This window comes from Phodopus roborovskii, unplaced genomic scaffold, assembly GCF_943737965.1.
Source record: "Phodopus roborovskii unplaced genomic scaffold, PHOROB, whole genome shotgun sequence".
Taxonomy (NCBI): domain Eukaryota; kingdom Metazoa; phylum Chordata; class Mammalia; order Rodentia; family Cricetidae; genus Phodopus; species Phodopus roborovskii.
In genome coordinates, this window is record NW_026126480.1 from 18,244,733 (window position 1) to 18,362,359 (window position 117,627).

Sequence of the window (117,627 nt, forward strand, 5' to 3'; positions counted from 1 at the left end):
GTATGCTTCTTGTACTTTCATGGGCATGTCCTTCTTCAGATTTGGAAAGTTTTCCTCGATGACTTTATTGAATATGTTTTCGGCACCTTTGAGCTGGGCTTCCTCATCTTCCTCTATGCCTATTATTCTTAGGTTTGGCCTTTTCATGGTGTCCCACATTTCCTGGATGTTTTGTGTTTAGGATTTCTTAGATTTATGATTTTCTTTGATCGATGAATCTATTTCTTCTAGTTTATCTTCTGCACCCGAGATTTTCTCTTCTCTGTCTTGAATTCTGTTGGTTATTCTTGTGTCTGTAGTTCCCGATTTTTTGCCCAGTTTTTCTATTTCCAGCATTCCTTCTGTTTGTGTTGCCTTTATTTTCTATATTTCAGTTTTCAAGTCTTGAACCATTTCCTTCACCTGCTTAATTGTTTTTTCTTGGCTTTCTGTACTTTCCTTAAGGAATTTCTTCATTTCTTCCACTTTTTTGTTTGTTTTATCCTCCATTTCTTTAAGGGATTTTCTCACCTCTTCTTTGAGGGCCTCTATCATGTTTATGATGGTAATTTTTAAGTCGTTCCCTTCTGCTTCCTCTGCTTTGTTGTTGTGTTCTGTTCTAGTTGGTGTAGATTCCCCAGATTCTGGTGGTGTCATGCTTGTCTTTCTGTTGTTAGGTGTTTTCTTGTATTGCCTTCTTCCCATAGCTTCTTCCAGTAGGTGTTGGTGGGGTCTCCCCTTCTCTCTATGGTAGTTCTCCGGTGGGCTTATGTGGGTCAGAGATTCAATATCTGTAGCTGTGTGTGGTCCCAGCTCTATAGGAGGTCTCTCCGCAGACAGGGACCCAAGGATGGGGTCAGGGCTTAGGATACAGTAGAAGATGCCTGAGCCAATGGCTCTAGCCAATGGCTGGCAGAAGAAGACAAAGGCTGAGCTGAAACTTGGGAAGGTTTTGCAGGATAGTCAGATCTCACTGGAAACTGGAACTCTCCAGCTGAGACCTCTTTCTTTAGCAGATGCCCTGATTTGGGGGTCAAGCATCTTGCCAACAGGAACTCAGAGTGGACCCATAGAAATAGGCGGATCTCTGGGAGGGGCCCGGGACTCCAGCAGAGGACTGGAGGTGGGGTCAGAGACCAAGCAGGTGGAAATTACGGGTGGTCCCGTGTGGATAGGCAGGTCTCCTTTGTTCCTAGATTGTTTTTTTTTTTTTTTTTTCATTGTCTTCTAGCAACTTTAGATATTTGAATTTTGCAATTAATTTCATTTTAATGACTTGTTTTATTTTTGAGATTACAATTTTGTAGGTTTATATCTTTGATGTGGATACCTAATCATTTCAGCATCATCTATTGAAAACACTACTCTCCCTCAAGTAAATAGCATTTGATCCACTGTCTAAAATTAATTGACATGTTTCCTGAGCTTATTTCTAGATCTCCATTCTCCTCCATTAATTTATTATTTTACTACTACCACACTGTCTTGATTGTCAAGCTTTTATAGGATGCCTTGAAGTCAGTCTGCCAGCTTTGTCCTTAAGTATTTTCTTGCATATTCTGAACTTTCTTCTTTCCCATATGAACTTGAGAATTGGTCTTTCAATATACAAAATCACTTAGCTGTGTTTTAGTTGAGAATGCTTTCATTGATCAAATTGGAGAAAGCTGACATCATAACAATATTTACTCTCCTATTGTGAGTATGGAATAGCTCTCCATTTATTTCGATCTTTCATTTCAACATCATTTTGTAGATTTTTTTCTCCAAGATCTCATATATATTTCACTAGATTGATGCTTAGGTTAATCTCTTCTTAGTGTTCAAGTAAATGTTGCTGTGGGATGTCTCTTTTTTTTGAGACAAGGGTTTGCTGTGTCAACCATGATGACCTTATCCTCTTGGGCAGTGATAAACCTCTTACATCAGCCTCCCACACAGCTGGCACTACATGGTATGCAACATCTTGCCTGACTTGGTGTTGTGTTTTTAATTTCAAATTCCAAGTGTATATATAAGAAAGCAATAGACTCTTGTATATTAAGTTTGCATCCTTTGGCTTTACTTATTAGTCATGTATTATCTAACATCACATATAATTAACATGTATAAGTCACTTAGACACTTAAAGAAGTATTTCAAAATAAATTCTTTAGAATTTTTTGCATAGACAATCATATCATTTATAAACAAGAATTTCTTGTTTCACTTATTACCTCTTAATTGGAATAAGATTTCTTTCTTGTCTTATTGCATCATTAGGATGCCCATGAAAGGAGTATTAGAGAGGATATTCATACCTTGTTTCTGGTCTTAAGGCATTTCATGTCTCAGAACTATGAATACTGTTTGTATGAATACTGTAAGCCACAGAGCTCTTTCTTAGTTATTGTTCTATTGCTGTGAAAAGACACCATGACCAAAACAACTTATAAAAGGAAGAATTTAATTAAGAGCTTGCTTGCAGTTTCAGAGGGTTAGTCCATGAACGTCATGGCAGAAAGTATGGCAGCAGACACAGTCATGGTGCTATAGTTGTATCTGAGAGCTTACATCTTATTCCCAAGATGGAGACAGAGAGAGACAGACTGGGTCTGTTGTGTGCTCTATGAAACCTCAAAGCCCATCTCCAGTGAGACACTTTCTCCAACAATTCCACACCTCCTAATCTTTCCCAAACACTTCTATCAAGTGTAAACCAAACATTAAATACACAAGCCTACAGGGACCATTCTCATTAAAACCAGCACAGACTTTCCTAGATGTTTTTATCAAACTATGGACATTTTCCTTTACCCCTAATCTCTTGAGAGTTTTTGTTTGTTTTCTTTTTCCCATGGTGGTTTGGATCAAACCTAGGGTTCACACATGCTGTACTAGTCTGTTCCTCTGAGCTTCAGCCTCAGTTGCTGCAAGTTTTTATTCTGAATGAATGTTGTGTTTTGTATCATATCCTTTCTGCCTTTGTTAATATGATCACATAACTTTTCTTTTTCCCTCTAGTGATATGATAGATTGGATTCATTAATCTCTGAATACTTAGCCAGCCTTAAAAATCCATACCTTGAAAAAAATCCCACTCAGTTGTGATTTTATACATCGTTTTCACTTTGCTCCAAATAAATATTTTATTGAGGTTTTTGAATATTTGTCCATGAGGGGTATTGTTAACAACAACTTTAAATAGGCTTTTTATTTTAATAGTTAATTCATAATAAATGATATAAAAATTACGAGTTAAGCTGTGTAAAGATTCAGTTTTATTATTCCTGGGGGAAAATCCAAATTAGTTACCTTCTGTTTATTCATCACAAGTCATGTTTAAAGTCCCAGTTAGGAAGACTAACTTTTGGCATATCTGTAAGACCTTAGATCAGTAAGAAACTATATGTTCAATGTTAATTGCTTTTTTTAAGTCTAATTCCTTATGTTAAAGAGAAATAGAAACTGATAGAAGTTCATATGTGTCTAAGTCCATTTTAGTGTTATATTAAATCAGCATGAACTAAGGGGCTTGTAAACAAGAGAAAATTATTTCTCATAGTTTGAGCAGCAGGATGTGGGAACAAAAAGAGAGATAAGGTAAGGTGTTTATAACATCCAGCAAAAAACAACTTGAGGAAGGTGGGGCAGCCTCCAGCTAACTGGAATTCCCAGTTGAGCTCATGGCTGATCTTCTAGCTCACTTTCCCACCATAAAGACTTTCATATCATGAGATAAGCAAATAATATGTTAGAAATAGTTTGCTTCTGGCTGTTCTCAGGCATAGTGTTTTTGCACTTGGCTTGTTTTGACCTCTGTTTCACAGTTAGAAAGATCAGCCTTATCTCTAGACAAGTGGCTTTGGGGCACACTTTAAAACAAACAAACATTCTTGGTTCTGAAAAGGAGTGGGCACAGTCACACTCTCAGAGTCAGCTTTTCAGTGAGCTCAAAGATTATATGACAGCTTAGCAACATAACATATATTATAGGCCCACTTACTGGTTTGTGATGTCACTCCTTTGAGGAAGTTGGGGGGGGTGGCTTTCCAGGGTTTCTTAGATAAGGCAACTGTCATGAGTGTATTATGCCAAAAACAAAAACAAAAAAAAAACTGACATGTTTGTGCCTTTCTACAATGTCAGAACTTAATGAATAACAATATATGTATATGTTACATGAGTTTAGTTGGCTAAAATTTGCCAGGTCACTCAGATTTCTCTTCATAGCTGCCTGTTGATAAGCATGGGGCCTTTTATTCTGCTCTTTGCTTCCATAGAGGAAAATCCCCCAGAAAGCTGTGATGACAAAGGCTGATTGACTGAGTAGAACTTCAATGATCATGAGACTATGAAGCAGTTGAAATGTTGCAGGTCCAGAGCCTAATTAAAAATAATCTGGGGCTACCTTGGCCCCTTGGATACCATTATCCTCTGTGTAACTTTGTGTCCCTGTGACCATTACATTAATGGGATACGTTAATTTAATAGCGCATTATTAAATTACCAAAAACTGAGAATGCCCTCAGAATGCATCTAAGACCTGTAGCCCAGATCTCCCCATCCTGCTAGAAACCACCTATCTCATGTTTCCACCACTCTATTTAGAAAGTGTATTAATTTAAGAAGTTCCTTAGTTCCTTGTTCTGTTACCATGGCACTGTTACCATGTTGGAATGGCATTTGGGAAAATCTGAACCTGTGTTCCTGGGTTATCATCTCTCATATTTGGCTTCAGAACAAACCAAATGTTTTTTCCCCCTTGAGATGATAGCTGTGTGTTTTTGCATCAACATACTAATATTAACTCTGAGGTCACATACTCACTGTGTGTGTGAGTTTGTGTGTGTGTCAGTGTGTGTGTGCGGTGTTACAGAATAGCTACCAAAGAGTTCAAAAGGCCACAGGAAGAGTTCCAGAAGTTCAAAGAAGCCTTAGTAAATACAAAAAGATGGTATAAGTGCAAAGAGAGCCATTTCACTAGGTAGATAGATATTAAGAAACTCAGCTGGAGAATGCTAGAGGGAAGGCAGAGTCGAGCCACAGGGTTGATCCAGGCCTTAGTGTTGAGTGGAACTGCAGAGGTGAGCTATACAGGATGCAAGAGGCCCAAGGGTGGGGTGAGGAAACAAAGGACCATGGAAGCAATGTATAATACCAGATCCAGGGGGGTGAGCAGATGGGTAGACTCCAGTTAGACTTGATGGTATATACAGTGAGGACTGAGTTGAGCTGGGGCTCTTGCTTCTCGGGGCAAGAAGTTCAACTAGATTCCAGAAGGAGGGATCCCCTCTTTCTGCCCCCAAGTTTTCCTGTATTTCTAGCCTGTCTCAATGCTTCTTTTGCTTTTAAGAACATGTCTAATGGTCTGTGTTGTAGATAGAGGTTCTGTCCCGCATCCATTAACCCCAAATAAACACACAGAGACATATTAATTATAAACTGTTCGGCCAATGGCTTAGGTTTCTTAATGGGCGTACATAACTACTAATCTATGTATCTCTATGTGGCCTCATCTTACTGGAGAATGCCCAGCATCCTATCTTCCCTGAAGCTACATGGCATCTCCCTGAAGGCTTCTTTCTCCTTCCTCTTCTCCCCAGCATTCTCCTCATCTGGAAACCCTGACTATACTTCCTGCCTGGCTACTGGATAATCAGTGTTTTATTCATCAGCCAATAAGAGAAATACACACACACACACACACACACACACACACACACACACACACACACACAGAAGGACATCTCCCAGCCCCCAATTCCCTATCATTGTACCTCACGAGATGGGGCCAGGCAGGTGGTGTTTATGCACAGTGCCATGTGGTCATGCCGCCTCTGCTCTCATACTTAAAGTGGAGCCAAATACCCCTCCATGAAATGGAATCACCTGGAGCAAGGCAAGACCCAAAAGCTCATTTTAGTGTACCTACAGTGAACATAGCATGATCTCAACAGGCACCAGGCTCTGCCTCCTGACCTCCTCACATTGGGGATTAAGACTGACCCATGCATTGTGGTGGGGAGGCTGCCAAACTACACAGCAAGTGGTAACAACTCATTATGAACTGTGGTGGAGAAACCACACAACAGGTGATAAAGGGTGATTTTATTCAAGAACCATTACAGAACCAGGCAAAGTACCACAACATAGAAGCAAACCCATCATGGAGCAGGTGGCTTCTGTGCACAGAAAATCACTAAAAGGAAATATCTGGGACAGTGAGGGTTCTAGCTCAACCAACCTGACCAGATTCTTTCAGAAGGCAGAGAGAGCTGAGTGATGAAACATCACCTGAAGAGCCACAGAGGGTGAAGAACCTGATCAGATATCCAGGGCAGTCAGACTCAACAGGCAGGCGTTTCTGTAACACAACTTAATAGGATTCTGGCTGAAACTGGACTGTACAGTTTAGAAAAAAATGTTGAAAGTAGGACCCAGAGGAGCTAGAATAAGATTTGATTCAAAAGAGAGTCTTGGTTTAACCAGGTATGATGTCAGGCCCAGTAGTCCCAGCACTGGGAGTTGGAGGCAGGAGAACCTGTACTCTACCAGACCCAACCTCGAAATAAAAAATAAATACAAAAGTTTTGTCACCAAATCTTCTGGCTTTCCGCTGTTATTTTTCAGAAAATAATACCCCTAATTATAAACTGCTAGTATAATATAGAGTAAGAAATGTTTTGTTTTGTTTTGGTTTGGTTTGATTTTTTTCAACCCAGTAGGTTCTCAGTTAGAATGAACCCTTGTAACAATAAGTGGGTAACAGAGAAAAACAGACATCATATTAATGTGTCTAGTTTGTGTATAGGAGGCTCCTGAGGAATGAGGTAGGTGATTATTCCAGTTTAAAGACTGCTTTCAACAATGAAACATAAATTTCCAAAGAAATGACAGGACAGGACTGGAGAGGTGGCTTAGTGCTTAAGAGAAGTTCCTGCCCTTACAGGAGTTTTGAGTTCAATTCCCAGCACCCATCCACACTGGCTCACAATGACCTGTAACTTTAACTTCAGGAGATGCAGTCAGTGCCCTTTACTGACCTATTTAGGCACCAGGCACATACATACGTGTACACACATTCAAGCAAATATTTTAAATATATTTTAATATAAAAATTTTATATAATCTTTAAATAAACTTCATTTAAAAAATAAATGGCAAAACTCAAAGCATTTTGAGTCTCTATAAGTGACAAATAAAAGGCAAAGAAACATCCAATAAAGGCTAGTTAGGAGACTGCCTGGTCATTAGAGTCTGTGAGTCCAGCTATTTGGGATACTGAAGCAGATTCAAGGCCTCTTGGGGCTATAGAATGAGTTCAAGGATAACCTGGAAAGCTTAGTAAAATGCTCTCCTCTCAAAAAAAAAGTGGCTGTGGAAGTGAAAGAGGAATGGGGGGACATAACGTACTTGCCAAGCACACGTGAGGCTCTAAGTCCAGTCCCCAGTACCAAGGGGGCAGCTGGTTATAGAAGCCGGTTAGGGCAGATCTCTCTGGAACCATCTCTAGGCTCAAGGGAGTTCTCCTTTACAGGGCTTAATTTTCCTGGGGTTAACTTCTGGCAGGAAGGGTGGAAGGGCATCATTGTCTGTCTTTGTAACCCTCTGTCTTGCTTTTAATTCTGTGCAGGATTTTTCAAGGTTATAGGTTCATCATGATAAAGTCTGCACAAATGGTTCCTGTCTTGCTTACATACCTGCACCATACAGCTTGAGTCTAGAAAAAAAGTCTTCAGATATTTCCAGGAGTCTTCTTTAAAATAAAATGTAAAATGAAAGCTTAAAATGGTCTAGTGGAATTATTTAACTCTAATTTTCTAGTATACATTATCCAAATTATAGAATGATTGCAAGTATTCCTCCGTCAAAGAAATGGCTAACTGGCCTAGATCTGAAGATCAGAAAAAGAAACTTGAGGGCAGGAGATATAACTCAGTTGGTAGAAGGCTGTCTTGACCTGAACAGAGCCCTGGGTTTCATCCCCAGCCCTATATGAACCATATACTGTAGTGCAGATATGTAATCTCAGGATCAGCTCAGGAGTGGAGTGGGGGCAGGAGGATCACCTTAGGAATAGAGGGGGGACAGTAGGATCAGAAGTCCAAGTTCAGCCTTGGCTACTCAGCAAGTTCCAGGCCAGCTTGAGCTACAGGGATCCTTGTCTCAATAAATAAGTAAACAGATGAATATATTATATAAGGAACTCTCAAGGCTATATAGTTCTGACCCTCCGGGGGCCCTGGACCACCTCTGATGTACAGAGATTTCCCCTATACCTGAGTTGACTGCAGAAGAAGCATCAGCAACAAAAGGGAGACCCCAGTGCTTTCAACAGAGATGCCTGAGACCTTTGGCCTCGGGGACTCATGGGTATAGGCAAGGCCTTGGGCAACAAGAGCTAGAAGTAGCTCTAAAACATTTTACAACATTCAGGAATTGCCCAAAAAGTTTCCTTGAGAAACAAAGATGGGCTAGGGAGAAACAAAGATGGGCTGGGGAGATGGCTCTGCAGTTACAAGCACCGGCTGTTCTTCCAGAGGATCCAAGTTCAATTTCCAGCACCCACATGGTGGCTCACGGCCATTTTTAACTCCAGTTTCAGGTCATGCCACTCCCTTTTCTGGCATGTGGGGCATAGACACAGACACACAAGCAAAACACCCATACATATCAAAAGCAAGGAGGAGGAGGAGGTGGAGAAAACAATGAGGCAATGCAAACCCATTCAGAGAGACCAACACAAATCTTAGCCTCTGGTCTGGAGCAATGAGAAGGGAGAAAATAAGTGCCTTCTGTTCTAAGTGTAGGACATAAAGGTATAATGTGACCTGTGTGTCCCTGAGACAGGATACTTTGTAGACCTGGGTCTGTCCTGTACTTTGAGTCTTGTGAGTGTCAATCCAGTGTTACCCACATAGCAGGATAGACAGACAGGGTAGTCATAGGAAACATGAAAAGGAAAAAAGGGGTAAGTAAGGGATGAGTGGGTGCAGCCTCTCTCTGCCTGAAGCCCCTACTTGCTCTAGACACAAGAACCATTTTCCAGACTAGTTAGCATAGTCCCCTTACTTCTTGTCTCCCCTACATCCCATTAGAGGTAGTTGGATTTGTATGACACACTATTTTCTTTTCTGAACCCCTCCTTGGGGAAACTATCCTTATTCATGCAGTCATTGGGATGTAAGCATTTGACATGGGGGTGTGGCCATCTTACCTAGGCCATGTAATCCAGGACTGTCCAGGCAGAAATGTGTTTTCTAAGGTCCCTGTGCTAAGAGCTTGGGACATTTCTAAGAGCATGTCAGAATCCTCTGCCTTCTCTGCTAGAAGGTTATGGGTTTGGTATAATTATCATTTAAGATGGAGCTTTTTATTGTCATCTTTTCTAATACTAAAAGTGACTCTCTGAAATAAAGGAAAAGGCAAAAGTAACCGCAGTAACAAAGGAAGCCAGTTGTGGTGGCACTTACGTTTAATACAAGCACTGGGGAGGTAGAGGCAGGCTGATTTCTGTGAGTTTGAGGCAAGACTGGTCTATGTAGTGAGTTCAGACAGACATGGCTAGGTAGAGAGACCCTGTGTCAGAAAAAAATAATAAGCAACAGATGGGGAAAATATCCATGATGGCATTGATAGAAAGGGCAACTTACTATAATACCCACTGGGTGCAAGGGTCAGAAGTTCAAGGTCATCCTCCACTACATAGCAATTTTGAGGCCAGTCTTGGCTACCTAAGAACCTGTTTCAAAACAAAAACAATAGAGCCAGTGCTGCTCAAAACTAGAAATCAAGTATTTTCTTTTATTGTTTTCTGACTTTTTGTAAAAGTATTGGAACATTTAATTTTTTGCTGTAGCCAGTTTGAATCAAATATGTGTCCCAAGAGAAATCTTTGAATATTGTGTGTTAGATTCACATTGCTTAAACAGGCATCCTTGGTACCAAGAATATTCAGGGATATGTCTGTGTACCTGTTTCATTATTCTCAAATTATTTGTGACATTAAAGAGTTGTTCTTCTGGGGGCATCACTTCTTTGGAGAGACAACACAGCCTATCTCAGTGGGTACCAGTAAGCTGCATCCAGCTGCCAGGAATCCAGTTATCAACTGCTCTCCATATAAGCTCATGAGCACACGGATTGCTTCTTAGACACAGTCTGCATATACACACAATCTGTGGGGTCAAGTGTCAAGCTTCCACATTTCCCATGTGGAAACTAGTTAATAGTTAGGGCCATAGTACCCTAAGTTCATCACTCAAGACTGAGTTTCTTGAACCCAGACATTTGGGCACATCTGGCAGATGACTGGGATTTCTGTCTGTGGGATAAACTCATGGGGGAAATGAGAAAAGCAAATGAGTCCTGTCTGTAGATTTTCTGTGGGGTGCTAAAGGACGCACACTCAGTCACACTAGAGCCAGCAAGAGCCACTGAGCAGGATTAAGTGCCATGCTGGAAGTCTCTGCAGGCCTCTGCACAGCTAGCTGTGGTGGTGTGAGGGCAAAGAACCCTCTGAGGAGTCTAAAAACAGGAGGGTCTCCTGAGCATACTGCAAGTTCCTCAACTGTGAAATGAGTTCAGTCAACTCGCCAGGCCTACAGCAAGAAGCCCTTTCTTGGAACTGCATCATCTTTTCATAAAGGAAAGTCGGTGGGTGGCATAGCTAGTGCTAACAGTGATCAGATCAGCAGAGAATTAAGTCAAGTCACAGCAGAACTTCCAAGGCCAGCATTAAGGGCTGTGACAACCCATGGCCCACTTTTAACAATAGAATATTTAGATGTTTCTAGAAAGAGTGGGAAGGTACTTTTTATTGAAGCAACAGTTTAACACAAATACAGAGCAAACAGACTCCACTGTGTCCCAGCACAGGTGTGTTCCATATATGCCACATTTTACAGAATGCATGATTCTCGCTTTATTAATTTAAACAGTTTATTTTATTTGAAAAAGAATCTAATGTCAGATTTAAATTCTTAGTCATTGATTAAGCATAGAAGGAACTACTCAAAGTGACTTCACACCACAAGGGGGACTGAACAGCTCCTGGGGGAAAGATGCTAACTAACTAAACTTCATACATCTGTGGTAAGGGCTGGTTGCTTCCAATGAGCGGTTGCACATGCTATGCTAAGTCTCCTGGTCCTTGATTATGCAATTCTCTCTTCTATTTGTCTCTGTGTCCTTCACTCTCTGTGGTACCCATTCATCTGATCCCCCATCTCTCCATCCTTTTTAACTCTCTGTCCTTCCCCCACCCTCTTGTCTCTCCACCCCACCACCCTCCTGACCCTTCATCTCCATATGCCCCTTTTCTGTATTTGCTAGCCTACTATTTCTAACCTTCTTGGCAGGTTCCTCTGTCCCTCTGCTTTTCCCATTAGAAGCCCCCTTTCGTTCCTTTGTGCTGTTATTGGTTTTGAAGAGAGGACTTTGTAACTGCCCCTTACCAAGGCTGCTTCCCACTAAAACTGTCTTCCTCTTATCAGGTTTCTTTTCACCTGAACATTGTATATTGGTGGTGATATCTTTTATATGAATACCTTGTATGAGCTTCTTTATTTTAGAATCATAGAGAGAGAATTCCAAATCCCATGACCTGCTACACTTCATGGATTCTATTTGTTCTTTGAAATACTTCAGATCCTGCATTACCGAGGGAGCAATTTTGAAGTAGAACTTCAGCCCCAAGCTCAAAGTGCCATTTGTTTTCAACATGTCAAACAAAAACTGAAAACTGAGAGTCATCTCTTCATATTTCTCCTGCTCCAGCAGCTTGGCCACTTCTCTGCGTGTTGCCTCTCCCAGCTGACTCTGGTCCTCCTTCACAAGAAAAGACATGGCATAGAAAAACTCCTGGAAGCTGATGTGTTGAAAGCTGTAGAGTTTCTTGATGCCAAACCCTTGGCGGTAGTCGATGCAGTTCAGGAAGGCAGTGAGGCTGGGGCCATCTAAACTGTGCTTTCTTAGGATCTCTTCTTCAAATAGCAGCCTCTGGTGCTGGATCCCCTCAGCTGCCAAGGAGCACAGACTCCTCAGGACCCTGTGACGGGTAAGCTCAGAGCTGTCCTCGTTGCCATCAGTGGGCAGGAAGGTGGACACATACGCAGTGAAGATATCTGTACTATTCCTAGGTGTCTCTGAGACTGCCTGGCCTCTTGCCATCTTCCTCTCCAGCCAGGAGCAGACCACCCAGCAAATGCCCGGAACCTGGCATGCTTTGTAGAGAACATCATTGCTCTGCACAAACTCAAGGGCATTTCTTGCTTGCTCCTTATCCGTAAAATAGGAGTTGAAATAACTCTCCCTCTCCTCCTCAGAGAAGCCTAAGACACAAACATGTCGCCTTTCACCCAGCATGGGCACCAGACTCTGCAAAGCCGGAGCCCGAGTGGTGATGAGAAGAGAGCATGGTACCTCTCTTCTCCTAATTAGAATGTGTAGTACACTCTCTGCACGGCTGGACTTCTGTAACTCATCATAGCCATCCAAGATGAACAGGAGCCTCTCAGGCTGCCCCAGAATCTCCGTGACTGGGGCTTGATCATCTCCACAACACCAGCAGATGAGGTTGGGCAGGTCACACTTGGGCAGCAGGACCACTTCTCTGCAGCTCACATAAAAAACATAATCAAACCGGCCTGGGTACAGGGACCCTTTGGCCCAGTCCTGGACCACTTTCTTGACCAGTGTTGTCTTTCCAGTGCCTGCAGATCCTTGCATCACTACTATGGGCGGGGTTGAGTAGGATTCTGCCTCCAGAGCAAATAAAGCCTCCACCCTGACTTGAACCAACTCCTGTTGCAGTTCCAAACAGGGAGGTGATCCAGGACTCCCTGGACTGAGCATGGCCACCATCAGCAGCTTGTTGTGGCTGCTGTTAACACCCCAATCTTGCCTCTCCTCCAAGCAGCGCACATGCTCCCGGTAGATTTCTCTGTAATCTGAGTAACACAAATGGAATTTCAGAATGGGAACAACAAAAGGCAAAACAACCCTTCAAACCTTGAGTTAGCTTTGTTGTTGTTGTTGTTTTTCTTCCATTTTTAAAATTCATTTATTTTTACATACCAACCACAGTTCCAACCCCCCACCTCTGTTCGACAACCCCCTCCATCCACTCTGTCTCCATTCAAAAGGGGTAAGACCTCCTGAATTTGCTCTTTAGTCTCATCTCTTGCCCCCTCTAGCTAGTGTTGCTTTGAAGTTTATAGTTGTGACTTCATGAGGTGAAACATGTGTGTATGTGTGTGTGCATGTGTGTGATCTGTGTAGGCATGTTTGAATGTGAGTGTATTTGTGTCTACACGTGCCCATGAGAATGTGCTGACAGAGTGCGCTTTGTGTGGGGGAAGGGGTGTGTATACCTCAGTGTCAGTGTGTGTGACAATGTAAGTTCCTAAGAAGTCCTGTGAAATTTCCTCATGGGCGAGGTGAGGACAGAAAAGGGAGAAAGAAGGGAAGCTGAAAGTTGGTGCAGGAACAGAAACCTGTTCCTCGTAAAGGGTGGGTCAGAGCTTAACCCAACAGCTCAACAAAAACAAGCAAGCAAACCAACCAACCCATGGATTCTGCTGTTTGAATAAGGTTCTTATGCTGGTGTTACAAGCCCCTTACTGACTGAGCAGTCAGCCCAGCTTGTCTACTCCCATTTCCACAGCACAAGAGCTCTCAGGGATGAAAGGAAACTGGGAAAGATCTCAGGTGCTAACAGAGCCCCTACACCCCTCTCCCCCCCCACCCCCACCCCACCCCAAAAAACTATGTAGTTACTTTGGTTCTACCACTGTCTGGGCTCACATTAGCCCACTGACTCCTCCATGAACAGCAGTCTAGCCACTGGTCATGAAGCTGAGGAGGAGTGAGCCACACACGCTGATGTTGATGTTTCTAGTTAGTGGAAGTCACTCCACCCACACTGTCCTCCATCTCCATGCCCTTTCTGCATCCCCTCTTCTTCTCCAGCACAGCAACTACAATTAGGAGATGGAGTGCTCTACTCATAAACCCCTGCCTTCAGCTCAGGGTCTGCACCCTTCACTCTTTAGACCCCTTGTCTGGAGAAGCTGGGGCTCTGAGGGTCCCCAGTAAGGAGAGGGCAGTATAAGGGAAGGTATCAATTACACACTGTTAGAGTCTGTGGGGCCTGGGGATGTCTTTGGTGCTGCCCTCACTTCCCTCCTTCGGGCTGCACTCACCATGCAGACAAACCTGGCTGAGGAAGTTGACAAGCTCCAGCAAGTTCATGGCCTGCAAGCTCCTGCTCACCACTCTCACGGCTTCCAATGCTCCCTTCATTGAAATCAGTTTTGAGGCTAGGTCCACCCGACTCAGACCCTCCAGTTCCCCTCGGGCCAGACGAAACTGGGTCATATCCCGTAAGTGGAACTTCAGTGTCTTGAAACTGTTCTCCTCAAGGTCGTTCAAGGCCCAGAGCAATGCCTCCTGGGGACTGCTGGCTCGTGCCAAGGCCATGGCAGTCAGAGGTCAGCCAGCCTCCTGGAAGTGAGTAGTGAGACAGTGTCGAGTGAGGAGCAGCCTGGAGACTCCTCACCCACCCTGCCCTCTGTGGAGCAGAGGCCCAAGGGACACCAGATATGTGCAGAGCTCTGAGGAAGGCAAGTGAGAGAGACAGCAGGGGAAATTGCCTAAACATCCCTGCTCTATCAGATAGCATGTGTGACCTTGTGGGTAACTAGCAAGAAGGTCCTCACTCTCTCCCTCTCTTCCTCCCTCCCTCCCTTGATCCCTTCCTTCCTTCTTGTAGACATGTCTTGTGTGTTTATGTGTGACAGGGTCTCATGTTTCCCAGGCCAGCCTCAAACTCTCCTTGTAGCTGAGAATGACCTTAAACTTCTGATCCTTCTGCCTCTACCTCCACAATGCTGTGATAACTGCCAAGGAGAACTACACCTGGCTTTGTGGGATGCAGGGGATTGAACCTAGGGGTGTGTGTCAGGTAAGCACCCTACCAACTAAGAAAATGTCCCCAGATGTCCATCAGCACTCTTAAACTAGACTCAATGCTTCCTTAAATTAGCATTAAGAAAAGAAGTTTGAAGTTTTTTTTTATTTCAAAAGTGAGCCTGCCCTTGATTGTGAATGTTTCCAGAACTTGTGCATTATCTTCTGAGGCCGCAGAGACAGGGAGACAGGAAATCTCCATCCTCAGTCCACTGCTTTACACACCAGCATTATGAGCTCAGCCTCTCATGGGGACCAAAATTGGTCTCCAAGTAAGGAGTCAAGTTCAGATAAGGCTAAGAAGGGAACAGACACTAGTAGTGCTAAATTTGGGCCAACTGACTTCTTAATCTACTAAAGGGAAGGAGAACAACAGTGATTAGTAGGAAGCTTTCAGAATCCAGCAGACACTTGTTATCCAAAGTCATGAGGATCCACTGTGGCAGTCTGATATCTGGAGGTGCTCAAAAAAGTCTTTGTAATGGACTTGGCAAGACTCAAATATCAGTATTTTGGCTGAATACCAGTGAAAGGAATAAACTTCTCAAAAACACTTTAGGACATAGGGATACTGGGGATTCCTACAAAGCTGATTCTGGGAAAGCTAATTCCAGGACACGAAGACAACAGCAGAACACTGGACCAGTCAAGCTCAGGCTTGAGGAGCTGGGGTGGAAGGATGAGTCAGTTCCCTGGCAAGAGGACAAAAAGCTAGGTGTCCAGGAGAGATGAAACAGGCCCATTTTCAGCTCTGCAAGCCAACCCTGAGTCCTCTTATCCAAAACCCGCCAGTTAATTACTATCCGGTGGGGTAAGAATTCAAAGTAAAGGTGTGAATTCTTAAACACATACCATCTGTCTACAGGCCCAGTGTGTTGGGGGCTGGAACCCATGAAGGACCTCAGTGAGCCAGGAAGCAGACATGCCCATACATCAGATCTGTTAGCTGGCATGAGCAACTGTTCACCACATGAAAACTTGACCCTTGGGAGGCAGAGGCAGGTGAATCTCTGAGTCCAAGGCTAGCCTGGTCTACAGAGTGAGTTCCAGGACAGCTGGGACAACACAGAAAAACCCTGCCTCAAAAAACAAAAACAAAAAACAAATAAACAAAAAGAAACTCAGTTTTCAAACATTTAACTCAGGAAGCAAGGGAGGCACCAAAGGCATGAACTATTGTATTGCCAAAGGAAAGACAGAACAGAAGATGTTCCACATCCCTCCCTGAAACCACTTGTCCTCTTTACAACTTGACCCCAGTCCAGACTGGGGAGGGGGGCAGTTTGACAAAGGAAGTAGAGTGTTGTCATTGCCACTGTACCATTTCTTCAAACTGGTGAAGCCACTGCAGGATGTTCTCTGACAAAATGAAAAAAGGGAAAAAGCAGGAGCTCTATGAAATAGAGATACAAACACATTCCTAAATGTGCCTAAAAGGCAGCTGCTCAGCTGGCCCAGAGAGCAGGGACTCCACTAAATCACTCTAAATTTGGAGCCGGTTCTCCGAAAAGATTGCTTTCAAGATGAAAAGAACAATGGACAGGTAATTTAACTGCTGCCTTTGTCTTTCTGAACAAGCTAAGGAGAGACAACAATAGATGCAGACAACCAACAGTAAACTACAGAAAACTAGAAATGAAAGTAAAATAAATATTTTAGGAGCAACAAAAGGATAAGACATAAAACATAGTAAACTAAAGCACTCAGGTGAACACTATTTGCATGTGAATAATAGCATAACCACTTAATAACTAAGTTCTATTATATAAGCACAATGAAAGGGTGGTGGCAGAGAGGCTGGTAAGGTGATTCCGTGGCTAGGAGATCTGGCTGCTCCTCCAGAGGACCTGGATTCAATTCCTGGCACTGCATGCAAGTTCACACCATCTATAACTCCAGTCCCAGGGGATCCAATATCCTTTCCTGGCCTCTGAAGACATCAGGGATGCATGCAGGCAAACCACCCATATACACAGTAATATTTTTAATTAGAAAGAATAGTAATGGGGTGATTAGGATAAAATGTCCGTCAATGATGCCTAAAGCCTTGAGTAAAAAAAGCAGTTGTATGTGTGTACTGTTTAGAAGTACAAAGATGTAATGGGTCTAGAGAGATAGTTCAGTGTGTAGAGATCTGTCTGTGTAGAGCACTGAGCACCAAGCATGAGGACTTGAATTCATATTCTGCTACCCATGTAAAACCACTGAGGGTGGGTGCATCAGAATGGCTGAGGTGTGTTACCCCCCAGCCTAGCTCCAAGCTCAGTGAAAGTCCCTGTCTCAAAGGAACAAGGTAGAGAGTTATAGACACCTGACATCCTCTGGCCTGTGCATGCACAAAGGGCACACTCAGACACATATACATATACAACAAATACGCAATAATATGTCTGTCTGTCTGTCTCTGTGGTGTGTGTGTGTGTGTGTGTGTGTGTGTGTACAAAGACATAAGAGAGTTAAAACTCTAAAGACATTGCCTTGGTGAAGAGGGATGGGAACGATGAGAAAGATGGAAACTGTTTGAAGGCACGGACTCTGTAATGAGCTGAATTTCTGATACATGCACATGCATCACTGAGATAAAGATCAGAGATCATCCTAAGAAAGAGATAGGCAGCAAAGAAGTGGAGGGAATGTGTGTAGAAAAGTCTTTCAGGAAACTTGGCTGCAAAGGGACCCTGCAAAGTGATGGGGAAGCACTAAGCCAAAAGAAGGTTCACATGAAAGGGGGGCATTTTCAAATGCCAACGCCAGCATCCAAAGGAGGGATCAGGCTAGAAATCTCAAGGGAGGGTGAGATCAGGGACCCAAGTAAAGGAAAAGCCAGAAGACTGACGTTTCAACAACAAAGGCTGTAGAAGGAGAAGCGGCTGTGTGGGTTTCATGGTCAGAAGATGAATGTGAGCATGTCTGACAGAGCTATATTCTTATATGATTTATGGCTAACAGGACCTCCAAAGAGCTTGAAGACAGGGGGGGGGGGGGGGACACCAGGAGGTGTACGCTCTCAGCCGCTCACCTGTTCACTGTTCTTTCTTCTCCAAACCTCGCGATGCTCTGCCGGTACTCCCTGGAGTTCAGGGGAAACAGCAGGAATGAGAACTGACTTGCCCAAAGCCTTAGCCAAGATCAGGCAAGAAACAGAAACCACAGCACCAGCAATTAAGACCAAGATGAGAAAATAAAAGAATGAGACATGATCGTCTTGATAGGATGACAAAGAGCAGAGGCCACTTACTGAACCACCCCAGCCTTCAAGGTCTAAGTCACTGAGCCAGATTCATAGCAACACCTAAGTATTTATAGAAACAGGAACTGAGTTTAGTTGGAGGGGTGGAGGCAAGAGATGAATTGGTGTTAACTCTGTCCTGGCTAGAGGCAGGACAACTAGAGAAACTGGGTCCCTAAAAGATGGGGAAAGCAGGACCAAGGATAGAAAGACAGAAACAGAGATAGAAAAGGTAAGAGAAAAGAGATATAGTGAGATATTAAACACATAAACTGAGCAGAAAAAAACAGGGTAGAGAGACAAGAACAGGGAGCTGGCTAGAATACACACACACACACACACACACACACACACACACACACACACAATCTTTTACAAAAAGAAAAAGAATGCTAGATGTGGTGATGCACACCTTTAATCCCAGCACTCAGGAGGCAGGCAGGTGGATCTTTAAATTCCAGCCTGGTGTACAGAATAAGTTCCGGGACAGTCAGGGCTATTACACAGAGAAACCTTGTCTTTAAAAAACAAAAGAAAAGAAGAGGAGAGAAAAGAAAAATGATTTCCTACCTTACCTGCTCTGAGACATTGGTTCATGGGGTTTGAGCCTTCTGGCTTTCAGAATTGGACCAACACCTCCAGCACTCCTGAGTGTCCAGCTTGCTGGCTGCAGATCTGAAATGTCTCATTTTTATAATCACAAATGCTTTTTTAATATTTATTTTTTAGTTGTGTATGCATGTGTGTCTGTGTGGGGTATGTTCATGTGCATGCAAGTGCCTGTGAAGGCCGAAAGAGACTAGAGGACCTTCTGAACTAGTTACAGGTGATTGTGAGCCACCAATTATAGTGGACACTTCATCCCAGCCCCTGGCATCCACATACCCAGAGTGTGGAATGTTACAGTGGAAATTCCACCCAAGCTTCCCTCCCCTATCTCCCTCAAACCCTGCTGCATCTCAGAAAGCCTGCCCAATGACGACCCCTCCCTCAAAGATGCTCAAGACCACTCAACACAGGGTATTTAAACTGCCCTCCCAGAAAATAGATTCGTGGTTTCTGGTCTCTCTTTCCCCATGTCCTATGTGGGGGACTGGAAGGCCATCAGGAGCATTGTATCCATTAAACGTGGGCTTTTTCTAATTTAGTTATATTTGGTCTGATTTGGATTGCTCCATCAGCGGAGAAGCTTATGAGGTGTGGAAACTTTTCACCAACCACTGCCTCCCCTTTCTGGGACTCCAGCTCAGGTCCTCTACAATAACAGTACTCTCTCGATGGCTGGTCCGTTTCTCCACTGCCACCACTACATATACGTGTGTGTGTGTGTGTGTGTGTGTGTGTGTGTGTGTGTGTGTGTAGAAGTCTTAATAATCAGCTCCTGACCCTGCTTAGAGAGCTGTCCTTTCTTTTGATTCTAACCATCTATCCACCAAATGATTTCCTTAACTGCACTGTGTGTGCTCTCACTCACCTCAAGTCCTCCACACTAACTGTCCACTCTATCAGAAGGGCTCCCCCCCCCCAAAGCCCCAGACAATGGCTGCCTGCCTGAAATCTTCAAGTCTTCTCCTCAACTCGGTATCCTCATTGTGAGTTACCCTGACTCTTCACAGCTCCTGGTGCCCTCGTAATCTCCATTGGTCATGTCTTTCTCATAGCACAATTAAATAATAATAATTACTGTTCATCACAGCACTCTCTAATATAGGATTTTCTTAGTGCTTTTTTTTTTTCCAGTAAAGTGCAAACTGTGGCTGTTTGATTCACCGATATACCCAAGCACCTAAAGAGTGTCTGGGGCTTAAGCATTTAAACTGTTGAATGAATATGCCTGCCTAGTGACACCTTATGAAGCCATCACAAATAAAGCAGTTAGCCAGACATGGTGGTCCATGCCTGTAATACTAGCATTCAGGAAGCTGAGACAGGGAAGTTGAAGTGAATTCGGAGCCAACCTGACCTATATAGTGAACTCCAAGTCAGCATGGACTGCAGATATAAACCTGACTTCAAAAATAAGCAAAGGAAGGAAGGAGGGAGGGAGGGAGGGAGGGGGAGAGAGAGAGAGAGAGAGAGAGAGAGAGAGAGAGAGAGAGAGAGAGAGAGAGAGAGAGAGAGAGAGAGAGAGAGAGAGAGAGACCTCCTTTAAAAACCACTTTGACATTTAATATCCATGTTAAGTCTAAAAGAAGAATTGCGACCTTCACACTATTCTGTACCGCCATCTGGTGGCTACTGTGTAGATGGCTATTTGTTTCTCTCCGCCCAATCCCACCCCACCCTCAGGCGGTCCCAAAGTTCCTAGGAACTACTTTGGCTTGCTCCTTACTGAGTGCGCATGGACGGACATTAAAACACACACGGCTCACTAAAACTTGCAACCAGCCGGAAATGTTAGTGCCCAATAGTAATCAAGAGCTGATTCACGTGTTACAATTCAACCAACCAAGTTTCTAATACTTCCCAACTCAAGCCCTTCCGGCCTAGGCTCCCTCTTTCTCGGCAACATGGCATCCCCCGCCGTGCCGGCAAGTGTCCCTCCTGCCACTGTGGCGGCAGCCCCGACGCCAGCCGCCGCCGCAGCCCCGGCGTCAGCCCCGGCAGCGCCCACGCCAGCTACGGCACAGGCTGCAACTCCCGCTGCGGCCGCGGCGCCCGCCGACCCCGCGGCAGCTACGCCTGCCGCTCCGGGCCAGACCCCGGCCTCCACCCCAGCCCCTGCGCAGACGCCGGCACCCTCGCAGCCCGGGCCCGCCCTGCCAGGGCCTTTCCCCGGCGGCCGCGTGGTCAGGCTGCACCCGGTGATTTTGGCCTCCATCGTGGACAGCTACGAGAGGCGCAACGAGGGAGCTGCCCGGGTTATCGGAACCCTGCTGGGTGAGTGCTGGAGAAATGAATGTTTTCTCCTCGTTGTCTCCCTCCTGTTTTCACTATCTCCTCTCGTCCCATCGCCTTTGAATTCTTAACCTGTTACTCTTTTTTACCTTCTTGATGTGGCTTCCTTTGCCAAGTGGCTTGAATCCTGCCGAATCGCTGTTATGTTGAGCTACAGAAATGTTCAAAGAGTAGGTATGAGCTATTGAGTAGTTTATGTCAGTTGATCTACATGTTATTTTGTACCCCTATCAGCGAAGTACGGAGAGTGTATGTTCCCCAAAATGAGCTCAAAGGCCAGCAAGAAGTGCAAAGCTCTTGACTCTTAAGCTCAGTATTGACATTTTCCCTCTTTTTACACACACACACACACACACACACACACAAAACCTATTCGGATATATAATATTTTGCTTTCCTGAGCGTTTAAGACAGACGCTCAGTGGCAAGAACCTTCTTCATACTAGTTTCTAGTGGATTAAATCTTGTATATGCTGAGGTTCAAGTTCCTGCCCCCACTTCACTCTCGAATTTACCATTTGGGTGCAAACGATGGTATTACCTTTTTTACAAGCAACCTTAAAATGAAGAGTAATCTTTTCTTTGCCTGTGTTACAGGTAGTTTGTTAAACTATATCTGTAAACATAGTTTATCTGTGGTTTGTAAAACTGAAAAGCACTGAAGATTGCTGAATAAATTTCTTTGTCTGGGGACTGCTGGTCCTATCAAGCTTGCTTGCACTCTGCCTTAGTGACAGCTTAAGACACTGGCCTTCCACTCTTAGTTGTATCCATCATTTCTTTCTTACTGGTGATCTTGCAGTAGTTCTTGTACCATGGAAAACCATTCAAGTGCTGCAGAGAGCAAAGGATATGTTGTCAGATTCCAGCAATTACCTTTGTGTCTTGGGAGGAATTGCCGAAGATCTAGTTCTTTGGGGGACTTTAGCAGACAGTTTTTTTGAGAGTGAAACTATTACAGAAAGCAACTAATCGCTGGCACACCTCAGGTACAGCAGCTGTCATCATATACCATGTAGGGAGGACAGACCACCCCACCATACATTTCTTAGACAGTATAGCACTTTGCAAAAACTAAGAGTTGATACATCGTCAATCATCAGAGCACACTTGCATTTTCTTTGCCACAAGTATCTCCCCTGCTCTCCATCATTTTATTTCAGTTCCACATCTGTAACCCTAACTTCCCTGTTTTTAACCTCTCAGTGTGTCTGCATTTTGTAGCTGCCCTACTATGAGCTTCTATAACAAAACAAAATGGGTTGCATCGGTGACTTGCTTCTTTACAAATACTTCGAGTATGCATGTAATTTCTAGTCTCTGGGGCTGTTTAACTAGAGGAATAAATGTCTGCCAAGGTTTATGTTTCACCCCGTGTATCATAGGATGGCAGCTATAGTCAAGGGAAGTGGTGTGTGCTTGGTAGGAACTTGGACTTTTCTTAGGTTGACTTTAGTTTGTAAAAGATTTTTTTTTTGGGGGGGGGGGGGTCTGGCTAAATGAAATAATTAGTGATGTTCATGTACCATAAAACTGTTAGGTACTTAGAATTCACAATTAATCAAAGGAACACTGTTGTAACCGTAAACTCAAGGTGGAAACAGAGTTCCTGTACCGGAGATGTGATGGCTATTCCCCTAGCATGTTGTCCTGTGGGAACACAGAGACTTAACTATTTCAAAAGGTTATGAAGGAGTCACAGAAAAGCTGTGGAAGGTCCTGGTAAGGTGCAACACATTTTCGGTATGAAATAAGCCCTTAAATGGACAGTGGCCATATGTGATTTCCAAAGGAGCAGGACCTGAATTTACGATTTTATATTTTACGTAAGATCTGCCTTTTAAATTGTTTTCAGTGAGTGTACATACCTATTGGTTATAGTTCTTTATAAGCACACTGCTAAACTTAGTATCCTTTATCCTTTAAACAAAACTTTAGCTATTCATATTATAGAGCATAAAGATATGTTTTAAATACCATAGCTTTGAAATTTCTGAGAATACTTGGGAATGCTAACCTTTTATCCCTGAATCTCAAAAAGATGACATGCCAGGAATTTGAAAACTGAGAAACTTGTTTTCACTTTATGTAATAGTACTAAAATGTATCACTGTTGAGAAGTAAACATTTTTTAAATTTAAAAATGAAATAAAATTTTAAAAAGAAAGCTCTGGGCAAGTCCACTGTCTGAAGAGGCCAGCATCCCCAGCTTGTGAGAGGACAGCAAGAAGAGAAGCTGTCAGTCTCTCCTCCAAAGCTGGGAGACCAGGAGAAATTAGAGTACTGGCTGCTTTGTGAAGAGCAGTAGACCTGAGCTGAGTCGGATGACAGATGGAGGGCATTCCAGTAAAGTAAAAGCACTTGAGAAGTGGGGGGCACAGAGGGTTGGGAGAATTGAAAGACAGGAAGTAGAGATGGCAGGACGTGGCATGGTCAGATGTGCAGCATTAGAGGTGATTTCTAGGTCTCCAGTCATGCATAGAAGAAAGGAATACAGTACAGAGTTTGGCTTGGACTTAGTATATAGCCCTTCTGAGATGCCATTGAGTATGGCAGCAGATTTGTTGTTAAGAAAATTGAGTGAGAAGGCTGCTGAGGTGGTTCACAAGCCTGACCTTTGAATTCCTGGAACCCACATGGTAGAAGAAGAAATGAACTCTTGTAAATTGTCCCCTGCCTTCCACAGGCAAGCAGTTACACATGCACACCCATAATCGATCAATGTAAAAGGAAGACAGAATTTAATAATAAATGCAGAGAATGTAAAGAGATGTGGGCAAGTATGTCTCAGACACCAGAAGATAAGAAGTAAATGAAATCATAAAGGTGGATGAAATCACATACCACAGGGATTGGCAGCTGTGTTTTCAAAAAAAGGGGGGGCGGGGGAAATATGTTCAGCTTTATGTACAGTCTGTCACAGCTACTCAACTCTGCCTTTGTAGCAAAAAGGGGGAGGCATAAATAATGCATAAGAGATTGGGCAAGTGAACATTTATTAGCTGAAATGTTTCTGGATCAGGACTTGACCTAGAAAATGGACTTAGAGCAAAACTATGAACACTAAGAATGCTCAAACCCTAAAGTGTCAGAGGAGGAGCCAGCAGAGTAGGAAGAGAAGGGAGAAAACTAGAAGAGACTGGTGTCATGGAGACCCTAAGAGAAAAAAGCTCTGAAATGGAGGAAGCAGTCGTGAGAGTCAAATGTGGTCAGACAAGAGAGTGTATACCCATGGATGTAACATGGATTTAAGAACATAGTTCAGAAAATGAAATCATAACAACCAAACCACTAGCAGGGGCTGAGGGAGCTTGGGGGAAGGTACCAGTACATTAGAAGAGAGTGAAGTTGGGACCCATGGCTCAGTGAGATCCAGGAACTAATGTGAGGATATCAGAACACAAGTTATGGTAGACTGGTGGGTGGTGACAGCTGTTCACACATAGGGAGATGATAGGTAAGCTGGTCTAAAGGGAGGTCCAGGTAATAATCTGAAAATTGTTTACAGTGTCACCAGGCTTACAATTCATAACAGTAGCAAAGTTACAGTTATGAAGTAGCAATGAAAATAATTTTATGGTTGGGAGTCATGAGGGTCTCGGCATTAGGAAAGTTGAGAACCACTGCTCTAGAGAGTGAAGAGTGGGTGTTATCAGATGTGCTAGTAGTGGAAAGTAACAGGCAAGGGAGACCTTCCTTGTAAAGGATCACTTAACCCTGTTTTGTGATTGAAGGAAGAGCTGGGAGTCACTCCAGAGTTTGAGTTCTGTTGATGTTGAACTTGGGGCTCATGTGTTGGCTTCATGTTTGTTGACTTTGAGGAGATCTCCAAAAGCATTTCAGAGTAGGAGCTGGAGATACCACTCAATTGATAGAGCACTTGCCTGCTGTGCACAAAGCACTGGTTTCAGTCCCCAGCAGCACATAAAGCAGGTGTGGTGGTGCACAGCTGTAATCCTGGCACTTGGGTGATGGAGACAGGCTCAGGAGTTCCTGCTCATCTGTAGTTGCAAAGGACTCTTGGCTCCAAAAAACAGAGAGAGAGAGAGAGAGAGAGAGAGAGAGAGAGAGAGAGAGAGAGAGAGAGAGAGAGAGAGAGAGAGAGAGAGAGCACACGCTGTGGGATCCCAGGGTTATGTAACCCCCTGCCATTCTCTCTTTCTCTCTTTACCAGGAACTGTGGACAAGCACTCGGTGGAAGTCACCAACTGTTTTTCAGTGCCACACAATGAGTCAGAAGATGAAGTGAGTTGAGTGGATTTCAGCAGCTCCTGTGTGGTTTATGGCCATTCGTCTGCTGGTTACCCCAAGGCCCCACTATGCTGTGTCTGTAATAGCTGCAGGCAAAGCACTGCGTGCCCTGCTTCTTCATCTGATGGGGGTGGTCTTTCCTCCTGTTCAGTTCTAGTGTTCTAGCTTCTTAACTTCCTCTCCCGCCTTCTCCCTTAGGTGGCTGTTGACATGGAATTTGCTAAGAATATGTATGAATTGCACAAAAAAGTCTCCCCAAATGAGCTCATCCTAGGCTGGTAAGTTGAGGGGAGTGGGTGAATAGAAAGTCTTCGTTGAGGGCCAGCCTCATTTGTCATTAAACTAGATCTTGTCTCACATTTTAGAGATAGAGTATTCAAAGCATGTGACCTTGAGCCTATTTTGATGGTAATTCTGATATTTATTTTCAGTTACAGCTTTTTGTTACTAGTTTGTTGACATTGTCAATTACTACTAAGATAGTGTCGGGACCCCAGAGATACCCATGCCACTGTTATATTTGGGATTGGCATCAGGTGTCGTGCATCTATAACTGCTCTGTTTGCCAGGTATGCGACAGGCCATGACATCACAGAACATTCTGTGCTCATCCATGAATACTACAGCCGGGAAGCCCCAAATCCCATTCACCTCACTGTGGACACAGGTCTCCAGAATGGGCGAATGAGCATCAAGGCTTATGTCAGGTGAGTCCTGGGCAATAGGGACATTTAAGGTGACCTGTTATGCCTGGATGACATCTCACTCCTACCCCACTCAGGTCTAATTCTGCAGCTCATTGTCTCTTCAGGAACTTCATTCCTCTTTTGACAGCTATCATTAGAGAAGCAAATTCTGACTCCATAATTGACACTCACTGGTCCTATGTAAACTGCAGTACTTGCTGCTTGTGTCCATTCCAAATATGCCTTTGGTGCATGAGCAAACTACCATGGTCCCTTTGTGTCATCTTTCTGGGACAGTTCCCACGTGGTATGTTTACCATAGTCCTTGTGTGACCTTGTTCATTGCTTTTCTGAATTACCTCTAGTTTTTCACTGTCTTAGTTTGCTTTCTGTTGCTATGATAAAACACTAACCAAAGCCAACTTGGGAAGGAAAGGGTTTATTTCACCCTACAGGTCACAGTCTGTCATTGAGGGAAGTCAGGGCAGGAACCTGAAGCAAAACCACAGAGTAATGCTGCCTACTTCCTTGTTCCCCTGGATTGTGCACACTGCTTTCTTCTATCACCCAGGACCACCACCACCCACATCAGTCATCCATCAAGAAAGTGCCCCCACAGACTTGCCTATATATAGGCCAGTCTAGTGAAAAAATTGAGATTCTTCTTTCCAGATGACCATAGCTTATATATCAAATAAACCAAAAAAACATAACCAGCACATTCATTTTTCCTAGAATTTAGCACATTATTTTTAAACTAGAGGATGCTGGCATTGTTTAGAGCACATCTTTTCAAGCTGGGATTAAGTATACTTTCTGAACAATAACATTGCAGTGTTGACTTGGAACTTGCCGGCAGCTGCAATGCCATTTGTCAGGGCTTGCTGGGAGGGTTTTAGCATCTGAGGAAGGAAGAGTTATTACTACAACTTGAGCCTATTAATAGGCACCGAACCCACACCTTCACCCCCTTCTTATTCTCTACAAATTCAACCTCTTCAATCCATATGAAAATACAGAGTTGAAATAGTAAACATCAATTTTAGTGAAGTTATTTCTAGCACCCTATCCAATGGTTTGGGGCATGGTTAGGGATATTGAGAGCCTAGGACCCAGGAAAAGATTGCCCTGGTGTGTCTGTTTACCCTGAAGATGGGTGTCTAGGCAGCCAGGAACATCCAGAGTCCTGTCCTCATTACCAGCACTATGGTGTATGAAGTCATCCTACATGGGGTCAGGCCAAAGAGGAGAAGGTATTTCTGGGGCAGTCCTGGCCTCCCCAAGTGGAAGGTATTACCATTGTGACTGCTTTCCTAGCCTAGGCTGGACATGGAAACTGCTCCCGGGAGCATCTGTTTACCTTTTCTCCTCTCTCCCCAGCACTTTAATGGGTGTCCCTGGGAGGACGATGGGAGTGATGTTCACACCTCTCACAGTGAAGTATGCGTATTATGACACTGAACGCATTGGAGGTGAGTCTTCTTCCCTGACTCTACACACCTAGATACCCCAGGCTTATTCAAGGAAGGCAGCCATTTCTCTGTGACAAAGATGGAGGGAGGCCTTGGGTAGCTTAAAGAGCCCTGATCCAGAGTTCATGCTAACTGGAAGATGAGGGTTGTTCCAGGTAGGATGTTGGCAGTGTCACAGACCATGTAATCCAAAGAGGCCAGAACCAGTAGTTACCAAGCCTAGTGGAGGAACTGAACTCTCCAAAGAAAGAAAAGTTAGTGTGTGGAGAGCAAGGATTTCCACAGCGATTGGAGAGAGTTAGGAAGTGGTTAATGACCTCTTTCCTCCTGTTATGACCAAGTTTTCTCTGTTGTCTCTTCCTGCCTGCCCCACACTCCCATAGTTGACCTCATCATGAAGACATGTTTTAGCCCCAATCGGGTGATTGGACTCTCCAGTGACCTACAGCAAGTGGGAGGAGCCTCTGCACGCATCCAGGATGCTCTAAGCACTGTATTGCAGTATGCTGAGGATGTGCTGGTGAGAAATGGGGAGGAAAAACAAGGGAGGGCTGGCATCCCTGTTAAGTACTTGACAGTACCTAACACTGGGGCTTCTCAGTCTGGAAAGGTGTCTGCTGACAACACTGTAGGCCGCTTCTTGATGAGCCTGGTGAATCAAGTACCCAAGATAGTTCCTGATGACTTTGAGACCATGCTCAACAGCAACATCAATGTGAGTGCCATGACTGGGAGTTGGGTGATGGAAGGCCACTACACAGTCCAGGGTGGAGGCGGTACAGTATGTTCAGGGGGTCTCCTCTGAGTGCTTGTCTGAAGTACTACTGGTATTACTGTGACTTGTTAACTAGACTCAGGTAGAAGACAGACAAATTCTAATTTTACCCATCCATGTTAAGGGCACACATCCCCATACTCCACAGGTCTCCACTAAATTCCCCTATTCTATGCGCATCAGTGGCGGGGGGACAGTGTTCATGCACATTCAACCCCTGCTCACTCTGCTCCCACTGGCATTTTATTCAGCACTCTGCACAGCCAGTGTCCACAGTGGAGCTGGCCAGCACCAGCCTTTCTGTCCCCATTCCATTCACTGTCTTCCTCTTCTTTCAGGACCTGCTGATGGTGACCTACCTGGCCAATCTCACCCAGTCACAGATTGCCCTCAACGAGAAACTTGTGAACCTGTGAATGAGCCCTAAGAGGCACTTGCTGGTCTTGGTTTTCACCACAGGGCTCAGACTGAAGCGGAGGCAAAGGGTTTCTTTTGTGGTCTTGAGTCACAATGACTCAGTCAACTGCTTGGAACTCCTAATAAATATAGCCTTCCTTTTATAAGTGAGCTTTATCTGATGTGACTTTATTTTTGCTTGGGAGAAAGAAAAGTGTTCTTGAGCTCATGCAGGAGCCAGGGAGTGGGCACTCTAGGGAAAAGCTGCTTATGTGTTGCCATGACTCATGAGCAGTAGGTGCACCCACAGCCCAGGCTATGTTAGCTTCACCCACCACCACACCAGACGGCCTTCTTGGCTTTACAGTGATACTTTCTACGTTTTCTGACTCTTAGGATCATAGCAAGTGGAATCTCTACAATTGCTTATAGTTTTTTTGGTTTTGGAGAGGGGGTTCCTTTGTTTTTTTTGTTTTTTTGTTTTTTTTTGTTTTTTGTTTTTTTTGTTTTTTTCAGTTTTTTTCAGTTTTTTCCTCCGTAGCATCTTACCTGGATGGTAGTCTAGGGGGTAGCCTTGTGTACACTATGGAAGGATTTGGAGACGTGCTAGTGAACCAAAACAAAAGAAAAAAAGGATGGGCACACACCTTAGACCTGGAACCCATGAGTCCATCTCCAAGGTGAGGAATATCTGCTTTACCAATTTTATTCAATCTGGAAAGGTGTCCTCATACAGACATTTGTGTATGACACACATGTGCCTCTAAACAAGCCAAAAAGCCAAAGAATGATGAGCTTAAAAAAAAAAAAATCACAGTAGTGGTCAGTCATCTTAGAGATGACATAGAGGGAATCGGGCAAGTAGAAGCAAATGCAAGTTAGTGACTAGCCTAGTGTGATGTAAGCAAGCAGGTTAATGGGTCTAAATAGAACCAAGTATGAGTTGACGTCAGTGTTTTTCATTGTCACCTAGCTAGACTTAATAGACATTATATTTAAATGAGAGAAAATACATTGAAAATAATGTGAAGGCTTTTTTTAATGTTTAATTGATAGAAAAAACTAAAGTGCTAACAAGAAGTATGGTGTTATAGCCCAGAATGCCTAAAGTACATGAAACCCTGGAAGGGTTTGATCCCCAGCACCCCATAAAATTTGAGTATAATAGTATATGTGTAATCCCAACCAGAGAAGAAGGGAGCAGGAGTATCAGAGATTGAATTTTATCCTAAGCTGTGTAAGAGTGACACCTGCCTGGATTGCATCAGATCCTGATGAAAAATGCATGACAGCAAATAGAATGCTAATGAGAAACACAGGAGGCAATTATATAAAGACATTACATTCTTAGATAAAAATGTAAGTTTTTCCCTGAGATATATACTTGTCACAATTCCAGTAAAATACAAAGATAATTTGGTCTAGACAAGCTGTTTCTAAACATTTAAATGGAAAAATGAAAATGTCTTCCAAAACAATTTCTGTAAAGAATACTACTCCTGTCTCAGAATTGTGTGACCACAGCAGAATGTACTGACTAAAACACAAAGCAGACAGTCCAGTAGATTGTTCTTAATGTCCATGAGGAAGAGCTTAGGCACTGAGGATTCACAAGCTATTCTTTTTCAAGATTAAGATCCTATAACCCTTTAAAATTTTTTGACTGGTAAAATGTGTATGTGAATAGTGCAAGTATAAAGCTGGAGACATATTTGAAATTCCTATCAAAGACCCAATATTCTTGTCACAGAAGTCTCAGCAGTTTTTTGTTTTCAGTTTTTGAGATGCGAACTCACTGTTTGCTCTGGCTGTCCTGGAACTCATTGTGTAGACCAGGCTGGCCTCAAACTCACTAAGACCCACCTGCCTTCATTTCCCAAGTGTTGATATCAAAGGAATGCACCATCACATCTGGCCCACAACCAGTTTTTTAAAGGCCAGTTATCTACTGGGTATCAAGATACAAACAGTTCACACTCCTACATACACACACAAAAGATGTTTGATTTCGCTTATAAAAATACGCAATGCCATTTTATCACATTTCTGTTTTGTGAATGATTAACAATGATCAGAGAAAGAAAGATAAGCATAACACAGACCTGCATATCTGGCAGGGATAGCCTGTGTTGTAGCATTTTGAATTTGTATTTATTAAGTTAATATAGGAATTCATGTATGGGTGTATCCATGTACTCACATATATCCTTTACATAGACTGGTTTGATTTTGACAGTACATAAATAATTATATTTGTCTCTATTAGCCTAAGGATTTCCATAAACCCAAATGGGTAATTTTATGAGTAATTAGCAGATGAATAATTTTATGATGTAAAATGTATTACTGTGCATTTAAGAATGAGAATGTGCCCTATGTATTGATAATAGAAGGTCTAAAAGGGAATAAAAAACGATATAAAGTGGTATCTGTAATTGATTGACATGGTATGCATTAAGATAAATGATAGTAGTACCTAGAATATCGGAAGTGTGTACAGGTGCTGCTCGCAGTGGCTGTTTTGTATTGGACAGGGCACTCTCAGTAAGCTCTGGTCCCCAATGTTATCTCCCAGAAGGGAAACCAATCTAGGCTATGAATTAAACCTGCTTGTCCCTTGATTAATATGATTCATCTTGGTCCCTATTTCTCAAAATGATCTTTTCTGTCTTGGTGGCATCTGCTAGCTCTGCACTTATGTTCTGTCCCTTGCTAGTGGTTTGCAGCTCTACCTTGGACTCTCCATCCTGACATTCATTAGTCCTGCCTATGACAGACTACCAGTTGCATTGTTTTAATGGGCTTTCATAGTCGTGACCACTAGAGGGTGTGTGTATGTAATTCAGAAGCCTAAGACTACCAGTTCTCAGTGCCTAAGCAGTTTTCTAAGGTTGCCCAGGAAAAGTGCCTTATGTTTTGGAGATGCCAAAACTGCAAAACAAGTGGACAAAGCTTCAGGAGGAAGCTCTTTAGCCACCTGGGAGCCACAGAATGATGACACCAAAGTATGTTATAGCCTCACACCAAAAATACTCCAAGTAGACCTGTAATCTACTGCAAAACTTGAAGAGGAAACAATGTAAATCTCCTAGGGCCCACTCCCCTTCCAGCTAGACTACAGTGCATATTACAATCTAGGCTTCTCAATATAGAAATCATGAGGCTGATATGCCCAGGAACAACTCCAGTCTAGCCTTGACTACTCCAGTGAGAAATGTCTGGACAAAGAGGTACAGAGCTAGTATATGACTTGGGGCCCTTATTAAGAAACCCGGACCTTCCATATGGCACTAGAGTTTGGAGAAGTAAATATGAGGCTTTTGCCACATTCTGGAGATTAGAGGTATGGGGTAGGGCTTTGTCTAGAGATCTTGGTAAAATTTAGAATCTAAGGGATAGATAGAGGAGGTTAGAGTTAGCTGAAAATATAAGCCATCAATTCAGAATAAAAATGTATCTGGGTAGGGAACATACTTTGGAACAACTAAAAGCACATGCAACAGAGATTTGAACAAAGTTGTATGTGTTCAAAGAGATCTATGGGACTGCCACAACATGCTTGCATCTACAAATAGGTCATTGAGCATATTTTTCACAACAGATACTTTCTGAGGCCACTGACATGAGAACACAGACCTATAGCACCTGGTAGCACTCCCATACGTCCACCCACATTCCTATTCCCCAGACTCTTGTATCCCAGTCTTGCTATATGCAGGCCTCTCATCAACCAGTCAAATCATTCTCCACTACCCAGTGGAGCATGTGGGTTCTTAGCTCAGATCATCTCCCTACTTGTAAAACTGACGGCCAAGTGTACTAACCCCCAACCGAGGGTATCCCTCTCCACTCACCTAACAACTTATTATGGAACCAATTGCAGTTCAGAGTGTGGTGTAGTTGCAGTTTGATTTTGGTTCATACAACTATATTGAGACAAACCACCAATATACCAGAGTCAGATTTTTTTTCTTCCTATTGCAGTTGTGGGGAACACACACACACACATAATTGACAAACTGAGGTGAAGAGGCAGGGTATATACCATGGAGCCTCAATTGCCTGTTCATATAATTTACCTGTGACTTTTGTCATACAGTGAATTAGTGGTCTATGGCTGATGAACTGGTAAACAAAAATCACCAAGTTTAAGGTTGAAGTTAATATTTGAGTGATTTCCCAAATTACAGCAGGTAGTGTTAGGGTCTTGATAACTCAGGGTCATGCTCTCCTGGGCCCAGTGGCTCAAACATGAATTGTTTCCAAATATGAATACTCTCTACTTCAGAAAGTAAGGACCCGTTCCCCCCCCCCAAAAAAAATCTAAGGTCTACACAGCTTTCCAGTGACTGCATGATGTTCTTTTCTAATATTGATCCCTCATTAGACTGCTGACTTATACTTGGGAAAGCTAGCACCTTAGTTGGAACTTAGTGAAGATAATTTTCTTGCTTGAGTACATTTAGAAGTCAAATAGAGGGCTGGGATGTACCTCAGCGGTAGAGAGCATGTTCCTTATATGTACAAAGCCTTGGGTTCAGTACCCAGTAACCACCCCCAAAAAAATGTTAAATAGGTTGTAGTTTCTGTAGGATATAATGCCAAATTCATTCCAACCTCTAGCCTTTCCCCTAAAATCTTCATAGACAGTCTAGTCTGCCTCCTATTTAATGAAGTCTGGTCCTTCACCAATACATTCAAGGAATTACAGAAAGTGGCACTCTCCTGAACTGCTTTGCCATTGTGGTCTTGTTCCTAACTTAATTCTCAGCCTCCAACAGCTTGCTAGGGTTGCCACCTCCCCCACTGTACCTTGTCTGATACAGCCAGAGTCCTACTTTCTAAACTGCCCACAGCACCATTCATAGAAGACAATGTCTACACACCAGACTGTTGAGGGTTTCACAACAACAGGGCAGTGACAAGGAGCAGAACCAACTTAAAGTACAATGATGGACAATTTCATTCCCCAGGCTCGTTGGGCATCCCTACCCAAGGCCTCCCTGGCTACTTTCCATCTTTGAATGGAATCTTCTACTGTTTCATCTTTTTCTCCTACATTCACCCTGCTCCAGCTTTAGCCTTGCTACTCATCATGCAGCTATCAGAGAACAACTTCCAACTTCCTAATGCTTTATTAAAACAAAGCAGTCTGTTTCCTGTGACAGCGTTTCTATACAGACTGTGCCATAGCCAGTATACCCATCAGTTCCCCAGAGGTGAATTGTTAACCCAGCTGTTCTATGACATAAAACCACCACCATTTCATAGTGCTCACCGATTGTTTAGGTCAAGGCAAGGCAAGATGTCCTGAAGCAAGGATGGCTTTGATCTTTCTATATCTGGTGCTTAGCTGGGAAGACTTGGGAACTGGGATAATTTTAAGGACTGGGGCTGTAATCAAACAAAAAGTTCTTCATTCTTAAGTCTGGTGCCTGGCTATAGTGTGTCAAAGGCTGGGCTCAACTGGAACTATAAAGTGAAGCATGGTAGTCCTTGTCCTTGTAATGTTAGGACTCCTCCAGCATAGAGGTCTCGTGGTTGGGCTTTTAACATGGTGGCTCGGGGCTCCAGTGAACAAACTAATACTAGGAATACCCAATGGCCTTTTATTCTTTGACCTTAAGAATCATGTAGTTTACAGGTTCAAGGGGGGTTCACATAGATCTTCCTTCTTAATAAGAGAAATAGCCAAGTGTTTGCAACTATGCTTCAAAATTGCCGCATTCCCTTCCTGTAGATTTCTGACACTGATAAAGGTCTTTCTCTGGGGCCTTGCTAGGTAATTCCATTAGCCTAGTCTAGAACTCCCTAGGATAGAGCTTCTCTAGGATAGAGCTCTCTAGGATAGAGCTTCCTCTACAGCTTACAGAACACCTGACCTTGAGCTTGGGTCTATTCTTTGGAGTGTCAGGTGTGGGAGCTCAATACACCCGTTGTAGGCCCCTTTAGCTATAGAGCTCAAAACAGTGTCAGCTAGCGGGTTTCCTGGGAAAGTAACCCCCGTGGTCTTACGAAAGCCAGCTGAAAGGGCCTGGTAGACAGTGCCAGGTTCAGGAAGCGTCTGTGACTGCTGGTTCTGACCCAATCTGGTTTCCAATGGGGTGATGCTGCTGTATGCAGCAGGACCTCTACCCTGAGGGAGATGCCTTCACAGTCCCATTACCAGCCCATCATGCTATTTGGAAAAGGGACTTCTTTAGGGGCTTGTCTTACAACACACAGGGACAAAGGCAGCACACTCTTTGTGGAAGAGCTCACAGAGTCCCAGATAGCTGACCCCACTTCTACCCCAACAATGAAGCAAGACTTCTCATGGGGTAATGAATTATTTTTTTGAATCTTAATCTACTGTTTCAAGATGTGGTCCAGAAAAGGGATCCTATATAGGACACAGTCCTCAAGTGTCTGTGAACTCCACAGGGAATAGTGACAGTGAGTATCTACTTGATGATGCAACTCGTTGCTAAATGCAACCCTGGTTCTGACAACTCTGATAGCCAGCTGGGAAACTTCAATGGTTAGAGACATGACTAAACTGGACAGGGGTGGCAAACTCAAAAGCAACAAGGACCAGGTAAGTTGGTAGCGAGAGAAGCTGAGTGTGGCCTGAGGTCAGCAGGAGAATGTGTGAGGAGTAACCACTTCTGTACTCTCCCCAGATTTCTCACATTCCCTCAGTATTCAAGAGAGGATGGAAAGACAAATTATATCGTATTTCCCTGTTGTGAGAACATGTTTTGTTCATATTCATGCTTGTATATGTGTGCATGCATGTGGAGGCCACAGGACAACCACCGTGTACTTCCTTGTGAGCCATCCGCCTTGGTTTTTGAGACAGGGTCTCTCACTGGCTTGGAACTGGCCTAGTAAACTAGCTCCAGGGATCCATCTGTCTCTTCCTCCCCAGAGCTGGAATTACAAGTGAAGCCCATGAGGCCTGGCTTGTTTTATGTGGGATCTGTCAGGTCCCAAGGAACCGTGGGACAAATGGCTAAGTGTGGTGCTCCTGAGCATACTGAAGCCCACACTGGGCTCCAGGCTCACTCAGCACCTGGGTTCCTCCCGGCTCCTCTCACCCCGCCCCTACTCTAAACCTCTCCAGCCAGGGCTTTTCCCCTTCACTTCACCCTGCTTCTTACTCCTACTAATCTGTACTCTTTGCTGCCCCCTCTCTTGGTCCACTTGCTTCCTGCTCTCTTTTGCCCTCTTGGCTCTTTTGGTCCTCCTCTCTTGGCTCTTGGTCCCCTCTCATTCTCCATCTCCCTCTGGTTCAGTCCAGACTCTTCCAGATGCCTCTGGCTTCATGCTCCCTCATATCTACAACAAAAACCTTCTCTTCAGCCACACCTTGGAGTGGTCACAGCCTCATTTCATTCGGGATTGAACTCAAGTTTCTGCCTTTGCACTGCAAGCACTTGACTGACAACTGTATCTCCCCAACCCTATCCAGATTTTTAAGTGTTGTCAATTTATTCAATGTAAAAACACTGTTCAGGAAAAGCACCATGAAGGTTGGATGCAACAGTTGCACTGCCAGCTGCCACTCCTGTAACGCATGGGGTTAATTAAGTCTCTAAGTCTTAGCAGAGCACAAACCCTGCCTTCCAGCACTGTCTGCAGAGAATGAATGTAGGCCACCCCTCGACCCTGACCTGGATGGGAAGTTAGCTCAGATTCCCACAACAGCTGCACTGAAAAGTCCTTCTTAGGCCTCTATGAGCTCTACAAGAAGATTATACCTGTAAACCCCAGCAGCCCAAGGTGGGGGGAGGGGAAGAGTAGCCTGGAAGACAGGCAGGCCCTAGTCACCTCTCTATTCCACCTGCTCTATCTTGGTGGTTTGTCCATTTAGCCTTTCCTAGGCGCAAATCAGGTACATCTTGGAAACAAGATAAAAGCCAAGAGTCCTGAACCAGAGCTGAAAGCTGTAGGGAGGCTATACCTTAAACATCACCATAATGTCCTCAGCTAGGCCGGTGGAATTGCCTAACACAGCCCCAGAAAAAGTCCTTAACTCTTATTAGTGTAGGCATTCTTCTGGAGGGGAAATCGGGCAGTTTTGAAGCACCATTGCAAAATCTCAGATATTCCTCTTGTTAAGAAGGAAAATCTGTATGAACTCGGTTTGAACCTGCCCCACTGAACCAAAACAGCTGGATATTTTCCAAAGGAAAAGACACAAAGGGACATAAACAGGACGAGGTGGCCTAGAAATGGGAATGTTTACAGAACTTGGTTCTTTGACTCTGAAAACCACAAGAGAGCCACAATATGCTAGATTGTGGGCCAGGGGTATATGGGGAGGGAATAGAGAGAACAGAAGGAATGGATTTCCATTCCCTGTAAGCAAAGGAAGAAACATTCTGAACTTAAGAGTAACGGTGCTTCAAGAATCTGTTCCCTGCTGGGAAGGCGAGAGCCAGGAGAATCAGGATACAAGGAAATCAGAGGAGTGGGCATTCCCCTTTCCTGTGGAGAATAGAAGACCACTACTATGATGGTAAGGCGGGAACATCTCAGCAGAAGGGATCTGAATAGGGAGAACGCATCCGGGACTGCCCCCACGCAAGCAGAAAGCACAACCTCTCAGCCTTCCTGGTCCCGGCAAGGTTTGAAAGCAGCGGTGTTTTACTGACGCCGGAAAAGATGGAGCGGTTGCCACGGCAACGTGCAGCACACATCGGAAATAAATAAGCAATAGAGTTGCCGCAGCCGCGCCCCCGAGGGACAGGCGAGCAGGGGAGGGTACCCCTCGGGTCCGGGTCCCCGCAGCCCGCGCGCCCTCGCTATTGGTGGAGACAGAGGGGGGGGGTCACCCCCGGGGGGCGAATGGTACAGTCCTCCGCCCGCGCCCTAGCCCGGTCCGCTGCGAGTGAGAGAGCACCGAGCCCCGCGCAGCCGCCTCTGACTGTGGAACCCCAAGCCAGTCCAGGATGGCGATGGAGGGAGTGAGCAGCCACCGCACCCTGTCCTACAGCCGCTGGAGCTACGACAGGTAAGGCGCGCTCGGGGAGGATGAGCTCCTCCCGGCCCCTCCGGGTAGCCCCGCGTGGGCGCCGCTGACGCGCGTGCTCGAGACTGATGCGGGCTTGAGCGCCTAGGGCTACCAGCATGGATTCCAGCACCCGCATCCGCAGGCATCCGGGACCCAGGATACCCATAGCCTCGGATATACAGAGTCGGAGCTCAGGCTCGGGCATCCTCACATTTGTGGGCCAGAGCGTTGGGAGGAGCATACGCGGGCATCGAGATCCTTGGGCTGCCCACCCCCCACTCCCGCGGTGCAGGTGGGCGGTGGAATCCCAGAAAGGCCGCGCCTGCCTCGCGCTGCCGGGAGGACCCAGCCGACCCTCGGTGGGGGGACCTGATTTGTCCCAGAGGAGACTGGTAGACTTGCTCCTGGGAGTTGGTGCCTGCTCCACTTGGCTGGCGGGATCTCAGCCCTGGGCTGGGTGTCCGGGAGCAGGAGCAGCTCTGGGCTCCAACGGTGTCAGGCTCCGTGTTCACTCCGCGGTGATGGCAAGCGGCTGCCAGCGTGGGCGGCTTTGATCCGTGCTTCCCACGCTCTGGTCCTGCAGGAAAGAGTCATCCTTCCTGGCAAAATGAGAAAAATAAGGACAGCAAAATGAGTTAGTGATAAAGCAGAGTAGATTATTCAGAAACTATATCCGTTCTACCATTTTCCCCATTTTTGCTTGTTAAATGGCTCCCATCCCCCCATTTAAAATGGAGAAAATGCAGATAATAGTTTTGTTGATATTTTCTTCGTTTTTTCAAGTTCTCAACCCTGTATGGATCTCCAGAATCCTGGAGTGAATTTTCCGATCCCTGGCTTTCAGCAGTGAAGACTGGAAGAAACTTCATTAACTGATCTCTCCGCCCCCTGGCTCTTCCCTCTGCCTGCTTCCCTTACCTCCGAGAAACCCTGGCTTCATCTCTGGCAGTGCATGTTTTTCTAAGACTCAGAGGAACAGGTGTCCCTCCTTCCCAAGGCTAATTCCCCAAGGACCCCTCCTCACTCCCCCAGGGTATCCTCGCGGCTATCCCATCTGTCCGCTTAGCCAGCAGACCTCCTCTTGATGGTTGCATCCAATGCATCATCTCTTTCTTTGCATTCAAGGCCTCTGCTGGGGCAATACCCTTTGAATCAGCTAATTCCCCCTCCTCAGCACAGCCATAGCAATCTGCTCCCCCCCCCCATTCTCAATTCTATCAAAACTGCCCTTCTGAACAGAAGTGTTCTGTCTAGAGAAAACTCAAAAATGGCTTGTATATTAAACTCAAAGGAAGAAAACCTACCAGCTTGTGTTGCAATCACAAACCACACATCTATATATTTAATGAACAAACATACATGAAGTACAAACTATAGGCTGAGCCCTGGGGATATGGAGGTGCATGCTTCAGATGGACTCCACTGTCTACAGCGGGATAGAGACAGGCCAATAGTATATGCCAAATACCTAATGACAATGTAGATAAGTTTAAAGTTACACCAATGTTTAATTGTAACTAGGGTTTGTTTTTTGGTCTTGTTTTTTGTCCCTAAAGAAACAAACCAAAGACTCTGATTCAGCCTAGATTGAAATCATGACTCCAGCTAGCTAACCTCAAAGAACTTCCCCTTTACTGGGCCTCAGTTTCCTCCTTTGTAAAATGGAGTTGTGTTGGGAATGTTAAGTGAGGCGCTAGATATCAAGGGCATAGCAAACCTTTGTGACCCAGTAATCACTGCCCCTGCTCTTTCATTAGTCAATGTTGTGATTGTCTTTGGGAACCCTGATTTTCTGGAGCTGGGTAGAAAGCCATTGTTCTCTTTTTTAAGCCATGAAATGAAAATATTTATGGGGTCCTGTCCCTGGAAGTCTTGTCTTGTCATCCTGACACCCTCAATATCTTGGGACTTTTATAAAGAAAACAGAATGCCTGGCCCACATCCAAATTAACTAAATAAGGGCATTAGATGCTGGACTTGTCTGTGAAAAGTTCCCAGGTGTGCACCTTCTGGTTGGACTGTTCTCCAGAGCCACCACTCGATAGCAACCACCTCTGTTTTGGCTTAAAACATAAATATCAAATGCAGCAGAATCACACAACCTCAAAGGGCTGTTAAAAATATTATACAACATGTGTATAAGGTACACAGATATTAAAGTTAAGCTCTAGGCTGAGGATGTAGCTCAGTTGTTAGAATGTTTGCCCAGCATGCAGAAGGTCCTGAGTTCAATCCCTCGAAGTGCATAAACCAAGCATGGTAGCCCACACCTATAATCCCAACACCCAGGAGGTGGAGGCTGGAGGACCAGACATAACTTAAGATAAGGCCATCTGACTTTGTGACTGGCTGCCCTGATCTCCCAGTTCCCTCCATCCCCTTTGAGATGATCTCTCACTATATTGTCTAGGCTGTCCGTGAAGGCCTGGGCTAGAATGACCTCCTTTCCAGGCCTCTGAATTGCTGGTGCATACCATCAGGCTCACCTTGATTTTTCAATACAGGCTCAAAGAAGCAGGAAAAGTCTTTTCTAGAAGTGGTGTGGCAGATGGAGGGGTGTCTCAGTACTTAAGAGCACTGCCTGCTTTTGCAGAGGATCCAAGTTCAATTCCCAACACCCATATGATGGCTCATGACCATCTGTAATTCCAGACTCTGGTCTTAGTGGTACCAGGCACTTGTATGGCACACACACATATATACCTGAAGAGAAAACACTCATGCACATACAAATTTAAATATCTTTTTTATAATTTTTACTTTGTTTCTTGTGTGTGTGTGTGTGTGTGTGTGTGTGCGCGCGCGCGCGCGCGCACGCATCTGTATGTATACAACATGTGTTCAGGTAACTGAGGAGGCCTGTTGAAGGGGTCTAACCCACTGTAGCTGCATTATAGGTGGTTGTGATCTGCCTGAACTGAGGACTGTGAACCAAAGTTAGGTCTTCTGGAAGAGTAGCAAGTGCTCTTAACAACTGTTATGAGTAATCTCTCCAGCTTCATCTTTTTTTTATATAGCCAAGCATGGTGACATGCACCCATAATTGTAGTACATAGGAGGCGAAGGCAGGAGGGTTGCCACAATTCAAGGCCAACCTTGTCTACATAGGGAATTCTAGGCTGACTAGGGCTATACAAAGATTGCCTTAAACAAGATAAAACAAAAACATCAGAAATACAGTACTATAAACACAAAACTAGGATAGACCTAAATTTAACACAAAGGAGGAAAACTTTTGTCATTTATTTAAATCATGGGAAACTTTTTGCTGTGGTTTTGGTCCCTTAGCTCCTTGAAGGCCTGCAGGTCTCTGAACTGTAGTTCAAACAGGAAAGGGATGCCACCGCCTAGGGCTGGGGGATGGGTCTGGCTTTTTTCACTATTAGTTAGGCAATGCGTCCTTAATATTTAGAGATAGCCCATAAAAGAAAAAAAAATCAATCAAATGGATCTCATCACAATCAAAAAGTTCTGCTTTAGAAAACACACAAGAGGCTAGAAAGGAAGCAAGAGGACTGAGAGACAAGACAGCCAACTATACAACCAAGGGAGGACAACGATCCAGCAGGCCCGGTAGCACATGTCTGTGGGAGTGGAGGCATACATACATATACATACAAAGACAGAGAGGGACAGAGGGGAACACAGCCAAAATATCCAAAGGACTCATACATTCTAACAATAAGGTAACACCAGGTTTGAAGATAGAGAAAACACTTAAACATATACTTCCTCCCGATGACATACAGATGGCAGGGAAGTGCATGAAAACTTGCTTAACATCATTAGTTACCAGGGAAATGCAAAATAAAATCACAAGGGCATACCACAACATACCTATTAGAACACTGCAAGTTAGAAAGTTTGCCCATATAGGCTTGTTTCAAGGTTGTGGGGGAGCTGTGAGTCCCATCCAGTACTCATGAAAAATGTTCAGTGGTTCTCCCACTTTGGAACAGTTAAATATACAATGACATTCCTCTGATAAATGTTTGCCCACCACCAACAAAAACACACACTCATACACAGACTTGTACTTGATAGTAACAAATTTGTATTTCTATATGGCCTATTCTATTTCTTTGTAATAGCCCCAAACTAAGGACAACCCAAATGTCTGCCACTATATCCATATAATGGAAACATTCTCAGCAGTAAAGAGAGATGATCTACTGACTCTGGCAACAAGGAAGAACGTCAAATAACCTGTGTAAAAGAAGGCAGGTGTGAGGGCATATGCTGAGTGATGCCATTTGTTTAAAACTCTAAGACATACAAACAAATTGAAAGGGTTTCCTGAGGATGATGCATGAGATACAGAAGTTGGAGGAGGATGCTGAAGTTGAACAAGGATGCTGGGGTTACCTTGCTCTGCAACATTCTAGCCACATTCTGACTTTACAACCTTTCAGTGCTGCGCCCCCTAGGGGACCCCTTGTCCCCATTCACCATAGGGTTCATTCTCTTGTTTTAGACAGCATAGTGAGAGCTAGTCTCAAAGGGGAGGGCAGAACTGGGAGATCAGGGCAGCCAGTCACAAAGTCAGGCGGCTTTACCTTAAGTTTAGGCTAGTCTGGTCCATTGATCCCATCGTCTTTACTGCTGATAGCACACTGTCTTGATTTCTGTGGCTTTATTAGTCTTTAAATCAGGTAGTTCAAGAAACTTGAGCTTGCTTGGTTCTTTATCAAAGCCATTTCGACTGTAATAGGTACTTGTCAATTTCATATTAATTTGATGAGTTTCAAAATTTGACACAACAACAGTAAGACTAGCTTAGATTTGGGTTGGGGTTGTTGAATTTATAGGTCATGTTGGAGAAAGGCGACCACCTGATACTCATAGGCTTTGTAGCCCAGGAGTATATATCTCTGTTTATTCAGATCATCATCTTTTCTCAGGCATGTTATACAGTTTTCAATGTACAGACCTTAACTCTTGTGAAATATACTCTTGTATATTTCCAGTCAATTTGATAGTTTTCTCAGCTTCTGAGATGGCTCACAGGCTTGTGGCATAAACCTGTTGACCTGAGTTGTATCCCTGGAACCCATGTAAAGGTGGAGGAGAGAGCAGACTGCAAAACTGTCCTTTTACGTCTGCAAGTACATGTGGCACATGTACACACACAGTAAATGTACATTAAAATTCCAGTATCCAGTTGTCTGTTTCTTTGTCTAGCCACACAGCTGGAGGATTTTAGCAGTAAAGAATGCACAGAATATAAGACGAGCAATTCCTGTGGTTTCTAAGTTCATTTAAGTGCCAGCCATCAGTTACATCCATCAGTAACTATTATCCCTATTCCTAAAACACACTCTCCTGAACAGAAACTCTTCACCGAGGAGTAAGTTGCCTTCCCTCTTGTTCTTGGTATCTTGGTTTGCTTTGTATATCTATGAATTTACCCATACTAAACATTTACTAAAATTAAAGAACATGATATTTTTCTCATGTCTGGATTCTTTCCCTTAGTTTGTGAGCAAATACAAATCTACATTCCTTTTTTTTTTTTTTTTTTTTTTTTTTTTTGATAGAACAGTATACCCCATTTTGGCTGTCCATTTGTCCAGAGCTTGAGTTGTTCTCGTCTTTTGATTGCTATGAATCACAACTGTGAACTTTGTTCTGCAAATTCTCAAGTCTCTGATATTTAGACTTGCTATTTGTTCATTCTTAACTTTTTTCTCTCTTCCTTCCTTTCTTTTATTTATTTATTTATCTATTTATTTGGAACCAGGTCTGTCTCCTACTGAAGCTGTACCATTTTTTTTATCTCCACCAGAAATATATGTGTTCCCACTTCACATTTTCACAAACACCTGTTCACCGCTGCATTATTAAAAGCATCTCAGGTCGCACAAAATGGTATCCTCTTAATGGCTTTAAATTGTTTCCAAAAGACAAATGAGATTGGGCATCAATATCATTTTATGTGTTCCTTGGCCATTCATTTCATGTATCCTGGAGAAGAGTCTATCCTTTGCCATTGTTTTTTTTTTTTTTTTTTTTTTTTCTTCAAGACAAGGTTTCTCTGTGTAACCGTACTGCCTGTCCAGAACTCTGTGCGACCAGACTGGCCTCGAACTCACAGAGATCTATCTGCCTCTGCCTCTTCCTCCTGAGTGCTGGGATTAAAAGAATGCACTACACCTCCCCGCTCTTTTGCCACTGTTTAAAAATCAATTCTTTATGTTGTTCAATTGTAGAGGTTATTTATATATTCTGGACTTTGAAGTCTTTCAGATACATAACTTACAAACATTTTCCCATTCTGGAGCTCGTCTTCCCACTTCCTTCACAGAGCCATTCATATCACAAAATTGTTCAGTTTTTTGTTTGGTTTCTTTTTGTTGTTTGTTTTGTTTTGTTTGTTTTTTGTTTTTTGAGACAGGGTTTCTCTGTGTAGCTTTGGAACCTGTCCTGGAACTAGCTCTTGTAGACCAGGCTGATCTCCCCTGACCCTGCCTCCCAAATGCTGGGATTAAAGGTGTGCACCACCACCACCACCACCCGGCTCATTCAGTTTTGGTAAAATTTAACTTATCTGTTTTTGTTGTTGTTCCTTATACGTTTGTGAGTACGTTAGTTTCTGAACTCTCATTCCACCGGTATGCCTGTCCTTATGCCGACACCTCACTGCTGTGGTTATTGTAGCTTTGTGGTAAACTTTGAACAAAGGATCAGAGAACAGGAACATGGCAGGCACCATGTCCATGGATAGCTGGGCTTCCCAGCTTCAATCTAGACATTTTATCTGGTTCATATCTCAGTTGCCTCTTACAATGTAAATACAACCCAGTGAAGGGAAATCCTTATCTCTTGCTGACCTAAAAATCACGTGCACTTGTAAAATGAAACAAGGAAGTTACAGAGAGGGCTCAGTGGTGAGGAATACTTGCTGCTCTTTCAGGGGACATGAGTTCAGTTCCCTGCATCCATGTTACTCTGGTCCAGAAGATCAGTGTCCCCATCCATAAACTGGGAGTAGTGACTTTGCTGACATGGACAGCCACTGTGGGACTCCAGTGAGGTGCTGTTTGTCCACCGCATCAGTAGGCCAGATGAAGCTCGTAACTTAACTGCCCTGAAGAGGACAAGAGAGCCAGCCTGGCCTCCTCCACCAGGTGATGTGTAGCTGGCTTTCTTTGGTCCCTTGGTTTCCAAGCAGAGCGCCATTGCTGATTCTGTTCTCTTTTGCAGGCAGGTTTCTGTGGAGTTGAGGAATCAACTAAATTTCTTCTGTTTTGTTGCAGTGCTTTATCTGTTGTTTTTGGTTTTTGGTTGGTTGGTTGCTTGTTTGGTGTTTTGCTTTGGACGGGCTCTCATGTATCCCAGTTGAACTGACTATGGTGGCCTAGAATGACCTTGAACTTCTGATCTTTCACCTTCCACCTCTCAAGTGCTGGGTTCACGGGGGGGGGGGGCATACTTGGTTTATACAGTACTGGGAATTGAACCTAGGGCTATGTGCATACTAGACAAGTTCTCTACCAGCGGAGCTACAAGCCCAGAGGAAGTAGTTGAATTATTGTTGTGGGAGTTGCCTTCTGTAGTAAGGCTTACCTTATCATTCCAGAAGAACTGAACACTAACAAGATGTGTGCTTCTGTTTTCAAAACTTGGGTTCTTGGGACTATCGAGGTGGCTCTGCAGTTAAGATCCCTTACTGCCTTTCAGAAGACCCCAGATCAGTCCCCAGCACCCATGTGGTAGCTCACAGCCTTCTGTAACTCCAATTCCAGAAAACATGCCGTCCTTTTTATGGCCTCCGCTATAACCTGCACTTATGTATACATACCCCCTCTCCACACATCCACATTTGAAAATAATATTTAATGTTTTTTAATTGAGCACTTGAGCCCGACTCTCTACTAGCAAACCCATATCTATGTGACCAGGGATGGGTGTGGAGAGGGAAGGGAAGCCAGGGTTTAGAGATGTTTCAACAATGGTTCTGGCTTCTGATTTCTACTGTTCAGAAAATGTTCCTTTGCAGTATTCCCAGCTCTTGCACCGAACAGGTGACCTTGGGGGAACTATTGAATGCTATGAGCTTTCTGCTGCCTTACCTGTGCAATGAAGATCAAGGGAATCCTACCTGCCCTCAAGGGTGGTTGGGTGGATTCGATGAGTTGCTGTGTGTACTGCTTGATAACTAAATGCAGAGTGCCTGGGCTAGTGCCTAGCACTGACTGCAGTTTGATTGTTTGCTGTTGTGATTGGTACCTGACACATGGTAGGACCACATTCACTTATCTGTCCAGTTGAATCTGAAAGGAGGGGAGTTCCTAGATACAGTGATAGGTATGGTAACTAAAAAAGAGCCACCCCAGATGCCCAGGAGCTGTCAGAAGGACAGGCAAGAAGTGAAGGACATGGGGAGGGAGGAAGAATGTAAATGGAGTTCTAATTGGTCTAAATAATAAAACCCGGAGTCAGATATAGAAAAAAATGCTGAGAGATCAGAGAGAAGGAGCAAGCCACAGCCACACTTTATTAGCTTCCCAGCAGAAGAGAGGGTGAGTTCCTGTCGCCTCTGGCCTATATCCTCTCTCTGCCCAGCCTTCTCATTTCCTGTCTCTGCCCACCCATCTCACTTCCTGACTGTCTGTTAGCTAGTGGCAAGCCCCATCCTCTGCTCTTCAGACATGTTTTATTTGTACAAGCAAGATATAGCCACAGAGGACGTGAGAAGGCTGAGGACATGTAGAAGGAGGCAGTCCAGGACTTGAAGCTTCATGGCCAATGAAGAGCAGGACATCACCAATTGGGACCAGCTGGGTAAGGAGAGCCCAGCTGTAGGTCCTTGGGGGCAGAGAGGAACTTCTGCACATTTTTATTATTTTTCCAAAAGTCCAAGTTCAGTGATTTTGATTCTCTATGGAGTTAGGGAAGTGACACAGGTCTTACATGGAAGGTTCAGAGGAGTGAACGAAAAATGAAATTGTTCTAACAGCGTGCTAACATAGGACAACAGTACTAAGAGGGTTACTTTCTGTACATGACTAGTAACATCAGGGTCCTGGGACAGTGTTAACAGGGTGACAGTGTGGGGACTTTAGAACCCTCTTGCACTGTTGTGGGGATGAGACCAACTGCCTCATCAGCCAGCAGTTCTGCACAAAGTATGCTCACATTCCCTCGGAGCATTCCCCTCCATCTTGTTCTCCCGTTTAGTGTGTGCACAGTGATTGGAAAGGCCAGGTTGGGGGGGGGGGGTGATATCAAGGAAGGCAGTGTTGAGATCCCACCTGTGACAGTGCTGTCCCAGGAGTTACTGGACAGGGCAGGCCTCCAGAAACAGGTGACAATAGACTCTGCTGTGTTCCACAGCTTCTTTTCTAATGGGTATTTAGCCGAACAGGGCCGGGTCTGCTGGTTCTGATGGGCAGCCGGTCAGGGCTTTTGTCACAGAGGCATTTGTCAGAAAATGAATTGCTAAAAAAAAAAAAAAATTATGCCAGCAGATTGGAATCAATGTAAGAGTGATGGACACAGAGCTCAGATCAAATAGTAAGTCATAGCACATAGGGTGTCTTAGTAGTTATGAAAATTGGGGTAATGGTGGCTCAGGTATGACTCTTTACAAGGTTCCATTCTGCAGCAAAGACTGGGTCCCACCTGGCTCTGCCTCCACATTCCTTTGACACTGCAGATCAGTGCAACACCGTGCCAGGAAGACAGTGGGGTTCTGTCCCTTTCTCCACAGGCTGACATCCTGAGTAGTATCCTCATAGCCATCATCAGTCGTCACAGAACAGAAGCTGCTAGGGCTGGGCTTCTCTGCGAGAAAGGGTTTGTGAGTGTGTGCTTCTGTGCACACACTGAGCAAACACCAATAAGCATGTCTGGGGGTGTGTGCACAGATACAAGTGGATAAGTTCATGCATCCCTGGAGACAGGTGTGTGTGTGTCCATGATACAGGTGGGTAAGTTCGTGCAACCCTGGAGACAGGTGTGTGTGTGTCCATGATACAGGTGAATAAATAAGTTCACGAACCCTTGGAGACAGGTGTGTGTGCACATGATACAGGTGGGTAAGTTTGCACATCCTTGGAGACAGGTGTGTATGCACATGCCACCAGGGTGTCCATGTGTCCATGTGCTGTGTATTTGAGTGGAAATATATGTATAACAAAATAGAAGGGGGAGGGAGATTGAGCAGCCCTTTCTATTGCCTCTGCGTTGGAGTAAGGGATAAGACGGGGAGTGGGACAGTGTGGATACACTTCCGTTCCCCTGAGCCCATTACTGGGTATGATGAGGGCTTGCTTTTACTGGAAGTTTCTGCCAACCAATAATGTCTAAAAAACAGTGGCCTAGTAAGCAAGGGCCTGCACTGCCAGAGGCATCCACCAGAGGTGCCTAATCCAAATAGGAGTGCTGGAAACAATCACCGTGTGACCTTGGGCAGTGATGTTCAGGGCAGAGGACCCTTCTTTGCCTGGCAGTCCATCACCTAAGCTGAAACTTGGGACCCCACATCTTCTCAGAGGGGCTCTGGGGCAATCCAGGGCCCACATCAATGTTGGATGAACCCATGCTGTGTCTGCATAGCCTTGATACCATCTTCCTCAGTCTCACTTTTAGTGTAACTTAAGAACAAGTGCACCAGCCCCATCCAGGGACTTGTGATCTTATTGCCCAGTGTCACCAGCAAGGGAACAGGGGCTGGAGAGGGGGAGGCTGGACAGGCCTCCGATAGCTATGTGTGTTCCTGGTTGGGGTGGGAGTTCAGTGGGGTCCAGGCTCACCAGGCTAGTAGCACCAGCCTGGCCTCTTCTTGGCCCTGGCTCTTGGTGCTGGGTTACACTTCCTCCTCCCGCCTCAGGCCACCTCACCCTCCCTAGGTGTGGGTGTCATCTGTCTGTTGATTTGTCCCTGGGGCAGTTCAGCCCAGATCACCCCTATCCCCACCCCTTGCTGTGGGGGTTTCCTGCTGGAGAAGGGGTTGGAGGGGCAGCAGCTAGACCAAGACAGAACCCCCCTAGAGGAAGAAAGGGAAATAACAACAGCATCAGAGCCTTCACTGCAGGTGAGTGTCCCCCATCTGAGTGCTGTGAGCCAAGAGGAGGAGCAGAGCTCCTGACTCCGGGACAGCTCCTGTTCTAACCCTGACGTTATACCATGCCCTAAGAGATCTCAGTGAGTGTGCTGGTAGTCTGTGGGCACCCTGTATGTATTATATTTATTGTGTAGGAATAGGCTATGTCCTCAGAATGTACTGAATCAGCATTATAGCCAGCAGACAAGTGCCTGCTTTTGTAAACAATTCATTGGGGCAATGCTAAACCTATTTGTTTACATTCCGTCTAGGCACTTTCACTCTGCAATCTTGGAGCTAATCTGGCTCTCACATCTAAAATATTTATTCATTGGCCCTTTAAGAAAAAGCTTGCAACCCTGTGAGGTATTCCCCAAGGCTGCCCCATTTTACCCCAAGGTGGCCATCCTCTCCGGCCCTCCACAGCTGCTCCCTCACCCCATCCACACAGTAGATATACCCTGCTGAGTGTCCTCCACTCCTGGGAACAATACCTCAGGGACCAATCAGCTCTGGCAGGAAGTGAAAGTGAGCATTACAGCACCTGGCAGGATAACAGGGCTGAGGCAGGGCCCTTTCCCAGCCCACCGAAATCAGATAATTTGACCATGACCAGTGTAGCTTCTCTGGAATCCCCAGCCCCCAAATCGATGTTGGTACTTGTAAGGCTTGGCAAGGCAGCTAAGCATGGCCTCTGGTCACTTCCTGTGGGCCTGACCAGGAGCTGGTGATAGCTGGGGTCTTGCTGAAGGAGTGACGAAATGTTAGAAGGCTGCAGTGTGTCCTGAAAGGGAACCTGGGGCCCAGCCCCTCCCCCTACCTGCTGCTTTACTGTTTCCATACCCTGGCCCTGTGCTGCACCCTGTTCTCAAAGCCCCGGGCCTTTGTCAGCAAAACAGAAACCCATTTCTTAGGCTTTCTGTCTGCGCTTGAGTTCAAGAATGAGAACAGGTGTGGAGGAAAGGACCACTTGACATGAAGCTACATTTCTGCTGTTTCACCATTAGGTGGCATTCAAGGTGCCCGCTCCTTACTCTGTTTCTGACTCTTGCCACCATTCATTCACACAGATCAGTTACAGCCTGAAAGGCTATGGCCATACTCTCTGAGTCCCACTGGCCTGCCCAGCCCTCTTGCTGTCTTGATGCTTCTCACAAACACCTCCAGGCATGTGTCCCCAGAGTGTTTCCTTAGGTAAAGGCTATCAGCGCCCACCTGTAGTTGTAATTTGCTGCCTGCTTATCAGTCTTTCCTTAGGAACGCCCAAAGGCACAGACTTCCTCTAGACCTCTCACCCGGCCTAGGCCAGGAAAGTATAGGCAGTGGAGGTGTTCAGTGTGTCGAATGTATGAACCACCATTTGCTTCATCTTAGCTGTCTAGCTTTTGATTTCTTGTCATCCAGCAGCCCGTTGAGAAGTAGGGCAAAGAACACAAGACACAGGAAGCAGACTTGGGTCTGGGTGGCACCAGCATTCTGGAGGTCCAGATATGAAATGAGAATCTGAGGCACTACAGGGTGGACTAGAGAGGGTCGCTTATTTCCAGGGACAGTTTTCTAGCTGCTGTCTGGAGCCAGGAATAAACATGGACCAGAGGCCTAAGGTGGGAAAGGTACTAGGGTCTGTCATGGTTCCACTCACCTGGCCATAGCTCAAGCTAGTACAAGAGGCTCCCATCTAACTAGGTGTCCAGTGGTCCCAGGCATCACCTTGGAAAACTGTACTGTCCGTTTGACATGAAAGAATAATGTCAGCAGAGATCCTAGTCCAAGCAGCAGGGGAAAGGATTGGGGACAACGGTGAGACTCCTAGGAGCAGCAGTTCCTGGGAAGAAAGGTGGGCATTCCTGTCCACTGTGTTCCATTACATTGGCAGAGTCCAAGCCAGCTTTGTTCTCTTGAGTGTGGCCCCAGGAAAGAGTCCTTAGTTGACATGCAGGTGCCATTTCTGTCTAGAACCGGGCTCCAGGAAAAAACTGGCATCGCTCACCTGGGTAATTACTGGTTTGGGTTCGATTTCCATTCAAAACAGTCATCCCAGCCTGAGCTGGTGTCAGATCTGAAGGCTGATTATTAGGAACATTTATCAACAGCTTCTCAGTTCCAAGCAATTACAGCTAACCTGCCATTCCAGGGAAGTCATGCAAGATTGGAGCCTCTTCCCTGCTCACCCCCTTACTCCCCTCCTTTTTTCCCCTCCCCTCCTCTTAGCAGCCAGCCTGAGGGAGGGCAGGAAGTGGGAGCTACCTTATGAGTCACAGTCACCCTGTGTAGGGGGACCATGAGCATGCTGGGCACCTGTGCTTCCCAGAAGCCCTCTCTTATCACAGAGTCATGTGAGTCTGCATCCAGGATGCTCAGAACTGAGATGAATCTGTGCACTTGGCAGATGGTAGCTCATGAACTGGCACGCTGTCACATGATATGTTTTCAACAGAGTCAGAGTCCCCTGAGGAGACTCAGATTGTCCCATTCCTTCAGGGCCCAGACAAGGATGAAGTAAGAGAGGCATTTATCTCTCATGCATAATTAAAGGGATCTCTCGAAATCCCATTAATCAAGCCAGATGTGGTAGCTCAAATGTCTATAATTGCAGCACTCAGGGGCTGATGCAGGAGCATTGCCACAAGTTCAAGGCCAACTTGGTACATACAGTGATTTCCAGGTTAGACCAGACTAGACAGTGAGACCATGTCTATAAAAGGAAAGGAAAAAAGAAATTCATAAATCAAAATGAATAATATTTTTATGTAATCTCTGAAAAATAACCAAGAGCCAGTGAGGTGGCTGCCAAGCTTGACCTCCTGAGCTGAATGTCCAGGACCCACGTGGTGGGTGGAGAGCCCTGACTCCCCAATATCTCTGCTGGTTTCCATATGCATGCTGCAGCAAAGCATACCCACAAATTAATTAATTGTTTTAAAGCAACAAGACAAAACAAATGCACAAACATCTCCAAGCAATAAAAGCCATGCATTTTGCTTTGCTTACCTAACTCCACTTTTTTTAGACAGTGGTTTAAAATTTTAATCTTTAGGCGTGGATGTTAGTGAGTATTCTTTTTATTTAGTCAGTGCATTGCTTGCATAGTGCATTTTTTAGCATGCCCTTAAATTCTGCATGTCTCTTTCAGCCCAGCCAGCCCTGGCCTTGCCGCCCTCACTTCCCTCTGGGAACTCTGTCTACTACCTTGGGTTCAGTGGCTCTGAGTGAGGGCCCAGGATAGCAGGGATCCAGAAAAACCACCTTCCCTACCCCATAACTGTCCTTGTGTACCCATCCCCCATCTACCCATCTGGGCCTGCTTCAGCCTTGACACAACTCAAAGAAGGGCAGCATGTTTCCATGGTAACTGGAGGACAGCACATGCTGGTTGTTTGCCCCCTCCTGTGAGCATGTCCAGCCGGGGCAGTACAGGCAGGCGTACAGCATGCTTGACACAGGTATGTAAAAGGTGCCAAATGTGTCGCTGGGTGTGTGCAGAAGTGGAGAGAATTACACTTGCCTGAATTCTTCCCAGGGAGAGGACAGCATGTGGCTGAAAGAAGACAGTGAGGACATCATTGTGACAGGGAGGTGAACTGCTGAAACAGACAGCGCTTGCGCATGTGCTTGTGTGCTAAGCAGCCTTCTACAGAGGGTAGGTCTTGTTTGTTGTAGAGCTCCCATTGTGCTAAAGAGTCTGTCGGGGAAGAATCCCTGTCACCAGAGAACACCCTCTCTCTGCCTTCCCCAGGCTACACTCAGCTCATCTAAGGACTGAATAGCATTTCACAAAGATCAATCTCAGTGTGTCGCCATGATGCCAAGACTTGAGGCCTTGCTATGGGGAGGCCTGGGCCTGGGTCATTTGACCACTCAATGTCAGGATGCCTATCATGGTGAGGAGGGTGAGCATCACTCTCAGGTGACATGCAGAAAAACCTCTCTGTCTTGCCTTCCATGATCTCCCTTTTGAGCTGGCTCATCAGCCCTCTCGGTGGTAGGAGGTCACCGTGTCCCTCACATGTAGGAACAGAACATCGTATTTTGCCTGCCCACTCAACCATATACAAAATGAGTTCCAGTGCCTCGGCTTGTCTGTGAATATTACTAGTGCCCACCTTAGAGAGTTGTGCTCCCCAGTAAAGAAGGGAATGCGGAATACAGTGACAGCTCAGACTCAAATTCTGTGGGCCCTGAGGGACAGATCCAGAACAAAAGGGACATCTTTCTGGGCTTGAAGATCTTGCTGAGTATAGACCTAGATGCTGAAGTATGCAAGATGAGGGTTTAGGACCACTGTCCATCTCCTCAGGGTCAGGGGAATGGCCTGCTCCCAGGACATGATCTCAGGGCATGCAGCTTACCCTAGTGGGAGGTATGATCATGGAGGTATGCAGTTTATCCAGCCCCAAGCTTTCTTTTCACCATCCTTCCCTAATCCTCCCCCAGGGTATCATGGGCAGAAGCCTCAGTAGCAGCTGAACCCACGCAGCAGCCTCAAGGTGAGAGGGATGGGCTCCCCCACCCCCAAGAAGCTGACTCTAGTTGATAAGTCCACCCTTTGTGTGGTCCACTCCTCCTGGCTTAACCCTGTGGACAGGGCTGGGCAGGACTGGAGAAAGTGCTGGTCTGAATATCAGTTCTGAGAAGAGCCTGTTGGTTCTAAATAGAGGTTTCTATTCTGCTGAGACAGGGCAGAAAACATCTGGGATTGGGGGAAGGTTATGAAAGATGATCTCCCCTTTCTGGTCCAGGCACACACACCAGACTATTCAATGGTAGGGGAAGGTGGAGAGGGAAAAGCAGGGAGCTCGGAGGGTGCCTTGGCAGTCAGGCTTGTCATTTCATACTCCACTCAGAAAGTGCCTATCCTCACTGCAGTATCCAAAGGGTCAGCTCTGACCTTTCCTCCCTTTGAGTGTCCTGGAGTGGATGAGAGCTAATAGAATGGGCTCACTGTTTGCGTTCCTCCCCTGGCCATTTAGTTTCTCAAAAAGACTTCATCTGTCTGCTTCGAGACTAGAGACCGGAGTCTCTAGAGTCCCATCAGGGTGGGGTCCACAACATATCTGGGAATCACTTTTCCAAACAAAATTTGAAGTCCCAAAGATACATTTTAGACATTTTTATGAGAAATTTTATTTTTATTAGAATTTAAATTTTCATTAGGAATTCTAATAAAATCTATATTTTATTAGAAACTTTATTGTTTCCAACCCTTGCTGAAATTCAGGGTGTGATATTTACAGGAGGATGGGTGGGGAAGAACAATGAGGAAGGAAGTGGGTTGGAAGTCAAGGAAGTAATCAGGGGAGAAAAAGGCAGGGCAGTGTCCCCTAGGAGGAGACTGGAGAGTTGACAGGAGCATCTGAGGAGTTGAGCACTGAGGGGACACAAACAGACTGGCATCAGACAGCTTCCCCTGGTGTCCCTGGAGCATGGAGTTGAGAGGAGCAAATTGGTGGCACACGTTATCCCGATGCTGAGCAGCTAGAGAGGAGACCTAATCCAGACTTGGTTTGGGGGAGGAGTAGATAGAGTTCGAAGATGCCCAGTTGGAAACATCAGAATGTCCCATGGCAGATGAATGTGGATAGGACAAAACAGGAAGCTAAGCTGGTGCCCCAGTGGCCTGACTGGGTCATTCCCAGAGGTGTGAGGTGTAGACTGAATGGTGACAAGGGCACCTGCAGTGGGAAATGCTGTGCAAAGGGCAGGGTGCTGGATCTGCAGAGCAGGTAGCGCAAAGGCTTTGGAGACAGGGACAGGCTGTGCAGCCTTCAGGCTCATGTGTTCTCAGGGCAGGGGGCTGGTGGGAGCGAAACTGTGAGGACATGGGGTCAGCTGGCTGAACTTGCAGTGGAGTGAGGAGCAAGAGACTGAGGACCCAAGTGAGTCTGTTCTCATTGGCTTCTGAAGGCACGGTGTGTACTCCCACCCCCGGACCTGCCCTCTGACAAGAGATGGCCACCGAGAGGGCAGCAGTGACGGTGCCATCTGCCTGTGGAGCTTCCAAATGAGGTCTTTTACCTCAGTGCACTCTGCGCAGCCTGGTTTGCCATTACCTACAAACACCACGGGGATACATGGTCTCTCCGTTGCCATGGAAATCAGCAGTTGGCTGTCCCTGTGTGGCATGGCCACTGAGACCTTGAGAAATTAGTCTGATCTTGAAGAGCTCAGAAAGGGTGCCACATCGGAAGGGTTTCTCTGTCCTGGTTAACCAGTGGTGGTGGTTGTTAGTCTAACTGTTGCCATGGTGGAGAAGGAAGACACCACTGTCAGCAGTCTCTGGGGCCTTGTGTACACTCTGATGCAGGACCATCCCCCAAACTGACTCCAGTCTCTGGCCATCATGGGACCAGGACCTCTTTTTTTCCTCTCTGGGTTAGCACTCCTTCACCCAGACAAGAATTTTGTTCCCAGGAGGCACCCCCCCAGCCCATGGGATCTCGTCATTCAAAGCAGAACAGGAAGCCTGGGCCCCTGAAACGGGGCCACCGAAGAGATAGGTAAGCGCTTGAACCCTGTGCCTTTGGCCCATGGACCTGCCCTTGCGTTAGCTCACTAGCCTCACCATTTATTTACCCTTCTGACTTTTCCTTTCCCTTGACACATGGGATCCCCAGACTCTCATCACAAAATCCCCTGGACTCTAAATATGTGATCAAGGAGGTCTGCTCTGCAGGACCTGCCTAGCACCTCAGAGATCCTCTACCACTCACACAAGGGTGTCTCCTCCGTGCCCCCCCCCTTCTGGTCACTCCATGTTCTACCTTCTGCCTCTTCTGGTAGGCTCCCCTGCCGGCCTCTGCCTGTTCTCCATCACTCCAGCCCAGCTTCATTGCCACAGTCAGTCACTGCTGTCCTTGTTCTGGTCTGCCTCCCTTCCATGCTAGACCCACAGCGTGAGCAACCCTGCAGAGGTCCCTCCACCCTGGACTATCATTTAATCTACTTTCTGAGGTTGCTGAGACCAGGACACCTAAGGAGGCTTTGAGTGACCACAGTGTGGGCAGGCAACAAGTGGGGACAATGCAATGAGCCAGCAAGGGTGTGGAGAGTCACCTGTTTGTTTCCTCCTCAGGAGAACATCCCGGAGGAAGTACTGGAAGGAAGGAAGGGAAATCGCTGGGTGAGCTGGCTGGGGAGGAGGGAGAGCTGGGCCTGGAGAAGAAGAGTGTGTGGGGAGGTGGGATGGTGTGGGTGGTCTGCTCTGTGGTCATGCTGTGGTGTATGTGAGAGGTGGGGTTTAGGGGAGGGTGTGGCCACTGGGTAAAGTCTGAGTTACTTTGGCTATTGTGGACTTGATATTTTACTGTCAGATCCTCTGTGGTCCTTTTGCTCCTCCTCCATCCAGGTAGCACTGATGAAAGACCCAGCCCAGCTCTGTTTACCAGCCTTTCCTAGGGCTCTCAACTAGACCTCCCCAGGGTTATCACCAGCATGTAGCCAGTCTGTGGTCTGGGAGCACTGCTGATTGGATCATGATGCTAAAGCTTCCGTCCTCATTATCCATGTTTGTAGTCTCTGGCCCCATGCTGGCCTCTCTACACCTACCTTTTGCAAACAGCAGGTGACTAGAACATCATTTGTAGATTACTGGTATTGGGATCCCCAGGATTTATTTCTTAGTCAGAAGGGTAATCAGAAATAACTACCTGCAAAGGAAGGAGCTGACTCTGTACAAATGAAGCAAAAGGATGGGATCCTTTCCCCAGCAGAGGAGGGCCTTCCAGGAATGCCAAGCACCTGGGCATCAGGTGCTTCTTCTCCAGCCCCCCACCCCCACTCTGGATGTTGGTCATAGACCATAGATATTCTGTACAGAATCGGGGGTCTCAGGTATGGCCCTGTGGCAGAGGTCTCCCATGCTCTCCTCTTTTACACATAGCCTCAGAGCAGGTTAACTCCATGGCCTAGAGAATCTCATTCAGAGAAAAGTATCCCCTGAGCCTGACATACAGGCTCTTGAGGAGGAGAGGAGGATAAGGGTGCAGGAGTGAGCCCCAGAGGACTGGCTCTGCTGTCATGACTGATGTAGCCTGCAGGACTTCGCTCATTTACTCATTTGTTTTCTGCACTCCCCCCTCCCACCTTTCTTTCTTTCTTTTTTTTTTTTTTTTTTTTTTTTTTTTTTTGAGTGATAAGAGCTAATGAGTATTCTTCCTACACCCAACACACCATAGACCATCAGGTCTGCCAGTGTCTTTGAGATCCTACATCCAACCCCTTGTTTAACAGGCCAAACCGGGGTTTTGGGGCCAGGTCACACTGCAAGTTCATGGGAGAGTCAGAACTGGAGGCCAGGCTATGTCCTTGGGGCTCTTTGTATGTGCTGAAGATGAGGGAGCAAAACTTACTGTGTGGGTGATACGGGGCTTTCTGGGAGTAACATTGGCCTTGTGACTATACTCTTGCCTAGGCTAAAGAGAGCCCCTGAATGATATGTGGACATCTATAGCTGATGGCTGGGCTATCAAGCATTCTTGAACATAATATGTTTCTAGGTTGACTTGGTTATGGAATTTTCTACATCTCTATTTTATTTGTGTCTCGTAGTACCACCCTGGCTCTTTTCAATATCTCTTAAGGTCAGGCCAAACTTCATAATTCAAAATGGTTTCCACATTTCACAGTGATGACAAAGTCCTACATGGATGTACATGTCCATAGAGGTAAGTAGCTAAGCAGTCTCAAGGACGGACAGGGAATGAGCTCTGGGAACACATACAGTTTAAGAACAGTCAGCAAGGGGTGTCTAGTCTTTAGGCTTCTCTTGGCAACACTGGACAAGGAAGAATTGTCTTAGTCCACACATTAAACTTAGGGGTGTTTAAGCCATGGACCACAAGACGCAAGAGCATTGTCTATGTGTATCTTACATGACATTGTGACAGTACTAACTATCCTGAACCTCATGCAGTCTGCAGGCCACAGGTCAGACATCTCTAGAGCCTGTTAGGAACATAGGAAAGTAATAGAAGTTTGGTTCTTGGCTTATCGTGTTTCACTTTAGGTCTTACCACTGTAAAAGAAGTTTCTGAAGCCATGATCATAGTGCATTCTTATCATGACCTTTATCTTCAATTCCTTGAATATCATGTCCACTTCATCTGCTCACACTGGCATTTCCTCATCAGTTGATGAAAAGTGCCTAAGATCTACACACAATAATAATTAATAATAATAATAGCAACAGCAATAGTAATTCTAAAAGAACAGAATTAATAAAGTATTAATAGTAAGAGGAGATATGGAACTCAATGATATTAATGTAAATGGTCTAAACACTCCTCAGTAATGGCCAAATTTACCAGATTGGCTAAAAATAGCAGAATTATACATTGCCTAGAAGAAAACTATTTCAGATATATAGACACTGAAGTTAAAAGTAAGGGCATGGGAAAAGTTGCCGCCTTGTTCAAAAAGTATTTTTGGGGTTAGAGAACTGGCTCGGCAGTTAAGAACATTTACCGCTCTTGCAGAGGCCTCCGGTTTGGTTCATGGCACATGATGACTTACAGCCATATGTGACTCCAGTTCCAGAGGATCCAGTGCCCTCTTCTGTCCTCTGCCGGCATACATGTGTTACATATACAAACATGCAGACAAAGCACTCACATGCATAAAATAAATACATCTTTAATTTTCATTTTATTCATCTATTATTTGAAAGTTCCACATGTGTATACAACGTATTTTGATCATATCCCCTCTTACTTCCAACTTCTCATACATCCCCTTCCCAACTCCATATCCCTCTTCTTATTTGATTTATCCCTGAAACCTTAATTTCTTTGTACCCCCATGCATACTTTCTTCCTCACAGGAGCTGTGTCAGTTCATAGAGACTTTCAGTCCTATGTTGTTGATGCTGCTGTTGTTATTTTTATGGGTGTTCAGCATGCATGCATGTCTATGTACCACTTACATGCCTGGTGCCCATGGAGGCCCAAAGAGGGCAACAGATCTTTGGAACTGGGGTTACAGGTAGAGTCCTCTGGAACTAGAGTTACAAAAAGCTGGGAGCTGCCATGTGTGTGTGTTGGAAATTGAACCCAGGTCCTCAGGAAGAGCACTCAGTTTTAAGCATCTAGCAATCTCCCAAGCTCCCCAAATCCCAATTTTAATCTTCACTCTGAGTCAACTCTTGTTCCTCTTGTATGCGGATGCTCTAGCTTAGTGTTACAGCAGCTCACCATCCTCAAAGGGTAATTGCCTGCCTTTGTAGCCCTAGTTTCCAGGAGCCCACAGCTTTCTCTGAGTCACCAGCAGTGCCCAACAGCACTCAGTTCCCCACAGCTGTGTCAAAGCTCACACAGAACACTGCTTTCTTGTACTATATACTTCCTACTCATCTCCAGCTGCCAGCAGACTTGGACTTTGCAGAGGGAAGGAGCTCATCGGGAGGAAACTTCTCTGTACTCTGCCTTGGTTCCTAACTTCCCCACATCCATAGCAGTCTATGCCTCTAGTGGCTGACACACTGAGGAACAGGTGTCACTCTTCCTGCTAGCCTTGCCACTAGAGATCTGAGAACCCTTTCCATGTCCTCTGGTACCCCAAATAGCCTGTACCATTTCCTTTCCACAATTCCAGTGTGTGTATCCATGCTTTGTTTTCCTGGCATTTTCCACAGTAACACAGTTAAAACTGTCCCCAGTCCTCCATTTTTTAAAGTCCCGTCTCTCCTTTCCTCTGTCTGTTGACATCAGAGTCGTGGCCTGTCAGCTCCACTTCCTCACCTGCTGAGCGTGAAGTTAACTCCAGCCTGGCTTCTGCTCCCACTCCTCCACCCATGATACTGTCGCAGGTAATTCCTGCTTCCTGCTTTACCTCCTGGCAGTCCTGGACATAACCAATCACGCCTCACCTCTCAGGACCCTCTTCCTCTACTGTCCACCTTTCTGATGGTTGTTTCTTCATCTTGGATGTGAGAATGTCTGTCTTGGTTTGCTTTCTCCCTCCCCCTTGTTTCTGGTAATCCTCTTAATGAAAATTACATGTGCTTTGGTTTTAGGCTGAGAACTGCAGGGTGCCCAAGAACCTTTCCCTTCGTTTGCATTTTCATAAACATTTGGGATTGTTGTGAACACTCACAGAGTTCTCCTTGTATCAATATGGATATCCTTCTTGATTCCAAAGTAGATTGCTTTGAAGTCTGTGTAACCTGTTATTAATATAATCACTCCAGCTTTGGCCCCATCACCTTTCTCCATGCCTTTTACTTTTAACCTCATCAATTTTATACCTGAAGTGCTTTTCTTTTAGGCAGCAGATAACTGCACCGTCTTTATCCAATCTAATAAATTTGGCTGTTAATTGGGGTGTTTAGACCACTTACCTTTATTGTGCTATTTTTACCATTGAATTCCAACCTACTCTCTTGCTATTAGTACTCTATTTGTCTGCCTGTTCTTTTTTATTTTTTCTTATGATTGCCGTGTGTGTGTGTATCTCTGTGTGTGTGTGTGTCACATGTTCATGCTGTGCACATATATAGAGGCCAGAAGACAATTTGGTGGAATTGGTTCATTCTTCCCATCTTTATATTGGTTCTAGGATTCAAACTCAAGCCTCCAGGTTTGTACAACAGTCACCTTTATCTGTTGAGCCATTTACTACACCTTCATCTTGCTACATCTGACCCATTTTTTTGGTTCCTTTGCTTCCTCTGGAATCAGTTATGTTTTGTTTTGTTTTTTGTTTTTGAGACAGAGTCTCACCTACATAGGTGTGGCTGCCATGGAAATTGCTATGAAAGGCACACTGGCTTGAAATTCACAACTCTCTAGTACCAGGATTAAAGGTGTGTGGTACCACTAGCTGGCATTCAATTTTTTTTTTTCCTCCAAGTTACTATAGTTATTATTAGTGTATATGTTTGTGGATTTCATTTGTGATACAGAGCAAAGGAACCAGCTGGTATCTGATGAGGGTTATTGCACTGAGTCTGTAGATCAATTTAGGGAGCATTGTCCTGATATTATTTAGTCATCTGATCCATACATACAGGATGACTTTCTATGTTTCTAGGACTTAATTTCCCTCCAGAAGTTTGGAGTTTATTTTTTATTTATTTGCGTGTGTGTGTGTGTGTGTGTGTGTGTGTGTGTGTGTGTGTGTTTATATGTGTTATGTATGCTCATGTGTGAGGAACTGCACACACCCAGAGGAGCATGTTGGATGCCCGGCTATGTTATTCTCTATTTTATCTCTGAGATAGAGTCTCTCACTGAACCTGTGACTAGGATGACAGCCAACAAGCCCCAGTGAGCCTCCTGTCTCCACTTTTCATAGCCCTGGGGTTACAGACACGTGTATGTCCAGCCTTGTATGTGTTTCTGGGGTATAAATTTAGGTCCTCATGCTTGCACAGAAAACTCTGTTGCTGACTAAACCATCTCCCTAGCCCAAGTTTGTAGTTTTCCATGTACAGCCTTGAAATCATTTTTTTAAAAAAATTTTCCATAGTATTTTGTATTTTCATACTGATAAATTCCTTGATTTTGTTTGTTGAATTTATATAAAAGCATAACTGATTTCCCATGTTGAACTTGTGATCTGAAAAATTTTTGCATTTTTTTTAAAATAAATTCTAGAGTATTTTTGTGTCTGTTGTAATTTAAAAAGTGGAATGAGAGAGAAAGGCAACATTTGAAAGAGCTCTCATGGAGGTTTTTTTTTTATTAGGGGAAAGGGAACAGGAAAAGGAGGGAGGGGAGACTGGGGACAGGAGCATCAGAAGAGAAAAGAGAGGCAGGGGTGAGGGGGAGACAGAAAGACAGGCAGAGAAACAAAGAAGAGAGAGAGAGGGAGAGAGAGAGAGAGAGAGAGAGAGAGAGAGAGAGAGAGAGAGAGAGAGAGAGAGAGAGAAGGTTAATGTGCTCTTAGTGGGTGCAGCCGAGGACATATCCTGTCAGAACCCCAAGGGCAGGTCAGTACAGATGCCTGAATTCTAACAGTGGACACAATCAATTTTCTTAAAACACTATCATGTCATCTATACATAGAAGACAGTTTTCCTTCCTTTCTAGTTTGGGTATGTCTCTTTCAACTTTTCCTAACCATCTTGGGTAGAACCTCAAGTGGGTAGTAGATTTGTCTTAATCCCTGGGGCAGATTCATTTGACTTTTTACCTTAGTGTTATGTTAGATACGGGTTTTTCATAGATTTGCCTTGAGTTCCTACTCTGTTGAGTGGCCTTTTATCATGAGAAAGTATTAAATTTGGAGGATTGCTTTTGTTTTGTATTTACTAAAGTGATAATATGGGCTTTACTTTTCATTATATTTATATTATGTTTTCTGTTAATTGATTTTTACAAAGTAAGTCAATTTTATGCTTCTGGGATAACTCCTAGTTAGTGAAGATATATAATTTTTTTTCTTTCGGTTTTTTGAGACAGGATTTCTCTGTGGCTTTGGAGGCTGTCCTGGAACTAGCTCTTGTAGACCAGGCTGATCTCGAACTTACAGAGATCTGCTTGCCAAGTGCTGGGATTAAAGGTATGCACCACCACCACCCGGCTAAGATGTATAATCTTGATATTGCTAGTTTCAATTTACTAGTTATTTTTTAATGAAGAAAAATTTGCACATACCTACCTACTTTTCATTTCCAATATTCATATACTTAGACATATATTAAATTATATGTTTTACATATTCAAATTAGCACCCTGCTATCATTTGTTCTGTCCCTGTAGGACTTAGGTCAAGACATCTAGTGCTGATTAATCATTTGTTTCTATGAAGTGATCTTTATTTTGTCTTCATCTTTGAAAGATACTTTAGCCATCAGTAGAGTCAAAATTCAGTGTTTGCATTTTTCTCTCAGTGTTTACTCTAGTTTATAGCGTTTTGAATGAGAAGTTTCTTTTGTTCATTCTTTTTTGCAATGTATGCCCTGCCCCTGCTTTTCTGGATGCCTTTAAGATTTTCTCTTTATTCTAGTTTTCAGCAATTTTATTATAAGGGGTCTTGGTGTGGTCTCTTCATGTTTCTTTGGTTGAGGTCTTTAGAGATTGTCAGATCTATAGATTGGAGAGATTGAAGCTGTATTTATTTCTTCAGATTTTTTTTTCTGTCTCCCCTTTTACTGCACCCCTCCCAAACTTTAATTCCACCTGTGTAGATTGAACCTCAGTAGCTTGCACCTGAGTAGATTGCACTTGTATAGGTTGACACTTTCTCAATTCATTGATACTGTGGATTTTTTCATAATTTTGCTTTATTTTCACTACATAAATTTTTTGAGACAAGGTGTCCATGTAGCTCAGGCTGGTTTCAAACTTGAGATCTTCCTGTCCCTACCTCCCTAGAGCTGGGATTGAAGGTTCAAGAGATGTGACCGACCTTGTTTTGAAATATGTCTGTCTGTGGCTTCAACAAATTCAGTAATCTTTTCTTTGTAGTATCTAACATTTTAAACATTTTAAGCATAGACTATAGCTGTTATTTCTCCTGTCATCTTTATAGTTTCTTTACATGGAGTATATTTGCAGAAACACTTTTAACATCTTTCCTAGACTTGTCATCTGTCTTTTTTTTTTTTTTTTTTTTTGTCTTTGCTTGTTTGTTGGTTAGATGGTTTTGTTTGTTTTCCTACACCAGTAACCACTTCAACAACTCACTGGATATCAACCAGTTCTGCTGCCACCTGGAGTCATTGTGTTCCCACATGTTAAGAACTCAGCCCTACAAACCACCCCTATTTCAGAGGCTAACAAGTCTCCAATTGCCTCCTGTATTGCTAGACAACCGGCTATGATTTGGGCAGCCCCATGATCCTCTGGTAATTTGCCAGAATGGATGGCAGAACTTGGGAAAGCAGCCTTATTGAGTGTTACCAGTTTGTTATAAAGGTCAAAACTTAGGAACAGATAAATAGAAGAGATGCATGCGCAGAACAAGGTGTGGAGGTGGCCTCTGTGACTTCTCTAGTGCAGTACTCTCTCAGATGCTCACCAGCATGGAAGCTCTCCAAACCCTATTTGTAGGGCTCTGTGGAGGTTCTGTTACAAGGCTGATCATATAGGCCTTTGGAGATTGGTAGCTGAACTCTAGCTCCCTTCCTCTTCTCCAAACTGGGTGTGGGGCTGAAAGCTGCAACCCTCTAGTCACATGGGTGGTCTCTTTGGCAACCAGCCTATAACCTGAAGTGATCTGCAACCCACTAAGCTGTGCTGGCATAGCCCCGGTTGATTAGAACAAGCTTCTGAAAAAGATACTGCTATCCCTGGGGAAATTCCAAGGAGTTTTAAAGTTCTGTGACAGGAACTGGGGGTGGGGGGAAAGTCCAAATATACATCTCTTCCCACGCTACACAAGTGACTGATGTTTTTTCTGGTTGTGGATCCTGTTTTCTTTTCCTCCCTCCCTTCCTTCCTTCCTTTCTTTTTTTTTTTCATGTCTGGTACTTTCACTGAACTTTGTGTTGAGGTGATGGACTTCATTATATTCCTTTAACTAGTGTTGTGTTATTTAGTGTTGTGACACACGATATAATACTTTGGGCTTAGTCAAACCTGAGGCTTCCCATTTTGCAATTATGCAGGTAGAACCAAGGCAGCCTACAGGGACTGGTCCCACTATTAAGCAGTGCTCCTCTGAGGAATGGATCTGTGTCCTAGGTAGTAGGAGGTCTTTCTACACCCATAGGAACAAACAGCTCCCATCTCTCTGAGTGCCTGAAATTTCTATGTCTACTCTCTAGTGATTCATTCTCTATTCTCGGGTAGTTTTCTCACATGTGCATGCAGATTAGCACTCAGCCAGGCCTGAGAGCTGTCTACCTGAAGCGCATGGTTCGTCTTTGTCTTCTGTCTTCTTCCGCCTGTGTAGCAGCTAGCTTCTTTCTGATAGTCTCATTACTAGTGTCTTGGTCTCATTGGATTCTACACTCTATCTTCTCCACTCAGGAAGACCACCAGGCTCCGTTCAAATCTTCTACCCCAAAGCTGTGGCCTGGAAACTCCAGCCGTCAGTTTGGGTCACAAGCACCCACCTTAGTTGCTTTCTTTTTCCAGAATCACTGTCCTCTCCTGGTATTTTCTCTAAGGTCAGGGAACGGTTGTTAAATTTACTCCACCTGGCTTTTCCTTGCCTTCTCTCCCTTCTGTCCCCAGCTACCGGATCATGGCAGTGTGTCTCCATCTTCACTCTAAGTTAATAGGTTACAACCTGGGCCTCCAATCCTGTTTTATTCCAATCCATTAGCCACATGAAGTCCAGGTTTCTTTTCCTGGAAGACAGATGCCCCAGATTCTCCCACGTCAGTACCATAGAGTTCAGCATGATGGACACAAGAGGCTCTTTAGAACTTGCCCCAGGTGTGTCTCACCCTCTCCTCTCTTGCCTCACATGGCCTCTTGCACCACCTGCCTCCCCAGCTCATGTCCTCATTTCCACTCCAGTGGTTCCTTCTATGTAAAGCCTGCCTCTGCTTTTAATTAATTAATTAATATCTTCGAACTGTTCTTTGTCTGTCGGGATTTGCTGTCCCTTCCTCCAGGAAAATTACTTGGATATTCGCAATCACAGTGCTAAACTTCTAGTGTGTTTACGGGAACTGTGGATTATACCTGGCTTCTACTAAGCTGTGAGCTCTCTGAGTCCATGGTAATGTTTTTGCTTCACTCTGTGCCTTTAATGGAGGGCCATGCACTGAGGAGGCACTCAGCAAAAGGGCATGTCTTTTGGAAAAGGAGAACCAAGGTCGGTTGCTCTCAGTGGCCTGGGTGTAAGGAAAGCTAGGGCTTTCATAGTCCAGACCCTGTGGGACATGGTGCTGATGTTTTCAACCTCAAGGAGTATCATATTGGAACCCATCCTAGACCAACTAAACCAGTCACTTGGGTGGGAGCAAGAACTTGAGCTTTAAATAACCAGGTAGATCCAGGGACCACAGAGCCTAGTCTGGGAAGAGACAATAAATATAGGAAAAGAAATGGTGACCTATTGCTGCTTACACAAATTTCAAAATACCTTCGAGAACCATGGTTGTTACAGGCAGTTTCCCTGCCAAGCTGGTCCCAGAGCCACTTCAGTCCCAAATAACACACAGAGACACAGTATTAGATATAAAGCTTTTGGCCTATAACTAGTGTTAGCTCTGTCTTAAATATTTTTCTATTCATCTAAGTGTTTCCACGTGGTCTTGTCTGGAGAGAAGAGGGTCTGGACCTCTTCTCTCAAGTCCCTACATCTTGACTCTTCTCTATTACATCTCCCAGAATCTTCCTTGTCTCCTAGTCCCACCTATCTTGCTTTCCTATTGGCCAACAGAGCTTTATTCATTAAACAATAAGAGAAACATATTTACAGCATGATATCTCCCAGCACATGGTGGCCTCAAATAGTATGTATGTATGTATGTATGTGGGTCTATGTACATTGTATATATACATACATCTATAAAACAATAATAAAAACATGTTCATTTTAATAAATATAGATTATCTGGAACAATATAATGAAAAACAGCCTTTAATCCCAGCACTCTGGGGGCAGAGGCAGGCAGCTCTTTGTGAGTTTGGGGTCATCCTGGTCTACAAAGTGAGTTTCAGGACAGCCATGACTACACAGCGAAACCCTGTCTCCAAAAACTAAAACAGGCAAACAAACAACTACCTATGGAGTTCAGTAGTTAAGAATATTTACTACTTTTACAAGAGACCCAAGTTTGAGTCCCAGGATCCACTTTGAGTGACTCACAGCTGCCTGTAACTCTAGCTCCAGGAGTCTGACATCCCTAAGCTGTGTTCTCCTGCACTCATGTGCACGCACACACACACAAACACACATACACACACACACACACACACACCCCACATAATAAAAAATAAAATAAAAATTTAAACGGCCTGCACTCCCAACACTTGGAGTTAAAAGCCTGTTGATGGGTGATTAATTTCCCTTTTAAACTTGTCATTGGAATATTTATGCTGTGCATCAATGTTCAAAAGTGACATGCTTCACAGCTTCTAATGTGTTTGCAGATGTGCACAGTCAGGTTAACACCACCTGTGCTGATAAAAGGAGCACTGGCACCCTAAGCACCCCCCCCCCAGGAGATCCTTTCTGGGAACTGCATCCAGTAGTCATCCTAACTTCTAACATGACATTAATTTCACACTCTGTTTGACATTCATGCAAATGGGATGATTTACTGTCTTCACTTTGAAACTCATTTTGCTCAATAGTGAGATTCATCTGTTAGGCATGAAGTTCTACTGCAGTGCATTTATTGTCCTTGTGTAGTGTGCAGGTGAGTGTGACACGATGTATACCATCCATTCTGCTGACGGGCATTCGTGACATTTGGAGGTTATTGGCAGTGCCACCATGGACACTCTTGTATGAATCTTTGGTTCTCACATATGCTTGTCTGTGGGGTGTGTACTAGGAGCAAGATTGCAGAACCTTACTCAAGTTCAACTCTAGTGGCTACTGCCACACTTCTCTAGAATGTTCCTGCCTGTGTACCCAGGTGTGAGTCTGTAAGCCCCTGACAGTGCTTTGTCTTTGTGTTTAGTAAGTGTGTAAAACACTGAATTGTGGCCTTCCTTTGTATTCCTCTGGTGAGTGATGGAGTCGAGTACTATTTCATTGATGCATCTCTTAACAAGTATGTTACTCATGTGGCCAGTCCTAGTGGTCCTTGGTTCACCACAAAGACAGGAGAGTAAGTCGAAAAGCTATTACCATGAAGCCAAAATATTCTAGTTATTTTTTTTTAATCTATTTTTCCACTTGGTGAAGTCCGACCTCCTAAAAATAGGTTGTATAGGACTAGGAGAGCTTAAAGAGAGAAAGTGTGTTTTGCTGCTGTTGCTCATGCTTCCCACTTGTTCCAACAACAGTGTTTATGTCTTCGTTGGAATGCAAGTTTATGAGATACTGTGCAGGCATTAATCCAGAAGAGGGCATTGTGACAAATGAAAAGCGTAAATTTAGAGAGAGGATGGAAACCTTCCCTGGTAGATTCTTACCTCAGAGCTAGTGCTGGTGTGGTCCTACTGGGAACTGTCCCGGGGAGGCACTGGGAGTGCATGGTCAGCACGGAAGGATGTTATCATTTGTTCTGTGTTGTTCTTCGTCCTTAATGAAAACTGTGTGTGTGTATGTATGTTTAAATGGGTTTAAATTCTTATTAAGTGCTATTTGAGAGAATATCTTAGACATTGTAAGACTATGCAGCCTGGTTTTGTTTGTAAGTAGAAAATTTCTCTGTGTGTATACACTCTAGTGAAGTCATGTAAAAGTTTTCATGTAATGTATTTTCCAGGAGCTAATTATAACAAAATTTTTTTAATGGCTGTGTGATGGTTTTGTGGATTTATTGAAGTCTAAGCATCTCCTTGTTTTGGTTATTTCTATAATTCCTAAATGTGTGATGAACATGGTGCATAGATGCCCGTGATCTTATGGTTATTTTCTTAGAATGCTACAGAGAAAGAATAAATGTCTTGAAAGGTCATTGATAATGTTCATATTCTCATATTGGCTTCCAGAAGACAAATAGGGAGACTCTCCCTGAAGAACAGAAAGTTCCTCTCCGAGGAACTGCCAAATTTGCATGCACTCGGTGGGAGTGGCTTTGGCCTAAGAGATAGGACTTTTAAATTTTAATCTAGTAAAAAAAAAAATCTGTGATTTTTCTTAGCCTGAAAAAACACTGCGCTGGATTTAGGAACAGGATTCAATGAGATAACCAGCTCCCTGCAGATGATGGAAAGAATGTCCGCTGATGCTGTTGCCTTCCTGTTTGTTTCCTTTTGTAAATGGATCCTTAATTCACCTGTTACTTCCATCTGTGTGTGATGGGAAATAGGGACAGACATTTGTTCTTGTGAGTGGTAGCAAGTTGATCTCTAAACCATTCGCTGAGCACCCGATATTCCTTGGGTGTGCTTAAAAGGCCATGTATGGGATGAGCTTTTTTTTCTTTTTAACTTTTTAAATGTTTTTATGACTTTGTATGTAGCCTGTCCTCTGCTACATTGCTACAGTTGGTCATTCTTGAGTTTGTGTTCCCATTTGGGGTACAGGTTTGTGTTATGCATGAAGTTCCTGGAAAATGCATAGTGCTGTTCGGTATCTGACCTAGCAAGTGTCTTTATATTGTACTTTCACAAATTTTCTTTGGTTGTCTTGGAAAATTAGCTTACTCTTCGAGATGAAGGTTGAAATAAATTCATCTGGTTGTAAGAAAAACCCCACTGCAGCTGTGATTAGAACATGTAGTTCTGATGCTAGGTGGGAAGAGAAGGGGGTGAATGTGTCACCTAGGCTGTTTGTGCAGGTGACATGGGAAGGTCATTAGATTTTTCATTGTTCTCACACACAACTAAGGCATTTCTTGTGAAGTTTAGTAGATAGTCTTTACTTAAAGATGATTTGAATAAATGTTTCATGTTTTATTTTAATTAGATGTTTCAGCTGTGTGGGAAAAGCAATAATTTATGAGCAGCTATGCTATGGTTATCAATTTCACTGAACTGTCAGTTCTAATAGTTTTCAGAGACTTACTAGATATATAAATAATAATCAGTTTATCTTTTTTCTAGTAATTATATGAAAATACCCCACAAATTGTTGCACTGGCCAAAATGAACAGGACAGTGTTTAGTTGTATCTAATGCACTTTGTCTTGTCAAGTGAATATAATGCTATTGCTAGTTTACTAAGGGCTCCTCCTCATCTCTCTGTTTCTGTCTCTGTCTCTCTGTTTCTGTCTGTCTCTGTCCCTCCCCTCTCTTCTCTTCTTCTTCCTCCTTCCCTTTCTCCCCTCTCCCCTTGGGCCTCACAATGTATAGCTAGGCCGGCCTACCTCAACAAGTAGCATGTTGAGTTTAAAGATTCACCTATTTTTCATTGTGAAAAAACAGATCTTACAGTGTAAGACACACATATCCTATAGTGATCTCTATAGTGATGGCCATAGCCATCATAAAGACTTAGATTTTTGTGGAAAGTTCGTTTCATTGAGATACCAGTCTCAAAGCCTAACATGTTCAGATATGCTTCGTCTCTTCAATGTCACTTCTGAGTTTGTAAAATGCTTTCTGTGGGCTTCAAGTTCTTTAATGTCATTCCCCATGCCCCTTCTTGGGTCTGAACAGAGACAGGGCCAGGGTGTGTGTGTGTGTGTGTGTGTGTGTGTGTGTTCCTGCATGTGAAGCAGGGAGTAGCTATGGAAATGACTTCACCCATAATCCATACACTGAGATGCATATATTGATCTGTGGCCATGTGTCTTCCTGTCGTAAGCACGTGTCCCAGCATGTTCATCTAGCATTCTATGTGTACACATGCATGTATATCCCTCAGTAGCTGTACACACAGATAATATTTAGAGCTGTCTCTGATTTGTGTGTACACTGCATACATGTTCCTTAATGTATCCTGCCTTTGTGCCCATGCTTGGGCACACACGTCTGCGTAAACATCTCTGAAAAGCACATCTGGCATACATCTGGCTAAGGGAATAGCAGTTATTCAGCAGAGCCCTAGTGCTCATGTGACTTAATTTTTGTCATTTCAAACAAGCTGTCAGTGGCCCAGAGTATGAAGTAGACGCCCCATGGGCAAGGTGGAGTATTGCTAATTGTGGTTCCATTTCAGACATCCTCTGACTAGGGGTGACCCTGACCTAGAATGCTTCTGTCTGAGCCTCATACTCACTAGGCCTTCACCGAGGCCAAAGAGTTAGGGCTGTGCTCTGTGCCCTAAGATGAGTCATGACCGCTGCAAGCCTGGAGTGCAGACCCAGATGCTGAGCTTACATCAACTGAAAAGCCCTGAGGCTAGACTCAGGGAAGCTGACTATTGTTGCTATGGCAATCTGAAATAAGTATCTTTTTGGAGCAGCAGGATGGAGAGTACTTAACAGGCAGGGCCAAGGTGGGGCCAGTTGTCTATCTCTCTGTTCCTCTCTGTGTGTCTCTGTTTCTTGTGTGTGTGTGTGTGTGTGTGTGTGTGTGTGTGTGTGTGTGTGTGTGCGCGCGCGCGCGCGCGTGCACCCGCGCACACATACATGCGTGTGTGTAGGGGGTCAAAAAACAGAATAAAAGGAAGAAGACAGACTTTGAAAAGGGCAGTTTGTGTCTCAGTATTACCATCTAAGGCCTCAGCCATGACTCTGGATTATTGCTGTCTGCACTGCAGGAAGGGATGATGTGCTGTGATGGAAAGTGTCCCTGTGTTTGTCATGACCTTGGTGGAGGCTACTGTTAGAGTAGCTTTGGACCGGCTCAGTAGATATGCTGGCATCTCCCCATCATGACTCCAGACCCCAGACAGCATCTGTTGTGAACTGTCTCCTTTTTTGATGATGATGATGGGCTCAGGAAGGACACCCCTACCCAGACCAGATAGTAGGCTGTGGGAACAGAGACACTTCCCACTACAGAACTCATTTCCATGGATGGGTCAGGGCACTGGGGCAGGCAAGAACAGCACAAGAGTACAGGATGGTGGTCATAGGGCCCTAGCAGAGGATTGGGACTCAGAAGGACAGGATGTGCCTTAGTTTGTCAAGCTGAAGGATAAGGGCACCCATGAGGTTTGTGAGAGCACCTGTGATCTCCCTCCTCTCCTCCCAGCAGCCTCTTCCCTACAGGATTTCAGGCCTCCAGTGAGTGGGGGGGGGGTGGATAGGCTAAGTTCAGTATTCACTGCACCCCAAGCAAGGCACTCACACCCCTCCAAGCCTTTCTTGTGAAGAAAGCTCCAGGGTACAGATGGCTTCTTTCCTCAAGGAAAGGATCCTGGGGAGAGAAAGGAGAGGGCTTCTGGAGCTACCCATGCTGTCTGCATTTGGCTCTGAAGCAAACAAAGGTGTTCGAGTAGGCAATAGTCCTTGTTCTATTCTTTTCTAAGTCCTCTGTAGTTACCTTGTGTCTTAGGCCAAGGCCTGACCCTCCAGGGAAGTAGTACCCACTTTGCCTACCTCCTTTTACAAGAATCCCTGCCCCTCTCCACCTTTCCCTGGCAAAAGGAAATCCTATCCTGGAACATGGGACAAGATAGGAAGACCTGAAGTGTGAACTCTGAGTAAGATGGCCAACATGGATGTCTGGGACATGTGTGTAGGTGGAGAAGCAGGTAGGTGGTGAGCATGTGTGTGTGATGTGTGTGTGCTGGGGGTTGGAAGTGTTGTGGGTATGTATGCAGAATACCTGGTAAGGTGAAATTAATATTTGATGGGGACATAGGTATGTTAAGCTTTCATATACCAGGCACTTTGCATGTGTGTTTGTGGTATATAATTGTGTTTATGGGTATTAGGAAGAATTGGAATGATGGAAGTGATATGTAAGAGACAACTGTCTGCCGGTCAGTTTTCTTTGCTGGGTTAATGAAGCATGGCATGCTATTGTATATTATGTAGTTTGAGAGCATCAGGGGTGTACATGTACCAAAACTGCATGCATGGTATATCTCAAATAATGTGTTAGGTTTGGGGGAAGAGGGCTGAGACACAGACAGTGAAACGAGAGAGAGGGGGGGTATAATGTACTGTATGGAGGGGGATTTAAGTGATGGGCCTTTTCCACCTTACAAGCTACATAGATTTTTCTCTCAAGGTTGAGGAGCCTGAGCCTTACGTGGGTGACATAGAAGGGTCTGTTGGATGTCTCTATTTAATAACATACATAAGCTGTACATATTTACTAGTGTTCCATGTGATAGCCCCATGCATGAATGCAGTGTGCACTGTAGCAGCTCATAGCCTGGCGCTGGCGGGTGAGTAGAGAGGACTGCCCTTATGGGTGGGTAATGAATCACATTCAGGTCTGCAGGGTTCCTGTTCTACAGTCAGTTCATATTGCCTGGTGCTATTCATTTGCACAATGCTCTTGTTGTTTTTGTTTTGTGACAGGGTCTTACTGTCCAGTCCTGGCTGGCCTGAACTTAATGTAGACAGGCACTTTGTCTTTTTAAGTGCTGAGATTTATTAAAGGTGTGTGCCACCACACCTAACCTTACTTTTTGTTTTTATTTTTAAAGGGTTTTTGTACACAATAAGGAAAATGTAAAATAGTCTATTAAGCCAAGATGTTGCTAGGACTTTGAAACTGTATACACTTTCAAATGAAATTGCAATTTAAAAAATCAAACAAGTAACACACACTCAGCTTCCTTGTTGTGTTAGCTTTTAGTACATCTGTGCTCTCAAAGCCAAGTGCATCCACTGTGTTTGTGTGGTGGCATTGCTTTCAGGAAGCGTTGCTCAGTATCTCTTCCTACTGTGTCTCAGCATGTTGCAGCATCAGCCCAGGAGAGGGGGGCTTCAGAGCAGGGAGTCAGCAGGCTCGGCACCCAGAATGTGCGTGTTCTTTTATTGTAGATCTGCACTTCAGCAAGTGATAGACACAGGTATCACAGTACAGACTAAACTTAAAATGTCATCATGTTTGTAGCTTCCATGTCATGAACAACATAGATCACTGGAGAAATGCCACTGACGTACTGGGTACTGTCAGCCAGTTCAGCAGATAAGTCATTCAAGTCACTGAGGAATGGGTGTTCTTTGTGGGTTCACCCAAGCAACATTTGAGTTGGAACTAAACCCATTTATCATTACAGCCACAGATCAGCACAGGTAAAAATGAGACACCATCAACAAATACATTGATTTATGGAAGAATTGTCTGGCTATATGTGATACCAGTAAAAAGTATTAGGTTTTTTTCCCCCCTTGTACGTGTGTGTGTGTGTGTGTGTGTGTGTGTGTGTGTGTGTGTGTGTGTGTGTGTGGTGTTTCTGGAGGTCAGAGGACAACTTGTTGGAGTCAGGTCTCTTCTTCCACCATGGGATTTCTGGGAATTGAACATAGGTCATCAGGCTTGGTTGCAAGTACCCTTATCCACTGAAGCATCTTGCTGACCTGAGTATTGGGTATTGAATTTGTACATGTGAACTGCCCACTGTCCATTTATGTCAGTAAAATTTATAATAACTTATGTATATATGTGTGCATGTAGATACTTTCTGGAGAGCTGGATATTAAGTGTCACTATTTGAAGCTGTCCTGTAGCACTTTATAGGCCTGGCATTACCCTCACCTTCCATATGTCTCCTCTATGGTAGAGGGGATAGAATGATGGGGATTGGGGGACACAGTGGGAACAGCTTTTCAAATTCCCACAAGTTGTGGCCTCTCGCTATATCAGCTGTGACCACCTCACCTTCTGGTCATGAGTGGAGGGGCTCACTTGGGGATCTCAGTCGTTTAACACTGGTGATTAAGTCCTTTCTCTGTGCCAGGCACCAGGTGGGAGTTACATGTAGGAGGAGACAGGCTCACTGTGTGCAGAGAGCTCACAGCCCAGTGGGAGATACCAAGTCACAGCCTGTTTCTCCCTTCAGAGTGTGTAGGCAGAAGCAGGCTCAGCTGATGCAGTGGGGGTGGCAGGATGAGAGGCCCAGGCCTGGTGGAACCAGGGTGTGCATCTTACATTGAGAGCAAAGTACCCCTGAAATCTGAATTGGAAATGCATTGATCCTCTTCCCAGGGTCTAGGCAGGGCAGTGCTCAGGAACATGAATATAGGCTAGGGGATGGAGAACAAGGGAGAGATGAGAGGCCTTATGCAAGGCAAGAAGAAGGGAGAGCAGAGATCTGCTTGGGGCATTTGGGAAGCTGGAGCACAGCTGACTTTTGTGGGGCCCGGGCTAGAGGAGAGAGAGCCACAGAAGGGATGGATCCAAGGCCTCATCATGGGGGGTGAGGGATTAATGGCTGAGGGGGGAGCCTAGCCAACAAGTGATTTTCAAAGCTGAGATTCCTGAGGCAGAGAAGCTGGAAGGAGGCTAGGCTTGTGTACACTTTGCCCAAACAGCAGCTCTCAGACAGAAGGGATAGGACACATAGGAAGACCCTCAGGCAAGCATGGAGCCAGGGAGAGAGGGTTGGGATGGCTATCTGGGTTACTGGGGTAAAGGGGGATTGGATGACAGAGCAAAAGGAAGAGCAGGCCTGGGATGGCCTAAGTTCAATTTGGGGCCTTGAGATTTCATAGTGTTTCTGGAGGGGCTGAGAGGCATTTTGAGTTAAAGGGGCAGCTGGGAAGTAGACTAGAGCCTCTGTGGGTAGGTGGCAGAGCCATGGAATCCCAAGACTACCAGGGAGATCACAGAATGAGAAGACCTAGCTGCAGAAGCTCCAAGGCCTAAAACTGAGGGCCAGTCCAGGAGCCCCTTGAACCTCATTTCTAGGAGCTATGTCACAAATGGTTGGTCCCTCCATGCAGTAGAACTAGAGAAAAGGGAGAAGGTTAGGGGTATTTAGAGCCATGAGGGAGGCCACTGGCTGACTTAGAGCAGGACCTGGAGGCCGCAATGGTTAGGCCAGTCCTAGCTCTGCTACCAACTTGCTGTGTGACTTTCGGCCAATCACTACCTACTCTGAGCCTCAGCTTCTTCATCTGAAAATAAGGTTGAATTGGACCACTGATGTTCAAATGGCATTTGGAGCCCCTGGTGTGCTCAGGAAGCATCTCTAGAGAAGTGTTGTGTGTGGGGGGGGGGGGGAAGAAGATACAGAACACTCACTGCTGCCCCATCCCCAGCTCCAGTTTCTGTTTGTCCTGCCTATGAAAGGGTATACTCCAGCTGAAAACCATGGGGCCAGTAAACTCCAGACATTGTGGCACATAGTCGGGGGAAGGGGTGTCTGTGAATCCTTGATGGAAATAGAAAAAGAAACACAAAAAGAAAACCAGCTAACCTGGCTGGGCTTCTAATACCATGTGAGCCTCTAGGCCCATTTCCAGCATGACAGGCACAACAATATCCCTTCTGTCTAGGGTATAGGAATTTGTTTCCCCCTCCACTTGGCCAGTAGGTCATGGTGTATATATCAGTGGAGTGCCCCCCACCCCCACATCCCCACCCCAGCTCAGTGAGGCCCCACTCCTGTGCTCAGAGCAAATTGCAGCATGATGCCTGCCAGCAGACAGCCCATGATGTTGGGAAGCAGCCCATCTGATTCCCTTGCCTTAAACACAGAGCAGAGATTCCTGGAACAGGAAACCAGAACTTAGTTCTCAGGCCTGGCCCATGTGTAGGAGGATTCCACAGAGAGTGCCCAGTTACCCTTCAGCCCAGGAAGCTTTTCTCAAGCCTTGCTGATAGCTAAGTACCAGCTGGGGCCTGACCAGTGTGTGAGGCTTGTTGTGTAGAGGAAGGGATGACGGAGGAGCCTTCAGGATGGGTCAGAAAAGCTAATACCTGGCTCTAGGTCCTCAGGGGTGGCCTCAGAATTTAGAATGGACTGCAGACCCCCCACCTTTCCTGGGGTCCTGTGAGGGAGGAGGAGGATGGAGGTCAGCTCCAGGAACCATGATCCGTGTTGCTTGCCTTGTGTCCTTTCAGCCCCAGGTCATGTCCTATTGCCTGGAAGGCAATTTCATCTTGGTTCTGCTATCTAGAAGGGCCAGCTGTCTGGGGCCTCACCACTCCATGCTCCATAACCCCAGGCTCCAGGACAGTCCTTTTGGGGAGCACAAGGTCTCCCCAGCTTTCTTGTTCCCTTAAGAACAGCCAAGAGAAGATCTCAGAACCCAGTGGACTTCTTGCTATTCCCTCATCAGCATCTCAGATAGGGCTGAGAAAGTCACTCTAGGAACCCTGGGAAGACTCTGTCCCCTCAGTCCCTTCCTGTCCTCTTCTGTTCTTTATATCCCAGGACCACAAGGAGGCTGCCACTGGCTCTCACTTGGCAGGGAGGTTGGATGGGGACAGGGTGACGACTCATGGTGTTTCCTGACAACAGGCCTGGGGACGCAAGCACCAATGTGAAGCTGAAGAGAGTCCTGGAGACTGGGGTCGGTGAGAGCGAGTCAGCCCAGGCCACACCAGTGGGCGGGTTGTGGCCCTGGGCCTGGGGAGGGTCGCTGTTTGAGAGGCGGACGCAGCTTTATAAAATGACTCCGTAAGTATGGCCAGGGTGAGTGGGGTCACAGGCACCCACTCTCCCCTGGGACAAGGGCATGGACTAAGAGACTAAGGCAATGGGGGACGCCAAGGCTTGGGCTCTGGCAGAGGCACAGACTGGATCCTTTCTTTGGGCCTGTGGAGGAGCTCTCTGGGGCATGTTTCAGGTTACTAGCTGAGACAGCCCTCAAATGGTACCCATGTTACCTGTGTGGGTGGATGTCTCTGTTAAGATGGACAGCTACAAGTTGGCTTTCTCCAAAGCTAAAAGAGCCAAGAGCCCTTAGAACTTAACAGTTCAGCAGAATAGGCCCATACCTTTGTTCAGCAACCAGGTTTTCCAGAGATGGTTCGCACTGTGGGAAAAACAGTAGGAGTTTTAACAATGCACGTTCTCAGCCTCACTCCCAGAGAGTTCAGGTGGAACCCATGAGTCTGCTTTTCAAAGCTCCCTAGACTGCTCTAGGAAGTCACCCACCCTGGGGCATATGTGGGGTGTTCTTAACCTGTTTCTGGAAGATGTTCTGGTCACTTGGACTTTTGCATGAGGGGGGGCAGGCAGAGGCTTTTGAATAACGTCTTCCTGAGGCCCAGGAGAGAAAGGGCTGGTGACTGAAGGAGGAAGGCTGAGGGGAGGTCTGACACAATAGACAAGGGGTTGCTACAGCGGGCACAGGGTTGGATTCACTGAGGTAGCGGCACTCAAGACCCTCCCAAGACCTAAGGTCCACACGAATTCCCTCATTCCCATTGTCATGAGGTGAGCCTGGAACCTCTTGCAGAAACATGAAGGAGACTGGAGAGAAATCCCTGAGTCAAGTCTACCGAGGGAAATTCCTTTTCGCCATTTTAAGTAACTTTTTTTTTAAAAGTACTTAGTTAATTCAAAATGACGTTTACAAAAGATAAAATAAATGACCTTTAAAACCCTCATAATTGACATGCAGGCTACTGCCAAATTGAATTGGCCTGAAGGCAGCATGAATTTGCTGTACATTTCCTGTGGTGCAAGCTAAAGTCAGAGGCAGGCTGGGTTGGCTTATGTCTCATCTCACAACCCAGGGTCGAGCATTCGTTCTACCTGAGACTGCACATGCCCACCTCTGCTGGCTCGAGAGCATCCAAAGTGTTCACCTGACCCAGTTGCTTAGTCAGTCCCAGAGGGCTGAGCCTTTGGGTTCCTTCCAACCTCTCATTATTATAAATATCACAGCTATGAATATCTTTGTACAAATTACTTTCTTGGTGTTTTACTGGGAAGCATTCCCCCAAGTGGCATTGCTAGGTCAAAGGGCATGAGCAATTTTATAGTTCTTGTCACACATTACTAGATAGTTACTCAGATATACTGAAGCCATTTACCACAGTACCAATTACATATGAGTGTCCCTATGGCACTCCAGTGTATCAGGGTTCATATTTTTGTGCATTGGCAGCTATTTTATTTACAGGTTTCCCCTATTTTTCCGTATTTGTTAGGAGTGGTGCTGTAACGTTCTTATATGTGTGGTGACAGAAGGGTACGTAAAGTTGGGTATCATTTGTCTTGTAGCAATGACAACAGGGACCTGACAGGATCCTGTTTTGAGTCAAAGAGCTGGACCAGGATCAACTGGGCATGGTGGTGTATCCCTGTAGTCTCAGCTCCTTAAGATACTGAGGCCGGAGACTCAAACTCGCTCAGACAGCATATGGAAAGACCCCAGTTCAAACAACCAAGTGTGCTGTGCTTGCCTTGACTCACTCAGGCTTTAGTCTTCTCATAATAGGTCAAGATGCACTCCAAGACTACAGTTTCAAATGCATGGAGACCAAGTAATGAATGTGGTCTCAGAAAAGCATCATTTGTTCCTGGTAGAAGACTAATATTGAAAGGGAAGGTGGAGAGTCATGTTCTTCTGTCTGTCCTCAGTTGTATGGGCTGTGACTGAACTCTACTGAGACCTGCAGGATTCCTCACACAGCTATGGCTTCCTGGATGCAAGTTGTGTTTATAGCTGTGTTTGTGGAGACTTGGAGTACACTTGTCTATGCTTCGTAATGACCATCATGTGTCAGTACCAAGAGTTTACCCAGTGCTTGCCAAATCAGGGCTCTGAAGAGGGGCAGAGAAACCAGCCTGGGTAAGGTTGTAACATTGGTTGGGGTCTGAACCCTGGTGTCTTGGCTGAGGTCTAAGTATGGGAATTGTGGACAAGAGGACTAGGAAATGCTGATCTAACTAAGAGACCAAGACTACCCTCAGGCAATGACAGCAAAGACTCATCAGAATACTTTGACTGAAATCAACAAGACTGAAGGGCAGACACAGTACGTGGGGATGGATGAGTGACATACTGTTTTAGGCAGTGGAGCCTACTGGAATCTCAGGACAGACAGACCAGATGAGGGAGGGAGGAGGGAAGTCAGAGCAGACAAAGCTGATGGAGCAGGAGAAACTAGCAGAGCATGAGAGATGAGCAGCTTAATTCCTCACTCCGTAGGACTCAGCAGGCTTGAGAACAAATAGATAAGGCTCCTCAAGGGTATTTGAGGCAGAGTAGAATAGTAGAATGATGTATGTAACCAAGGGATCCTGTAGGTCCAGTGCCAGGGGCCTCTCCAAGGTGAAGCAGATATCCTGGGAGCAAGGGGAGGACAAGGGTCAGCATGTGCATAGAGTGGGGCCCAACCTCTCAGAGAAGCAGTAGAAGTTGGCACCCAGATCAGCATTCGCACCCACCACCTAGCCAGGGCAAGTTGTCTGCAGAGGGCAGGCCAGGATGGTGGACATCAGGCCAAGGAGGAAAGTATGCATATTGTTTTGGTGGCAGGTGTCTTGGGTTCACATATGTCAGGCCTTGGGAAACAGAAAATCCTCATTTCTCTCTGTCTCTTCCTCTCTCTCTCCTGGCCTGTTGTTCATAGAACCTGGGCTTGGGTGGGGCTGGGCTACAGAGCTATGGGCAGAAAAGCTGTGGCAGGTGCCCCAGAATGGCAACCAGGCTATTGAAAAGTGGTTTGGTGCAGAAGTGTAGGTCATAGATTGTTATCCCGACACTGCACTTTATTGTATGGCCTGTAAACTTTATTGTAAATGTTTCTGAGCCTGATCTCCTTGCTCAGAAAACAGGGACATTTATAAGCTGTCTTATGGGGTAGCTGAGAATAATAAGCAAGATGAATTCACAAAAATATTCTTTGTGGATTGTTTGATTTTTTTTTTTCTTTTTTTGAGGCAGGGTCTTCAGACCCAGCATGGCTTTAAATTTGCTATCCTTTTGTCTCAGCCTTTTGACTGCCAGGATTATAGACATGCACTACCATGCCTGGTTTTCTTGGTCAGTTAACACTAGCTTTCTTCCTTTTGTCTCTTCCAATACCTAAAGCAGGTATGGAAGCCCAGCCTCCAGCTCAGGCCAAAAAAAAAAAAAGATACCCCCAAAACTGCAAGCATGAAGTGGGGAAGTATGGGAAGTGGTAGCGTGTTCTATGGTCAGACAGAATTAAGCCTAGAACAGACAAGTTTCTGGGTTAGTCTAGCCTGGGGTATTGGTGGGTTTAGTTGGACAGATATATGGCATAGGCAGGAACAAATACCTGACAAAATGCTGAGCCTTGGTTTTCCTTTCTCTGAAAAGTAGGCTCACTAACATCTCACCTGAAGAACTGTATGTGAACTAGCAATAATGATGGAAAGCACCTAACGCTATGCAGGCACACAATAGAAGATTCTGTGACTGTAGATACCTTCATTGCCCTACAGATTATAGACTGCAGAGTGTCCAATTTGGAGTCTGACAGACGAAGTTTGATCCAGTGACTTTCATTTATTAAATCCTATGACCCCTTGATATGCACTAAGAAATAATTCCAATTGTCCACAGATGAGAAATGATTTAAGGTGACAGCGAGTCCCTGCTGGAGCCCTGCAGCAGCCAGCTCCAAAGGATGTGCTTTTCCTACCTGGGGTCCTGAGCATCTCCAGTGTTCCTCCACCCATCTCTCACAGCGCACAGCTCAAATGGCTTCCTGTGATTTCCCTTCAGATCACAGAGTTTCTCTCCTCTTACTGGTTTTCATCATGTCATGCTAATAACCATTAATTTTGTGTTATGGCAGTTTAATTCATTCTTTGACAGTTCCATGCATGAGTATAACAAATTCTGGTCACACCAATATCTCCTTTCTTACCCTCCTTCCATATCCACCAGCCTCCCCCTCCACCAAGTCTCCATCCTGCTTCCATGAATTTTCTGTTTTTGTTGTTACTTTGTGCCCCACTGAGCTAAGCAGGGCCACCTACAAGAGCATGGGTGTTGTGGTAGCCACTGGAGTCTGTACTGGATACATCACTGAAGACAGTGTCTTCTTCACCGGCAGCAGCCCTGCATTGCATTGGCTCCCCTGGGGTGGGGAACAGGACCCCATGAGCCCTTCCCCCATCTGTGACTGAATGTTTACTAGTTCCATTTTGTGTGGGCTCTGTGCACAGCTGTTGTGAGTTCCTTAGTGTTGTAGATCTGTTGTGTCCATTATACAGCATTTCATAGATGTCTTTTCTGTCATTCAGCTCTTCCTACTCTTTACACAATGTCCCTTGAGCCTTGGAAGAGGGTGGTGTGGGAGTCCTGTTTAATGCTGAACATCCAATAGTTATTTGTTTTCAACACTCTAACCAGACTTGACTCTCTTCCTTAACTATCATTTTCTGTAGACAAGCTTCTTTGATTGAGGCTGAGGACAACACTAGTCTATGGGTATAAATATAAATATGTAAGAGTCATTTTGACATGTTCAGTTAACAGCACAAAAGTAGTAGAGCTTACCTCAGCAATGGGCCTTTGACCTGGTCTACTGTACAGGGCATGAGCTGCCACCTACAGAGTAGGTCTTAGGTTTAATTAGAAGGAGTTGGTTACCTCCCCTAACAGTCATGCCACTATTGCACCAATAAGCATTTTGTATATGACAAGTTGCTAATACAAATTCTAAAAAGCTCTGGAAGACCATTACTGGCTTTTCTCCACAACAACCTCTATAGCAACCACCAACACCAAAGGCTAGCCAGCAGGGAGGAAGCTTTAAACTCAGGTATAACATTGTTTTTCTGTGTTCTGTAACCAAAGTATGTGGTGTCTTTAGCAACAGAGTTCTGTTCATTTCCTTTCTTCTGTTTATTTGAGACAAGGCCTTGCTATGCAGGCCAGGATCATCTCAGACTCACAACAATGCTCCTTCCTCAGGCTCTTGAGTGCTGGGATTTCAGGCATGTACCATGTGCCTAGCTTCAGATCATATCATTTCCCAAGCACTACCAAACTCCTGCCATTTTCCACTATTAAAAGATTAAAAAGTTGGGGAGATGGCTCAGTGGGTAAAACATTTGCCACACAAGCATAAAGACATAAGTTCAAATCCCCAGAACCCATGTAAAGCCAGATGCATTTGGCACATCTTATAATCCAGGCACATTTACAGCAAGATAAAATTCCAAGAAGCTCATGGGGTAGTTGCCTTGATGTACACCACAACAAAAGAGAGACACAAGCTAGAAGGCAAAGGCTGACACCCAAAGTTGTTCTCTGACTTCCACACACAGGTGTCATGACATGAGTCACCCACATTCATACATTTCTGCCTACACTCACATGTACCCACACTCACATATACACACATGCACACACACTCTCTCTTCCCTGGCCCTGAATACTTCTCCAAGTCCTCTTCCTTCTATGCATCCCCTGTTCATAAAGGCCAGCCCACCACCCATTCCAGTGTCCTCTCCTTCCTGGGGTTCCCTTGCCACACCCGCATTCACTGAGCACTAACCTTGAATTCCCAGCCTGTAGATCCCTGCCTGGTGTCCTCTATTCCTCCCACCATACCTTCTTGCTGTGCTAGGCTGAGCCTGCTGTTTGTTATGTCTGTATCTATCAGTGTCCTTCACTAACCTTAGTCTTCACAGCCCAAGCCTGTGCTGCATCCCATTCATCTCTAAATCCCCACAATACCAAGGCTGAGTACATAGTGAGCCTCGACAAACAGATCTGGCCTATGAGGTCCCTTGATGATTCAGGGGAGGAAAGATCCAAATGTCTTCCTGTGCTACTTTCTAGACCTGATGTGGAAACTGCATCCCAGACGGCTGAGCTAGAAGGGCCACCAGAGGTCACCTGCATTAATCCTTTATCTTTGAGACATTGGACAGAGGCCCAGAAAGGGGGAAGGCCTAGCCCAAGATTGCTCAGCAGGGAAAAGTTGTGGCTGGGATCCAGACCCCTGGCTTGCAGCCCAGGGTTCTTCCTGCTCTAACCATTCTATCCTGTCCTCTTTCTCTGCATAAGCCTCTTACCAAAACGGTAGCAGTTACTTGCACTGAGAGATAAGCCGCTGGACTCATAGCTCTAAATCTCTCTTTGTCCCTCTGTAGATAACAACCATAAATTAAGCTTTTGCCATTCCACTGCTTTCTTTAGCATTCTAGTGGTGTGTGTGTGTGTGGGGAGGGGGTGATTGGTGATTAAATTCTTATAGAGAAATGAATATTAAGAGCATAACTTGCTAGGGATTTTGTTGTTATTTATTTACTTATGCTTTGTTTTTATGTATATGGGTGTTTTGCCTGCATATGTATGTGTGTATTATGTATGTGCTTGATACCCATGGAGGCCAGAAGAGGGCATCAGATCCCCTGGTACTGTAGTTACAGATTATTTGAGTTGCCATGTGGATACAAGGAATTAAACCTGGGTCTTCTGGAAGAGCAGCCAGGGCTCTTAACCAGTGTGCCATTGCTCTAGTCCCTAGGTTTCTTATTTTCATCGATTTGAAGATCCATGTGAGACTTATGCCCATGATCAGAGTATTCTAGTTATTATAGCTCTGTGCTTTGATATCCGTTAGGACTGGTGTTCTTCCCGTTAATCATTATCAGAATTTTCCTTCTTTACCTATGTCCTTTAGTTTTGGCTCACTTTTTTTCCTTCTAGATTATCTTATTTTGGGTTATCCAGGGGAGGAGTCTATCCCAGGCTGCTGTAACACAGGTCAGTTAAATCTGTTCTCAACATGACTCAACATGACAGAGGCTCAGTGTGTGGGTAGAATGGGGGAAGGGTGAATTAATTACTTTTCTTGTTGTCCAACAAAAGCAACTTAAGGAAGAATTTGATTTTGGGTCACAATTTAAGAAGGTATACAGTGCACCATGACAGGAACAGCAACAGCATGGCGGCAGGAGCATGAGATAGCCAGTCTATATCGCATATATAGTCAGGAAGCAGAGAGATGGCAGTGGGTGTTAGGTTTACTTTCTTTTTTTTTTTTTTTAGTGAGCAGGGGCAGAGTCCATTCAGGGTGAGTCTTCCCTCTTCAGTTAAATTTTTCTAGAAAGGCACCCAGCATGGACCATGGACCTCTGGCATATATATGCACCAGCACAAACATATGCACAGCTGAACATGTATTCATGTATTTAACACTCAAGTATACACATACACACACACACACACACACACACGCTCACAACACAGCACACATATACATATGCACAAACACATACATGCACATACATGTACTTACACAAGTGCATGCACACACATGTGCACACACAGCGCACACACACATGCACATACACACGCATGCACACATGCGCACACACTCATGCATGTGCACACACATGTGCACACACATACACATGAACACATGCGCATGTGCGTGTGTACACGCGCGCGCGCACATGCGCGAACACACACACACACACCATTATTAAAACGGGGCTTAAGAAATCCCTATATATTATTGAGCTTCAGAATCCCCCTTGGATTTGAGTAAAATAGTCTCATTAGGAAGAATTATTGCCTTTAAAACAGTCATCTTAAGGAATCTCTGAGTTCACATAAATCTCAGTTACATCTTATAGTTTTCTTACTATGGGCCACAAAGAGCCACATTTATAAGTGTTTCCTTCGTAGTCCTACCATTATAAATGAGATCATTTTCTTTTTCATTTTGTAATATTTCTCTAAATCAAAATAGTATCAACTGTTTCTTTTTGATGAACTCCAACTGTTGGTTTCTTCAGGTCTTTCTGGGACCCCAATTTTCATTTGCTGTCATGTAAATAATCTGCCTTTCTAACACAGTAGACTAGTGAGTGCTCACCAGTGCCCCCTCAGGAACTTTACAGAAATGCAGGTAGTTTGGCCCTGTAGCCTATGTAGATAGTGGGCCATTTCCTCTGAACCTCAACCTGGAGCAAGGGCTTTGGCCTGGAAGGGTAGAGATGGCAGGTGGACTCCAGACTCAGCAGAGAACAGCAATAAATGTAGACAGCCCAAGAACCTAGCACGTGTGAAGACCAGTGTGGCTGGGGAGCAGAAACTATCAGCGTTGCAGGCACTTCAAAAAATTTGGCCTTGGAGCAAGGAAGTCGGCAAAGGATTTTAAACAGCAGGTGCAAGGATGGATTTGCATTCTGCAAAAATCACTCTCTGCCATGTGAGAACAGACTGCAGGGGGGACCAGAGGGAAAGGGGGTGCTGCTCCTTATATAACAGCTCACACAGCCTAGGCTTTTGTACATTAACTGTTCAGCTCCTAGGACACACCAAGGGAGCTCATGACAGAGTCTGCTTTAAAACCAGCACAGATTATCATGGGCAAAGGTAGTGGCATTGGGCATGGTAAGCAGCATTAAACATAACAGAACCTGGTGACCGATTGGTTGTTAACAGAAGATGGCAGAGGGGAGGAGATAACAGGCTTTCCGCATGCCCATTGACCACTGGACTTTTCCTACTGTGTTATCTACAGCACTTATTCCCTCTGTTACTTCCCATGGGATGGTAGGAAATTGAGACTGGCTGCCAGGATCCTATCTACCCTTCCCACCTACCTGTTTTCTGGGTGTGGTGTGGGAGCATCTTGCTGGGTCTTATCTTCCTGCTCTGCTCTCCTAGAGCAGTTAAAGGCTGAAGGGAGAAATGCTTGTCCTAAAGTGTCCGGTGGGAATCCATACAGCTCTGGAGGCTTAGAGATCTGATCCCTCCTCTCACAGATCTATACACCAAGGCCAAGGAATCTGAGAAAAACTCTCCTATTGGCACAGAGGAGGCCAGGAACTCAGGTCTAGAACTTATGTTTCCTGATTGTGTGAGACACTGCATTTTTAGAGAATGTGAAGATGTAAGACAGTGACATTAGCAAATGTCTGGTCACCTGCAGGGGACCAAAGGAGGATCCTAAAGTCCACTAGAGTGAAAAAGATAGGGTGAGACATTGACTGGTGATGGTTCCCAGAAAGCAGAGGGGCTGAAACACAAGTATGAGAGCTAGGACACAGAACAGAGCCCGGGGAATCATCAGGGTAGTAGGAAACATGAGCTAGAGGAATTTCTTGCCTCTGAGGGCTCTACCCACAGGGAACAGTTTGAAACTCTGTAGTTCTTTCTGAGTGTGTTCCAGCTCATCTCTCCATGGGAGATCCCCAGAAGTTCTGACAACCTGTGAAGATTGAGCTAGGGCCAGCTAACCTGAGATATCCAGCTCAGAATCAGGCCTTTGTCCTGCTGAGTGTATAGCCCTCATCTCTATGTCTCCACACCCTGCTAGGCTCAGGGCAGCAAGACCAGAATGGGCAAGGCTCTACATTGGAAGGACTGTAGAATAAACGCAGACATGGAGAGAAGGTAGACCATGATGAGGACCAGGAATGGGAAGAGATTCAGGATAGGCAGGCAAGCCTGAGAAGGAGCTTCCCCATCTGGCCCCACCACCTGGGCATGATTTCACTCACCAGAGGAAGTCTGGAAACCAGTTACACATTGCTTTTTCTTAGTGCCAGAACTCAAACTGAAGGGAAAGGAACCTGTCCTACCCCCTCCTAGTGCCCGACAGGGCATTAGCTAGAATCACCTCTGGTCATCCCTAACTCTCCTGTGGGCAGCAGCACTATGGCCCAGACCTTGACTGAGGCTGGGTAAATCCCTGCATTCTGACCACCCACAGTGCATCTGCTTCTTCTTGTGTAATAGCTCCTCGGGTTGCTGTGAGCCATCAATGAGGTCTACGATCTACGCTGGTGCTCTGTTGTCCTTCGCTGCAGGCTCAAAAATGATGTTACCTCACTCTGGAGCTTGGGATTTAATATACACAGGTTCCCCTTCATCAGTCCCCTCTCAGTTCAGCCTCACCTACCATATAGGAAGCAAGGTCACACTACCTCCACTTGATGAATGAGGAAACCGGGGTGACCCCAAGCGAGTGGTCCTTGGTGCCTGTGAGTTGCCAATACTAGGAGGATGAGAGTTAACCCCCCCTCACTAAATCTTACCTGTGTATGCTACCAACGTCTCTTCTGTGAGACAGGAGGGTTCTATCCTTCCTTACTGCAGAGCTGAGCAAACTACAACCATCTCTCATCTCCCAATGGTTATATTTTAAAAGGTCAAAATGTCTGAGCTAGTTCTAGATAGAAGAGCCTTTGGAGTCATCCTGCTTTTCATGAGGCAGAGAGGAGTCTTCTCAAGGTCATAGCACATTAATGACAGGGTCATGACAGTACCCAGGATTGTGTTCTCCCCCATATGTGCTCAGTATCTATAGGCCTTTTATAGTTCTTTCATTCCCTCCCCATAGATGGGAAAACAGCCAGTGAGGGGACACAGTTAAATTCCACTCCCATATGCTACCCCTGTGAGACTCAGCATCTTCAGTGACTTGGTGGCTTTGCAATCTGGTATTAATGAATCAGAAGTAGCCATAAAGAAGGGCTATGGACTCACCCCACCTCAAAAAGAAATATCAGGGCATTTGGGATAATAAATTTTGTAAATAGTTGACATTATATTTCAGAAAAATGATTCCTCTAGTTAGCTTGTGAATTCAGGAGAGGGCTGTTTAAAAATGCATTCCAACCTTTAAATAACCTTGGTTTTCTTAGGTAAGGGGAAAAAACAGGTCAAAAATCCACACTCATGGGCTTTGCAGCAGAAAGGTTACGGAATAAAGGAATAAAATGTTCTTTGCTGCAGGATACAAAGGAAAGGGCTCTCTGTTGACACAGGAGAGAGCTCCTCCAGATAAACTCTTCCTTATGAACAAATGAGGGCTCCCTCCCTCCCTTCCTGATCAGCTTAATTCTCTGTTGCTTATCTGTAAATCCAATAATACCAGTAAAACAAACGCTCCTGGATTCTGGGCATAGGGGCCTGGGCCTCTTATCTTCTATTTTGAACTGAGCCTGTAGCCTCAGTTCCTGGGAGAGCTGGGCCTGTCTCCTTGGGGGGAAAGCAAGCAGGAAAAATTGACTAGGAACACAAGCTTCCCCAGGTCAGGGACATGGTGCTTCTGCTCTGGGTCTCCTTGCCCAGGAGATGCTCACCCAGTGCTCAAGATGGAGCAAGGTTGTACTAGATGAAGGGCAGGCACAATGATTTAGCATTCTTCCTGCACCCCCTGGCTTTCAGTAAAATAACCACAGGTTGCACAAATAAGAAATGCGGAGCTCCATCCCCAGTATCCATGTTAACTATGGGGTAAAGTAGCCTGCACTTGGAATCACCGTGCTGGGGAGGTAGAGCTAGAAGGATCTCTGAGGCTTGCTGGCCAGCCAGTCTAGCCTAAAAACAGAACCCCAGGCCCCATCAATAGTTTAGCTCAAAAAATAAAATACACACAGCTGGAGGTAGTTGGCCTCTGGCCTCCACATGTGAACATGTGAGCACACCCAGTGAATAAATAACCAGACTAAGAATTGTGGACACTTACTCTGCTTGCATTGGTGGATAGCTGCCACCTGCAGTGTCATTCTTGTGCTGTATCCTATCACCCAAGGTGACTCAGGGTCTATCAGCCTACATGGCTTTGAACTGTTTTATTTATTGAATTCACTGTGCACAGACAGTGTTTGTCTATTTCCCTAACCCTGGGAGATGGGAGGTTGTCTCTGTTATGCTGGGATCATTGGGTCTCAGGTGTTAAAAGCATTGTTAAGAGGCCCTGAGAGCATCTGAAGGGAGGAACCAAAGGTAATGGAGGATGTGGTCTCTTGAGGGGCATAGCCAATGGCATTAGACCGTGCCTTTCTTACCCTGGGCAGTATTTTTAATGAGACTATTCGCATATTGCCAGTACACTAGCACGTTAATCTTTTCCTCTGTCTTCAAACATCCTGTCCCTGCTGATTTCCTCTATTCTAAATAAAATGTCAATGAATACATTTGTGCATCAATAGACATGTTTTCTTTAGCTGGAATTCTAGAACAAGAATGAGTCAAGAGCTCAGCCTCTTAAGTTTTTTTTGTTTTGTTTTGTTTGTTTTCTAGAGCATGACAGCTAAACCTATGGGCTCTGGGACTCTCTGCTGCTTAAATTTGAACTTGGACTCTATTGTGTATTGTGTGCATAACCTTGAGTAAATTTTGTACCCTTCTATCTCTTCATCTGTAAAATTGGGATCCTAGTGGTAGTTATCTCAGGTGATGATGAGAGGACCAATGCATAATTAAGTTGAATGAGCATGACTCATGAAACATCATAAAGCAAATTTATTTTTGTCTCCTATGATCTCTTTACGTTTGTTCTACGCAGCCTCTTTCTCCTTAGAATTAGATGAAATTTCATCCTAAGACTAAATCTTTGGACTTTTATGGCCATTTTCAGGAACCCAAGGTTGTTTTATCTGTCATCTGTGTGTGTGAGAGAGAGAAAGAGAGAGAGAGAGAGAGAGAGAGAGAGAGAGAGAGAGAGAGAGAGAGAGAGAGAGAGAGAAGGGGAGGGAGGGAGGGATGGAGGAAGGAAAGGAATGCTAGGGATCAAACCAAGGACCTTGTGACTGGTAAGAAAACTTTCTACCATTGAACTACATCCCCAGACCCCAAAAGATCCTTGGAACTTCAGCTCTTTTCCAGTACAGTCTAACACAGAACAGCTTCCTGTGAGGAGCGGGAGCTTGCGAAGAACTATCTGAGCCCAGCTTGCGAAGAACTATCTGAGCCCTTTCCTGGTTTCTTGATGGAAGGAAAGAGATGGGAGGAGACAGCAGGTCAGGAGTCTTCCCTGACTGTACTAAGCAGCTACTGTTATTTTCTGGCCTTCTCTCTCTTTGGAGTGCCATCATGGGATCCAGGAGATCATGCTATCACTGGGTGTCCTTCTAGCAGATTCCTTGATGTAGGTATGCTCCCTCTCCATAGCTCCTTCTCAGTAGCTCCTTCTCAGCTTCCTTTCCCAATCCCCAGAAAACTCATGCTTGCTTCTTCCCTGGTATCATCACTTCCCACAATGGGGGACCACTTGGCTATGTCTAAGCCAGTCACAATTGGCAATCCTGCTGGGGTCTTGCAAACCTGGGGCACAAGCCTATACTGAGTCCCCAGCAACCTCCCTGCTATCAGAGAAGAGGCAAGTCACCAATGGCTCTGTGTATTTATCAGGCATGCATCTATTGTCCACTGTGCCTCAAGACCACTGTGGCCACGAAGTTCCACTATGGGTCCCTGCAAAGCCTCACTCATCTGATTTGAGATGAAGGCAATAGCTTCCTACATACTTTCCAATTATTAGGAGTCACTAGGCCATAAGACTTTTTCTAAAATCCCTTCTGAACCTCCCCAGACCTCCTTTGCAGCCTCTCTTATATGTGCCAAGATGGGTGTCAGCTTATGGCACAGATCCAGGCTCTTCCACGTCCTGCTTAGTGTGGTGCCTTCCTCTTTTGAATGTGCAGTCTATTAATTCAGATCTTTGCTGGAACCTGGAGCAGAATTCCATATCATCACTCACCACCCAGATTTGCTTTATGAACTACACAGAGGAGTGCCTGCCTTAGAGCACACACTCAGCAAATTACAGTCCTGTATGTCCAAGCCCAGTGGTTCTCTGTTTATCATACATTGATTTCATAACTTTTTTTATGCCTTTGTTTTATGCCTTCAGAACTTAGAGGCCTGAACACTACGCTTGTGTCTATTTGGCTACCTGCTATTGTATTCAGCAGTACTTTGGAGAACAGGTGGACTGCTTCTCTAGTAGTTGCTACCCTACGTGTTATCAAGACAGCCGTACGCCTGTTTGCCTTTACTTTCATCATCCACACTGGAACTGACAGTCTTCATGGCTCTTTTTTTATGGCTCTTTAAATAGGACTTACATGGAGTACTTTCTGACCACTGACATGCTACCATCTACTCCACAGCTTTGAAAAGCCCTGAAATGTTTGATCATGGTGGGATGCTCAAAAGGACATCCCATCTCATAAGCCACTTCTTCTCACTCTAAATTCATCGAAAATACTTACTCTTGTAATCAGAACTGTTCGTATTGATACACATTTTGCCCTCCCTACTAATTTCACCCCTTACTCTCTTTTCCTACTAGCCATCTAGCAGTTTTCTATACTATTTATTAGCCTTGTCTCCTTGTGGTTATCTTGTCCATAATTATAATTATATAAAGGTACTCCTGGGAAGTTTATCCTCATCTTAAAGCCCTTTAGTGACTCCCTATTGGCTATAGGATAAAATCCAAACACCCTGGCAGATGATCCAGCTTTACTCAACTTTCTAGACCTACCTGCTGCCACCAGAAACCATTCGGCACACACCAGCACACTGGCTAACACACTCTTCTGTGTCTGTGACTTTGCCCATAACACCTAGTTTAGAGTAAGCTTAGTATCTGATATTCATAGAGTCTTGGTAACTATTAATTTCACCCTTTCCTTTCTTGCCTATCTATAAATTTTTTTTCCTCATTCTTCAAGACCAAAATCAACCATTACCCTTTTCTATTAATGTTTTTTCCTTCCAATGTCATTGGCTGTTCCTCCTCTGGTCTCCCCTCCCCCAGCACTTGGTTACTGATATAGTTATTATTTCTTCCTTTTTACACTGCAAGAATGACAATTCCCTGACAGCAGTCTTGCCCCTTATCCCTGCCAAAGCCACCAAACCCTGCATCAGCCTTCGACCCAGTAAGGTCTAGTAGACGTCTGATTGATTTGGATCGCTTTTGTCAGGCTACAGGGTCTCAATATCAAGCCACCAGGCAGGGCCCAATCTACATACACACTCATTTATTAGTCATACTCCTTTCCCTCCAAAATTGAAAAAGATAGCCTCATTCAATATACTTGCCCTAAGCATAGAAGATGTAAAATTCTACATGGCAGTAACAGTGCCGGAATGCAAACCTTCTCTAGGTGAACTGATGTGTGGAGAAAAACTGACTCTAGGATCCTCAAGCTTAGATGGCATGCCCCCTCACACACTGTCTCTAGTTTGCTTTTAAAAATGGCCTAAAGTATAATGAAGAGAGTTTAAATTTCTAGCCCATATCCCAACCTTACAGTATTTAGACCAGTGGTGAGGAAGGTATGTTGGGTTTGTTGTGTAGAAGTGCTTCATGGCCTCGTATAAAATTCTCTATGTGGCTTTCTAGAGTGGCTTTTTGATGGGGCCACCAGGGTTAACTTAAAAAGTGAACTAGGGATGCCTCTCAAGTGGGAAAACCCTCCATGAGTTGTGAGTTAAGTGTTAACACTACAAACCTTGCAGAACACCCACATCTTCCTCTCCTACCACAAAACAAACAAACAAACAAACATCAATGTTCTTGTGTAAACCTGCACTGTCTATAGAGGGGCTCACACAGTTCTCTCTCTCTCTCTCTCTCTCTCTCTCTCTCTCTCTCTCTCTCTCTCTCACCCCATCCCCAGACTGTCTCCATACTTCTCACATACTTACTTATGCAGAGGCACATGATTCCCCTTTCTCTTGAACATCACACACACACACACACACACACACACATCCTTAGCTTCCCCATATACAATGTGCACATGTACTCACATGTTCACACACGTGCACACACACCCTCATGCATGCACACATGCTCTTGATCCACATTTTATGTACATACATATTCTTAGGTATACACACACACTCATGTGTGTACTGGCAGTCTTCCTGGTCCTTCTGAATCCCATGTGTGTCCATGGCTCCTGCAGAAAGAGAAGCCACTGAAACTGTCTTATTTCTGCACCTCACTCTACCTCCAGATTTTGCTCCCTTAGGACAGAGCCTGAAGAGTCTGCTTAATAGATTCAATTACTCCAGGCTCCCGAGACCTTCCAACTTAGTTCTGATTGCATTAGGTGTCAGATAATTTGGGAAGAAAGGGGAAAATGCAGCCTCAAAGTCATGACAGGAAAGTCTTCCAGACACTTGTCATTCTAAAAAGATAGACAGCAAATTATAACTCTGGCAGAGATGGCATGGACAACAGGGAGTTCAGGGGTCAATGCCTCTTGCACAACTATTAGGCCTGGTTCTAGCCCAAAGAACAGAAGCCTCTTGGGGGGAGTTGCATTGCTGTTATGCTATGAGCTGTCAGGGGAGGGGGAACCAACCAGCCCCTCTCTACTGCCCTTTCTGGGAGGCTGTGTGGAGAACAGGTAGGAGACCTGAAGGCAAGGCACTACACCCTATTCTCAGGTGATTTCCCCTTTTTCCTGAGGTCTATGGTGACAGTAATTTCCCTTAAGAGGTTGACAACCATTCAAAGATCACAGTGTTTAGGGAGCTAAGATTCCTCCCTAGTCAGAGAGGGGCTTGGGAGTGTACACACATGCACTACATGTACTATTAAGAAGCAGAGGGTGAAGAACATAGCCTGAGAGCTGGTTTGTGAATGCTGGCTTCACCAAGGACCTTGAGCATGTGCCTCAGTTTCCTGTGTTGAAAAAAATCATGTACAATATTAATACATTTCGCAGAGTGGTGGTAAGGATTAATGAAGTTATACAGATCTCTCCTAACAAAGCTTCAAACTCCTGACAGCTCATCAAGCAGTCCATTGATCGTCATCATTGTGTTGTAGTTTATGGGGCAGTCAAGGCTGAGAAGTTGAAAGAAGCCCCAGGTGTGGACGTTGGTTTCTCCCCAGGGCAGTAAGATGGGACCCACCCTAAGCATGGGAGTCATTCCCAAACACTTCCCAGTTCTGCCAGACCATGTGGGTGGTTGAGCCCAAGTTACACTTGAGGATCCCTTCTACAGGGTTCAGGCTAGCCTTTCAGAAAGCCTGATGCATCGCTGAGCACCTGGCTTCTCTCCTGCTTCCAACTAGCCCTGCTATGGATTTTTCACCCTTCCTTCTCCTGTGTGTTATTAACTATGGGTCCTGGTCACAGCCAGGACCTCATCAGCATTCAAGGTTAAGAGGATCTTGTCCTCTAAAAGGCCTCTGAAGGTTCGATTTCAGCTCTAACACTTTCCCTTTGGCCGGTTAGCATTCCTCAGACTTCATTTTCTGGGAAATAGGGATATAATATTTGCTTCTCAAAGCTATTGTGCCCACTAATGCTCCAAATTTCTAAGGGCCCGGAGTACAACAGTTAACATACCCTTCCCCTTGGTCTTGGAAACAAAGACAGGAAATGTCAGGTCCAAAAGAAGGAGCCTGGCTGAGGAAACACTTCTACTAAAACTAAAGATGAGAAGATTCTGGAGGCAGACACGTGAAATGGAAGGTTGAGAAAGAAGCAGGCCTTGGTACTCAGCCCAGAGGTTCTCTAACAGCTCTAACTGGAGTCCCCCTACTCTGCTCTGTCCCCGATAAATCTGAGATAGCTGAGGTCCTAGAGGGAGAATCGGGCTAGTTGACAACTCCTCTCGGCAGAGGGTGGGCGCCGCGCGATCAGCATCCAACGGGTCGGGGTGGGGTCTCCTCTGGGGCGGGACCAGGGGCGGGGCGGCGGCTGCCACGCAGAGCTCAGCCCCGGGCGCCCTGCGGTGCGGACTACCTCTCCCGCCTCGGGCGCGCTCCAGCCCGCGCGCTCCCGCGGCCCCGCGCACTCCAGCCGCTTCTCCCTCCCCGCCGCGACGCACAGGCAAGCCGCTCTGAGAGCTCGCGGCCGGGGCCCTGGCGTGCAGAGAGGGCCTCGGCGGGGCCCAGCGGCGGGGCCCGGGAGGATGCGGCCCGGGGCGGCCCGAGTGCTGAGCAGGGTCCCCGCGTCAGCCCCGAGCGGTCCCGGCTTCAGCCGAAGCCGCCGCCCCGCCCCCGAGAGACATGACTTCCAAGCCGCATTCCGACTGGATTCCCTACAGGTACGCGGGCCGGGCTTCCCCGGCCCCGGGGCGCGCGCGTGCGAACCCCTACTCTAACGCTGAGGGTGTGGGGAGGGCGGGAGCTTGCTGCCATGGCATACACCACCTCCTGAATCGGGATACAGCGTCAGTCCGGTCATCTGGCCTGGAGGCAGGATCTGATGCCCTCCGCATCCTTTCCAACACCAGAGGCGCGGTTGGAGGTACCAAGGTTTTTCATCCCAACTTTGAGGGCCTCGAAGCCACTGCCCTGCCCCACCCAACTCAACATCAAGGGTTTTGAAAGGATCTCTGTCTGGCTTTGTTGAGTCTGGTGGCACATGGAGAAAGGAACTGCTGTGAGCTGCCTTCTAGGCCCAGCACCCAGGACATGCGTGCCTGGATAGCTTGTGCGCACACACCCCTGCATCTTCACGCTTGCATACACACGGAGGGCATTTGCGCGCTGGGCCAAAGATTTCCATACTGTTAAGTTCTTATCTCCAAAGCGTGCATTTGTGAAATGGTTAGAGCTCAGACCAATAGGGCAGCTTACATATACATGTACCCGTATATCTCTGTAAACCTTAATTCTTGGGCCATCCGGGTGCATACTTAAAAATCTGTGCATATTCACATCTGTATAGGAATACACTGTACTACCTATTCACAAGTACTATTCAGTACCTTTCAGAGATTCAGTAGTAGTTACCCACTTGTAACTACTGGCTCACAATACAGAAAATTGCTCTCACACGCTCACATGCACTCAAGAGCCCTGACCCACCTCCTGTTCCTGGATACTTGGTTGGTCTGACCCAGCTTTTCTTGTGTGGGAGGTGGGGGTTTTCTTGAGTGGGAGGTGGGGGAGGGGTGGTCTCCAGCCTCACACAGGTGCAGGCCTTTCTCCATCCACTCTACTCAATTCTATTACCAGGGAAAAGAGCTCATTGCCATAGCAGCGCCACATCCATGACCACTCATTGGCTCTCTAGTTGCCATGGGCTACCAGGCTCCCTAAGCCTCCTGGAGAGGCATGTGTGTAAAAAGGGTGCTGGACTGCCAAGACCCACTTTTTATTGCTGACCCAGGTGCACATTCAGTGGGTTGCAGAATCAGACACTCAGGACCCACGCCCACGTGCAGGCCCTAGGCAAGGATGCAGAGCCTGGTTGCTGACAGGAAGTGATTCTGACAGCCATTCTAGGAGTCTGTCCAGATAGAATCCCAAATAGAAACCAGCTGGAACTGCCTGAAGCTAGTTAAAAGCTGTTGGTCTTTCTACCAACAGGCACCTGTCATGGGCCTGGGAACTCAGGGATTTTCTTGAGAATTATTACTGTCTCTGAGCCTAGCTTCCATGGAGCTTCCAGAGTTATTTTCTGTCTTTGCAGCAACACACACAGAGACACATGTGCTCAGAGAGTCATACACATTATCGCCTGCAGACATGTGAGCCTGTACCTCAGTCTCACTGGCCATCCACAGGCTACACTGTGATTATGGGGATAACAGCATGTTTGAGAATTGACAAATGGAAGGCTAGGCTGGTCATGGTTCAACGCTGATTCTCCCAGGGACCCAAGGACTAAAACAACTTGCAAAGCTTATAGAAAAAAATCTACCTCCAGCTAGGGAGGCTTCAGCCTGCTACTGGGAAAAGAGACTGACCTCTGGGAGGTAGGATTGTCTCTGAGAAATCTGTTGCAAGTGCCCAGGGCATTGGTATCCTGAAATAGGTGATTGACATTCAACCCAGCCCATGCCTAACTCCCTTGTCCCGTTTTCCCTCCCACACTCAGCTGAAAGCACCCAATCCTACCACCCTGAAAACCTAGCCATGGAAGCAGCTTGGCACCCTGGAGGCCCACCCTGCTTCCTTTCTCCATTGCTGTCATCTGTCTCCCTGTTCTGTAGAGTAGGGAGGGTAGGTATTCAGCTGGAGGTGGGCTATCATCAGAAGGATCATCCCCTGCCCTGGCCAGTCTCTCTGAGCATGTGCAGAGCCTGGGAAAGCCCTGGACTTAAGTAGCCTTCCCAGTAGGGGAGACCTGTGTTGAGAGGAGATTCAAATGGCCCTTAGCATTACTAGGCTGCTGATTGCAGGCAAAGCCACAGGTCTGCCTGATGGCAGAAAACTGGGACAGAAGACAAGGCATGCTTCTTCGCAGCCGAGCAAGGGTGGGGGGGGGGCAGCATGTGTACACGTGCTTTGACTAACATGAGGTTTTCCTAGTGCCACAGCACGACAGACTGGAATATGGCATATGGGGGAGAGAGACTGATGAGTTAGCTCTTTCTCTCTCTGGCGGTTGCATCCTGCATTCCCTGGGCTCGGCTCATTTTCTTCAAAGCAGTGATAGTTGGTGCTAATCTTCTTAGGGGTAATTTTGGCTCACTGTCTAATGATCATGGATTAAGCTCACATTCTGACTTAAAAAGGGAGCCATTTCATGTATAAAGATCAACAACTAGAATCATGTTTTGCCTTTTGTTTCCCATTACTAGTAGTTTCCAATTCTGCCCATTTCTCCTTACCAGTATTTTTGAAGATTATTAGATGCCTGTAGTGTATGACTATTATACCTATTATAAGTTGTAGGTGGGTAGAGCTCTGAGGAAGGACTGTGGCTCCAGGCATATTGTCTCCAGTACTTTTTTTAATTTGCTTATTATTTTTATGTGTGTGTGTTTGTGTGTACCTGTGTGAGTCTATGTGTACCTTGGGCATGCAGGCACTAGTGGAAGCCAGTAGAGGGCATCATATCCCGTAGAACTGGAGTTTCAGGCAGTTGTAAATTGCCATGTGGGTGCTGGGAACTGAACTCAGGTCTTCTGCAAGGGTAGTAAGCATTTTTACCTGCTGAGCCATCTATTTACACTCACCTTCAGTGTTCTTGCCTGCAGTACTCAGGGCTTCCTTCACCAAATCATTAACTCTTTGAGAGCAGTGACCTTGTGTGATGTCTAGCTGAGTCTTCAGCATTGCCCAGTAGAGATAAAATGCTACCTCTGTAAATCAAAGTGATGTCACACTCCAGACAACATTTTGGGTTTCCTTGACTTCCTGGTCCCATTCCTGGGTTCTCAGCACACCTGATGTGCTCTCTTTCACCCAAAGCCTCCAGAATCCCTTTGTAAGAACAGCTCCAGGCCATAGAGAATCTCAGACTGCAAGGGTCTACATAGGCCCTCTCACTATTTCTTTGTTCTGCTATGTAGCCTTCCTACCAAACATCTTCCACCAGCCAGCTGTGACTGGAAAGGTTTCCTTGGGTTGATTCTAAGCAAGACTCTGGTTTTCCTGCCTTTTGGCTCTTATTAGACACTCCACACATACTGCCATCCCTCACACACACACATACCTCCAGTTCTGCTGCCAGGTTTAGCCTCAGGTGCCTTGTTTTGATAACCTTAGATAATTCCTTCTGGAAACTTCAGTTTTTTTACTCTTTGAAGATCACCAGCTGTGGTCGCAAGAGTCATTTGCATGGCTGATTATTAGAGAACCACATGGTACAACAAACTTGATTCTGGAGCATGTACCCCAGTAGCTCTGAATTACCAAGCCAATGCCAGTGCCACCAGCAGCTTTAATTCACTCAGTATGTTTAGGAACCCCTGGCAGGAAGGAGATGGCCCATCCTCAGAGGCAGAACTGTCCCCATTTCCAACTGTGTGCCGAGCAGCTGCTAGGCAGTGGGAGCCATGGGCATGGGCTTCCCTCATTCTTCTGTTTGGTTCAGGTTGCAGCCAGACATTCTGGGTGGCTTGTCCTTTCTTATAGCTTATTGCTCTGATTCTTAGGTTCAGAGCAGCTTCTGCTATGGCTGAGGGAAGGAATGAGGTAGGAAAAATGGGTCAGACTGCAATGTGGGCTTGGATGGGGCATTCAGATGGCTGAGTCTATCTCTGTGTTGTCTGGTAGTAATGGTGAATCAGCCAGAGTTTACAAAGCGTAATGTAGGAAGAGAAGGGTAGAAACAGGTTTCCTAATAATACTGGCCTTTTCCAGCCCACAGCACAAGTCCCTAGACCTGTCTGGTCCCTCCAGGGGAGTGAGTGGCTGTAGATAACCTGGCTCCATGGGAGTTGAAGTTGCCACCTTTTTGACCCTGGATCGAGCAGCCAAATTGGGGAATACTGCAAACTGGAGCCAGTTACTTGAACATTCCTTGGCCTTCTAGGTCTGGCTCCCAGTAGGAGGTGATCATAATGAAGGAGCCGCCAGGGTCAGCTGGAAGACCCATCCATCAGTGCCCTGTCTGTCTGAGCCTCCTGGCGGGGCTGCAGCTGGCAGCCTGGGCTTGGCAGTGATTCCATATTTGGAACCAGAGTCATTAAAAAGCCATTAATGTCTCCTTGCATGGTTATCATTTAGTGCAGCCTAGAACGATGCCCATCAGAGAGGCAGGCCAGGGAGGTGTTGTAGGAAAGACAGACACCCCAGGAATGGTGCTGCAGTGGAGCTGAAGAGGCAGGGCTGGCCGCTTGGGGGCAGGGAAGACGCTTTGGTTCTGTTCCCCCTGGGGACAGCCATCATTATTGTCACTGTTTCAGCACAAGCTGCTGTACTGGGGATTCTTTTGTTATTCACCAGGGAGCTTGTCTTTGCCCAGATGCACTGTCCTTACTAGAATACCACCCCCCACCCAGTACAAGCTTGTCACTGCCCCACCTAGCATTCTTGCCGCTCTCTAGAAACCCGGCTTTCTTTTTGTGTTATGTGGGTGGTGGGTTATTATAGGGCCTCTTGTGTGCATTTTGCTGAGCCTCAAGGGGGTCATTTCCAACAGCACCTGTTATGCTGCCATGCACCATTCCAGATGCTGAGTGAGGTGGTGGGTGGCTCCCTGGACTCTGCTGATGTATCTGTGGCTTCTAGAATCTCTCAGAGACTGTGCCCTGGTGTTCATCCTTCCCTGAAGGACATAGTTAAGTTCCTGCCACTGTTAATCCCACAGATTTGAGGAGAAAGACCACCGACCCAAATCATGGCCAAATTAATTAGAGCTATCTCTCCCTAAGGTGGGGTTCAAGAGATCAGCATTAGATGTGGAGAAGATAAGGTTTTATAGCTTAGGAGTAGGGGGTTTCCAAAAGGGGGTATTTGGCAGGCAAACAAGGTCTGACGGAGGACCACAGAAGCAGAACACAAGCATGACAAGCTGGTCATAACAACCTTCTAAGCAAAGGCATGGTTGCCATTTCCTGGAACAGGCAGTACAGGACTATTTGTAGTTAAGATTATAGGTGGAGCAGATTTAATCATAAACCCATAAGATGGCTTACAAGCCTAAGATGGAGGCCTGCTGGTTTACCACTACCTGTATCTTATCTGGTAATCAATGGTACTACAATGGTTCTGTGGCTGTTTGTCCATCTTCCCAAAGAGGAAATACTGTGCTCATGGAAAATAGTTTTTGACCCCAGACACAACTGCATGGAAGGTCCAGGGCAGTGTGACAGTTTCTTTGACAGGAAAGCACCTCCCTGTGTGTCTTGGAGCCTCTCTGCAGATGGCTTTGCTGATGCACACCTTACCTTTTCTAGTTGTTTCTAGAAATTTCTTTTGGCACCAAGGAAAGCATATTCTTTGTCCTGCTTAGCCCAGACCAGTACCTGGGATGACCCAGGTAATGACCTGGGCCCTGCCCCTGCCCCAGCACGGCCCTCTGAAAAAATGTAGCCAGTGACAGCCCAGTAAGTGGTAAATATCCTCTCCTGCTGGCACAGAGGAAGCCAATACTGACTTACAGAGATCACACAGAAACTTCTGAGTCCAGACACAAGTACACCAGTGTCAGGATCACAGGTTGTTGGGCCCAACCAGAGCATGCCCTTTTAAAAAGCAGGTATCACTGGATAGAGCCCTTACTGAATTTCTGACCCAAGTTCTAAAAGCAGTGAGTGTGGACCTTGGTGGACAATGAGGCTTGGACATCGATGGCAGGGAATGCTCTGCTCTTGTGTCACATCCGTGTAAGTAGAGGTGATGGGAAGCTGTGGCCTCTCTAGCCTTTCAAGGCCCTTGGTGTCTTGATTACCTGACATCTGTGCTCTGGTTTCTGGTGCCCCACAGTGTCAGCCTGCTTTTCGTGACAAGATATTCACCAGCTCATCCAGACTGAAGTTTTAGGCAGCTTGCTGAGGCCTTGGGTCCTGGTAATGTGTCTGGGAGCTCCAGACACAGGTGCTCTTGGGCAGGTGGGCTATCTTGGGAAGACTGAAGCTTAGATCCTTGCCTTTGAGATGTGTTTTTTCCTGTGTTCCAGCAGCTGAGGGTTTGGTAAATGAGGACATTTTGTACACAGCCCTACAAACAGTTGGGGCTCCCCTGATGTGCAGATCAACCCAAGGGTACCAAGAGAAGGTCTCCCCTTCTCCTGTCAAGTAGTTAGGACAGCTGTCAGTTAAAAGAGGGCATAGTAGTCATAGGTGGCCAGGGAGGTGAGTAGTGATGGGTGACTAGCTCTATAAGTAGTTGAAGAGATGTATAAGTTCAGCTGTCAGAAGGAAAGCATGACCTCACCTCAGTTTCAGAGTGACTTTTGACCTTGTCTTTTCCTGTCCACACACACTGTACTAACCTTTAGATGATCAAGCCTGCCTCTCGATCTAACAGGAAAGCTAAATGGTTTAAATAACTAGTTCACTGTAGGCAGAATTTTCTTTCCCACAAGCCAGCTACCAAATAACTAGGCAGACTTATTATTAATTATAAATTCTCAGCTGATAGCTTAGACCAGTTACTAACTAGCTCTTACAACTTAAATTAGCCCATGTTTCCTATCTGTACTCTACCACATGGTGTGTGTGTTCATCTTGCTCCTCCCTGTGTCTTCGGGTGCCTCTGCTCTTCCTCATCCTAGAACTCTTCCCTGTCTGCAAGTTCCACCTAATCTCTTCCTGTGTAGGTATTGGCCATTTCGCTCCTTATTAAAGCCAGTGAGAGCAACACATCTTCACAGTGAATAAAAAGACTATTTACAACAGCTCCCTGTTCATATTCTGCAGGAACAATCTGTGAGAAGAAACTGTCTGACCTAAGACTGGTGGGACTCAAGGATCAGATGCCCTTGGTACTACCTAGCCGTGTGTCCATGGCCAGGGAAGGGTTAAAGACCATTTGCTGGGCTGTGCCTTAGCTAGTTGTGGCTTCATGCATTTAGTCTTACCTAGCCATGGTCTTGTCCTGGGGAAACGAGTTGACATTTTAGCCTCTTTCAAAGGAGGACACTATGCCCTCTTTAGGGGAGCAGGGCTGTGTCAGTACATTCCCTATTCCTGCCTGGGAGCCAGGAATTTAGGGTCGAGAGGTGGTCTGCCTCAGAGGACCCAGCTCTTTCCGAAAAGGATGGGAAGAAGCAGATGAGAAGATGGTAAGGAAACAAGTCCTGGCACACCGTGGGACAGCATTCTTGGGTTTGGCTAACGACTGAGGCCACAGCTCAGGGTCCTCCCGTTTTCTGTCAGGCTTGGCCCTACTCAGGCATCTGAAGGTCTTTCCTGTTTTTACCAGAGCCAGGCTAGCTTAGAAGTCTTTCAGGCAATGAAGGAGGATCAGCTACCAACATGGCAGAAATATGCCTTGGCCCTTTGTTTTCTGATTTTTCAAGACAGGGTCTCCAAGCTGACCTTGAACCCCTGTCCTCCTGTGTAAATCTCCCTAGTGCTGGGATTACAGGCATGATCCACCACACCCAGTCTTGAAGGCTTTGCTTTGTTTGCACTGGGCATCAGATCCAGGGTCTTTGCCTTCTCGTCTTGAATTAGCTCCTAGCTGGCAGCCACCATTCTTTCTTCCTCCACCACGTGGACTCACTGGGAACCAGGATAGGAGTTTAAAAGATGGGGGTGGGGTCTGGGCCACCTCCTGGAACCTCACTGGGCAGCCCTGAATACCTTTCTCTCCCTCTGCAGTGTCCTAGATGATGAGGGCAGCAACCTGAGGCAGCAGAAGCTTGACCGGCAGGTAAGTGAGGCTGGGCTGGTGGGCAGACAGAGCCTCGGCAGGGGTGTCTAGGAGCGATGAGTCCCTCTTCTTTGGATGACCCTGTTAAATGGGCAGAGAGCTGAACTCCTCCTTTATCAGCTCTGTTTTATTATTTTAACCCTTCCCCAGTCCTCGCCTCTTCTGCCAGGCTGGCAGCTAGTCACCAGATGCCAACAACATTTGTCCTTACCCAGAGAAGGCTAGAGACCCCAGTACAACTTCTGGAAACTAGCCCAGAGATCAGGGTGCTCCTTTTGACCCCACTGTGGGAACCCCTTCCTCCTGGAGGAGGTGGTGGGCCAGTCTACCTCTGTGCCTGCCCTGTGCCTCTGTAGCGGGCCCTGTTGGAGCAGAAGCAGAAGAAGAAGCGCCAGGAGCCCCTGATGGTGCAGGCCAATGCAGATGGGCGCCCCCGGAGCCGAAGGGCCCGGCAGTCAGAGGAGCAAGCCCCCCTGGTGGAGTCCTACCTCAGCAGCAGTGGCAGCACCAGCTACCAAGGTACACCCTGCCTCTGCCCCAGGGACAGCTGATCTAGGAAATCCCCTGTGCTGGGGGTACCACACCCTGGGGATCAGTGGTGGTAGGGGGTTGTGGGGGCCTACGGGACTCATCCTGTAGGGTTTTCGGAGGCTGAGCGTTGTGTCTGGCTCAGGTGGACAGCTGAATGAAGCAGGCAGACAGACAGCCTTGGGCTCCTGTTTATGTCCAGACAGTCACCTCCTGTGTCAGATTTTGAGGCCAAAAGGCTTAAACTTGATGGATCGGGGAGTTCCAAGGTCCAGGTTTCTGATCTGAAGGATGTCCCTGAGATCCAGCACCCACCAGCATTCTCTCTTGTGACCAATCCCAGCTTCCTGCCTTACTTGGGCTGGGAGCATGCCTCCTCCTCTGAGCTCTTGCCTCCTCAGAGGCCTTCTGACCAGTAGGTCGCTACTCCAAGCTGAGGATTGACTCCCTCAGTCCTTACACTCAGTGCTCAGAGCCCATCCTGTGCAGGTGTGGTGGCTCTTTTGCATCTGGGTGTCCAGGACTTCCTTCAGCTTAGGTTGCTTGGGTTCAGTGCCACAGAGTTTGTTTTGTGAGAGAGAAAGCAGGAAATAGGAGCTAAACAGACCCGGTCTCTACTGCCCTCTGCTGGGCTGGTGCCAGCCTTGCAGGTGGATGCTTCCTGCATAGTAGTAATGGGGAGTTAGACCATGGGCACCTACCTGGCTTTTGCTCTTAGCTCAAGCTTTAAAGGGAAGGAATTAGATGTGCGTCACCTGTTGCATAGGCCGTGGCTTGGCAAAGTCTGTAAGGTTGGTTCCTCCATGCATGCACATACCCACTGAGGAAATCCACTTCCTTCCTGCTGACAAAGGCTGTCTCAGGGTATTTGCCAGTGCTGAGGATCACATTAGGTACCCGATTTTCTATGGCAGCCACTGGTTTTGATCCTGTGCAGCCTGGCTCCTATGCCACTGCCTTTACCATGGCAAGATTTGCTCATGGATGTGGCAAGTCGCTTGTTCTCTCTTGTCCTTTTTGCTTCACTTATAAAAAGGAGGAATTGGCTTTAGAGCTTGGAAGAAACCACAGTGCGTTCCAGGACCCAAACTCAGATGATTGCTGTTCCCCACTGAGATCAGAATAGGTGAGGCTTTTAGGGCCCTTCCCTGTGGGGTACACTGGATATGTGTGAGGTTCCTGATGCTTCTCTGGGGCCCACAGTCTTTGTCCAGCTGTGAGTGGTGGACAAAGCCAAGAAAGGCTGCTGCACACCTGCTGTTTGACCAACACCCACACTTCTGAGCCTGCCCACTATCATCCCTAGCTTTAACTACCTCATGCCCTGTCCCCTGCTGGCTGTTGGTGTTAATGCAGGTGCACACTCCCAGAGGTGGTAAGAGACATCAGAACTGACCCTCCCAGTGGAAGTGTTTGACCTGTTGCCAAGCTCATTCATGATACACACCCATGAACTCCTAAATATTCAGTGAATGGATGTGCACTAGTGACTGTGGGTACGGAGTGAGCAGACAGGTGTGGTTTCTGTTTCCCTGGCGCTTCCAGTCTAGGTGGGGAGAGAGTTTTAGCAGGTGTTTGCAGTGTTTTTGGTGGGAAGAAGCCAGGCTGTGTGAGGAGATGACAGGCTCTCATTGGGCAGTAGCAGACAGCTTCTCTGGAACTTCCAGGAAATCAGAAGTAGGAATTAATCATATTGGAAGAAGAATGCAGACAACGACACCATAACCTAAAAGGAGTGTGATTCCTGCAAGGCACCAAACCAGCCTGGTATAGCTAGATGCATGCTTGGTGGAAGAGTATAAGTTGGAGTTGAGGAATGAGAGGGTGGAGCCTGCCAGGGTGGAGACTATTGATTGTCATCTTATGAGTATTCAGAAACTGCTTATAGATTTTGAGCAGGTTAGGGTCCTACTCCGTGGAGATTATGGAGGGCACTGGCTGTGCCTTTCCTGATACTTCCCTGTGTTTCCTGATACTTAGCTGTGTTTCACAGAGCCCCTCCTCCCTCACACTGGACCCCATGGGCTTGGCACCCAAGACCTCAGCGGGCTTCCTGGAGTACCTGTCTTGGCTCTCATCTAGTTCAGAAAATACAGCCTTTATGTCCTTCCCATCCTCTGTGGCACATTGTCACCACACTCCCCCCTGTACTTGCCCAGGCTTAGAATAGTTGGCCGACCTGGAACTTTGGTTCTTAGCTGTCTACTTCACTTAGTAGTCTGAGGGCCTGCCCTTGACCATTGCCTGGTTGAGATGAGTGGGTGGATGATATGGGTGAAGAACTACACAAGGGCTGGGGTGGGAACTGTGATTAAGTGGGAGCGCTGATCTCACCCCATACCCATTTGTCTGTCTTCTGAGCAGTTCAAGAGGCCGACTCACTTGCCAGTGTGCAGCTGGGAGCCACCCGTCCACCAGCACCAGCCTCAGCCAAGAAAACCAAGGCAGCAGCTGCATCGGGGGGCCAGGGTGGGGCCCCTAGGAAGGAGAAGAAAGGAAAGCACAAAGGTAAGCCTGCCTTCTCCTCAGACCTCCTGTGGGGGTGGAGCTTATCCTCCTGACTTTATTTAGGTGGTACAATATGAGCTTCTCATTGACTGAACTCAGGTGTGCTCAGGGTGGCCATCAGTAGGCCTTGTCTAGCTCATGAGTACCTTGGCTAGGTTGTGGGCGTGGAAGACCTTGTCAGTCGGCCAGGAAGTGAAGTACAGCTTGACTGTGGCTCAGGACCACCCCCTTCCACCCAGTTTACCTCAGCCTGAGCTCCCTCGCCCAGCCCCAAGCCAGGCCTGACCCACAGACCAGTTTGTTCCCTCTGCCCCTCAATCTAACAGATTCCTAGAGATCAATGACAGTGGTGGTGGCTACTTCCCCAAGTCCTGTTTCCTGTCTATGTTTTTTCAATCCTTGTTCATGATCATTGATTTCCAGGTCACCATGTCATGGTTGAACAGTGGGGTGTCAGGATCCTTGGGTTTTTAGAGCTGGTTCTGGCACTGAGCAACACTCAGCCAGGCAGAGAAGCTGCCACCTGTGGGCCAAGTCTTTTTCTGTCACTCAAGCTGCAGCTCCTTGGGCAGGAAATACAAAGAAGGCAAGCTCTGCAAGCAAATGACAGGGTACCTAGGACAGGAGGCCATGTGCATGGGACTGTGACTAGGTGCCAACCACAGCCTTTGAGAGAGGGTCCTATTTTAATGATGTATGTGAGTGTATTTTGTGTGTGTGTGTGTGTGTGTGTGTGTGTGTGTGTGTGTGTGTGAAGAGAACACCAGCATGTGTAGCTTGTAGATAGATATCTGTGTCTAGGAAGTACTGTTGCCCTCAGCTATGATTTGGGTTGATCTTTGTTTTCTGTCTTGTTCTTTCCAATGCGCAGTTGATTCTGTAGATGACACTGTCTGTCTTAAGGATGTGGAGTATTTCAAACTAACCCTTGGCAGTTATCTTGGCAGAAATGAAGCCCACATCTCTTTACAGTTTTTCGAGTATTAACAGGTTGACAGTAAACATTAGTTGTTTTTTTAAAAACCAGTTTTGCAAATGAGGTTTTGCAGAGGGTCCTGTCATCCATCCCTCTCCCTTCGTGGACACCTGAGAATCCAGGCTTTCCTCTCCCTCTGGATGTAACTCGGGAGTATCTGGCCTGCAGGCACCAGCGGGCCAGCAACCCTGGCAGAAGACAAGTCTGAGGCCCAAGGCCCAGTGCAGATCCTGACTGTGGGACAGTCAGACCACGCCAAGGATGCAGGGGAGACAGCAGCCGGTGGGGGCACACGGCCCAGCGGGCAGGACCTCCGTGCCACGATGCAGAGGAAGGGTGAGCCCCATGGGGGCCCAGCTGGGACCAAAGCTCAGTCCCAGGTTGTTAGATGCACTCTTCTCTATGAAAATAGCCTTCTTGTGTTTGGTCCAGTCCCTCCCTGGATGTCACAGAGGGGCATTATTGGAATCAGTTGAGAAGTTTTGGGTCAAGGCCCCTGATGAGGACAAGTTAATAAAAACGATTGTGAACTGGGGTAGCCAGCCACCAGCCTATCCCTGTCTGTAACTCCTGTGAGGCCCAAGTTTACGTGCAGACTTCTTTTCCCTTTTGTTTGGACAACAAGAAGTTGTCCATTTGCTGAGCTGCTGGGAGGCTGGGCATGTCTTCCCTAGAAACACATTCCCAATTTCTCTGGCATCCTTAACTCCAGGGAATCCTGGGTGCAGCCTGGCAGATCCACACACTATGAAGAACCTACTAAAAGACTACTTCATGGGGAAAGAGCTTTTAGGGCCACCCAGAGTGCTGCTCTGGGTCAGGGAGGACAGCTGAGACAGGTTCAGGGCAAGCTAGGAAAAGCAGCCAGTCCCATCCACAGACTGAGTGAGGACCTAAGTCAGAGTCCATGGCCAATACCACCCATGGCCTCTAGTCAGAGGAGGAGGTTCTCTGTGCAGGTTCAGCTCAGTTCAGACCTTGATACACAAGCGATAGGGATGATGTAACTGATAGTGAGGAAGAGATGTGATGTAGGGACTGAGCTAAAATTGGGTGGTGGGGATACATCCCAAAGAGAATCGTGATGAGCCCCAGTTCATGTGTGCACATGCACCAAAGAGGACATGTGTTCTTGTATGTGTCTGGATGAGTGGGAGTACGTACAGCAACGTGAGGGCGTGTGCAGATGGCTGTATGAGTGCCTGGGAGTAGGCGAGTCAGAATCTGAATGTGCATCTCCATGTGACCACCTGTATTCTCACTATAAAACTTGTCTGCTTGCTCATTCCTCCATGTCCTGTTCACCATAGGCATCTCCAGCAGCATGAGCTTTGATGAGGAAGAGGATGAGGATGAAAACAGCTCTAGCTCCTCCCAGCTAAACAGCAACACCCGCCCTAGTTCTGCCACTAGCAGAAAGTCCATCAGGGTGAGTGAAGAGGAGCAGCCTCTATCCCTGGTAGGAGGTTGACATCAGGGGTTAGGTCTGCCTAGAGGTAGTGTTCTAGTGATAAAAACACTGACCAGAAGCATCTTGGAGAGGAAAGGGTTTATTTGGCTTCCATTGTCACAGCCATCATCATCACAGTGATCACAATCCATCATTGAGGGACCCCAGGCAGAAGCTATGGGGGAACACTGCTTGCAGACTCACTCACTTCGTGCACATGCGCACTTTCTTCAGGTTCATGCTCAGTTAGCTTTCTTATACAGCCTGAGCCCACCTGCCGATGGATAGTGTCACCCACAGTGGGCCAGGCCCTCACATCAAGACCATCCAAAATGACATGGCCAGAGGTCATTTTGGTCTGGGCAAGCACAACCTTCTTCACGCCCTTGACTCTGTGCTATATCAAGTTGATAGCCAGAACATGAGATAACATTAGGTGCTGGCTTTCCTTGGGTTAGGTGTCTGTATGAAGTTTCTCCAGCTCAGCCCTTCTGCTTCTCCACTGTGTGACTCTTCAGCAAGGTCAAAGGGCTAGGATGCAGGGAGAGCTGGACTTGGACAGGATGACCTCCTGAGAACCTGCAATTATCCCCGTCTCCAACTCCGGGAACCACTGAGGAAAGGGAGGGGCTAGAAGATAGCTCCTGACCCTGGGGTGCACACAGTGGCCACATCCACATTCCAGGGATCTTGACCTACCTCTCCTTCCCTCACTGAGTCAGGAGGCAGACTCTTATCCTAGACCACCAAGACCACCAATCTGAAGTGAAGAGCCTTTTGCTTTAGACTTCTACTCTCTTCTCCATAGGAGGCAGCCTCAGCCCCCAGCCCAGCAGCCCCAGAGCCACCAGTAGATATTGAAGTCCAGGATCTAGAGGAGTTTGCTCTGAGGCCTGCCCCACAAGGGATCACCATCAAATGCCGCATCACTCGGGACAAGAAGGGGATGGACCGGGGCATGTACCCCACCTACTTTCTGCACCTAGACCGTGAGGATGGCAAGAAGGTGAGGTTTCTCTGGGCATGTATTTTCAGTTTGAAGTCTAGAGGCTAGACTATGAGGGATGTTCAGCTCTGACAGTGGCCTCTCAGTTCCCCAGGGTTTTGGATGAACTCATGGGCATGTCAGTGCTTGTATGTGTACGCACACATAGATGTGTTGGGGGAGATGAAGCAAGGTGACCGCGTGTATGTATGTGTGTGTGAGTGGCCACCATAATTGTGGCCCCACAGGCTAGATCTGGAAGGTGATTTTGCTTTACTGTTTAAGGTATTCCTCCTGGCGGGAAGGAAGAGAAAGAAGAGCAAAACTTCCAATTACCTCATCTCTGTGGACCCGACAGATTTGTCTCGGGGAGGCGACAGCTACATTGGGAAATTACGGTACCAGTGCTCTTCTAGGAAGGCAAGGGAGGGGATCAGAAAGCCTTCTGATTTCTCTGAGATGCTCTCCATTAAGTCCAACCACAGGGCAGTCTGTGTCTAGCCTTGAGTCAGACAGGACTAAGCTGTTCCAAGGTATGAGGTACAGGCCCAGCATGAGTGACAGGATGTTGCCAATGATGTATGCCACCATGGAAGAGTCACTTTGGCTCTCTGGCCAGAGGAACCCTGAAGAGGACAAGTGGGGGGGGGGCTCTCAAGTGAGATCTCATTGAGGAGTAAGTGAAGACGTGAGTAGCTAAAGCCGGACATAGCCCTGGAAGGGACAGACAGCCTTTCTCCATGAGGTACAGAATCTCCTCTGGCCTCCTAGATGTCACTCTGCTTACTTTCCAAAAAAAGCAGCACCCCTGTCCCCCCCTATGGTTCATAGAAACCCATGAACACTGACTCCTGGATTTCCTTCATTGAAGCGAGATGCCCGTTGAGTTGCATTGACTTACAGTTGACTGCTTGTGGAGTACTTCCACTGTGTCCTCATGTCTGCCCCTGGCAGACATGCTCTGTAGGCTTCCTGTAAGAGAACAGGCTGTGCCATGCCATGGGAAGAGGCATACAAGCCTGCTGATTGTGCCTTTCTTTCAGATCCAACCTGATGGGCACGAAGTTCACTGTTTATGACAATGGCATCAACCCTCAGAAGGCTTCATCTTCTACACTGGAAAGTGGAACTTTGCGCCAGGAGCTGGCAGCTGTGTGCTATGTGAGTTCGTAGTTTCTAGGTAGACATGAAACTGAAGCCATAGTGCCTGACTGGGATGAAGACCATCCCATGTATCTTAATGGTTGGTCAAGGCTGTATCTAAAGGGCTCTTCTCTGTAGAATGACCCTGTGTGGGACAGGGTCCTAGATCTTAACCTGTCTTCAAGGCTCTGACCACAGCAGATCTCCTGGGCAGGAGGAAGTAGAGACCTCGGTTCCTTTCTGGACCTCACTCCCATCTCCCTGCTGCAGCTGCAGTAATTCTGTTTCTTCTATGCTCTGGAAACTGAAGCTTGGAGTTGGTACATTTGCTAACATTATATACCAACAAGAACAAGAATGGAATATGAATATATGAGCATGCTCTGTTACAAGTTTGGTTTCTTCACTTAAAAGGATGGATGTCTTGTGAATTTGGGCAGGGTTATGTAGAGACTATGACTCCTCAGCCATTTCGCATGATCCCATAGTGCCATCTACCGGCCAAATTTAGAGAAGCAGTCTGAGTCCATTCCTGGTACTTTGGAAGGACTTAGGACATTGGAAACAGAAACAAACTCTTATGGTATTTAAATCTTTATTGAAAGGCAAGCCATAGAACAGATGTAAGTGAAATAAATATGTTCTTGATCAGTACTCAGAATTAAAAATCAAGTTAGAGATACAGATATATGAAATGTCAAGGTGCATGTGGACCTTAGGGAGGCTCTTGCCAAGGAGGAGATCAGACATGAACGCCAGCTGTGTATATGTCTGAGGGCAGCGTGATTGCAGAAGAGAGTTAAGACAGCAAGAAAACTAAGTACTAGGGGCCGAATCACACAGGGCCCTGAAGATAGAATAAGTTTCAGCAGGGGAAGAAAACATGCCCTTTACCAGGACTGACAGCAAGGATGCTGTGTTGAGAATAGATGTCAGGGAAGAAAGCCTTGTGGGCCGAGGGCAGAAGCAAAGTGCATTAGTGGCTGTCTGGTGGTGGTCTTAGATTCTGCTGTAATCTGCACATATAGCTGATAGAAATTGTGGATAGGTTAGGAATGGGGTGCGAATTAGGCTGTGCTAAATTTAGAGGTGACTATTAGACTATCAAGTATAGATGTTGCAGACATTTTATTCATCTTTGCCTCCTTGGCCCAGTCTCCCCATGGGTAAGCTACTCAAAGTAGCCGGTGCTAAATTCTCTTGTTTTCCCAGGAGACAAATGTCCTAGGCTTCAAGGGACCTCGGAAGATGAGTGTGATTGTCCCAGGCATGAACATGGTTCATGAGAGAGTCTGTATCCGTCCCCGCAATGTAAGTCTCTAATACTTCCCCAGGCCCCAGCCTCTGAATAAGCTTCTAAGGGCAGAATTCCCCCAAGGTGTAAGTGTAGGGGATACAACTCGAGAAAGCCCAGAAGTTTAGGGGACTCTTAACATGCCTGGCTCCTGGGTAGGTAAGGTCCCTCTTTGGGTGGTTGTGATGCCAAGGCTGCCCTCACTTCCCTACCACCAGGAGCACGAGACACTGCTAGCACGCTGGCAGAACAAGAACACGGAGAGCATCATTGAGCTGCAAAACAAGACACCAGTCTGGAATGATGACACACAGTCCTACGTACTCAACTTCCATGGGCGTGTCACACAGGCTTCTGTGAAGAACTTCCAGATCATCCATGGCAATGACCGTGAGTATTGCTGTCCCTCCTTATTGACACTATGTGTGGTGCCTAGCCCTCACTCCCCAGTCCATACTGGCCAGTGACAGGGTGTGGGGTATATGGCTTATATTATTAGAAAGATCTTTTCAACTGTAGTGATTAGAGCCTTGGCCCTGGATTCTGTGTGCCCAGCTGAACCTGGGGCTTGGGAACACCCTTTAAATGGATGTCTTTTCTTCCCTGTTCCCTGCTGTCTGTACCACCTCCCCTCTTTACCTTCTTGCTCTTCTCCTGAGCCTTTGGTATCTCTTTTTCCTTCCCTCTTGTGGTCTGTCTTTCCTGTCTCCACCATCCTGCTTGTGCATGGCCACAGCGGACTACATCGTCATGCAGTTTGGCCGGGTAGCAGAAGATGTGTTCACCATGGATTACAACTACCCACTGTGTGCACTGCAGGCCTTTGCCATTGCGCTGTCCAGCTTTGATAGCAAGCTGGCCTGCGAGTAGAGGCCTCCTCTGCCTTTAGGGTGGCCCGGTCTGGAGTGGAGCTTGCCTGCCTGCCGAGACAGCCCTGCCTCCCCTCTGTTCATAGGCCCTCAGTGGGCTTTCTGGCCTTACCAACCAGAAACTGGCTGCTCTGCCTCTGCTGCTGAAGCAGGGGGACAGCAAATGGGTCTGAAGGGAAAAGAGTATTTCTGTGCCCCAAGGTCAACACACATAACCAATCTTGGGTCAGTACCCTGCCACAGTTTTCACTACACAGGGTGACCTCTTCAGCAGGAGGTACAGAGGGAGAGGAAGCACAAGCGAGGCTGCTGTGGCCCAGCCACCTACTCAGCCTATAAGTTAGAGGACAGTGGGTGTCCCAGGAGGTACGGGTACAGTGGGTATATGCGTATGTATACAGCACTTAAGCTTTATGTAGCAAAGGGTCTGGTGGTCAGCAGAAAGTACTCCCACCTCAAAAAGGGCCAATCAGGCCTAAGGGAAGTTGGGGGGGGGGTTAGGGATAGATGAGTGGCAGGACCTTACTAGGATTGCAGGGGCCTGGCTGTGCGAATTAGCTGGTGGATTAGAATGGTAGCTCATTTGTTGCTTTCAGAAGCAAGAACCCAGCTCTTAAGGCCAAAATCTGAGTGGGTGGAGTTACAGGGGTCATCCAGGGGGAGCCTCCATCGGGGCTCTCGGATGTTGAGCAGCCCCAGCACAACTCCTATGACACACATAGGGTAGAGGTCACCATTCAAGTAGTGGCATGCTTCAGGAAGAATGTCCTCTCTGGGAAGACCCAGCTCCCATTGTTGCCAGCATTCCCTGATCATTGAGGGCTTTGTGCCCTTCTTAGGGGAATGGAGCCAGGTGAGGAAAGCAGAGGGTATTTTAGGGCCACCAGAGCTCAGAGGTGGTAGGACTGTGTGGCTCACTAAAAGCAATGCTGATCCCCGAGAACATGGGACTTGTCTCTTGGTTACCTAACTGGTTAATGTCAGAGTTCAGAACCTTAAGTTCCTTTGTTCCTACTGTTGCCCAGAAACTAGACTCTCTGGTCTTCTGGGGTCCATTCTGCATGCCCTTTCTCTTCCCAATTCTAGAGACTTTGGACCCTCGGAGTTAATGTCTAAGACTGAAAATCTTTCAGTAGGGCATCAGGCAGTTCCCTGTTGAAAGTTGTCTGAATGGATCTGGCCTGTGCTGGTGGTCCCTGAGGGCTTCAAGCTGTGCACAGACCTCAGCAGCAGGGCCACTGCACACTTCTTTGTGTAGCTTTGACAGGCATCTTGAGGGTTCAAGGACTGGGCCTGAACATCCCCTCCATTGCCACTTTTCCTTGGATGGCACCACTATCTGGTAGACTTGGGAACTTTTAATCCTTGCCTGTGTGTCATTTGCAAGATGTTTCTTGCCTAGATGGAGATAAGAAACCAGTGGAAAGCAAAGGGCATTTAGACATTACTTTAAAGTAGATATGCTCAGAAAGGCTAAGTAGAAATTTAAATATGTAAATGAGGCTCTACAGGTAAAGAAGCTGGATTGATGAAATAGTATGTAAAAAAATCTGGATTTTCCTGTTTCCTTCTAAGCAGGGCACACCTGCTGTAACAGGATCTGGCACACCTGAGCCATACATCTCCACGAGAGGACCTTCCATTGAGTTAGCCTTTGTTTACAGTCTAGTTTCTAGAGGGACCAGGACTTCTATGCTGGGGCTGGCCTATCTCCTGATGAAAGATAACAGTGCCATTATTTCCTTCCCATAGTTCTGTGTTTGCCCTCCTTCCCTAACTTTACAAGGATTTAGAGGTGGTAGAAGGAGGTCTTCATTCTAGTTGAGCTCTCTCTGGCTTTACAATTTTGAGGTTGAACAGGGCTGACTCTGGAGTCTAGTGGGTGGAAGAGACCCTGGTGATTAAGGGGACACTGGAAGCACAATGAAGAACTCTTGATCTCTGCTCTCTTCTTTAGCACACACAAAAAGGGGGTGTTGGCTATCTGAATATAAATTTGGGAGCACCAGGAAATAGGCCCACTGTGGGGGAAGGCAGCCTCAGCACAAGACCCTCTGTTGGGCACTGAGTGACAAGAGCAGATGAATCACCTGCTTCAGACCAGCACAAGGTCAGATCTTAGGACTCAGCTCCTGGTGACATTGCCTTTTATGAGCACAGGATCATGGACCTCAAATACCAGGGCCCTGGAGAGCACCTGGCTTCAGCCTCTCCCACAGTAAGATTTTCTTTCCTTTCACACCCTCCTTTCCTAGTTGGTCCTTGACTAGGCGGCAACAGATTGATGATGGGATGAGTGGACAGTCCCTAAGAGTGTGGGGCAGCTGGTACCTTAGGCAGCTCCTCTGTATGCTCCTGGCTCTACATCCTAAAACTCTCCACCCTCTGCTCCAAAACAGTTCCTCTGCAGAGTGGTGAGGTTAGCTTCCCCAAGTCCTCTCCGAGTCTAGCTGTTTCTGTCCTTCTGGCTCCAAGGTGCTCTGTGTCTGTCTCTGTGTGTGTGTGTGTGCGCACGTATGTCTGGAGGAAAGGGCAATCTACAATCAACCAACAGAAGTTAAGATCACATCTGGGTAGGAAAAGACTGAGGGGGCAGTTGTGATCACAGTGGATTATGTCCCTTCTTTCCATGCTCTTTTTCCCATGGTTCCTAGCAGGAGACTGTCAAGAAAGTATAGTGTTGGTCTCACTGGAGGAGGAGCAGAGATGTGCATTCTTTTAAATGAACATGGTGTAGTGATGGTGCCTTAACAATCTTGACACTAAAGGAAAGCAAGTCAGGTGCATGCCTATGGGAAGACAGGTGTTGGGAGCCAAGATGTGTGATGACAGGCAGGCTGGAAGAGAACTTTGGGTAAACCTACCTTCTTCACTGATGAGGCAACAATGTTGTAGAAGTGGTTTATTTTTCCCTTCTTTCTGGAAATGGCAGGGTGTTTGCCTCCAAACTTTATTTAGAAGTACATAGTTTAAGCAATAGGAATGACTGCTCAGATGGGGTCTGCAGGGAGGAGCTGTGTCCACAGCTCTGCTCTGCAAGCACAACACCCATCTCCTTGATGGACAGCTTGGTTTCCCCGTAGCAGCAGCCCTGGCCTTCCCTTCTCTGTACTCCTTGCCCCAGCTGTGATATCCTCATGGGATTCCAGGATGCCAGGTGCCATCAAAGCATGCTTTCTGTGGTACCTAGCACTGTGACTGGGGCCCAACTGCCCTGCAGAGTTGGGACCTTATACTGCCCTAGGCCCTGGCTTATAGACCTACTCTAGTCTCCAGAACAGGATGTGAGATGGTTTCTTAGTTTATGGCCATCTGGCCTTATTCACTTCCAGCTTGCAATTTTCTGTCATTTCAAAATCTTAAGTACTAAGATGGGTTTGGGTTTTCAGTGCAGAGGTGACTTGGTCCAGGAACGTAGGACTGCATTCACATCAGCTAGATCATTTGAGCAAACTACATAATGCTACATCTGTCTCCTTACCTACAAGATAAAGATGCAGGCCTGTCAAAGCTTGGTTAGTGAAGGTTAATCCTTGCTTCATCACTACCTTTCCTCGCTCATCACTGTGCCTTCTTTCTTTCCTAAGAAAGATACTGCACCCCTCTCCTCTGTTCTCCTACCCCTCCTCCCCCATTGAGGTCCAGGTAGAGCTGGGGATGAGGCTGAAATCTAGAGACTTCTGTAGAGCACCTCAAAGTTGCATAGAAGGGGAAACCCAGCTCCAGCCTCCTGGATGTAAACAGCCTGGTGAGGACAGGCAGCATTTCTCTTGCTGGGAGCACACTTAGTCAGTTTTCACAATGCCTAGAACATGTATGTCTATTTGCACATGATTGTCTTTTCCTATTTTGGAGTGGTCAAACATTTTATTTTTGTTTAAAATTATCTGGAGTTTTAGACTTGCAAAACTGTGCTTTTATTAAGTGACTTTTTGAATAAACTTTTTGGTATTCTGAAGCAAATGTATTTATTTATTGGTATGTGCAATGACAAACTTGGTATTTTCCCATAATGACATTACGTATGTTGTAGAATTTAGTGTTTGTCTAAGTACAGACATGTATCAACAAATTAAACTTGAACTGTTTGACTGCTGTGTCCTTGTTTTTTTCATAGAGGGAGAAAATGTTCTCTATTTCATTCATTCCTAGGAGCTTCAAAGGGTCTGATGTGTAGCAACAAAAAAGGCACAGTGTGTTTAAAACCAGCAACGTCAGGTCAACACTATCTGCTCTTGGGGTGCCACAGCCATAGTGTGTGGGGAAAAGTGAAGCTAGAAATTAATTCACGGTCGTCTGGGTCAGCTGAAGGAACTGGCCAGTAGTAGTTCCTAAGTATGTTTGGTGGCCATGGTCCTTGTGGACAGAATTGGGATGTAGGACTCAAAAGTGGGAAAGGCCACATTACTCCAGACTATCCATGTTCAGAGCTGGAACTATTTAAACAGGACTTTTACATGTGTGAGGATCTTTTTCAGTCTGTGGTAGATTTGAAGCCAAATGACGGAAGCCTGTAGTTGTTACTGAAGACAGGCATCAAAGCTAATGATCCACTCTTGAAGGGAGTCATCACAAAGTCACACATACCCCACAGAGTGACCCTGGACCATTCCTGGAAGTCAGAGTGGCCTTAGAGTGGGTATCAAGTGGGCAGCCCAGCAACAAGAGATTAAAGACGGTGACGGTGCTTAGCACCTACTGCCCACTTCACTCTGGGATGAACACTCCATAAACAGACCTATAAAGTAGACATGGTTCCCAGGCTGTCCACAAGGACACTGGTACCCTCTGAAGTGAAGGAATGCCCTGTTTCCTTGATACTAGAAAGTATATTTTAACTGATGGTTAAGGTTTACAGGATAGTTGATTTGTATTCTTCCTGATTACTACTCAACAGGTGGCACACAAAATACTCTTTCTGGATGCAAATTGTCTAAATAAAAGGGGAACAGAAGGGGAGAGTTATAATTGGGGTTTACTTAATTACTCAGGTGTTTTTGATGTGATTTAAAAGCATTCCCTACCTGAACCAAGGTCTGGCTCCCCAGCCTCCGTCTTTGTTAGGAAGACCATATACAGGATATTCTAAAAGGGAAAAGGGTTTTGTTTAGCTATCAGGTTGATGAAAAACCCTAAATTGGTAAAATACATGTCCAGGAAGTTTACACCTGTCGCCTCTATGGTTAGTCTCAATTACCAACCTGATGGGA

General features: G+C 46.0%; 3 protein-coding genes across 4 annotated transcripts; 2 read left to right on the forward strand and 1 right to left on the reverse strand.

Moving 5' to 3' along the window:
• Window positions 1-10,750: 10,750 nt before the first annotated feature.
• Nlrp10 (NLR family pyrin domain containing 10) lies at window positions 10,751-14,581 on the reverse strand. Its single transcript, XM_051192591.1, has 2 exons — window positions 14,166-14,581; window positions 10,751-12,911 (listed from the first exon to the last, which is right to left on the reverse strand). The coding sequence occupies exons 1-2, from the start codon at window positions 14,440-14,442 to the stop codon at window positions 11,203-11,205; spliced, it is 1,986 nt and encodes a 661-aa protein (XP_051048548.1). The 5' UTR covers window positions 14,443-14,581; the 3' UTR covers window positions 10,751-11,202.
• A 6,074-nt stretch (window positions 14,582-20,655) lies between these two features.
• Window positions 20,656-28,807, forward strand: Eif3f (eukaryotic translation initiation factor 3 subunit F). Its single transcript, XM_051192599.1, has 8 exons — window positions 20,656-21,040; window positions 25,233-25,303; window positions 25,508-25,587; window positions 25,879-26,016; window positions 27,376-27,467; window positions 27,851-27,987; window positions 28,069-28,182; window positions 28,581-28,807. The coding sequence occupies exons 1-8, from the start codon at window positions 20,671-20,673 to the stop codon at window positions 28,656-28,658; spliced, it is 1,080 nt and encodes a 359-aa protein (XP_051048556.1). The 5' UTR covers window positions 20,656-20,670; the 3' UTR covers window positions 28,659-28,807.
• Window positions 28,808-37,426: 8,619 nt separating this feature from the next.
• Tub (TUB bipartite transcription factor) lies at window positions 37,427-112,631 on the forward strand. 2 transcript variants are annotated; one of them, XM_051192592.1, is made up of 12 exons: window positions 37,427-37,636; window positions 102,613-102,664; window positions 103,021-103,183; window positions 105,557-105,700; window positions 106,845-107,012; window positions 107,987-108,105; window positions 108,935-109,132; window positions 109,397-109,509; window positions 110,155-110,272; window positions 111,467-111,565; window positions 111,767-111,938; window positions 112,285-112,631. In XM_051192592.1, exons 1-12 carry the CDS (start codon window positions 37,575-37,577, stop codon window positions 112,416-112,418), a joined length of 1,542 nt encoding a protein of 513 aa, XP_051048549.1. In that variant the 5' UTR covers window positions 37,427-37,574; the 3' UTR covers window positions 112,419-112,631. The 2 variants fall into 2 exon arrangements, with proteins under 2 accessions (XP_051048549.1, XP_051048551.1); XM_051192594.1 differs by lacking the exon at window positions 37,427-37,636 and adding an exon at window positions 94,396-94,710.
• The last annotated feature ends 4,996 nt before the right edge of the window (window positions 112,632-117,627 follow it).

Coding starts and splice junctions, on each gene's coding strand:
- Nlrp10 (XM_051192591.1), bottom strand. CDS start 14,442: ATGGCCTTGGCACGAGCCAGCAGTCCCCAGGAGGCATTGCTCTGGGCC. Junction 12,912..14,165: donor CAGCCAGGTTTGTCTGCATG/GTGAGTGCAGCC, acceptor TGTGTTACTCAG/ATTACAGAGAAATCTACCGG.
- Eif3f (XM_051192599.1), top strand. CDS start 20,671: ATGGCATCCCCCGCCGTGCCGGCAAGTGTCCCTCCTGCCACTGTGGCG. Junction 25,588..25,878: donor AATGAGCTCATCCTAGGCTG/GTAAGTTGAGGG, acceptor TCTGTTTGCCAG/GTATGCGACAGGCCATGACA. Junction 26,017..27,375: donor AGCATCAAGGCTTATGTCAG/GTGAGTCCTGGG, acceptor CTCTCTCCCCAG/CACTTTAATGGGTGTCCCTG.
- Tub (XM_051192592.1), top strand. CDS start 37,575: ATGGCGATGGAGGGAGTGAGCAGCCACCGCACCCTGTCCTACAGCCGC. Junction 109,133..109,396: donor ACCGTGAGGATGGCAAGAAG/GTGAGGTTTCTC, acceptor TTACTGTTTAAG/GTATTCCTCCTGGCGGGAAG. Junction 110,273..111,466: donor AGCTGGCAGCTGTGTGCTAT/GTGAGTTCGTAG, acceptor TTGTTTTCCCAG/GAGACAAATGTCCTAGGCTT.